Source organism: Scardinius erythrophthalmus (assembly GCF_964197995.2).
Source record: "Scardinius erythrophthalmus genome assembly, chromosome: 20".
Lineage (NCBI taxonomy): Eukaryota > Metazoa > Chordata > Actinopteri > Cypriniformes > Leuciscidae > Scardinius > Scardinius erythrophthalmus.
In genome coordinates, this window is record NC_138240.1 from 7,429,557 (window position 1) to 7,573,735 (window position 144,179).

The 144,179-nt window shown below is 36.8% G+C and overlaps 9 protein-coding genes across 16 annotated transcripts in view; 5 read left to right on the plus strand and 4 right to left on the minus strand.

Annotated features, from left to right (window-relative positions):
* Nucleotides 1–1,087, minus strand: part of slc2a6 (solute carrier family 2 member 6) — a 4,859-nt gene extending 3,772 nt beyond the window's left edge. Inside the window, exons 1-3 of the mRNA XM_081348358.1 lie at nt 993–1,087; nt 739–892; nt 443–649 (exon numbers count right to left, since the gene is read on the minus strand). Coding sequence (XP_081204484.1) covers nt 443–649; nt 739–892; nt 993–1,051 — 420 coding nt within the window. The 5' untranslated portion in view covers nt 1,052–1,087. The remainder of the gene's footprint in view (nt 1–442; nt 650–738; nt 893–992) is intronic.
* Nucleotides 1,088–2,709: 1,622 nt separating this feature from the next.
* kif2a (kinesin family member 2a) lies at nt 2,710–22,767 on the plus strand. Of its 5 annotated transcripts, none has more exons than XM_081349176.1 (21): nt 2,710–2,935; nt 4,810–4,904; nt 5,345–5,467; nt 5,558–5,612; nt 7,126–7,257; nt 11,007–11,107; nt 11,246–11,341; nt 11,782–11,836; nt 11,935–12,097; nt 12,192–12,282; nt 12,509–12,572; nt 12,659–12,750; nt 12,988–13,130; nt 13,279–13,483; nt 15,861–15,971; nt 16,069–16,136; nt 16,412–16,495; nt 19,678–19,828; nt 20,626–20,727; nt 21,463–21,598; nt 21,708–22,767. In XM_081349176.1, the coding sequence occupies exons 1-21, from the start codon at nt 2,875–2,877 to the stop codon at nt 21,791–21,793; spliced, it is 2,214 nt and encodes a 737-aa protein (XP_081205302.1). In that variant the 5' UTR covers nt 2,710–2,874; the 3' UTR covers nt 21,794–22,767. The 5 variants fall into 5 exon arrangements, with proteins under 5 accessions (XP_081205302.1, XP_081205305.1, XP_081205301.1 ...); XM_081349175.1 differs by having other exon boundaries at nt 2,750–2,935; nt 4,792–4,904; XM_081349178.1 differs by lacking the exon at nt 2,710–2,935 and adding an exon at nt 3,094–3,110 and having other exon boundaries at nt 4,790–4,904.
* A 592-nt stretch (nt 22,768–23,359) lies between these two features.
* Nucleotides 23,360–37,990, plus strand: cept1a (choline/ethanolamine phosphotransferase 1a). Of its 2 annotated transcripts, XM_081349183.1 has the most exons (11): nt 23,360–23,614; nt 23,720–23,826; nt 26,822–27,237; nt 28,832–28,979; nt 29,536–29,677; nt 31,884–31,968; nt 32,268–32,399; nt 32,699–32,857; nt 33,830–33,955; nt 35,414–35,574; nt 37,035–37,990. In XM_081349183.1, the coding sequence occupies exons 3-10, from the start codon at nt 26,887–26,889 to the stop codon at nt 35,549–35,551; spliced, it is 1,281 nt and encodes a 426-aa protein (XP_081205309.1). In that variant the 5' UTR covers nt 23,360–23,614; nt 23,720–23,826; nt 26,822–26,886; the 3' UTR covers nt 35,552–35,574; nt 37,035–37,990. The 2 variants fall into 2 exon arrangements, with proteins under 2 accessions (XP_081205309.1, XP_081205308.1); XM_081349182.1 differs by lacking the exon at nt 37,035–37,990 and having other exon boundaries at nt 35,414–36,346.
* Nucleotides 37,991–38,548: 558 nt separating this feature from the next.
* On the plus strand, nt 38,549–43,536 carry dram2a (DNA-damage regulated autophagy modulator 2a). The gene is made up of 7 exons (XM_081349184.1): nt 38,549–39,030; nt 39,829–39,896; nt 40,953–41,095; nt 41,178–41,355; nt 41,445–41,527; nt 42,875–42,967; nt 43,117–43,536. Exons 1-7 carry the CDS (start codon nt 38,900–38,902, stop codon nt 43,237–43,239), a joined length of 819 nt encoding a protein of 272 aa, XP_081205310.1. The 5' UTR covers nt 38,549–38,899; the 3' UTR covers nt 43,240–43,536.
* Nucleotides 42,810–64,596, minus strand: dennd2da (DENN/MADD domain containing 2Da). Of its 2 annotated transcripts, XM_081349180.1 has the most exons (16): nt 64,275–64,596; nt 56,849–56,902; nt 56,607–56,684; nt 56,352–56,429; nt 54,563–54,658; nt 53,562–53,737; nt 52,428–52,540; nt 52,267–52,336; nt 51,887–51,964; nt 50,959–51,099; nt 47,059–47,207; nt 46,793–46,964; nt 46,648–46,698; nt 46,460–46,541; nt 45,036–45,284; nt 42,810–44,030 (listed from the first exon to the last, which is right to left on the minus strand). In XM_081349180.1, exons 2-16 carry the CDS (start codon nt 56,892–56,894, stop codon nt 43,966–43,968), a joined length of 1,644 nt encoding a protein of 547 aa, XP_081205306.1. In that variant the 5' UTR covers nt 56,895–56,902; nt 64,275–64,596; the 3' UTR covers nt 42,810–43,965. The 2 variants fall into 2 exon arrangements, with proteins under 2 accessions (XP_081205306.1, XP_081205307.1); XM_081349181.1 differs by lacking the exons at nt 56,352–56,429; nt 56,607–56,684; nt 56,849–56,902; nt 64,275–64,596 and adding an exon at nt 55,213–55,341.
* Nucleotides 64,597–64,787: 191 nt separating this feature from the next.
* spag17 (sperm associated antigen 17) lies at nt 64,788–82,322 on the minus strand (the record flags this gene model as incomplete). Its single annotated transcript, XM_081348582.1, has 39 exons — nt 64,788–65,574; nt 65,660–65,713; nt 65,945–66,032; nt 66,672–66,726; nt 66,829–66,942; nt 67,513–67,704; nt 67,912–68,042; nt 68,196–68,326; nt 70,621–70,724; nt 71,540–71,710; nt 71,796–71,923; nt 72,003–72,135; nt 72,213–72,391; nt 73,049–73,187; nt 73,326–73,486; nt 73,856–73,970; nt 74,110–74,267; nt 74,396–74,509; nt 74,634–74,748; nt 74,849–75,097; nt 75,200–75,250; nt 75,377–75,527; nt 75,850–76,004; nt 76,153–76,251; nt 76,374–76,411; nt 76,525–76,710; nt 76,799–76,943; nt 77,145–77,255; nt 77,343–77,477; nt 77,666–77,796; nt 78,659–78,704; nt 79,341–79,502; nt 80,005–80,177; nt 80,322–80,516; nt 80,680–80,845; nt 81,173–81,304; nt 81,501–81,560; nt 81,660–81,800; nt 82,212–82,322. 39 exons carry the CDS (start codon nt 82,320–82,322, stop codon nt 65,424–65,426), a joined length of 5,070 nt encoding a protein of 1,689 aa, XP_081204708.1. The 3' UTR covers nt 64,788–65,423.
* Nucleotides 82,323–82,544: 222 nt separating this feature from the next.
* Nucleotides 82,545–99,324, plus strand: sap30bp (SAP30 binding protein). Its single transcript, XM_081348260.1, has 11 exons — nt 82,545–82,695; nt 83,959–84,083; nt 85,709–85,753; nt 87,963–88,005; nt 91,960–92,048; nt 94,842–94,933; nt 95,058–95,118; nt 95,198–95,249; nt 95,343–95,401; nt 95,533–95,617; nt 98,028–99,324. Exons 1-11 carry the CDS (start codon nt 82,602–82,604, stop codon nt 98,204–98,206), a joined length of 924 nt encoding a protein of 307 aa, XP_081204386.1. The 5' UTR covers nt 82,545–82,601; the 3' UTR covers nt 98,207–99,324.
* Nucleotides 99,325–107,022: 7,698 nt separating this feature from the next.
* On the plus strand, nt 107,023–136,360 carry itgb4 (integrin, beta 4). 2 transcript variants are annotated; one of them, XM_081349085.1, is made up of 42 exons: nt 107,023–107,409; nt 109,372–109,456; nt 109,890–109,972; nt 110,949–111,044; nt 111,150–111,354; nt 112,098–112,194; nt 112,288–112,459; nt 112,587–112,850; nt 113,000–113,089; nt 113,193–113,309; nt 113,874–114,041; nt 115,221–115,297; nt 115,398–115,600; nt 116,200–116,303; nt 117,543–117,638; nt 117,756–117,885; nt 117,973–118,098; nt 118,354–118,460; nt 119,490–119,523; nt 119,614–119,808; nt 120,256–120,359; nt 120,473–120,531; nt 120,660–120,683; nt 120,916–121,064; nt 121,828–122,007; nt 122,272–122,420; nt 122,650–122,857; nt 122,933–123,253; nt 123,368–123,528; nt 124,522–124,702; nt 124,884–125,021; nt 125,126–125,308; nt 125,427–125,561; nt 128,849–129,010; nt 129,916–130,077; nt 130,331–130,444; nt 131,803–131,952; nt 133,231–133,419; nt 133,587–133,742; nt 133,861–134,022; nt 134,207–134,314; nt 135,305–136,360. In XM_081349085.1, the coding sequence occupies exons 2-42, from the start codon at nt 109,378–109,380 to the stop codon at nt 135,442–135,444; spliced, it is 5,778 nt and encodes a 1,925-aa protein (XP_081205211.1). In that variant the 5' UTR covers nt 107,023–107,409; nt 109,372–109,377; the 3' UTR covers nt 135,445–136,360. The 2 variants fall into 2 exon arrangements, with proteins under 2 accessions (XP_081205211.1, XP_081205212.1); XM_081349086.1 differs by lacking the exon at nt 130,331–130,444 and having other exon boundaries at nt 107,024–107,409.
* Nucleotides 136,361–137,965: 1,605 nt separating this feature from the next.
* Nucleotides 137,966–144,179, minus strand: part of LOC308680722 (uncharacterized protein) — a 16,901-nt gene continuing 10,687 nt past the window's right edge. The window contains exons 4-9 of the mRNA XM_081349002.1: nt 142,437–142,601; nt 140,637–140,774; nt 140,493–140,544; nt 140,196–140,222; nt 140,039–140,065; nt 137,966–138,932 (exon numbers count right to left, since the gene is read on the minus strand). Of these exons, the coding sequence (XP_081205128.1) occupies nt 138,373–138,932; nt 140,039–140,065; nt 140,196–140,222; nt 140,493–140,544; nt 140,637–140,774; nt 142,437–142,601 (969 nt within the window). The 3' untranslated portion in view covers nt 137,966–138,372. The remainder of the gene's footprint in view (nt 138,933–140,038; nt 140,066–140,195; nt 140,223–140,492; nt 140,545–140,636; nt 140,775–142,436; nt 142,602–144,179) is intronic.

Sequence of the window (144,179 nt, forward strand, 5' to 3'; positions counted from 1 at the left end):
TTCATGATGTCTTGCTCTGGAGGCACTCATGTGCAAATGTATTTGAGGTCATTTTAAGCTAAGAAACTTGCAGGATGTTACACAGACGTCTTATGTGTAAAAAGATCAAAGCAAATTTTATTTGTCATGTCATGACCCCTTTAACAACATGTGGTCACACAAACATCCAATCAGTAAGCAGTCTCTACAACCGATTCATTAAAAAGCCATTTATTTGTGAATCAATGGTTGCACTGTGTTTTTGAGTGAAGCCAGCAGACATGTTAAATATTTCATGTCTGGGTATTATTTCTTGCCACCCAGTGTTTTTATCTCATCAGATTCAAATCAGACTGCAAACTTACTAAAAAACAAAAAAATACAATAAAATTTTACCGTGGCACTGTAGATTTACTAGAGGTGTGTTCATCAATCGATAAACAAGATAAAACAGATAACTTACAGGAATGGAGCCAGAGGTGATACCACCAGCGATACCAGTCAGAAATCTGCCCCATAATAACATCCAGAAATTTTGTGCGGCCCCCATCATAAGGAGACCTGCAACAGATGGTACTCCAGACAACATGATGCTCATCTTTCTCCCAACTCGGTCATTGAGCACCATGACACTAAGACCCCCTACGGCTGCTCCAAGGGTGAAAATTGACTAAACGAAAGAAAAGAAACTAGCTAGACAGGATTCTGTATTCTCTGTATGTACCTGAAAACATCTTCTATATACATAAATGATCTTACACCAAACCATGATATCTGATGGACGTCCATTTGGAGCCGAAGGTCATCACCCTTTTGAAGCTGGGGGATGACAGGGGATGGGAACACTAAGGCAAATCCAAAATTGAAATTGCCCAAAACAGCTGAAAACACAGCAAGGTAGAGCCTTCCATGTCTGAAAAGTACAAACAATCAAATGAATACAATACATGACTTTTTTTTTAAACAATATATACAATAAAGGAAAACGAAACAAAACAAAACAAAAGAGTCACCTAATTTTGGTTGGGTTGTTTCTTATTAATGTGGTTGTTTCATCCGGACAGTCTGCCATCTCTCCTCCGTCTCACTCTGCAGACTGAATCGCTTTAATTTTCGAATGGGTATTTCTAAGTAAGCGAAAGCAAAAGCATATTTTGCAATCCTGGGATTTCTTTAGGTAGAGAGTGTACAAAGAATTAAGGAAGCAAACGTCAGAACTTCCTCTCAACACAGATGAGAGTGCAGTGTTACGCAACCAGAACTTTTCCATCAGCAGTCACAAGGTCATTCAGAAAGAGAAGCTTCCAATGTAGACCAATTAGGTGCCAGAACCTGCTACTGTCAGATTTCATATGATTGGTGTAGCGATGTGGATTTTGATTCATCTCTCTCGAATGATTCATTAAAACTTTTTTAAAAATTCATTAATATATGTATATTTTTAAATTCATTAAAAATAAAAATCATTCTGACGACCGAAATAAGTCTTATTAATCCTATTAAAAATGCGTGCGTCTGCCACTACAAAAGAAACTCTGAGAACATACTGTATGTGCAAGCATCATAAACACTTTCCTCACAACAAATCAGACGTAACGCAACCTTTCTCTAAATTGCTGTGAACAAGATTGACTATGATAAACTGATTGATGTAGACCTCATTCCTCGTTCCCAGTACTTTAATTCTTAATACTTATTTTAGGCCTACTTATTTTATTATTTATTATTCATAAACATGCTTATCTTCGACCTAATAGAATCAGTAAAGTTAAACAAATTCAAACAATTGTGCATTGACATTAACCCCATTTTCTTTACCATTTTCTCCTTTTTTGTTTTAAGTGACTTTATATGAAATACAAAAAAAAATGTGAAGAAACAGAACATGAAATCAAATGGGAATTAATCCCATCCTCTCCTCGGGTCATTTTGACCCGTGATTCATTTTCGTCTGATTTTTAGAAATTGAGTGTTCACTGGAGTGGTCCAAGACATTGGGAGATTTGTCACAATTGAACCTGGAATACACAAAAATAATTTGAGTGGATTCGAGGAGTTTATGTGGTTGTAATAAAAATAGTAACAAATTCTTCACGGTTCATTTTGAATGTCCCCCAATGAATGGGAAATGAGGAAAATGGGGAATTTTCTTTTAATTTGTCAAAAATATATATAAAAATCTGCTACAATCCAGAACAAACACTCACACAAATGAAGGCATGAAAACACACACACACACACACACACACGCACACACAATTCACATTAAAATTACATGGGCAAATGAAAATTAATCAGTCACAACTGCAGTGTATGAAATGGTTACATTTGAACACATTTACAATGCAGAACAACCCCAAATAACAAACTATCTCCAAAAATTGCTTTAAAAAAACATGTAGCCTAAGCTTTCTGAACAAAACAAAATTTATAAGGAGGGAATGATTTGTTGCAAGTATTATTATTTTTTATTATTATTATTTTTTTTTTATATGTGGAATATATTTTTTCTCAACTGATTAGGTAGGCAGGCTATATATCTCCAAACTAAGTTCAATGTTCCTACTTTCACTAACACATTTTATTTTTACCACACAGCAACCTTCCCGCTTCCACTGGTTGCTAAGGTTACCTAAACTGTCGATCGCAAACCTCCAGTTGCTTCTAGCCAATCCTAGTGCAGAAGGCGGGACTTGTGGGTAGAAAAAAAAACACGCAAGTCGGACGTCCCCCGCGCACGCGCCCTGTACTCTCTCTTTTATGTCTCGCGCTGTGGCCGCCTCCCGGTTTTGAGCAACACGGAACAACAAATGTGAAAAATTCAAACACAAACACTGTTTTTTAGTTCCCACACGCCCGTCTATCTGCCTATTCCCATCGTCCCATAAATGAGACATGGCGGCGACCTTCGGCAAGATCGTCGTGGGGATTTTTGTGGAGATAAAGCGCAGCGATGGTGAGTTCATATTTGGGTCGCTTGTAACCGTCCGTTAAAGTCGTTTCCCCGGTTCGGCTAACGGATGCTAACGTTACCTCACAAATACACACGGCAGAAACGACAGTTTAGGTGGTTGAACCTGGTATAAATCAATATATGGCGCTGAGTTTGGTCTGTTGCTGCTGGTTGCCTGGTAGGTTGCCTGGTAGTTAACGAGCTTGTGTCAATCAACAGTGCAACTGTCGGTTGACGTTAGCCACCTGCTAAACCGGGTGGAGTTTGTTTAGTTATTCATAATGTGTGCGATTGTATTGGATTTGAGCTCAACAACATCCATGTCTTATATTGGTAGGGAATATAATCATGGAAGTCCTGGTGATTCTGGATTTAAGTGGGTTAGCCATCTTAGGTCATTTGCAAATGAATGAATGTTTTGTTTTACAGATTGGGTGTAAATAAGTGTGGAGAAAGGGAGGTTGCTGGGTTTACTAAAGCCAGCTGGTTTAGCTTGGTAGTTTTGAGCCTTAAACTCACTGTAAGTTTTCATTCGGCTCATTTAAGTTCACATCAGTCACTCATTTGAAGTTATGATGACATCTGAGAGTTTACATATTCATAATAATATGGACAGATGACTCAATAAATATCATGATTTGAAGATGACAAGCAAGTTCCCTAAAAGTTATGTAATGTGGGCTCAGAGATTGATCTCATCCTAATGGCCAAAAGAAATGCTGACAACAGAAGCTTGGGACTGGTTGCATTATATAGACAGACAGATGATTAGTGACTTATTTTATATATATATACATATATTACCAATATTCACAGTTCAATCACTCATAAATAGAACCAAATAAAGACTTTTGCATGTGAAGAAGCATATGTATTGTTTGGATAACTACTCAACTTTGTAAAGAACAGCAATTTATTTTAAGGTTAAAAATGTGGCCAAAGACAGATGAAAAACAATTTTTCCCCTTTACAACTTTGCATAGATTACAACGATAGTAATAATACTACTGTTACATTATTCAAAACCAAACACATATTGTTCTGAATATTTGTTATGGACACTTACAAATAATCTGTATCTTATTGGTCATAAAAAGACAATACATTTAAGATGTTTAATTAAGATTAAACATCTTGAAAAAAATTGCACATTGTCAATCTGCAATGACAATCAAATTAGTTTCTGCTGATGTCTCAGTACAGAAATGTAGATTTAGTAAAAACTAGTGTAGTTTGTGTCTTGTGAGCATTCAGTGGCATTTCATTGGTATTAGCAATGTTGAAGACTGTCAGAACAGATTATGATTTGATCTCTTTGAGAAGGCCGTGTTATATTTAACTTCAGTTTGTAGCAAAGAAACGAATGAGCCTGGATCTGTTGACGTGTTAAACAAACCACTCCTGTCTCTTTGGGAAGTTTTTGTGTATTGCGTAATAGAGATGACTGTTGACTCTGAAGACGAGCAGTGCTTGTGACATTTTAAACAGAGGAGGTCTCTAGTGCCTTTTACTTAAAGCAGGGTCTTGACTTTTCTTTTGGCCTGATGTTGCATGCTGGGGTTTTAAATAGCTTGTTTTATGGCAGGATAATATGTGCTTTTTCCTGCTGATGCCGCTGTTGAATAATTGCAGGGATGGAGACGTGCGAGTAGGAATAGCTCTGCTGAATAATAGATACGGAAACATGGCTGTTTGTTTTCGGTGATGCTAGACTTTTCAGTAGTTGATAAGCACAGCTTCTGATGCAGGTTTTTGCGTTCATGCCATCTTGTACATGACCTCTTCAAGATCCACTCAAACTTGTTTAAAATTTCAAAACATATGAATGAATGTTTTTCATTTGTCTTTCTCACTTAGAGCTGTTGGATTTCTTACAGGGCGAATACACCAGGCCATGGTGACCTCTTTGAATGAAGATAATGACAGTGTTACTGTGGAATGGATAGAAAATGGAGACACCAAAGGGAAAGAGGTAAGTCTAGTAGCCTCTCAGCTGCCTTTGTTATTAATTATGGATGGAACAACATTCTGGTGTTGTTAGGGTGCAGTATGCCCTCAGTCAGTGGACACGTGTCGTGTTCCTTTTCTGCAATCATACCCTGGCTGCCCTGTACCTTTTTTAATATTAGGACATTCTGTATGCTTTGGTATTAGCAGTGTTATTTTAGTTTAGAGATGCTATTATAGTTTTTATTACTATTTTGAATCAGTTTTTATTTTTATATTTTCCATTTTAGTTAAAAATTTGGTTATTTTTGAAGTTGGAAGTGTTTTATATTTTATTTTAGTTAACTTTTTTTTATTTCAAAAATGTATTTTTAGGGTTTTAGTTTCAGTTTTAGTTAACTACAATAACCCTGTTTTGGATAGAAGTTTTTTTAATTGTAATTTTCACTTTTTTTTTGGTAACAGATTGATTTGGAGTGCATATTCTCACTAAATCCAGATGTTGCTGCAGAGGAAGAGATTTCCTTGAGCCCTGTTACACCACCGCCTCCTACACCCAGCTCTGTGAAAGTCAACAAAATCCCTAAGGTTTGTACAAGATCACAGTTAAATGTTGAGTTTGCACTCTAATTGTTCGCATCTTTTTAAACCTTTTTGTGTGCTTTTGTTTGTGTGCAGAATCGTAGAACTATTGCACCGGGAAGAAGTGAAATCCCATCCAGAGACAACAGAGGTATATTTGCTCTTATATGACTCATGATTAGGACTGCACAAAAAATCAGAATATTTTCTGAATTGCAGTATGCCCATGTGCGATTATTAATCTGCTAAAGACTATGATTTAATTAAATAAATATGTAGTGTGCACGTGCTGGGTGCTTCAAAATGAAGGGTGACACATGCATGTGTCAGGCTCAGTCTGAGGCTGTGTAGTTTTCATAGACTGCACACTCCACAAGCACTTAATCTTGACAGGGTACTCTTGTATAACAGAATTCTAATATTCAGTGCTATAATTATTCTTTGAACCTTTAGACAAAATATTAAAAAAAAATCTAAATAAATAAAGTTTGCATTTGTTTTTTGTTAAGTAATATTTGATACATCAGACTTTTATAGAAAAGAATATGGAGCCCACACTTCAGTTTTATTTAGAGGCCCAGAAATATGCAATTTGGTGAAAATCCCAGCCAACGTATACGTAGATAAGTATTTTTCTGCTGATGTCGACTGGACGGAGCAAAAGAATCTGTGTGGACCTCATCAAAGTCGTTAAATACAGCTACACCAGCCGGGGTTTCATCTAGACACATTCTGGATAAGAAAATCAAACCTGCCAGATCCAACAAAAAAACAAGTTCAAAATGCATTGAATCCGTTAAAAACGCATTTAATGTTTGCAAAGGCTTATAAAAGAAAATAAACTAAACGCAATGAGGAAATGTATTTTTTATAAAATGTGATTTTTTTTTTCTAAATGTAAATCAATATTTACACAGTTTAAAGGCCCGTTCACATCAAGAACAATAACTGTAAAGATAACAATAGCAATATTGGTGTCCACACCAGCAAACGATAATGTTCTGTTTATTATAAGTGCACGCTCAGTTTTGTCGTTTGCCGCTTTAAATGCTCAAGCTCTTTAAAGTAGGATGGATTCTGATTGGCTGTCATTGTTTTTGTGTTCTCTGTTCCGTTATCGTTATAGTCGTGGTCTTGACTCTGCTATTCTTATATATTTTGAATGATTTTTAGAACTGTATCTTTATTTTTATAGTTATCACTCTAGTTTTGAACGGTTCTTAATAGTAGAAAATGTATGTCTCACTACCATGTTCCACATTTTCCCATAAAATCACATCTACTGTCCTGCTACAGAGCAATAACCAGGTGGTCACCCCATTAGCTGTAGAAATATGATATGGCAGGCTTTATAGGGTTAAAGTCGGCATGAAATTAACATTCACCCTATCTGTTTTATCTTATTGTGAATGATAAAAAAAAGTAAAATCAACAATTTTGACCTCATATCATAATTTGTAATCAAAATGTCAACTTCTATTCAAATTAAATTACTTGTCTCAGCATACTACCATACTATGCCGGCTGGGCTGTGCTTCAAAATTTGGAAAGCTGTCTACCTGAGTGCCATTTTTACGCATTATAGGCATGTTTGAGTGCTCCTGTTAAGTTTTCAGACATAGTCTGACTGTGATTTGCTGACTCTTATGTGTTCTGTTGTAAAGTTGTCTCGACTCGGGCACGGCCGGCCCAACAGCAGCAGCAGCAGCCAGAATCAGCACCCCCTCCACCTGCACAACAACCCTCTCAACCCACACAGAGCCAGACCCAAAGAGAGCTAATTCAGCAACAGAACGGTAATATGACACTTCTCAGTGCTTTTCAGTCTGTTCATGTCAACCCCCTTTTCCCCATAGGAAAACTCTGAAAGCCAATCTGAGGCCTCCTGCAGAGGATGCATGTCATGCATAAAGACAAAGCATCCTTTTGGAGTCTTTTTTTTTTTTGCAGTAAACCTAACCTTGATAATCTGTTTGTATCTTGGCTCAAATCTTGTGGGGTGTGGTTTGGACACCCCAGTCGCCCCTCTGAATGTCAGTGACCGTCTGTGACCGGGCAGCCTTGACATGACTCTGAACTGTCCTGATTAATCCTCTTGCTTTGAATTTATGAAGCTTACAAGAGTCTGTCTGCCGAATTAATCTGGAATCAAAATGCTCAACCTGTTTTCTGTGCACCGCACGATACTGCACATCCTTTCGGCAGAACTACAAGCTTTCTTGACTGATTTGCTTGAATTGATTTGCTTGTTTATTGATTCACAGGTGTGTTGTGATTCTTTCTCAAACAATTCTGAATTGATCTGATCCATGCAGTGTATATTGTCAGGTTATTTCAGTCATATTTTAGTATATTTATGCCCCTATGCTGTTGAAAATTGAGATGCTTAGAGAATAGTTTTGGAATTAGGTCATAACTCTCCAAAAGTCAAATCATCAGGTGTCTAAAAATTCCTACCCATAGTTTAGTGTTGCAATTAGGGGTGCAACGGATCAAAAAACTCACGGTTCGGATCGTTTCTCGGATCAGAGTCACGGATCGGATCATTTTTCGGATCAGCAAAAAAAAAAAAAAAAGACAAGACAAATAAACAAGTTTTATTAAATTAAAATATATAAAATCAACAGTGGGAGCGCGATGGGTTCATTCCATGAAGCGTGACTATAAACACACTGATAGCGTTTGTGATGGCTTTAGCCCGGTATGATTGTGCAATGTTGAGCAGCCTTCGTTTTCACTCCTGTCAGCGAAACACCGGGGTGATGTCGCTTCAAATGCGTGGCCATGCTTCAGGCGCGCAGATGGCACTGGGGACGGGGGGGACATGACCCCCCCAGATTCATAGTGACCCGATCCGTCCCCCGCCCTCACTATCCCAAACGCGACAAAAATCGGTAAAACAGGGGATTAATCAGTGTTTTCGCTATACATTATGTGTAGGCTATACACTATACATAAACGTGTTTTTGCAAAACAAATTTAAATCCGATCTTCAATTCCCGCGCTTGGCACGCTATAGGCCTATACATATTTAATGGAGTGCGCGTCACCGAAAGTAACCAATATGAGCTGCATTTTATTGATCATCAGCTAAAAATTCTAAATTATAGACCGCAATAAGAGAGAGCAGTAACAGCCCTGGTAAGATCATTTCATTTCTTTACTTATAATGATGATGATTGTGTGTTAAGCGTCTGTGACTTACTTTCACTTTGATTTGTGATAGTTTGCACGTTTGAGTTCAGCCTCTCGTCTGCGGCGATGCTGTTCCAGTAGCATCGCCATATCTGGCTATAACATTACATATAGCCTATAACACGCTCTCACACGTTTATTTTTTATCATTTTTGGAAGGAGTAAAATTTACATATACGGTTTCAACAACCAGATGCATTTACACTTGTCCAGTTTCGTCTGGGATGCGGACCAGACCTCCTCCTGAAGTGGTTTGAGCGCTCGGATTCAAATCTGTCTCGAATGCGTTTCGGAGGGCATTTACACCTGGTCTTTTCACGATCGGATAGCTACCGATCACAGAAAGCGCATGAAGTGGCCAGGTGTAAACAGCCCCTATTTCTAAACTGAGCCGGTGATTTTCTGAACTGAAAAAAAATGACTGTATAAATGTCATATAAAGGCGATGAAGAGACACAAAAAAATCACCTCGTTTTTTCAAAAACCAAACAATTAGTATTATTATTATTTGCACATAGGTTCTTTGCTTTTTTTGTTCATAATGATAGACTTTGTATGCTGAGATAAGCAAATGTTTAAAAAAAACATACTTTGCTGAAGACATGAAGTTTTTGGTGGGTGATTGGCATACTAGTCAAATAACAGTCTGATCATGCATTGCTAGTGGTGATCAGGTAGGCTTTTGTTTACCTTTGGTCATTGTTGTTTATCCATGATTTTAAATAACAATCCCCCAATGGCTTTTTAATGCAAATCATTAGCCCAGATTATGCAAAGTTACTACTTGAGCACTAGTTAAAGCCCATATTACGCAAATAACGAATTGAGTTTAAATCATTTGCTGACAGCTTGGTCCCCCCCAGTTAAAAAATTCTATCTGCGCCCCTGCCATGCTTGATGTGTTTCCACGGATTTCCCGATACCACTTTTTCACTTCCAATACGATACCGATGCCGCAGCTTTGGCTATTTGCCGATACCGATATCAATCCGATATTTTTATTTTATTCTTGAACTAATACTACTAATAATAAAATATATGGAAGCACTTTGCTCAATTAGCCACATAAAAACATCTCACTCAAATGGAGAACAAATACTTCTCCAGTATATAGTCCACAACAACAGTTGATTATGAAAGACTGATATTCAAAAGACATTGAGATATGTTTGGTAATTGTAGGCTACCTGAATGAATTTAAAATTAATTTGCTATATTTCAGATCAATATATTTGTTTCCTTAAAATTTTAATTAACTTTAACGTTATTCTCATCTGAATTATAAATCATTTATTTCTGTATAAAATGATACTACCATTAAAAACAAAAATCAATCAATGTAGAATGTGTAACTTCAAAATAAACAGATTACTCTGTTTGAGGACAAGAAATGAAAACCAATGCAATATGATGAATGTCCAAAAGATGAGATAATTTTTGCTTTTAAACAGCGTGCGTGTGTGTGTGTGTTTGTTCGATCGTGCCCGTGCCTCGCTCTCTCTCTCTCTCTCTCTCTGACACACACACACACACACACACACACACACACACATTCCAGCATACATCGCAGCCTGTTCATTTTGCTGCGTTCACACCATACACGAATAGAGCGTCAAATTCGCGTCTAGTTCGATGCTTGAACAGTTTGAATCCTTTCGCGTGTCCAAAGCGAATAGGACGCGCCGCGCGCGTATAATGATAAAGCGAGCGTTTGAAGCGAAATAGACGCGTGTTCCAGGGAAGCCAAAATGCTCCCATACAGGGGATTTAAATGACGCGGGGCGTTCAAGCTCCTCCGTTCCTCCGCTCGCCATTACCACGCTGTGTGTGGACTGAACATGCGCACAACTTTTTTTTTTTTTCATAAATTAATCTGCGGATCACGTGTGTGCCGAACCGAAGATATTGTTCCGAACGGATCACGGATCAATGATGATCCGTTGCACCACTAGTTGCAATATGAGTCATTGTTCAAATTGCACTTTTTTTATGTAGATGAAATTAGAGTCTGAATGAATATTAATGACTGTTATGTGGCCTAATCTTTTATTCCATGTTCTACTGATACTATTGTTTGCAAGTAATAGCAGTCATTTCAGATATGTTGAGGACAATCAAGAGCGCATAGATAAATGACTTTGGAAAAGGCTTGCTCATAGAATAGAGCTCTTTTAAGATGGAGAGGGCTGTTGGCGCTACCATGTGCCAGCTGCCAGAGGCTCTGGCTTGCCTCTATAGCCACTCTGTCTACACAAATACACACTTTTTTTTAGAGGGAGATACAGTGGGAGGGGGCGGGTTGTAAGAGCGATTGTTGGCTTTGTTAAAATGGAATTGTGGTCTCTAACAGCAAGGAGGAAGTCGAACTGTGTGAAGGAAGTGGAAAAATTGCAGGAGAAGAGGGAGCGGCGCAGGATACAGCAACAGGAACTGAGAGAGAAGCGAGCACAGGTGAGACTTCTCATCTTTCTGTCATTATATCTCTCTGCCTTTTCTCTAAGCTTCTAATTGTAATGTGTTTCTCAGGTTTGACTAATAGATTATTTCACCTAATGGTGTTCCTATTGTGAACGTGCTTTTGTTTTGAAGGAGATTGATACAACGGTTCCAAACTATGAAATACTTCAGATGATCAGAGACTTCAGAGCAAGTTTGGACTATCGACCACTAACCACAACAGATTTGGTAGGTATTAATAAAGAAATATCTGGGTAATATTTAATTAAATAAAAAAAAAAAAATTTTGCTTAAATGAAATTTTATTTAAAAAAAATATATATATATTACCATCTTATATTTTTCCATATTTTCTTTATGATGGTAATTGTTATTTAATTTATTATTCATTGTTTTATTTTTATTATCATGATTATTTATTCTGCAAATTTTCTCTATTTGAGTTTGGGGTGGAATACTACCTGGACAAACTGTATTTGAGATTCACATTTTAATGATGATGATGATAATAGTAATACTGAAAACAAAATTACAATTTCATATTATTATAAAAATCTATTAATAAGAAAAAAACGATAACCTGCAATATTTTATAATTCAGTCTTGGGTTTGTTTGTTTGTTTGTCTTTTCTACTTTGAGAAGTAAATCGTAATTCATGTTTCGACAGATTGAAGAGCACAGAATATGTGTTTGTGTTAGGAAACGACCCCTCAATAAAAAAGGTAATGCCTCAGAAAGGACAATTGGTGTACTTTAATTTTTTTAAAATAAGATATACCTTTTTTTAATTTTTGATTGACATTTCTCATTTGTGTTGTAGAGTTGACAGTAAAGGACCTAGATGTGATCACTATTCCAAGTAAAGATGTTGTCATGGTTCATGAACCAAAACAGAAGGTGGACCTGACTCGATACCTAGAGAACCAAACATTCCGCTTCGATTATGCCTTTGATGACAGCACAACAAATGAAATGGTTTACAGGTAGAGGATCATTCATTGCTCATTAAACAAGAATATTTCTCAATATAATTGATCATTGTCAGAGGAAAATAACTTCTGTCTGCTCTCTCCAAAGGTTTACTGCAAGACCTCTTGTGGAAACCATATTTGATAGAGGAATGGCCACATGCTTTGCTTATGGCCAAACAGGAAGTGGAAAAACTCATGTAAGAAGTGTTTATTTAATATAATTGAGATTTTGTAAAAATCCTATTTGGATAGCTGGCACAAAAAAATACCACAATACCTGTACTGCTCATTTTATATATATATATATATATATATATATATATATATATATATATATATATATATATATATATATATATATATATATATATATATATATTAGTATAATTGGACGCAAAGCTCATCAATTGCTTTTTGTTTTAGACCATGGGTGGAGATTTTTCAGGAAAGAACCAGGATTGCTCTAAAGGAATCTATGCATTAGCTGGTAATTGATGTTTATTTGGTCCTGTAATTTATTTAATCTTGTAATTTCATTCAAACAACTCATTTATATTTGTGTCGTGTACACAGCTCGAGATGTTTTTCTCATGCTGAAGAAACCAAACTATAAGAAGCTGGATCTTCAGGTTTACGCAACGTTCTTTGAAATTTACAGTGGAAAGGCAAGTGACTCTGAGTTACATTCGCTTTCCGTTAATTGAAAATGTGTACCATTTGAAGAATTGTACACATTTGCTAGATGACTGGATTATTTTCATTTCACAAAATATGTCCATTCATTGATTTGTTTTTGATTATCAGGAGTGTTATTTTAGAAAACTGATGACTCATGGCTGTGATGTGAACTAAAGCCTATTTTTTAAAAAGGACAATTAGTTTAAAGTCTTTGTCTTCTATAGGTATTTGATCTGTTGAATCGGAAGGCTAAGCTGCGTGTGCTAGAAGATGGAAAGCAGCAGGTGCAAGTGGTTGGGCTTCAGGAACGTGAGGTCAAATGCACTGAGGATGTCCTCAAACTCATTGAAATGGGAAACAGCTGCAGGTAATACTCGCTGGGTAAAGCAATTAACATGTACACTGAATTATTTGCTGCTGATTAAAAATGCATATCTCTAAATCATTTCCAAAATACGATTCATGATCTCTGGTGTGTAATTGGTCCTGAAATTTCCTCCTATTTACCATCTCAGGACATCAGGTCAGACCTCAGCCAATGCCCACTCGTCCCGTAGCCATGCCGTCTTTCAAATCATACTACGAAGGAAGGGCAAGATGCATGGCAAATTCTCACTCATTGATCTGGCGGGTAACGAGCGTGGAGCGGACACGTCCAGTGCTGATCGGCAGACTCGTTTAGAGGGAGCCGAAATCAACAAGAGTCTGTTGGCTCTAAAGGTCAGCGCCTTAAAAATAGCCGCTTTCCGACCAAGTAGTTACAGGAACTTAGTTCTAGGAACTGTCCACTTCTAAACAGTTCTAAGAACTACTCTCCCCCAAACCCGGTTTTGCTGTTAGCGTTCGCACTGGCCAAGTGGCCATAGGAACTGGTAGCAGGGCTTAAAGTATTCCGGCACCGTGCCGGATCTCCGGCGTGCGGCCGTGAGGAAGAAAAATAAATAAATTTGAATCTTGCATGCGGTTTAATATTTTCGAGTCAATTGATTTCACCTACCAATCATATGAAAGAAACGCAGCTCTACTAACGTTACAAGCCTATCAGAAGCAGAGCAGGGCGGGGCCTGGCAACACAGTGTGATTGAGGTTTATACGTCACGTTAACGTTGTGGGGGAAAGGAGCGCTAGTTCATGAAGCTTTGGATGATGTCCTCCTGCACGGGCGTAATTTCCTATGGGGACACTTTCCAAAATCCCGTTGTCCTCCCCACCCCCACTCAAATTCGTTTGTTATGATGTTTAACCGCACGCCGTCATTGACACGGAGGACTCGGAGCAGGACCGAGCCTGTGTAAAATGGCTCACTGAATGTTCTAATGAGCGAGTAACTTAGCGGTTGCAGCACAGACAGCGATGAAACGCCAGAAACAACAGGTAACGGTACGTGACTTTAATGTCATCATGGATGAAAAGAAAGAAAGGAGAGGTGTGAGTTGGTTCAGTAAATTAGCTCAGGTCAGGATAATCATCTTTTCTGTCTACACCTGTTGATAACTGAGCTAACGTTAACACACACTGCTGCTTGGTAACTTCAGACTTGGCTAAATATTTCATTTGAATATTTAATTAAATATTCTGTGCAGCTTACAAAAAAAAACACATTCTGTGTAGGCCTACCATGAAAACGAGTCCACTTTAAACCGCAGCATTTTCTGTCAGCAATGTACAACAAGTAGCCTAACGTTAGTGCTGTCAAAGTAAACGCATGCGATTAATTTGTCCAGCTTTAACGTATTAAAATATTTATCGCAGCGTCTGTTCTTTCTGTCATCCTTTGGGTTATATGATCATGCTCTCCTTCACGCAAATGTTTTAAACTATCAATGCGCGAGAAGACAAAAGAGCGCTGTCAGTGACGCGCTGTCAGTGAATGAATGTCCTCCTGACACACACACACACACACACACACACAAACACACACACACAGAAAGACGCGCGCCAGTATCGCATTCGCAGTCGACAGCGCGCCATCGAGTTCCCTTTCGCGCATGTACGAACCATAACACACACATTTAGGCTATGTCAAAATGTCAGTTTTGTCGAGTATCTTCACAAGAACAGTAAAATGAGTTAAATACAATCGAGTAGAGAATGAGATGCGTGAGATCCTGTCAGCAGCGGCTGGTAAGTGACAGCAATTCTCTCTGTTAGTAAAGTTAACCAAAGAACAATGGGGACAGAGAAAATTACTAACCGCCAAACGCTTAAGGATTAATCTATTTTTCATTTATAATTTATGCAGTGCGGACTGTTTTATAAACGTATTCAATTTCTATATTCACATTGGTTAGACAGGTAAGGTACAGGTAAATATTACATTTATTATGGGTTTAAGTGATGATTGTTTTAAGTTTACTTAAATTAAAAGTTGTTATATTTTTTTAAGCCTAATAAATGTTTCAAATTTTGGACAAAGAGACATAAGTAGCTATATCAGTGATACTGGTCTTTATTCATAAAAATATGCCATTAACATGCTTGAAAATAAATGGTGCCAATGAAGCCCAAGGCACCGCACCGCACTGTTATAGAAAGTAGACAGTATATGAAAAAAAGGTTATTAGCCTATGCTGTGTGGTTGATGTCCAGTTTTGCTAGCTGGGCAGTTAAACATAATCATGTTTTTTCTCTTCAGCATAAAGGTTTAAAGACCCATCTATCCATGTTTGTATAGTTAGTTTATGGAGTAAATATATAGGCTATAATCTGTGTGTTTACATTCTAGCTGTTTTAAAAAATGGCGGGTGCTGGTGTTCCGCGTGCGTTCGGTCAATCAGCGTACACTAACGTCACGGGTAGTTCCTATAGTGCTGGTTTAGACCCTACTCTGAAGTAGGACCTAAATTAGTTCCTCCAAATGGAGTTCCTAGAACTAAAATCGTTCCTAGTTCCTGCGGTGCGAACATGCCGACATCCGGGTACTTTAGCCAATAGTTCTAGGAACTGTGAAAAGGTTCCTCCGGTCAGAAAACGGCTAATACCACACCAGAGCAAACTCTAGAGCATGGGTTGGCAACCTTTTGGTCAGGAGGTGCCATTTTGAATTTTGCCATTTTGAAAAGTTAATCATTGTGATCTTGCATGTCCCAAATATTAGGAATGTATCAGAGCTCTGGGCCGTAATAAGCCTCACACCCCATTCAGAGCGAGCAAGCTAACACAGGTCCTCAGAGACTCATTTATCGGTGAGAACTCCAGGACATGCATGGTAAGTTTGATTAAGCCCTCTTTCTCAAGCATTGGGATTTGGCTAAGTTTACTTTTGCCTGGTTGCACAGCTCTAATCGTGACTGTTGCCTGTTCAGATCGCCACCATCTCTCCTGGTATGGCCTCCTGTGAGAACACGCTGAACACTCTGAGATATGCCAACAGGTGAGGACATGGCACTGTGTTGTGCGTTTTGAAAAAGAACTCTCTCGCCAATGTAGCTTCTAGCTGTTTTTTTCTTTTTCAACCATTTTGAAGATATTTTAAATATCACTAAAATTTTTGCCTTTAGTGTCTTTTAAAAAAAGTGTTTTTTTTATTTACCAATGATTTGACATGCTGATGGGAAAACGTCTTGTCGTAACTTGTCTCTTCTGATTGGCTGTGCTCTTCTCTTTCTCTCTTGCTGTTTTTCTCTGTTCTTTCTTGACTGTCTTCAGAGTAAAGGAGTTTGGGATTAGCCCCTCTGACATCCCCTTCTCTCAGGGGGGAGGAAGTCGCTCTGAACCGTCTCCTACCTATGAGTATGAGCACATGTCTATGCAGCTTCCCACCTTGTTCTCAGTCAGATACACTCCAGCAGTGTTGGGGAGTAACTAAAATAATAGTGATAAGTTATTAACTTCATTTATCAGTAGCATAATAGTTGCCAAACTGTTTTCAAAAATTTGGCTTTTTCATGAACAAGCATTTTTTCCATCTCAAGTAGCGAAAAATGACAAACAAACCCCTAAATCATTCTTTTTTTTTTGTTGTTATATTGTATTGCAGTCTTATAACTAAAACTCAAAACCAAAATTAGTTGATCACTCAAATGAATTTTAATTTGATCGAATCACTGTGTTCTGTTTAGGGATGTCAAAAGTATCACTACCTCAAAACTGGTATCAATTATTGTCACAGTTCACTGGGATTGCTATCGATGACAACTACTATAATTTTTGTTTCGTGAGAACCTTAGATCAGATTGTTCATTTCAATGACTACTTCAAAAAAAAATTTACTGATTAATTTGACCCGCTCAGTATTATCTTCATAGAATTTTACTGCTTGTTTGTATCGATATATTTAGTTAAATGCTGTTTATCCATGTGTTGTGTGAATGAGGGTGATTTATTAGTTGTTAGTGTAATTTTTTTTTACAGTAAATACTTCTCAGAAATAATACTGTTCTGATTCAAAATAATATAATCCAATATATTTATTATAATTAAAGTCATTTAATTATAAATACAATCTTTAATTGATTACATTATGAGTGTAGCTTGTCTGGCAATTTCAAAGTAGCTTCCCCAGCACTGCTCAGTAGATAACCAACATCCCATGTTGGCTTTTAACTGATGCATGGAAAATAAATATTCATACACAGCAATGTGTATAACCACTGTCTGTTTCATTTTTAGACACATTGGCTGCACTCACTTCTCACACTAATGGTTGTGCTTGTTGTAAACATTTTTCATTTCCCCTCTGATGATCTGCTGTCATTTAATTTCTCTAACCCTGGGAATGTCTGGCATTTCTGTGGTGCTTTTGTCCTTCCTTCTCCTTTAGTAATAACACCTATATTAATATTAATGCACATAAACACTGTACATAATTCGAAAAAATTAGATGACACCATAAACAGTTGGCGTTAACTGCACAAATGGATACAAGTTGTATGATGCAATACAATTTAAAAAACTAACTTTTGTTCCTGTTTGTAGATTTTGTCACACCATGCTTGTTAAAAGTATAAAGCTTTAGATTTTTGTACTAAATAATGTAAGGTTCTGTTTTAAATAAGGTAAGAGTATACAGCAGTGGTTCTCAATTCCAGTCCTCGTGACCCACTGCTCTGCACATTTTGTATGTCTCCCTTATTTAAAGGGGTCATGACATGTTTTTTTCTTTTCTTTTATTGTGTTCCCTTAGGTGCAATTATAGTATTACTATACAAGCAAAAGGAATCGCCGGTGCAACACAGATGTCTACTGATTAAAATATTTATTTAAGGTGCATAACAATAAATGACTAACGTTTCGATGTGGTTACATCTTCATCAGAGTCCTTAGAGAGAATGAGCAATGAAACACATCGAAACGTTAGTCATTTATTGTTATGCACCTTAAATAAATATTTTAATCAGTAGACATCTGTGTTGCACCGGCGATTCCTTTTCTTTGAATTGTTTTGTCCTGCCCTGGTTGCACCGGATTGTTTGTGGATTACAGAAGCGCAGAGAACTCTCTTTTCAATATAGTATTACTATAGTTTTTTGGACAAAAAACGTTTAAAATTTAGTGATTTATGACCTTTTCCCACCCTGTTTCTCATGCTCTGATTCAAACAGTCTGTTTTGGGGGTGTTTCCCCTTTAAGAGTTCAGTGTTAACACCCACTGTTATGATTGGATAACGTCAGTGCCTATGCATCAATTGTTAACGCCCCCTTTTCAAAACGTGCGGATTTTGCGGAACTGTGTTTACCGTTACCATAGTAACGGGTGATGCGTGCGAGGCGATGGCGATTGCAATGATGTTTGAGTCGGAATCAGAGGAAATGAACCATCAACACAACTAAGAATGCATCGGCCCGTCCACATAGAAAGTGTGAAACTATTTTGTCAGTTTAACAGCCTACATCTTTTAATAGCCTACGGGGCATGAACATGACGGTCATAAAACAATAAGTAGGCTAAAAAACACGGTGATTATTCATAATGAATTAAACTGCAATTAACGTTTTAAAAAAGTTTTAAGTTTTAAATAGCCTACATTACTTACAGTTTGCGGTCGTCGTTGTGTAGCCCAGAATAGTCCACACGGCCTTGTCTTGTACAAAAGTTTTCTGGCAAAGCCAGCATCAAACTGCGATTGTTCTCAACTGTCACTCATCCTTGAAATGTGGAGAACACACACTTAAATTAACTCTGTCGTGACTGGGACGTCCGCAAAAAATAAACTGCATCCATCTTCCCCTGACGTCTGGATCTTTCAGCAGCGTATATTATTCAAACATGTTGTTTGTCCACAGCCAGGAACAGCACATCTGCGTGACATCGCAATCTTCTTGTAAACAGACCCACTCGCTGCACGTCGACTGAACATGTGAAGCGCGTGACAGATGCGATGATGACATGAGGCTAGTTATCTTGCGCTTGAAGCGTAGTTGTCTACGCTGGAAGCGGTCATATGCAAACGACTGCTACGTCACTTCGTACCGTGACGTCACTTCGTACTGTGACGTCACTTCATACCATGGATCCAGAACGAGCTGTATTTAGAGCTTGATTAAATAAATGATTCGTTTATAATGGGGAGGATGTCTTAAGCTATGAAACTTGCAGGACGTTTTAATGGTACAACGACCTCTTATATGCCAAAAGATCAAGGCAAATTTGGTTTCTCATGTCATGACCCCTTTAACACACCTGAACCAGATCATCAGCTCATTAGGAGAGACTCCATGAACTGAACTGAGTGTGTCAGATAAGAGAGACATACAAAATGTGCAGAGCAGTGTGTCACGAGGACTGGAATTGAGAACCACTGGTATACAGTGTGACATCAGGTTACACTTTTTTTTTTAAATAATTGTTCTATGTAGTAAGTACCCAGATTATATTGAAGCTTTTCAGTCCTGTGACCTGTGCATGGTGTCATTTAGGTCAGCATGATTGCTCTAAAAACATCATCATAAATGCTGTCAATCTGTGCATTTAGAGTGAAGGAGCTGACCGTGGATCCTAATGCTGTGACGGAGGGAATCCGCCCCAATGTCAATGCTATCAACCAGCTGGACATCATGGATGAGGATTGGGAGTTGGGTAACTCCCCTCAGAGAGATGACCTCAAACTGCTCTGTGAACAGAATGTAAAAACACAAATTTTCCTATTACTTACTCCACTTTAAAAAAGCATGCTTGATGACATTGACAACTACTTCAATGTTGTATTTTTATACTTTTTAGAAGTATATTTTGTGACCATCTGTCTACTTACAAGTGTGCCCCACACGTCCTAAAAAAAGCCAAAACATTTTGATCCCCCTGTCTGTGGCTGGCTGCAGTATAGAGATTATGCGCAGAGAAACAAGTGCGCAGCCATGTTTAGAATTTTTTTTCTTTGAACGTCCATTTTTATGGTTGCTGTATATTTCTATGGAAATGCTGCCCAAGAGTAATTAGCTGGTGAAGTGGATTTACTTATTGTAGAGTTACCGAAAATGACCATGAGCACTATAATGTTTGAAGCGGTTGTCGTAACAAATGTCAGTTGACCGGGAAGATTTTAAAACGAGCTTTTATAATCGTAAGATCTTATCTCCATGCTGTGGAAATTCAAACCGGAAGACAGAACACAACGAGCACAGAAAGGGGGTGGGGCTAAAAGGACTATAGTTGATAAACCCTGCCATCTCAACAACAAAGAAATCAATTACACCTCAAATAATTTTATATTTTAATTTTAGTATTTTTTTTATGTTTATAAAGGCTGTATTTGGCATCAATGTATTCATGCTTTATAAAGATAAGTATTGCTTATCATTTGTAAGCATAGGACTGAAACCATAAACAGGAAAATTAGACAGGCAATCGATTGGTTGCCTCACTCTCCTTTTAGATACCCTGGATCATACATTGATAAATGTTTGTGTTTGAATATTGACAGGAAGAGGAAGTCTCCCCTCAGCTCTTCACGTTCCACGAGGCAGTGTCTCAGCTGGTGGAGATGGAGGAGCAGGTTTTGGAGGACCACCGGGCTGTGTTTCAGGTGTTTGTTTTGGTTTTAACTGTGCTTTCACTCTAGAGCTTTTTAGGCTATTTTATGTCAGCGTTTGGTTTGCTGTGCTTGCTTTTTTTCTGTTTATTTATACTCTGATATAGCCTGGCAAGCCAGACCTACATCAAGATGTTAGGTCTGGAAACTCACCATAGTCACGGCTCAATCCGAGGGGCGGGATAAACGGCTGTCTTTCAAATTCCCTATGCACGCAATAGGACAGCGCTTCAACCAACCAGAGCGTTTTCCCAACAGCGGAGCTTAGTTGATAGATTCAACTTTTGCCATATCTGGCCGGCAAAACGACGAACACATCTTCCTTTTTTTAAGAATGACTTAAGTGCCGTTCTTTGCTCTTTTCTCAAAGAAAAACTTAACTCCAAGTCCTCCAGAGTCGCGGCCAAAGCCGATTCGAAAGACCGTTGTTCTCCATCAGCAGCCGCCATTCTTTGTTTTCAAGTAGCAGCAGCCAGGTAACCGTCGCAACTCTGTCGTGTATGTTAAGCCCGCCCCCGCCTACTCTATACACAACGTGATTGGCCTGACCCAAACTGGGTTTTTGCAGCGAGAAGGTTTATTGAGAGTTGCTAGACCCACCTGGCTGCGAAATACATTTTGCTGCCGCTAGGGTGCATCTAGATTTCTAGGCTAACTCTGATAAGCTTCTGCCCCAAAACTGAAAAAGGGAATTGCTGATGATGACGTTCACACTGTTTGTGCTGACAGGAGTCTATCAGGTGGCTTGAGGACGAGAAGGTTCTCCTGGAGATGACTGAGGAGGTGGACTATGATGTGGACACCTACTCCTCTCAGCTTGAGCAGATTCTTGACCAGAAGATCGAGATCTTTATTGAGCTCCGAGGTAATGCGTCCTCTACAATGAATTTTTAGTTTTTCCTTTAATCAGAAGAGTTTGATGTTTTCCTGATGGAATGGAGTATTAATGGATGTGTGTCTGCTTGTATTATCAGATAAAGTGAGGTCATTCCGTTCTACGCTCCAAGAGGAGGAACAAGCCAGCAAGCAGATTAACCCCAAGCGGCCCCGCGCGCTGTAGCCTGGAACTTGCTCGCGGAGGAACAACAAATACAAGAGTCTTGTAGGCTTCATGATAGTATTCAGAAGTATTCTGAAGAAACTCTTTCCTACTTTCACATGTGAAATAACGCATTAGGTGATTCTCTTACAAATCAGCAGAGGATAAATAAGGGGATTTTGCTCATCATTAAAACCCTTGATGAATGATTAAGATTCTGAGGAAAGTTTTAGAAATTTTTTTTTTAGTAGTATCGATTTTATTTATTTACTTTTTCATTGTAGGTTAAGGGTACAGATTTGTATCAGTTGATACATTTTCTACCCTTTTTTTTTTTTTTTTAGTTGTACCACTGAAATCCTTCCTTCGAAGTTGTTCTTAATTGTATGCATGAACACTCAGCAACTGATTATCACTCCGTTCCCAGCATGACTGACTTGGTTCATCTGCACTTTAAATAACCTTGTTTTTTGGGGGTCCGTTTGCCGTACTCAGCACGGTGAAGGTTTCTGTTTATTGGCTGTTATAGCATTTTACTCTGTTTCACCTTGCCATTTCTTGAAGGCATACTAATTGAAGTTTAAGACGTTCTCAAAGAAGCATTTAATGCACTGGGGGAAAAAATGTTGAGGTTATGTGAATGAATGTGAGAATATTCAGCAGTCATGTTAGTTTGTTGGTTTCTCAATGACCGCTATTCCTTTTCCACATACTATTCTCTTTGCCGTCTCTCTCATCGGTTTATCTGTAGAATGCTTTTGTGCCATATCATGTTTCCTTGTGGAAAGGAAGTTAACAGTCCACCAAAACACTCATCCCTTGGTGTTTTACTTTGAAAACTTCCCAACATTCTCACATTGCCTATTAAAATGTGTAAGTGTATTAAATTACTGCAAGATTCACATAACAAATAGGGAATACCACTTATTCGCTGCTGATGTTTTCAGTGTTGGCACCTCTCAATTCAGTGGTTGCTAAATAAAGAATTATTCAACAAAATTCTGCCTTTTTATCCTGTTTCCTTTCCTTTTGTACTTAAACTGTGACTTCTTGCCTTTGTAAAAAATAGTTTTATTCAAGAGATTGTGGCGACTGTCCAATAAGGTTGAGAACGAAAGTGACTCACGGGTAATAAGTAGTGTAAAGATTAAGTTAATTATTAAAATTAAAAAGCATAGATAGATAGATAGATACCATTTGTGGATGAAGTTCCAAAGTTATTGTCCTAGGGGGCGGTGTTTTATAATTTGGTCCTGTTACACTGAGCTAAAAGGAAAGAAAGTTTCTTTTTATTTATTTTTTGTACTTAAACAAATAGAACAATAAGGACAGTATGAAAAGCAATAAAAGCCCTAGACCAAACTGTATACGTACCGTGACATTTCACTATTAGTTTCCATTACCCTTTAATTTCAAGCAATGGGTTTTGTACGCATTGCTGACATTTATAAGAAACCTAACTAACACTTTCTATTTCTGTACGAATTAATGGCTGGTCATTTTTTAAATAATGCAATTTCAATATGAACAGATCTGATTAATGTAATTTAAATTATATTTTAAATTTTCTTTTATTTTGAAATGCCTACTTCCGGAAGGTGTTGTCGTTTCTTTATTGAAGCGTTTTTCACGCCTCTGCATCTCATCCACGCCGTTAGCGCTGCTGTCGGTTAACGATCCTTCACCAAAGCCTCTCCCCCTTCATGCGAACGGTTGTTCGTCTTGGCATTTCCCTCATCTAAGTTATTTATCATTTATTTAAGAATTCAACTTTTAGCATCACACGGGCATCTCCAGGGTAATGCTGCGAGGAGAGAAGACATCTTCACCACTTAAACAAAGGTACTGTTGTTCACAACTTTATTAATCACGCTGTCTGTAAAAATGTTTAATATAATTACAATTATAAACGTATATCACATTTCTATTGCCTGACACGTTTAACAGATCGCCATCAAGTTGACGACGTCACTCATCCTGCTATCAAGTTGACGTCATCATCCAGTAGAAGGATTTTAATGGGCTGTTACAGATCTCATAAATACAGTCAACTGGTGAGTTCTTCATAAAACATACAAGACAGATCAGTGCCACATTGCAAGGGTTTGGTTTTATTAGATCCCTATGAATCATTTCTCTTATCTTTCTGTCCTTCCCTTTTTCTTTAGTATCAGGTGTATTTTGGGGTGGCATGTATTGTTGAGCTCAACCGAATTTTATTAATCACAATGACTCTAAAATGCGTTTACTGTTTAATTATTTATATCACATTTATAATATTACCTGAAATAAAAATGTATGTAAAATGTGATAGGGACTGTGAAGATATAAGTTTGTTATGTTTTATTTTAGCTTAATATTTTAAGAGGCCTCAAATAAAGTATAAAAGCATGGTAAAACATTTGCTATAATGAAATCTGAATTGTGTGTATGTATATATATATATATATATATATATATATATATATATATATATATATATATATATATATATATATATAGTCATGTGTAAAAGAAAGTACACCCTTTTGAATTCTATGGTTTTCAAATCAGGATGACATAAAAATCATTGGTCCTTGGCAAGTCTTAAAATGAGGTAAATACAACCTCAGATGAACAACAACACATGACATATTACACTGTGTCATTATTTATTTAACAAAAACTAGGCCAAAATGGAGAAGCCATGTATGAAAAACTAAGTATATCCTTCCATAGGAATTAAGAGGGTAAGTTGCTGTCAGGCGTTGCTAATCAAATGCCTTTGATTAACTGATCATCAGCAAGCGTGACCAACTATATAAAAGCAGTAGTTTTTGGCAGTTTGCTGGTCTGGTGCATAACACAATGCCAAGGAGGAAAGACAACAGCAATGATCTTAGAGAAGCAATTGTTCCTGCCCATCAATCTGGGAAGGGTTATAAGGCCATTTCTAAACCATTTGAAGTCCATCCTTCTACAGTGAGGATTATACACAAGTGGAAAACATTCAACACAGTTGATAATCTTCCCAGCAGTGGACTTCCCAGCAAATTCACTCCAAGGTCAGATCGTGCAATGCTCAGAGAAATCACAAAACACCCAAGAGCTATATCTCAAACTCTACAGGCCTCAATTGACATGTTAAATGTTAAAGTTTGGCATGTTTGAAACGGTTTCCAGGAGAAAGCATCCAATGTCCTTTGGAAAGACGAGACCAAAGTGGAGATGTTTGGCCAAAATGCACAGTGCCATATTTGGCGAAAACTAAACACTGCATATCAGCACAAACACATCTAAAGGTGGATCTACAGGCTTTTGAATTTTGTTAAATAAATAACGACACTGTGTAATATGTCATGGTTCATCTGAGGTTGTATTTACCAAATTTTAAGACCTGCTAAAGACTAGATGATTTCTTATTTTGTACTCTGATATGAATTTATATAGCGCCTTTCAAGAACCTTAGGACACTTTACATAATGTTGATGGATACAAATATACAATCAGAATACAACTATATGAACAGGCAGACAGAGAGTGATCCTATAACATACGAGACAACAACCAAAGTAAGCATTGAAATTGAAAGTAGAAAATCAGAATCAGTTAACAAAACATAATGTAAATAAATTATTGTTGAGATCAGTTTTAAAGGTCTGGAGTGAGGAGACAGCACTGAGGTTTTGTGTGGGAGATTGTTTAGGAGCTGAAGTGCTGAATGCCCTACCACCAACAGTAGATTTGGACTTAGGTACTGCAAGCAAGTTCTCAGAACTCGATCTCAGAGTACAGGCAGGAACATGAGGGTGTATTCATTCTGAAAGTTAAGAAGGTGCTAAACCATGACAAGCTTTGAAAACTAGGACACGTATTTTAAACTGAAAGTGAAAGATAACAGGGAGCCAATGCAATTGCTGTAGAATGGGAGTGATGTGAGCTGATTTTTTTGTTAAATGTAAGGGCATGAGCAGCTGAGTTTTGAATTAGTTGCAAACAATCAAGGGCTTTAGTGGGTAGGCTGAAAAACAAAGAGTTACAATAGTCCAGACGTGAGGTTATAAAAGCATGGACAACAGTTTCAGCATCTTTGAGGTTTAACGAAGGTCGTATACGGGCAATATTATGAAGATGGAAAAAAACAAGACTTAACAAGCTGATTGATATGGGGTTTAAAGCATAATTTAGAATCATATAGTACCCCAATATTGCTTCTAGTAGGTGAAGGATAAACCATAACACCGTCAATATGAATTGAGAAGTCATGTTGGGAGGAGACAAGGGATTTAGGGCCTACTAAAAGGATTTCTGTATTTTTTTCAGTATTAAGAAGTTTTGAGCCATTATACTTTGAGATCATATAGCCAAGATGTAATTGAAGGGGGAGAAAAAAAACAGAATTAGGCTCAGGCTGAGCAGTAAGATAGATTTGTGTATCATCAGCATAACTGTAGAAGTTAAGACCATGACGCCAGATGATCTGACCCAGAGGAAGCATGTAGATTAAAAATAGAAGTGGACCAAGAACAGATCCTTGAGGCACTCCACGGGAAACAGTGACAGAACGAGATTTGTCTTTATTAATGCTAATGAATTGTTGCATGTCTGAGAGATATGAGCTTAGCCACTGAAGGACAGTTCCAGTAATACCGATAGCAGTTAGATGAGATAGGAGTACAGAATGGCAAACTGTATCAAAAGCTGCACTCAGGTCCAAGAGGAGAAGGCTGAGGACACCAGTATCAGAGGTCATTCACTACTCTTAGAAGAGAAGTCTCTGTATTGTGGAGAGGACGAAAGCTAGACTGAAATGGTTCATGCAGATTGTTTTTTTGTCCAAATGGATATTCTCTGTTGTCCCTGAGAAACTCATTTAACTATAGATAGAACTATAGATTTTTTTCAGATCTTAGTGCAACTTGTTCTTTGTATGGAAATCATTTACTAAATAGCTGTTAACTATTACTCCACCCCACAAAAACATTTAGTTAAAAATCAATTCCTGTTGTCCAGTGGTGTCTAGAGTTGTTCCATATTAATTTCTGCATGCTAATGGTTGTGTTCCCATAGATCTAATCCCATAAACTCATTGTGGATTAGTCACTCACCACATCCACACAGATCCTCAGAGAAGCATGAGCTCCCACAAGAGACCTGTCCGGGCTCAGCCCGATTCTGAAACCAGTTCCTCTGTGGCCCGTGACCTGACCGTGACAGGTGGAGAAGAGTGCTCCGGTCTCCTGACCAAGCTGATGGAGCTTCCCGTATCCCGTCTGTCCCGGCAGCAGCTGAAACGGCTGGAGGATCATCAGTACAGCAGTGCGGGACGGTCCCTCATGGAGTCCTTCATGCAGGGTTACTGGTGCTGGCTGGTGAGCAAAGTGCCTCTCTGGATGGCTCCGAACCTCATCACTATAGTGGGACTTGCTACCAATATTATCACCACTCTGATACTGGTATACTACTGCCCTACTGCCACCGAACAGGTATGCTCATGCTTTACTTAAATGATCACTGTTTCAGTATATTGGATTATTGGTTTAAATGGATCAACTACAAATCACCTCCTAATTCGTTTTATTTTCACCTACTAACAGTGGTACAATGCAGACTATCATCATATAGTTCAGTTTAAAGGAGTTAAGCAGAATTTTTTGCAGTTATTTTAATTATTATTAATTATTTTAATTATTTAGTTAATTGTCAATATTTAGCAGCATTTGCAGTGGTCACCACCACAGTCATTTTTGTTGATTTTAATATCAGTTATGAATATTTAGTAGGTGTTACAGTAGTCACCAGTAGCATATGGGTTCTTTTGCTAGTTTTAATATCAGTTTTAGTCTAATTCTAAATATTTAGTAGTGATTGCAGTGATCATTATCAGGACATTGTCTTTTTGTTTATTTTAAAATTGATTTGAGTCTAATTTTGAATATTTAGTAGCTGTTGCAGTGGTCACCATTTGTTGTTGTTGTTGTTGTTCAGTTCAGTCCAGTTCAGTCTACTTCTGAATATTTAGTAGCTTTTATTGTAGTCAGAGACTTTTTCAATTGATTTCAACCGGTTTTATTTTAATTATGAATATTTAACAACCCGCTATAGCATTAGGAAATGTTTTTTGTACGATAGTTTTTAGTCTAATAATTATGAATATTAAATAGTTATTGCAGTGGTCATCATCAGGACATTGTCTTTTTGTTGATTTTAATATCAGTTCAGTCCACTTGTGAATATTGAGAAGCTATTATTGTAGTCACCATAAGAATATGGTCTTTTTAGTTTGTTTAGATCGATTTTAATCTAACTATGTTTTAGTGGCTATTACAGTGGTTACCATTAGGACATGACATTTTTGATGATTTATAATCAGTTTTATTTAATTATGAATATTTAACTTCTGTTACAGTGGTCACCATTAGAACACTGTCTCTCTTTTTTGTCCTTTTTTGTCAGTTTTAGTTTCATTATAAACTTTAAATAGTTTTAGGGGTCACAATTAGGACATGACCTTTTTGTCAATTTTTATATCAGTTTAATTCCACTTATGAATATTTAATAGCTATTGAAATAGTCACTAGTAGGATGTGGTCTTTTAATATCAGTTCTAATGTAATTATGATTATGTTATAAGTAGCGATTGCAATAAAGTCTTGGCTTTGCATCTTACCCTGCCTCACATGTAGTCTATGAAGGCCATAGTTTATTATATTCTGAGCTCTACCGAGGAGATAATTGCTATGGTCTGTTTAAACAGCATGATAAGATACTGTGTATTGTCAGACAGCTTGTTCTGTTGGCTGTAACAGTCTCTGTTTATCAGATATAACGGTCTTATGGGTCCTGCTGCTATGGAAAACATTATGGCAATGTGGAAACCACATGGCTAAAGTCTGCAATACGACACTGTCTCTCTCCATGTACCGTTAGTATTTATTAGGGATAAAAGAACAACTTAATGTCCACCTTTGTGGCTGTTAGTATGAAGTTGAATGTTGGTCATTGACTCACAAATTCCTGTGAAAAGAAAGTCGACAGAAATTTAAGCCCGTTTTATTTAAATTTGTCTGTCTTTTTCAGGCACCAACGTGGGCATACTTAGCCTGTGCTTTGGGTCTGTTCATCTACCAATCACTGGATGCTATAGATGGGAAGCAGGCACGACGGACCAATAGCAGCACGCCACTCGGCGAGCTGTTTGACCACGGCTGCGACTCCCTTTCTACAGGTCGGCTCACGTTTGTGTATGCAAATACAGTCGGCTACTATTATAATATATTTCTTGGCATTACTAAAATAACATCTAGACTGTTATTTAATTTAGTAACTTTGCTAATTCTTTTCCATCAGACATTTCTATTAGATCCAGTTCAATTCACATTTATTTGAATAGCGCTTTTCACATATCACATTACATATCGTTTCAAAGCAGCTTTATAGAAAATGCATGTTTCTACTTTACAAATAAGAGTTATGTGTTATCAGAGGTGACTGTTTCAATGTAATGTCCATATGACAGAAAGGTACCGTTCTAAGTTAATACAAATCATGGGGTTAGCTAAAATGATGGATTAATTTAAGCAGAAACAATGAGTATGTTAAGGCAATGATTGCATGGATCTGATGTACACTGCTTTGTTTTCCATCTCTCATACAATGTTAAAGTAAGTTTATAATCATATTTTTGGCAAGATTTCTGTGCATCCCTAAATAGATGGCCATATGTACATGCCAAATGTCTTACTGAAGCCTGTATTGTTGTTTTCTGTCTTTCTCTGATGCAGTGTTTGTGATCCTGGGCACATGTATAGCAGTTCAGATGGGTACTCACCCTGACTGGATGTTTTTCTGTTGTTTTGTGGGCATGTTCATGTTTTATTGTGCCCACTGGCAGACGTATGTTTCTGGAACACTGCGCTTTGGCATGTGAGTGAAAACTCGCCTTTTAATCAGAATTCATGGCTCCTGTACTTCACTTTCAGTACACAAAGATTTAGATTAGGGAACACTTTTCACTGTTTCCTAGTTGCTTATAAGCATGCATTTTACTAGCATATTGGCTGTTTATTTGTACTTGTAAACATGGCCGTAGCCAGCTATGAGGTCACCGAGGTCCGGACCTCAGTCATTTTTTTATATTAAAAAATAAAATTTCAAGCTCTCTGAATGATTAATTAGCCGTTTAAACCGCGTCATATGTGTGTTTGCAATTCATGTCGCTGAGAGAAGGAACAGTGAACGGGGCTTGAGAGCGCGTTGTGAGTGAGGGCGCGGGTGCAGCCTCTGTGTTGCCAGATCCACCTATTATACGTATTTTTGGACTCGTTTTTCCCATTTATTGTGACACTTTAGGACGTTAATAAAGTGGGAATTTGAATGTTAGGGCTAGTGATATATTAATTTTCTTTTCCAAAACACAAGCTTTGAACTTATTTCTCATTATTATTATTATTTTGTTTTTTTAATGTTTTTCGTGGCATTAATAAAAAAGAAGAAGCTTAGACAAACTGTAATTGCTGACAGGAAGATACCAAATTCGGTAAGACAAACGCAATGATCATGATTATCTGTAAGAAATGTACAACACTATCAAAAACAATAGCATAATACAGATCTGTATCATTATTCTAACGTTATTTGTAACTTGTTACGAAATAAAATGTCTCTCACCTAAAAAAAACGTACTTTCCTGTCCCGTCAGTCTCGTTGCACGTCCTCTTCAATTACACGCGCAAATGCGGCAGAGCGCTTTATGTCACTTTATTATAAATAAAGCGCAAAAGAAACTACAAGCATGATGCAACAACATCGTAGTTGATGTCAATTTGTAAGTCATGAAATTACCAAAAAGTGCCAATAAATTCCGCAACTTACTTCATGTTTGGAATGATTTACATGCAGGTTTATGTTCATTCAATTTTCATTCTATTCATCAGGATCAGTGGTCATGTTCATTAACAGCTCATGTTAGTATTGTGTATTTACCATGGTTACTGTTGTTTCCTTAACCCAAAAATGACACTTTATTCACTGTGTTTTTGCACTATATTTCTAAATGACTGTGGTCTGACATACCAACTTATTTGTATTTACAAAAACTATTTTGGAACTGCTATTTAATAGCCTTGTACTTTATTCATCATCAGTAGGCCTATGTGTCATATTCTTATATACAGTGTATATATATATATATATATATATATACAGTATATATATATATATATATATATATATATATATATATATATATATATATATATATATATATATATATATAACTAATTGTTTGGCATACTAACACCAGTGATAATGTAATGTAGACTGAAACTCTATATCATAGCTAAAAAATAAGTTTGAGCCCCCTTTAATGTCCAGGTACAAGTGAATGTTTTTTCTTTTTGCACAGTTCATGGGTTGAAGCCCATTGAAGCTCTTAATTTTGAGCTCTCAAAGAGCACCAGATTGATGCATTTAACCTTAAAATGTACTAAATTTTCTTACGGGGGACCATGCCCCCGAACCCCCCTAGAGGGACAGAGGTCCACCCATCATAGTTTTACAAAATCCTATGGGAAAGAAAGATCATTTATGAACTTTACTTCAGCATAGTACAACAAAGTTCCTTTTAAGCCATTAAACTAAAACTGTTAATGCAAAATTAAAATATCCTTGGACAAACTATACATTTGGCCTGCCTTAGGGGGGGCCTACAAGACATTGTGCCCAGGGGCCTCTGAATTCTTAATCCGGCCCTGCACCTCACCCCGGACCTCACTAATTTTCAAACCCTGGTTACGGCCTTGCTTGTAAAGCACATAATAATGCCTTATTCTGCATGACCATATTCTACATCCATTAATCCTACCCCATATCTAAATATAACCACTACAACGACAGCAGTAATTAGAAGTTTATTGAGGGGAAAACTCCTCGTTAATAGTGAATATGTGTTCCCTAATCTAAAGTGTTACCCAAATATTATATTTGAACGGTCTGGTCCACTCATGGGAAACCGGCAGTTTTCAGACTGCTGTTGTACTGTTGATAAAGCACTACAGATAAAAAGAATGGGATTAATACATAACTAACTTTATTTCTTCTTTTAATCTCTCTTTGCTCTCTGCTTGTGCAGAATTGATGTGACTGAAGTACAAATCTTCATTATAATCATGTACTTACTGGCTGCCATTGGAGGAACAGCTTTTTGGCAATCTGTGGTAATTTAAATCAATCTTAATTCTTTCAAATTTTTGTCAGTTGATTAAAGCATATGCTCAAGGTCAAATGTGCTTAATCTATATATCATGATCAGGAAATCTCTAGCTTGCTGCATGTTTTGAGCAAAATGCAGAATCCCTTACATTTTTTACTTTTATGGCCCGGTCACACCAAGAACGATAGCTATATTAGTGTCCACACCAGCAGATGATATCATTCTGTTTATTAGCACATGCTGCAGTATATGCTGCTTTATATAATGCAACAGGACATCAGAGATTTGTTTTTAATCTTTCAGATCCCTGTGATGGATATCCAAGCTAAAATAGTACCAGCCCTTTTCACTCTTCTGGGTGCCATTTTCTCCTGCACAAACTACTTCCGGGTTATTTTCACAGGTGGAATGGGCAAAAATGGATCAACTATCGCGGTAAGTTAAAGCTAAAGTGTGTGGAAAAAATGCAAAAAGATGAAAATAAAAATTACAATGTCTTTTAACAATTTTCTGTTATTTCATTTAATTTTAATTCTGTTTAATTAAGTAACCTGTTTTTTTTTTTTATTGAATTAACATTTGATAATTATTATTTTTTAAATAGTACGTTTCAGGCATTTGCATTGTTTATTATAAATACATGAGTTGCACTAAATAAAAAATAAAAAAGAAGCTTGTTACTATATGAAGTCTAAATTAGTGGCACAACTTTTTTTCTTTTCTTTTTTTATTAGGGAACAAGCGTTTTGTCTCCATCCTTCCATATAGGAGTGGTCATCACACTTGCTCTAATGATCTATAAGAAGTCATCGGTGCAGCTCTTTGAGAGACATCCCTGTCTATACATCTTAGCATTTGGGTTTGTCTCGGCCAAAATCACCAACAGACTGGTGGTAAGTTTATGGCATCAGTATACTGTATTTATTTCAGCTTCACTAAATAAGTACTCTAATAAATTGCTCCTAACACGTGAATACTACTGGCAGATTATTGATATACCTCTACCCAGGGCTCGACATTAACACCCTATTTCAGCAGTGGCGTGTAACGCAGTCACTCCAACTAGCCACTTTGGCAGGTTGAATTTGATATATAATATAGAAATGTTTTAATTGTAGACTTGTAGAATATTGATACTGAAATATCTGAAATGCTTCCAATACAGTTTCATTTGTTCAAGGTGAATATTGTTTGTGTTACAAGGCTTGAAGTTTCGGCGTGAGATTGCACATATTGCGCATAATTTTTCTCATTCCTGCGGATTTTGTGCTCATACCCAAAGTGCGTGCACATAAAGCTGCCTCACAGTAGCTACTTAATTTATTATTGCGCTTAAACAGTCAAATACACACAATGCCATAATGTCAGATAATGTCAAAATGCCGGTCTTGGTGAGGATTCACATGAACACAGTCATTTATGTATTTAAGTGAACGTAAACAGTTGAGAAAGAAAACGCTTGCGTAACAGTATAATGGATCCGTGCGTCAGGTCTTAAAGTGACAGCAGCCTAATATCCCTGCTGCCAAATTATGAGATAATATTAAAAATATCGATGTTAAAATTGGGGCTAGTAACTTAGTAACCACTAGCCACACTGGCTGGTCAGCAAAAAAGTTAATGTCAGGCCCTGCCTCTACCTGAACTTTTGGTCTTAGTTAGCTTTTTATAACTGGTAGGAAGAATTATGCCTTGAGCTGCACACAAGCAGCCCAGAATTGCTGTTAGTAAGATTTTCTGCACATTTTAGCATAAATAATTGACGTTGTCTGTAGTTCACATCTTTTAAATATCTGTCAGACTCAAGCTGCATTAGTATCAGTTAATCTGAATGTCACTAAAATCACGTCTGGTTTGTTTTCCAGGTTGCTCATATGACAAAAAGTGAAATGCCGCGTAATGACCTGGCCTTCACCGGACCAGCGCTGCTGTTTCTGAATCAGTACTTCAACAGTTTCATTAATGAGTACTGTCTTCTGTGGGTAGCTCTGGTACGTTCAGGATCTGTCTGAAAACATTGATTCTCCTCGCTCTTTTGAAATAAAGAGCTCAGTGTAGTATGCAGACATACTTTAATGAAGGCTACTTCCACGGTCTACTGAGACTGGTTATTGAAACTAAGATGAAAAAAAGGTCATTCAGATACAGTCAACTAAAATCACATTTAAAAAAACATGAAATTAAAATTGACACTATTTGCTTTCTTAATAAATGTCTCCCGGGTGACATAATTAAATAACTATACACTAAATATTGATTTGAGTTTAAATATTTTATTAGCTCACCAAACGCAAAACTTCCACCTCTCATTGAACATCCTGTTTCACCTAGAAATATGTCTGAATACAGAAGCAAAATTGATTGTGAACTTTTCCTATTATGCTTTTTCAGATATTACCTTTCATGTAGTGTTTAATATAGCTGTTTGTGATTTTAAAGGGTCTACAAAGTTTCTAATGGAGTTATTGTCTCCAGAAGAAAGAACTGATTCTGATCCACCTGAAACGAGTCGTCAGGAATTCTGGGGCCGGTTTCACAAAGATAGACTTTGACTATGGCTTAGATATAGTAGATGGTCAGACTTCAGATAGACATCTAAATCAGACCGTTGCACAAAGCATTTAAGACTCTGACTATCTTAAGTAGGACTATACTGCAATGCATTCTGGGTAAAAAACATGGCGGATCGAGTAAGCGCATTCAACCGCTCAGTGCATTTACCCCAGCGGAAAATAAGTGTTTGTTGGAGGAGTATAAATGACGGAGTATGTTTTTATGTTTCCACTGTTCGATCGCGCCCGTGCCATCTCTCTCTGACATACACACACACATTCCAGCATTGCAATCTTGACATCGCAGCCTGTTATTATGCAGCGTTCACACCAAAGCGAATAGAGCGTCAAATTCGCGTCTTCGACGCTTGAACATTTTGAATCCATTCGCACGTCCAAGGCGAATAGGACGCGCGTATAAAGCGAGCGTTTGAAGCGAAATAGACGGTTGAACAGTCATGGTGTATTGCATTTCACGCATCGCCCGTGACGCTTGCGTATGAAAGGGAAACAGTCTAACTTGCATTAGACTGTCTATGAGCAAATTTTAGACTTGTCTAACACTATAGACCGGTCTAAAATAGCTTTGTGAAACCGGCCCCTGGTCTCACTTCCTGTTACATATGTATGTAACAATGTAACAAATTTGCATAATGCCAGCCCATGGTCTTCATTGGCTGCCCGCGAACAATGTCTAGTTTGACCCGCCCTCAAACACTGTAGTTGCAGCTGAGCCTGGTAGATCATGGCTCTTTAACTTTAGGAAGCTCATGATCTTCACCTATGTTTAACCTCAAAAAGCATACCTCTTAAAAAGGTTTGCTGCTTTTAAATTTTTCATCTTGCAGTATCAAAAATGCATATGCCATGCTTGAACGTTTTCCTTTTTGCTCGTAGGTGCTGTCAGCGTTTGATCTGGTGCGGTACTGCGTGAGTGTCTGTAACCAGATCGCCACACACTTAAACATCCGTGTCTTCAGCATCCAGCCTCCATCTCCATCCAGAGTTCAGGCAGACAGCAAAAATCACCACTAACCCCTGCTCCTCAAACACCTCCAGTAGGTCACGCACTTCAGTGAATGTGAAACACAAATCACAGAGACCGAGCCCAAATGGCTGCAGTTACAAACTTTGTTCTCGTAATGAAGAGGGGATATTTGAAGGCTGAAAGGGAATGTTAAAAAGAATAGGCATCCAACGGTTATAACGCCATTCAGTTGTCAGTATTGCAATGTTAGATGACCAGTTTTGTTTCGCCATAGTTTGTAAGTCAAAGAATAGAAGATCTGCCACAGAGGCCACAACTATTAATGTCCAAAGTTGTTATATTTTTCCATTTTAATGTTTTTTTTGTGTTGTGTTTTTTTTTGGCCAGCAGTGTATAATTTATTCCGTTTACGACCAACGATACATCTGAATGTAATTATGTAATAATTACAGAATGCCATAGGTATTAATTGTGAACTTTGCGGCCATTCACTTTCACATTCACTAAATGAAATTTGAACCAATTTAAACTTACACACCAGTACACGTCACTGTTGCCAATACAAAGCTGTGCTGTTGTCTGAGAGCTTTCAGAGAGATAAGAGATAACATTGACATGAAAAACAAGCCACAGGTGTTTCCATCAATATTGCAGAAACATCAAGAATTTCACATAATGCTAATTCAGCCTCACTGATGTCATTCGGTTAACTAATTTATACAGTATAGATACAGTTTTTCTTTCTATGCATATGTTTCTTTGTGTTTTGGAGGGAATTATTATTATTATTATTACTTGGGTATGTCCATGTCACTAAATAATAAAAAACTGTATTAGAAACAGTATTTTGATCGTGCCATATTTTCCTAATAATAACTGGGCCCAAGAAAGACGTCTAGAATGGTTATGGGTTACGCTGTACATATGTGAACCTTTAATAATAGATTATTAAAACCTAAAAATCGTGTTTGTGGTCTAAATACTTTAGTTAATGTGATAACCTGTGCTAAATTATTTTTGTGCCTTTTATTTGTCACTGTCATTATACTCCTATGCACAGTAAAAGTTGGACTCAGCGATTTTGATATTTTTTTTAGCCTCTCGTGTAAATCGTATTTTGTTTGTAAGTAAATTATGTTCACAGCATCAAACTCGACAAAGATGCAATTTCATATTCCTGCTTGTTTCATTAGTTCTTATAGCTAAATCAGTCATTATATATATTTTTTTTACCTTCATGCCAATTTGTTTCAGAGTAAACTGGATTTTTGAGACCTTTATTTTGCAAAACAATGGACATAAACCCTGCAGTTGTGTATCGGGTGCTTCCAATGGTAGAATATGAACAGAGTGGCCAAGCTCAATGTAAATTTCTCAAAACGCGTTGTTGTTTTGCATCTACCTCTGAGCAGTTGCTTGTACATGTTATTTTAGTCTATAGGTGCGAGTCTTTGATTGGAAATGTTTTAATCCTGTTGTGAATCTTATGTCAGTGGGTTTCTGTGTATTTGTGCTTCTCCCTTTTTTAAGCATCATCCGTTCACCGGGGCCGCGCTGAGGTCAACCAAAGTTGCAAGACACACATAGTTGAAGAAAATGATGTCTGTCGCTGCAACTGCATTTGCATATTTGTATTAATTTGTTCTTTGACCGGGATTTTGTTGTTTTGTTGATTTACAGCAAATACCTTTCTTTTTAATAGATTAATGGTCATGAAATAAAGATTGTTATATTTATGTTAGCAGATTTCTTGATCACTGCCTCAGTTTGTTTTAATATAATTCTTGTACTGGCAAAAACATACCATGGTTTTTATACCATAGTGATAGTAGTACTGTGGTATTCTTTGAAGTACCTTGGAGTGCAATGCAAATGTTTTTTTGAGCATCATAGTGTAAAAACAAATGGTAAAACATTAAAATTATGTAAATATAAAAGCAGCTAGTGGGAAGTATGTCTTCTGTGAGGGCTGTAGTGATATGGCAATCACTGTATTTTTAACATGGCAAGATATTTTAATATGCTTAGTGCAGATTTAAGGCCTGTTCACGTCAAGGACGATAACTATAACGGTAACCATAAAGACGTAGTTTTAAGAATAGCAGAGTTCGCACCACAACTACAACTATAACGGCACAGAGAAACGGTATGGTTGGAATCACTTTCAGAACGATGTTTTTTTGTTTTTTTTTTCAACTGTAATGAACGCTAAAAACATTAACAGCCAATCAGAATCCATCCTGCTTTAATAGCGCGAGCATTTAAAGAGGCAGAGCGCGCGCTTATAACAACGATGCCGTCTGCTAGCTAGTGTGTGAACGCTAATACAGTCATCGTTATAGCTATCTTTATAGTTGTCGTTCTTTGTGTGAAAGGGCCTTTATTCTAAATAACCAGTTAATATTTTCTTTATTAAGTCATGCATGTATTTGAAATTTCATTGGTATTTTATTAAACTCCAACTGTGTATTGCTCTGCTTTTTGTAAATGAACAGTGTTTGTCTTTCAGCTAACAGTGACAGTCATACAGTATTTCACAAATGAATCATCTGCATTGTGGGGCAGTTACTGCCCCAAACCCTAAATAGAATAGTGTTTTGTGAGGCCTTTCTGACCACAGTGGCTCATTCCAAGTGGAAGACTTTTTAATCTAAAATAAAATCCCTGCACTTATTCTACAATACTATACAACTGTTGATATAATCGCCTTCAACAAACTGAAACATTTCACAATATTACTTTTTTTTTTACTGTATTTTTCATCAAATAGATTGAGCATAAGAGACTTCTTTCTTTCACAAACATTACATTTTTTTAATTATTCCAAACTTTTGACCGTCAGTACCTATATGTGCTATATCCAGTGTGGTTAGCTTACTGGCCTTCAGAGGTGACCGTGTGCAGAGGACACAGTGAGTGCATGTGAGTGTTCATTTCTCTGAGTGCAGAAAGTGAAATCACGCTGAATGAGTGTCAGCTGACTTTGGTCACAGGACTTTAGGGAGAGCATCCCACAAAAACACACCCGATCAGTGCAAGACTTCAGATTCCACAGGCACTAACCCACTCTGAACTACTATCATGTTTCTTCTCTCTGTTTCTGTGTTTGTGCACAACTGTGTAACTAATTCAGCTTCATCAGGTGATGTTCATCTCCTTATCATTTGGTAACGCTGAGCCTCGGCCGACCTGTGTTTGCATGAGGAAATAAGAGCGCTGGTTTTGTTTTATTTTTGATGTGAATCCTGTCCTCCTCAATGTGTGTGTAACTTTCTCTGTTTCTCTGTTGGGTTGATTTGACCTTTAAGCTCCATGTTTCATGTGTTAGTGATTCTTCTTCATGTTGGTGACCTCAGTAAGTGAATTTCCTGTGACCGGCCCTATGTGAGGGCAGTATGTGGTGGTTTCAGCGGGGGCTTTGTGCTCTACCGGTGGCTCTGGTTACCTGGTCATCTGCTACGTTGCTCATCTCTTATGCCACAGCGGTCGTGTTGGGCCATGCTGACCTGCTCTTTCCATACATAAGGTAAGATCCTGCTTTTTCAGTTTTATTTACCAGATATCTATGAGGAAAAAGAAAAAGAAAATTCTGTAATCATTTACTTTCTTCTGCTGAACACAAAAGAATATATTTTGAAGAATGTCAGTAACCAAACAATGGGACTGACTTCGATAGTATGGGGAAAAATGATGTAAATTATTGAAAAAAATTTCAGTATTGGGTGAACTATTCCTTTAAGATTTAAAAATAGTCAGTGAGAAACATTTTATGGTGAGCAACCTTATTGAATGAAGGGTTGTCAAGTATCTGTACTTCAGTACCAGTAGTCTATATGAAAATGTTAAAGTTACAGCCTTTTAATGTATTATTTACTAATTTCAATTAAATATGTTTTAAAAAAATGATTAAAACAAAACCCAAAAATATGGACAAACCCAATCCTTGGTTACAATGTTTTAACTATATTTTTTAACCCAAGTGTGGGTTTGTCTTTATTTACAACCTAGCATTTTTTTAAAGAAAAATTAGTACGAAAAAAAAAAACATGAAATTTGTCTGGTATTAGTACTTACTAACTACTGAAATTTTGGTGACAATGCTAGAATGAATACCTGGAATGTAAATCACGCATTTTACTGTATTGTGTGTATTCACTATATTACTATACTATATTATAGTGTAGTATTCACTTTTAAGAGTTTGATGGTGTAGATCAGAAACATTCTGTGAAACACAACCTTTCTCTTCCAGATTTAGTTGACTGATTCAAAATCTGTTTTTATTTTCATCTGTCATACTTTGCCTTTCTCATTTTGCTTGTAGTGACACGGGCACTGAGGTTCCTGAACGCTGTGTGTTTGGCTTTATGCTGTCAATCTCAGCTTTCATAGGTAATGCCTCGCATCTTTTCCACTAGAGTTCGGAATTTTTGCTTCAAATTGCTGCCAAAGGGTTTTAGTTCAATAATAAGTTAACTTGTTTTTTTTTTTTTTACATTTTGAAATAACTTTTAATAGTCTTCTTACAGTTGAAGTGTTGATGTTTGCAGCGCAATATGTGACCAGATAAGTAAAAATGATGATCAGTTACTGGTTAGATTAGCATTCTGCCTGCTTTTAATCAGACAGAGATAAAGTAGTGCGTAATTAACATCGATTAACATCGCAGCTGTGAGTTTAATTACTTCAAAAACAAAACCCCATCGTCACTGAGAAATATAATGTAGCAATACAGTAGCAAAGCTATTTTGTTACACTTTATTTTGATGGTCCACTTTAGACATTCTACTAACTAGAGGTAACTTGTCAACTAACTCTCATTAGAGTATGCGTATGTGACCGGTGATTAAACTACCTGTGCATTAAACGGTTTTATTGCACACCTTCCAGCCAATCAGAATCGAGTATTCAGATAGACCATCGAATAAATAACTTTTAATATAACTATGCATTTTATTTTATATTTTAGTATAGTACAGTCCAATGAGTATAGGCTATAAGAGAGAGCAGGGATAATTGTAATCCATTTAGGTTATTACTAATTTATTCAGAAAATGATCCACCTAAAACTATGAAATGTTGCCTCAAGCATCTTTGACATATTAACATTTACTAAGGCAGATGTATTCATTGCACCCATGCTTTATAAATGAAAAATCTCAACAAAATGATTACAAAATTAAATGTTTTGTTTAAAAAATGGAGACAAAATTATTAGTATTGCAACTTTTTTATGTATATATAATACTGCAACCAAATCAGGCTAAAAGCAACACACATAAAACGTGTAACTTCTAAAGGGGAGATAACTTGAGAATTATGTATGTTTGATTTTTTTTTTTTGTCAAAAACTAAAACCAAAGATGTTTTTAAAAACTGTCAGCGTGGATATTTTGGGAGGATGTAGGGAACTACATCATTCCCGCTCTCCAATTTGTGTGTTTGCAGGGTTGGGCACCATGTATGTACGATATAAACAAGTTGAGGCTTTAATTTCGGCCTCTGAGTCGGGCTTACAGCTGCTGAACTACACAGGCCTCCTGATGGGCATCTTCAGCACTGTAGGGATGTGTGTTGTGGCCAACTTCCAGGTGAAACCCACACTTTTGATTGAGTCTGTTTAATATTTCTTTCTCTGAAACTGTCAGGGTAATGTTTTTTTTATTCTTTCAGAAAACAGATATGATATCCATCCACCTTTTTGGGGCGGCGTTGACCTTCGGCCCTGGGACATTGTATATCCTGGTTCAGACCGGCATGTCATACCGCATGCAGCCGCGTTTCCATGGCAGAGAAATTCTATGGGCGCGTATGGCTGTGGGAATGTGGACGCTCATTAGCATAATCGCACGTATCCTTTTCCTCAATATATGATTGTCTATATTTATTATTAGCCAGTTGTGCCAGTACCTGTTCTGCTTCTTTGACTAAATCTGTCAGTTTTCATATCCTCTGTGCTAATGTATGATGACCTGCCTGGTGTGGATGTCACTAATAAGTTACACTGGCGGCCAGGGGAGAGAGTAAGACAGATGATGTGCTTTACTTTTAATATTTCAAATATACTACCCCATCACAATAAAGCACGAGTTGCATGATGATGCTCCAGAGCGGTGTCTTCAAAAGCCTGGTGAGAAATATAATAATAAATGCATCTAATAAATGCATCTCTACCACAGTGAAGGATAGAGGAGTTTATCATTGTGTGGGGAGTCTTTTTAGCTGCTGGTATTGGTGAGCTACTTCACGGTGAAAAGTCATTTAATGCTTTGGAGTACAGGAGAATATTGCAGAATTGCTTACTTTCCAGAAATGAAAAGTTATCTAAAGAGGAATGATCAGATGTTATTTTTTAAAAAGACAATACTCCTGCACAAAGACAACCAAGAAGTGGCTTGAGAACAAGCCCATCAGACTCATGTTTTGGCCTGGTCAGAGTCTAGACTTGAACCCTATAGTGAATATTTGTTCGCTCACATTAAACTCAAACGAACTTGGAGACATATTTCAATTACTCATGAACTATATGAAGCTGTTAAATTTGGGTGGAACAACACTGTTGAACTAGCCTGACATCAAGATGTTAGGTCTGGCAACTCACCATAGACACGGCGCAATCCGAGGGGCGGGATAAACGGCTGTCTTTCAAATTCACTCGGCACGCATTAGGACAGCGCTTCAACCAACCAGAGCGTTTTCCCAACAGCGGAGCTAACGTTACTTGATAGATTCAACTTTTGAATCTGGCCGGCAAAACTACGAACACATCTTCCTTTTTTAAGAATGAAAGTTCTTTGCTCTTTTCTCAAAGAAAAACTTAACTCCAAGTCCTCCAGAGTGGCGGCCAAAGCCGATTCGAAAGACTGTTCTCCAGCAGCCGCCATTCTTTGTTTTCAAGTAGCAGGGAACCGTCGCAACTCTGTCGTCATCATGTTAAGCCCGCCCCGCCTACTCTATACACGATGTGATTGGTCTGACCCAATTTAGGTTTTTACAGCTCGAAAGTCAACGGAGAGTTGCTAGACTACCCTGGCTGCAAAATAAATTTTGCTGCCGCTAGGGTGCGTCTAGATTTCTAGGCTACTGTTGAACAACTTCCTGTAAAAAGCTGTCTGCAAGTTTACCCACACAGCTCAAAGATTTCAAGAAAATAAAGGGGAATGGCTATTCCGTGCCAAGTTCATTTATCTACAGTATTGGTGCAATTCTTGTTAATTTCCTGATCAGTGATTTGTGATTAAAATGGTTAAGACCATTAAAAAACCACTAAATATTTTTCCATATTTTTTTTTTTTTTTTGCCCAGGAGTGTATAAAACTGATTACTAATGGATATGTGTAGATGTAAATGTAAACTGTACTGTATTTTAGGGGTTTATACCGCACCAGGTCAGTGCTTCAGCAGAGTGGTCTCTGGCATTCTCCTTCATCTGCTTTTTCTTCACGTACATGCGTGATTTCCAGGTATGATCACCAGTTCATAAGTCTTTTTTTAAGTCATCTTCTCATACAATTTAAACACATATACACACTGTATGTTAGATTCTGTATATGTTTGTCTATATATAATCGTAGTTTAGCATAAAGTTTGAACAAAACGTGTTTTTGACCAGAAAATCACTCTGAGGGTTCAGCCTGTACTTCAGAGTAACCATCTCTACGATTATCCTCACTATGAAGAGCGAGAGCACGTGCATCATGAAGAACGCTCTCCTCTACTGGCTGGTGCCATTTGACAGACACTCTGCCACCCTGCGTCTGACATCGAACACTGCAGCCGACATTCACTGGAGGTCTACTTCTTCACAAATCTGAATATTCCCAGAGGAACGTTTCATGTTCACGAGAAGCTTCTGTAATGATTGCCATGCTTTTATGTAATATTTTGAAAATATCAAGGGAGACTTTTTCCAGGTATAAATATTTGACACAAGTTTTATCAGCATAGTTACATCACAAATGTTAATAATGCGAAATAATCACTTTAAGTGTTTTTTCCTTTTAATTTTAGAATAAACACATTGCAAATTTGGACATCTTTCAGTGCTTTTACAGTAATTTGTGATGATCTATATGGAGATGAAATGTTCAATTTAATTTCATAGACTGAATCTGTGGTTTCCATTTAAAATGCATTTAGAAATGTATGTTTTTCAATTCAGCATGTTTCCACTGGCTCAGTTTCTGTAACATTGGACATTCTAGTCAAAACGTTTCTTGCTAAAACAAGCCTTACATACATAAATACAGCAGCTTATCACAAAATAATTACCCCCCGAGACCCGACAAGACCCCAACACAAATGACAAACAGCAGTAAAGGTCTGACAAACCGAACACATGAGAACATAAATAAAAAATAATCAGACATTTAATTCTATCTACATTCCTTAAAATTATTTTACTACAAACTGATGTATTTCACACAAGATTTACAAGCCGGTACTTTGGTGAGAGCTTCCACTAGTGTTTCTTGGCTTTCTCTCTCATCTTTTTCTGGTATTCATCAATCTTTTTGTCAAAAAACCCTGGAAGAAAAGGAAAAATAACTATTAAGTTAATAGTTGTATTATTATTATTACATATTTCATTATTATTCAAGATCATTTTATATTGGAACCATCTTCTTCTCAAGCAAAATCACCCTTTTCACCTTACTGCCTCCACAGCTCATTCATAGTCTCGCAGTTAGAGCTGCACGATTAATCATTAAAATATCTCGATTCAAACACCCACGCGATCTCATTCTTAAAATGACAACGATTTGTTTGTGTCTATTAAACATTTGACAAAATGACACCAGAACATTCAAATCTGTGTATGCGCTGCCGCTGAGCCAGAGAATGTATAGTTATGACCCATGTATTGGTGTGAAACAGCTTCACAGTCTTTTCAACCACACACAGTATCGTTATTTCTGTTACAAATATTTATATTATCACAGAAGTACTGGGATAAACGTTTATAGTTTGGATATAAACGCTGATGTCTACAGAAGTGATCGATTTCGAGCAAATCACCTTTTGAAAGTAACTTGGCACGTCAAATAATGATTGTATCAATTATATCGTTTCACCAGTAGGTGGCGACAAGTGACTGTTTAAAAATGTATTTATCACTGAATCATTCATTCAAGAGATTTGTTCAAAAAGGCTGATTCTTCCAGTATTGAAGTATTTATGTGAGAGTCATTGAATCATTCATTCAGCCCGTTTTAATTATTAATAATTCATTCAGATTAATTAAACATTTAAAATAGAATGCAATAGAATTTTGTCAGGACCTCTATTAAATTGCATGATATTTTGTTCAGTTGTCTGTTCAGAATCGTGGGAGAATCATCATTTCTGTTTGAAATAGTGATGTTCAATTTATCCAGAATCGTGCAGCTCTACTCGCAGTGTGACAAATATTCCATGTGGCCTCTTAATTAATAGGTCATAAAAAGTAAAAGAATTACAAAAGAACTATCAATAACATGATGTCATGCATGTCAAACTACTGCTAATAACAGTAAGCCAAAGGGATCTCACCTGTGCCGTCCTGAGAGACGGGTCTTTGTTCCATTTCCTGAACGAAGAGGTCAAACATCTGCGTCTGTACGAACTTCTTTACAAACCGGCGCGTGCTCTTGGATTCTATAGCTTTACAGAAATTTGTTTGCTGGAACACGCCCCGCTTGTCTTTGCCATTCCGCACGATGTGTTTAGCGAAGTGGCCGACAGTCTTGATAAAGAAAGGCAGGAAAGCTTCTGGGACCACTCGATTCAACTCCTCAAGACCTGAAGTGATGAATGACACAAATACATGGACTATTAGTTTTAAATAACCGTGTGAGGGAAAAATAAACCAGATTTATACATTGTTATGAGTGGATTATATGCAGTTTCTAGGGTGCAATTGCAAAATTCTGGTATCTCTTGCGGCTGTGTGAATATGCAACTACAAGTTTAATCCTTTTGGTGTCCGCTATTTTCAGAAGTAATATTAGCGCTTAAGTGCGTCCGGAAATTTCCAATAAGCAAAGACAACAGAGGCGCTGTGTTTTGTTTTTCGCTCGTAACATTTTGTCTAATTTTTGTCATATCAAAATCACTTGTAAATATTGCAGGTTGTGGATTGCGTTTTTAGGCTTATTTACAAAAGGCTTATTTGGGATAACTTAGGCTTGTTTGATGTGGTAAGTAACTTATTTTGAGCTTATTTGTTAGACTTGGGTGCTGGGTTTTCTAGCGAGATCTGGCAACACTCTTCAGACTGTAATGTATTTGGTAAGATTTGGTAATTCATGTCTGTAGCACAAACGATGAGGGTCAATTTTACGCGCCACCATCCACGCTGATTTATTTATTGCGTCTGTCACATGACAAGCGAACGAAGAACTCTGTTCGAAAAGAACCGAAATCGAACACTTCCCTTCTATATAGTATGCGAAAAACAGTACGGCAACTGAGCATTATATCCTAATACATAGGCTGCGTCCGAAATCGCATACTCTCTTGAGTAGGTACTTATTTTGAATCAGTAATTACTTCACAACCGCTAAAAAAAGAATGTTCTATATAGTATGAATGTGTGTAGTATGAATGTTTTTGCCTACTCTTTTATGAGTAGGCTACTGTGAATTCAGACATACTGCTCTTGTCACATACTGTTTTTTGCCTACTATATGGTAGGGAAGTATGCGATTTTGGATGCAGCCATAGTATTCAAAAAACAGTAGGCGAAAAGTTCCCGGATGACCTAATACTTCAAATTCAAATGTATAATTTGTATAAAATGAATAATAATAATAATAAAGATGTGCACAGATAAATCATTTTTAATAAATAATACAATATTCCATAAACATTGTCAATATTGACTTCATGGTGACGTATGAGCAATGAGGGGGAGAAAAAAGCTTGCCCAAGCAAACTCCACTAAATATAAAGTAGGATACAGAAAAGTTACTTACTTGATTTCTCATTTTTGGCACTGAGGGCCTGCTTGATTTCCTCTTTGAGTTTGTGAGGTAATATTGTGTCCTCATCTCCCATCTGTTTGGAGAAACATTTCAAACACAGTCACCCACAATATATTCATCAGTCACTTTTCATGGCAACAAAATAAAAGATGTCATCTATGATGTACACATGAACTTACACACTTGATAAATGTCTCCTTCCTGCCTTCTGATAAGTCAACAACAAGCAGCTGGGTGAGTAGATGAATTCAGATGTCAGCTTGCAGGGTTTGAAATGCAAATGTCTTGTAATGTTTTACCAGTGTCAGGAGTCTGGTCACTCACCTCAGTCTGGTCAGCGACCTGATCTGCGAAGCGTTTCTGGACACCCAGCAGATATGGTGTGGGTGCCATGATGACGTCAATTAGGATCTCTGGAACGATGGAAATGAGCGTGTGCTGCCAGATGAATGGATGCAGGAGAACAGCAACTGCATGGATGACCTGAGACAATGTCCTGCAGACACATCGTATGGGTTTGATCAATGTTATACAAATTAATCGAAGCCATACCTAAAACTTGTGTGCGCATGTATGTTTTGTTTTTGTACCCGAGCTCCTCGGCGATGAAGATGATCCTCCGCTCAAGTACAGCAGCAGCAAAGACCTTGAGCACCGCCTCATCTGACAGGCATCTGAACAATGTGCTGAAATCTACATGCTCCAGCCAGGAGTCTGTCGGACGAGTCAAACTGATGATCTATAGAGAGAGAAATGTATACTTTATTATATAGGTAGATGTTTTATTATAAAGAAAGAATATAACTGCACGCACTAAAAGTATATTTTTAAAAAATAAACTTAAAGGGATAGTTCACCCAAAAATGAAAATGCTGTCCTCATTTACTCACCCTCATGTTGTTCCAAACCTGTATGACTTTCTTTCTTCTGCTGAACACAAAAGAAGATATTTTGAAGAAAGTCGGTAACCAAACGACTGATGGAACCCATTGACTTCCATAGTAGGAAAAAAAAAATACTATGGATGTCAATGGGGACCAGCAACTGTTTAATTACCAACCTTCTTTAAAATATCTTCTTCTGTGTTCAGCAGAAGAAAGGAAATCATACAGGTTTGGAACAACTTGAGGGTGAGTAAATGAGGACAGCATTTTCATTTTTGGGTGAACTATCCCTTGAAGAGAGTGTTTCTTCATTAAGTATTTTTCCTTATCTTGCACCTCCAAATGGTGTGTTTGCTTCAATACATTGTAAAAGTTTTTGTTTTTGTTATAAAAACAGTGTTGAGGGATAACTAAAAGTAGTGATGCTACTAAATGAAGCATTTTTTGTGACATTGTATTTGTGACTTGAGGCAAAAAGAATCAGATTCGTCTTCAGCAAATTTGTTCTGATGGTTTACCCCAATGAACTGGTACAACATGATCTACTGATTCATTCGAATCATTTCTAAACAATGTTTTTGTCACTGTTTTCAATACAGTAATATAAATTGGGTTAGATTAGTTGTATATAGTCTAAACTGTTCACATGTTTTAAGCCTAACTATTTTTGTGCTGCGCTAAATACAACGTTGATTATTTTTAAATAAAAAATGTATGTTTGATATGTTATTTAATTTAAAGAAAATTGCTTTAATGTAGCTAACCACCTTTACAAATTATGAGTACCCTGAATATTTTCAAGTTAGTTTCTTGCCGATAGATGGATGGATGTATGGACAGAATGGCAGAGAGAGAGAGATAGATAGATAGATAGATAGATAGATAGATAGATAGATAGATAGATAGATAGATAGATAGATAGATAGATAGATAGATAGATAGATAGATAGATAGATAGATAGATAGATAGATAGATAGATAGATAGATAGATAGATAGATAGATAGATAGATAAAATGACAGATAGATAGATAGATAGATAGATAGATAGATAGATAGATAGATAGATAGATAGATAGATAGATAGATAGATAGATAGATAGATAGATAGATAGATAGATAGATAGATAGATAGATAGATAGATAAATGACAGATAGATAGAGCGACAGAGATAGAACGACAGAATAATATATCACAAATAAATATGTTATACTAATGTAAGTTATGTGCAGATCACTTGAATGCAGTGTTACATAGAACATGTGCTGGAGGAGAAATTTAAGCAGAACCAAGTCAAGTTTGTACAAGGCATGAGGGCATACCTGCATGAAACAGCTCATCTTTGACCCTTTGCCCTGAGCTATTACGTCACTTACTTTAATTTCCTGCAGCTTTGACAAAGCAGAGGAGGTGTGTGTTTGTGGATAGCATGTCTCTGCCTGCTTCTCTGCTTGTTTGGAATTAGAGATGTATTACTTTACCCCTCTTTTAATGTACTGTAATTAACTGTAATTACTGGAAAAAAACATAGAAAACCAACTTTTATTCTCTTGCACAATTTTACACCCTCGTTTAATTTCCACTTCCTTTTTTGGTTGGAAATGATTGACAAATACCAGTTTTTCAGTCTATGCTGTTGACGCAACTGCTGTAAATACAGTGGAAATGGAAAGTGTAGTTTGCTCAACTTCACCTCGATATGTAATTTCTTGGAAATAAACACATTGGTTGTGTGAGTCATTGTTCAGTCAACGATTTCAGGACTAAAGTGTGGCAAAAAATGGTGTTCGTGTACAATAGAGTGCTGCATTGATTACATATTTTTGCTGGCCAACGCTGAAGTGAACATCACCCTGGTTTTCTCGACAAAAAAACGATAGGATTTTTCCACTGGCTTTTGGGATACTGCAAGAAAATACGGTCTGTCACTAACAAAAGCTTCTGATTCTTGCACATTTTATTCATTGTGATAATCTTCACAAATTAATTTTAAACCATAAATACAATCGGAAGAAGCCAAAAGTTAAACTTGGGCTATAAAGTAACTACACCACGGTCACATGACTTCAACGCCATCGCTAAGCTTGCGCCGAATCTTTCAGTCTTAGTTTAAAAACATTTTCCCTGTAAATGTTCTTGTTATAACAGTTTGCAAGAGCATGATTATAAACGTAACAACAAGGCTGTAAAAGTGAATGAGTTTTCTAGCCTGGCAAGCCAGACCTACATCAAGATGTAAGGTCTGGAAACTCACCATAGTCACGGCTCAATCCGAGGGGCGGGATAAACGGCTGTCTTTCAAATTCCCTCTGCACGCAATAGGACAGCGCTTCACCCAACCAGAGCGTTTTCCCAACAGCGGAGCTTAGTTGATAGATTCAACTTTTGCCATATCTGGCCGGCAAAACCATAGATATCATATAAAGGCTAGATGTCTCGTCCGCGCTGCTGGCCAATGGAGCTCGACATCCGCACACGGCGGCCATCTTACGACAGGGTGCTCGCTCACTCGTAACATGGTGCATGTACTTTTAAATAACAATAACTTGCTCAATTTTCTACCGATTTTCAAACGGTTTGGTTTGTTATAAACGTCAGAGATGTAGCTATTATACTGCATACATATGAATAATTATTTTCAAAATGTTTATGCATTCAGAATTATAGCCACGTTAATAACGTTTGTAAGAAACCAAACCGTTTGTAAATCCGTCCAGATTTCAGCGAGATAAGAGTATTTGTGTGCGTGCTGCTCACTCACCTTAATTCACAGAGCCCTGTGGTAAGATGGCCGCCGGTGATGCCGGAAGTGACTCCGCCTTAAGACATCTAGCCTTTATATGATATCTATGGGCAAAACGACGAACACATCTTCCTTTTTTTAAAAATGACTTAAGTGCCGTTCTTTGCTCTTTTCTCAAAGAAAAAATTAACTCCAAGTCCTCCAGAGTCGCGGCCAAAGCCGATTCGAAAGACCGTTGTTCTCCATCAGCAGCCGCCATTCTTTGTTTTCAAGTAGCAGCAGCCAGGTAACCGTCGCAACTCTGTCGTGTATGTTAAGCCCGCCCCCGCCTACTCTATACACAACGTGATTGGCCTGACCCAAACTGGGTTTTTGCAGCGAGAAGGTTTATTGAGAGTTGCTAGACGTACCTGGCTGCGAAATACATTTTGCTGCCGCTAGGGTGCGTCTAGATTTCTAGGCTATGAGTTTTCCTGTTCGGCTGATGACGTTTAATGTCCCTGATAGCCTCTAGTATCATTTAGACACTTGTAAGCAACTGTCTTTTTCAAGACACGTAAAAGCTTTAAAAAAAACATAAGTGGGTATTACTGATGTATTTTATATCGTAGAATAAACCGTGAAAATATCTTGAGCTTGTGTTCAACACAGACCTTATTTCAAGCATTTAACCAAAACCAAAAAAAGTTTTTTTGTGTATTTTATTAGAATAAAAAAATAACAGGGATGAATATACGCATGGATGCCTCTCTATCCAGCTATTTTTCTATGCAAGAACATCCCATAGGACACATGCAGGATGGGCATGACTATATAGGGTTTTTTAAGACTGAGTAGCCATTCAGACAAATTGTAGTTCTTACCTCAGTGCCTCTTTCTGGAATAAAGCTTTTGATGTTAACAGTGTGTCCAGGGGCAGGAAAAGCCGCTTCCCTCAGGCTCTGCATAAATGGGTAAATCATCGCCATGGAGATCTTTCTGCGTTGCTCCACCTCATCAAAAATCTAAAAAATGCAGGGAATATCACTGAGAGAAATCAGTTTTCATTGGAAAAAAAACAGGTGAAAAACTGAAATATACACTATGTTTGGGGTCGGTATGATTTTTTTTTTTTTAATACATTAAACTAATTAAAATTGACAGTAAAGAAATTTATAATGTTACAAAATATTTCTATTTTACAAAAACAGTACGCAGTTGAACGGATAATAATAAGAAACAATATATTTTTACATTTATTGAGCACAAAAAACATCATATTAGAATGATTTCTGAAGGATCATGTGACACTGAAGACTGAAGCAATGATGCTAAAAATTCAGCTTTGCCATCACAGGAATAAATTACATTTTAATAAGTATTCAAATAGAAAACTATTAAACTGTAATAATATTTCACAATATTACTGTTTTAGTGTATTTATGATCCAATATATATATATAACACCATATATTTCTGAAGTATAAGCAACAACTACTTTACAAACATTTTGAATGTCCATTTCTTTAAGATCACATTAGTGTGTCCTGTTTGTCCTGAACAAACAAACTCGTTTCCAGTCATGAGAGAGCATTCACCCCCGAAAAAAGTACCTGCACAAAGTTCAACTTAAACAAACAAAACATTCTCCATAAACTGAAACGTTGAGCTCAACGGACAGCTCAACACGTTCGACAACCCATTTTCCCAACCCATAGTCAGAACAACAAATGGCAAATTTCTCAAACATAGATCAAAACATGAAGTACAAAGACATTTACATTGACTGTGCAGTAAATTGTGCTGTTTTACCTTGGAAAAGAGTCCAAAGCAGGCTACATTACTGATGATACAGTAGGCCTCAGGCAGGCGAGCACCCTTCCCATAAGGCTAAACAAGAAAAGACAACAACAAGAGAAGTGAGCACACACTTAAATTGCATATTACATTTCTTGACCTTATTTGTACGTCTTCTCATGCATTACAAAAAAAGAAAAATGGTGCTTTCCCTGTTGCTATGTTGCTAGAGTGATGTTGATGGTTGTTAGCGGCTTGTTATGCAGGTTTAACACTTACTGTACAGCGTTACGCAGGATGAACAGGGTTAGGGATATGTTCATATCATTACCGGTAACTGTAAGTATGAGCAAGAATAAGAGAAAGTATTATAAATAAGACCAGTTAACATTTACCAGCAGCCTCCTACAGTATCCATTCTTCCTCGACCCATCAACATCTGTAAGCACGAAAGAGAATGTTTCACTGTGAAATAGAGAAAAAGAGAGAAAATGAAAGATGCAGTTTCTGCCTCCACAGGGCATGCTGGGAGAAATAATGTGTGTGGTCACAGTACCTGGGATATTCTGTTAGGGGTGCCCAGTTAACACCCTCTGGAAAGCAAAAGAGTGTGAGCGCCTTTAACGTCTTCTCCTCCTCCTCCCTCTGAAATCGCACCATTCCATCCTTCTGTGCTCATTACAAAGTGAAAAACACTAAATGAATATGCATCAGGGACAGAAAATGCAAGGATTTCCCAAGTCTACATGATCATCTCTTTCATTAATTCATATTGATCTGATTAATATCAGAATGACCATGAATGAGCTATTTAAACATCATTTTCACACATTTCTGCCCTGAAGTTGTCATTTAATCTAAAAGAAAAAAAAGATTATTTATTGTAATGTCTAATGGCAGTGTCTACACTATAATTTTTCACTATAATAGGTCTTTCTCTTTTGGTGCTCAAAGCAGCGCGGTGGAATGCAAAATCACATGTGAACGGCCCCTAATAACCCAGCTAACACGTACAGTATATGTTCTAAGAATAGTTTGCTAACATTCCCATTAGGTTATGAAATGTTATTTCTGAAAACATTTAAAATGTCCCGTTAATGTTTTTCTGGTTATGCGAACGTTAAGGGAATATTCAATTTTATAATTTTGCAAACATGTTATATTTGAATGTTCTGAACATTAGACAACAGTCCAACTGAAACGTTGTAAACAAAAATGTTCCATGAACGATGTATAAATAATTTTCTGTGCGAACGTTATTAATGACCACATAGCTTTGAAGGAACGTTCTATAAATGTTACTGGAAGAATGTTTGATCATAACTTTGCGAGAACCTTGCCAGAACGTTAGCCAAAGTTCTGGGAACATTCCCTGTTAGCTGGGAATGTGGATCGTGACCTGTTGTAACATTCCTCATTTGTATGTCACTTTTGATTTAAATCTTTAGTAAAACAATAAATGCAATACAAACATAAAAAATTTATCGAATTGTTATTGAATGAAAATAGTTGCTACTACAATGTACTGAAGAGTTAGAAAGGATTCCCAGGATTGCACTGATAACTAATCACGGTTGCTTATTCACGTTCTTAACCAGAGGGGTTAGTATTCACAGCTGAAGTGTAAATTGTTCTTTCAGGCATTATATGCATGTGTCTGCATGCAGAGCACTCGGTTTGTCTGTGTCACCTTAGGGAACTGATAGATGATCTGTGGCTCATATATCCCATCTGTGGTCTTCTTAGGCCGAACCACCACCAGATATTCAAAGAAGAATTGCCCGCTAGCGTAGCGCTGCTCCTTTGCCTTTTCTTCCACGGTAGAGAGCTCTGTGCTAGCAGGTAGATCTGGTTCCTTACTAGTTCCTGCAAAAACAAACGTATGTTAGCTTCGGTGATGTATTTACTGAGGCTGTTTTCATGTCAACGCAGAGAAAACACTACAAAAACCAACTGTTTATAAGTGTCCGATTTCTGAACTGTCTAAAAAATGCGGCTCATCAGAAACAGCACTTGAAACGCTGAACCAAACAAATTAAGAGATGAGAAAGAAGGAGCTCTTCCGTGAATTTCCTCAACATTTCCTTTTGAGCCTGCTTTTTGGCAGCCTCCCCCAACAGAGAGCAAACAAAGCTGACAGGAATACCTTAGGAGTCCACTAAGTCTTGTTCCAGCTTGCCTCACCATACAAACCCCCAATGTGTCTTTCTATACACAACAGAACAATAACTGCAGCTCGTAACTGAAAAGACAAGAAGTGCACTAAGGAACAGATGCAAATTGTGTGCTCTGACTGACTTTGTGAACTTCCTCGTGACTTCATAAATGAATTTCAAATGAACAACATTGCAAGCAAATCAAGTCAAAACCAGTTCGAAAGACTTTGATTCTTTTAGGCATTTTGCCCTACTTAAACTACGAGACTGGAGAATGAGTCATGGTGAAATGTTTTGACAAGGTTAAGTACTTTTATATGCAATATAAAGCCAATGACCACAGCTAAAGATAACGTTTGTTGTGCATTCATTAAAACTGCTTTTTGGCACTTAAAACATACATAGAGTAAGATTCAACTAAATTTATAAAAAATAAAAGAGTATTCAACTAAATTTATAAAAATAAAAGGGGCTAAAGTAGCAAGATATGCGTTTGAAAAAATTATTAAGCAATACTTAAATAACATTTCCTCACTGTCTTTGTTGACTTTCCCACGGAAAGACGTAAATAAGGTACTGAACCTCTTCATGGCTCCCATGTCTTGTTGATCTTCACCTGGAAGAAAGACACCTGAGAAACGACAGTACAAAACACAACAATTAATCAATTGCAAACATACAAAATTGTTCAGGAAAGCTCAGATATGTTCCCAGAAATGCACTGATAACTAACCACATTTGCTTATTCACTTTTTTTAGCCAAACATGTTAGTTTTCACAGTTGCAGTGTAAATTGTAATTTCAACAAATGTAATTTATTTGTTCCTCTTTTTAGAAGTTCTTCACCAGATATCACAAAAAAACAGTCTTGCTAAACCTGCTTCGTTGTCAAAACTATCACGTTTTGCTTCTAACACAACATTGTACAGCCATAGATAGATAGATAGATAGATAGATAGATAGATAGATAGATAGATAGATAGATAGATAGATAGATAGATAGATAGATAGATAGATAGATAGATAGATAGATAGATAGATAGATTAAAGCCAGAGAAAAATAGGGTAAAATAGGCTATAGAAAAAGGTGGCAACCTTCTATCGGTCCATTATGTGGATTAAAAGAACAAAATTTAAAAAATTCTTACAATTTTCAGAATCACTAAAGAATATGATTGAACTTACTCCGGTGTTTACACAAGTTTGCCTTCGTTCCTCTTCTTTTGACATTAATTCCGTTCATTTTCGAATCTCTTTGCGTAAATATTTATGTCGTGGGCAGTCTTTCCCACGGACGCAAGTACACTACTGAGTGAGTGAGCGGCACGCAGTCTGCATGTATGCTTGCTGCTGATTCGTGAATTGCGAATCAATTGTTCTTTTTTTAAAACGGATGTTCATTCGAACCTATTCGCAAAGCGTTCGTGAATCACTCGACTGTAAGAGAGAAGTACAAACAAGCCTGATTTTACGTAATCGAAAACATAGTGATACGTAGCTTAATTTAAACAAATACCAGAAGAAGAAGAAAAGAATACCGCGCGGGGATGTATGTGTAAAAGCTACAGAACACTTAAACTAAAGTGTGAATCATTTTAACTGATGTATTGAACTGAACTGTTCAAACGAACCGATTCAGTGAACTGAAGTCAAGGGCAGATCGGAATCACTGACGATTCAAGAATTCTGAACTTTAGTGGGAGTTGCTTCTTTTCTCTGCTCTTAATAGGTTCAATATACAGTTCTTTAAAGTGTACAAATGTGCAGTGTTTTTTCTCAGACGTTGCCTATGAAATTGTGGCTTATAAACATAGCTACTGACTATACACATTCAACATTATTTTATTATTTTCTTTGTCTTTAAGAAATATCAATATATTTTATGAGGAGGATTATTTTAACATTTAACTGCAGGTACTTTTGGGCAACATTGGTGTGACATAATGATGATGATCTTTCTTGTAAAACAGATTTTCATTTCAGTGGGTCTTTTACATAAAGGTTGCTAAGTAAGTTAATAATAGGCTACTTGGTTGTCTTATCTGATGGCTTCATTTAGATTGATACTTATAGTAATCCACAAAAACATTCTTAGAGGCATGTTTTTCCATCCCCCTCATTATCTACTTAAAAGTTATAGACTAATTTTATGTAGCCTACTATATATAGACCACAAGTGCTTATTGAGAGCCTTACTGAACATCAGTTCTGAAAAGAGGTTTATGTATCAAAAGTAGACAGATCCCTTTTCTACCCCAAACTGACAAGATTAAACAAATGCATTGGCATGAAAGTCAAACAACTTCAAAAGGTGAAAGTTTTACCTTTGTTGGTCTCAAGTCCTCCATCTGAGAAACTTCGTCTCTTATCTATTTCGACACCATCATCTCCTTCAGACCTTCCTGTAGGCCAAGACAGACCGCTGAACTTTGTGCAAGTGTAAGTGTGTTAATTCATCTGTACGCTTCTCTTTTAGCTCCCTCAGTCATTCTCTCAATGACAAACGCTTCTCTCAGTCTATTTACAAAGCAAAGAGCATTTGGCTAGGTAAAGAAAGGTGTGTAAACTGAGCGACTCACGTTCACGTCGATCGCTTCTGAAAGAAGAAAATAATCTCCTCCTGAAATGATTTTCTCCTTCATCCAGTGACAGTCCAGCTATAGTAGTCAAAGGACAAATGAAAGGATCAGGAATCTTTTCTTGACCTTGTAACGCGAGAATATTTGGAGCACCTTATACTGCTCATATGATCCATGTTAATAAAAAAATGAAGAATATTATGATTTATTCAAAGTGATTTAAATTCATAAACTCTACTTACTCCTAGAACGCACAGAGGAGAACATCCATCTCCTGGATGATGTCATTGTGTCACCTACAAAACAAACAAAAAAACATGTACGCACTTCATCAAGTTCCTTCCTCATAACAGGGCAATGGCTATTTCTTATCTCAGTTAATATAAAGCAAGAAAATTTGTTGCAATTTGGCTAAAAATATTTCATAGAGAACCGTGCCTTATGTTAATGTCGTCGTTCCTTAAATGTGAGAAACTTCCATTGTATTTTCCCAAGGACTAAGGTCATAGTCCTTATGGTCCTTCAGTAAATATTAACTTGGCAACTCTTCATCAGTAAGAAGTCAAACCACACCCTTAAATGCAGGTGTGCAGAGATCACAGACATGGTTAACCTCATACCTGCTCCATCGCAATGACAAAACATATTCCATATTCCTATTTTATGAAAGGCTCACCACAAATGTATCATGAACACGCGCCAGTTGTCGAGGAGATTGCTTAATAAAAGTTGAATGTGTGTCTGTGTTGAATTCTCCTTAGTGGAAAACTCTGCTATTTTCCATATAGCTGCAGTAAAACCACGTACAGGAGCATAGAATTGCTATGTGATTCACAAATGCATTAACCATGGAAATGCTTTCCTCACAACAGGATTCAGAAACTCTGTTCTTTGCACTTTTATCACGCTCCTTAACTGAAACATTGGTGTGAAAAGATTTCGAGCCATGATCGCACCTCATACTCACATCCCCATGCTGGCTCCCTGTTACAACAAGTGGATCAAATTTGCATCACAATTGAAAACCCCCTCACCTTTGTTAGGGCATGATTGAATTTACACATAGCCATCTAAACGCAGCCGCATAATGAAATCATTTGATCTTCACACAAAGTCAAATTTGCATCTAGCTGATTCGGCCTCACAAAATGTAATGCATACCATTTTAATTAAGTCTTTACATCTAGACTGAATTATAACTGTGAATTGCATCCAGTAATTGTTTGTTTTGTTTTTCTTTTGGGAAATTTTAAAATTTTAAAATCAGTATTTCTGTATCTGTATTTGTATTCTCATTCAAACTTATTTGGTTTCTGCTTATTTGTATTTTGTCGATTTGACTTGCAACAATGTTTTTGCACATTAATTCAATTGAATCTCTGTGTTAGGTTACACTGAATATTTTGCTGATACTCTTCATGAAAAACGTTTTAAACCAGCAATTTGTTGTTTTGTTATAATGCAATTTATTTCAATGTTTTCAGAAAACAATGTAAGAGCTTGTAAGATCTTCTTTTATTCTCGCCGTGAGCATATTTTTAAGTACATCAATTTAAGGGATTTTTGCCAGAGACAAAATTTTAATCTGAACATATCAGACATCTGACCAATGACAAATGCCATATGTATGCTTTTGCTGTTTGTTGTGCTATATGCTCTTTTAAATCACAGGATCCCTGCTACCTAAGTTCAGTTCCAGTGTCCTATCTCAAAAAGAGACAGCTCCCAGATTGCTGTCCCACTGTCCCACTCGTTTGTTCCCAGATTCAGTGCCTGGAGGTGTGAAGTATTCGATGGATGATTTGCATATCTATGAACGGTGCAACACATTTGATTGAGCCTCCTCATGCAGGGCTGGAAGGAGAACAAAGACTGAAGACTGACCAACTGCTATTGCAACAAAGCCTGGGCGAAAAGTCTGAAGATGACATCTACACACAACAGAAAGCATGTCTTTATGGACTGTGCCACTTTTGGACTCCATGTGTGTGGCCAAGGTGGGAATTTGCAGAGATATTTCAAGATATTTGAAATGAACAAAGACATTTGCTTTACTGTTTTCCACCCCCTCTTTCCACAATGACTGTTTGGAGCTCCTAAAGGCACAGAGCAGAGGGGCTGATAGTGATCAAGGCCTGTAGGCCAAGATGTGTGTACATCGGTGCATGGTCAATGAATTGTCACACCTTTAGTACAATGGGGGAACCCTTCTTGGCTTTGGGTCTTTCTCTCCCCTCTTTTCTAAACACTCTTCTCTCTCTCTCTCTCTCTAACATTTTACATATATGCTGTGTATAATTCAAGTTATTATCATCTCATACATCTATTTTGTAACTATTTGAAGTGTAACCATAATCATATAATGTCATTAAACCCTTTCAATTACAAATAATGTGCTAACTAGTTTTGATTTGCTATTGACTTTGAAGTGCTACAGTATCTTCACTCTATATAGCAAAGCTCTCCCACATATTTGGCTATTGTAACTGCGCTTTTTTCCGTCATTGGTATAAGTAGCAGTGGGTGGTAAAAATGTTTTTGCTTACATACTGGAACACTTTCACTCTTCTAGACCACGTTACCACAGGAAGTATCAGACTTATGATGGGCGGTGGCTTTACATTATAGCGCTTTCTACATGCATGCTGTGAAGCCACTTGCACTTGTTAAAACAATCTGCATAAGTGTAGTTTTATATAAATTGTTTGTACACCAATGTAATGTAACAGAAAAATCAGTAAAAACCATAGACGGTAAAAACCTACATTGGGGGAAATACATCAGTAAAAACCTATTAAATTGTTAATTATCAGTGAAAATAATGTTACATTTAATCAGGCAATAAATGTAAGTTTACTGAAATACTCTAAAAAAGAATTACTTTTTACTTATGCATTCAATCAGGGGTGGACAGTAACAAAGTACATTTACTTGAGTACTGTACTTAAGTACTCTTTTTGAGATCTGTAGCTGACATTACTTAAGTATTATTTTTTCTGGAAACTTCTTACTTTAACTTCACTACATTTGAAAGACAAATATCGTACTTATTACTCCACTACAATTCTGTCAAGGTCCTTGAGTAGAAAGTAGTAACGTCAGTCAGGGCCTGTCAACCCCATTTTCATTTTCAACATTGGGTTTGGTCTTCTAAATGCAAATTTTGTCATTGTTTTGGAGCACACTAGCTTATAGATAACAGTAAGGCTTACATATTCATACTAAAAACCAAAACACTTTTCATAGAGATTTTAAATAGGGCACTATTTGAGTGAACAGCCATTTGGGTGTCCAAAACCATTGTGGTAGTAAACCACTGGAACTGTGTTCTAGAAATACATTTTAAATTGATATGAGGGTGTAAGGGCGATTTCGGACACAACCAATATCTGATTAACGTGAATGTTATTATTAGTCTTCTCGAATAGATGTCATCCTTTTTTTTTTACCTTGTAGGATGTTTCAACAAGCTCCCTGTCAATTGATTAAAAGGGACAGTAAAGACATAATGTTATAAAATATTTATATGTCAAACTAATGCTGTTTATTTGAACTTTCATTAAAGAATCCTGAAAAAATAAAATATATCACATTTCACCATATCAGCATATTCGAATGACCATGTGACACTGAATACTGGAGAAATTATGACAGGAATAAATTACATTTTAAAATATATAAAAGCAAAATGATATTTCACAATATTACAGTTTTTACTGTATTTTTGCTCAAATACATCTAAACTTTTGAACAGTGGTGTATACTTTATCATTATCATAAATATTGTTAATATTGATTTTAAAAATGTATAAAACTATACAATCACAAAACTGCCTGAAACATTGTCACTCCAATATTAAAATTATATTATTGGAGACTCCAATAATATAATTTTAATATTAATTGACTAATTCATAAATAGTTAATTTGCTTTGCATACATTTCTGTCCGTAAAGCTCGTGTTTATTCCCAAAAAGAATCCCCATCCTCTCCCATACATTTATTGCCATGTTTTCGTGTAAGACGTGGTCGTTAGTATACTCCGGGTCTTTTTATAGCTTACTGTATTCCCCACAGGATGACCTCAGGTCAGCAGTAGGTCTTCCTGTTGCCCCAGTGACTCCGTCTCAGCAGTTATGTGGGAATATTTTGAGGATGCACTTCATGACTTTTATATGTGGTGGTTGCTCAAGTGTAGATTTGGACTTTAGATTTATCTTATTTCAGATTCAGACATTGGCATCGCTGTTGTTGGGTGCCATCATTTCAGTATAGTTCAGAAATGTTCCTCTATTCACCTTTTTGTCCAAGATCTCCTATTATAATAGAACTTTGTCAAATCTCTTTTGGCCTAATAATGATGCTTGGGCAAATAGACAGTAGATGACATCTGAACTTTTCACACTACACAGCTGTTTTTATCCTACAGATCTTAGCTAACAGGGAACGCTATCAGAACTTTGGCAAGGATATCTCAAAATTATGAACAAACATTCTTCCAATAACGTTTTGTTTTAACTTTGTTAAAAGTTATCTGGTCCTTAATAACTTTCTCAAAACATACTCATGGAACGTTTTTCTGAAACATTTAAAAGTTTTAAACGTTACTTGTTACAGATGGTTTTAGAGAACATTCAGAAATAAAGTTTTCAGAAATTAATAGCAAAACATTCTTAAGATATTTTTGTTAGCTGGTCAACATTTATCAAAAATCACTTCTATACCTTTTGTCCAGTTGTTTGTCTCTTTATCAACATAAAAATCCGACTGCACCGCAATAATGATAAGATCTGACCTCAGATCAGGCTGACCCAACATTCAAATCATCTTATAATGTTATGTAAGAATACTGTAGCTCTGAGGAATGCAATTCTCGTTTAAAGAAGACTTAGCAAACAGATGTTCCTGCATGTCTCATACACCTAAAACACACTTTGACCCTAAAAAGACACTTACTGGATAACATGTTCAGTTAAGCACCTTTCAGGTGGCAATGCTTTTCAGGATTAGTTTGAACTTTTAGAAGTTAAAGGGATTGTTCACCCAAGGTAATTATTGCTTAAGTAGCCTATTCGTGTGAGATTAGAAGTAAAACAGGGCACAAGCATTATAGACTGCTTTCATGGTTATGTTTTGGACAGTTGGATTTGTGATCACTTGTATTTTATGACAGTCTGGAAATTCTGGAACATGTGTGACGGCTGGTCAATAGAAGGCGCCGCAATAACTTAGCCACACCAATTTTTTTACACACACAAAATCATAATAATAATTATTATTATAAATTATAGGCTATTCATTTACGAAATTCATCTGTGCAAAATTTGATTTTCCATCTGCCTGTCTGCATTCCTCAAGTTCAGCCAGTCTTTGATAGAGAAATCGCCCACAGGAGGTGGGTTTATGTAGTAGTTTAGCCAATGCTGTGAGCATGTTCACGATATGACATAAAATTTAACCAAACAGCGTCCTTAAATCTAACGAGCCACTGCTCGACTCTCCAGCCCGGACTCGTCTACTCTGTTGGGGTTCGATTAAACAAATCAGAGTCACTTGTAAAGTTTTGATGGATGACAATTGTAATCAAGGAAAAGAAAGATTAAAGTGACATACAGGAGTCGTAAATTAGGCACACCTGCGTTGTGATAGCTACTTGCACGAGCACATTTCATTATGGTCGCATCTCTGGCCACTCAGCCAGCCACTTGTAACAAATGTAACATTTATTTTTCCCTCACAGTATCTTCTGTTGCACTGTATACAAAAAAAAAGTGAATTATTCAAATTAAAACGTATTTTTTAATTTATATTGGAAAAAAAGCTTGCAGAAAAAGTTTTGTGAGGATCATCTTCAAACGTAATCCTGATTTCTGAACATGCGCAGAACACCATGCTGGACGAAGGCGAGTTACTAGAATACCAGTGCAATATCTAGGCCTGTTTACAAAAAAGACTAGTAGCCTACAGACTGGTACGATTTATGTCCGACTAAATAGTGACTGATATCGAGCTTTTTAAGTGCATGTAAATGCACATTCATATTTTGCACAGCACAGATTTATAACCCACCCATGACACAAACTAAACTGGAATTTGATAAGTGCTTTAGATTGACTGTGGACTGGAGTGCAGCGGTACATGTCAGTCAGCAGACAAGCATCGACACGTGTGCGGTACACACCCTTAAAAGCAGGCTATTATGTAATCATACTTTCTCCTTTCTGTACAGGAGGGCTGTTGTTCAGCACGGCAATGACAAAGCAGGTACAATTTAGCGCTGTGTGTAAAAATCCTGCTTGTAACATGACATAATTCTTACATTACACCCGTCTCGTTTTCTTTTGGCACAAGTCATAAAATGACCAGGGCAATTGTTTCTTTTACAATAACCTCTATTACCTTTCAGGTCTAGAAGAGGGACTGACTATCATTCTTTAGACCAATTCCCTAAACAATGCCCCAACCTCTAGAGGGCAATATAAGTACAATATGAAAGTCACTTTATGTTTATTTCTTCTTTTCCATAGTTTTGAATACTGTAAAGTAACAACCCTTCATATATGGATATGCTAGCAATAATATTGTTGAAACATGTTAATGGGATCATGCAACATAATGCAAATTATTCAGTGAGCTTCCAGTACATCAACGCTAAAATGTGTTCTTAAAGGGATAGTTCACCCAAAAATAAAAATCTGTCATTACTGACCTTCAAGTTGTCCTAAACCTGCATAAAGTACTCATTTTTTCTGTTGAACATAAAGAAAGATATTATGAAGAATGTGGGTAAACAAACGGTTTCTGATCCCCACTGACTTCAATAGTATCGGGGAAAAAATGGTAGATTTGTAAATGGTAAGGGACCAGAAACTGTCTTACCCACATTCTTCATAATATCTTCTTTTGTGTTCAGCACAAGAAAGAAATTCATACAGATTTAGAACAACTTGAGGGTGAATAAATAATTACAGAATTTTCATTTTTGGATGAACTATCCCTTTAAGAGGAAGTTGTTGAATTTGAGCTGTTCTCACCATAGAAAGTTCAAAAAAGCTTGTGGTGTAAGTAAAACTCAGTTTTAAAGCTTTATATATATATATATACATATATATATTGTTATGTTTTAATAAATCCGTTGCATCAGTCATTCTGGTTGTTTGACTTTACTAGTTCTTCCTGTCACTCAGGAAACTCAAGTCTTTCAACAGACTGTTTCTCCATAAGTGCAACATAGGCAAATATTTTATTTTGCATGTGAAATTATCATAAATTGCCTTTAATCTGAGTTTTTGTGCAGATAAAAACTTGTTCAGACTGCTAAGAGCACACACACACACACACACACATCTATAAAGTAGTCAACATTTGAAGTGGATCAAAACCTTTCATCAAAGTTATACATGAATTTTGAACAATACCCGTTCTTGTCTATGGACAATTTTGATGATCCACTTCAAATGTTGACTACTTACTACTTCTACGGTTTGCTATGCATTTCCTTAATGTTTCCTGTTTATTAATTTCAAACACATCTTGCTAACTTTAAATAGCTTTCATGCTGTGAACCGACGTCTAACAGGTGTTTCTACGAAATGAAAGCAAGCATTATAGGATATCACGCTCATGTGGCTTGTAGGACAGAAACACAATGTGTTCAAGGTGACTTACCTTGCAAACTCGCTCCTGTGTCTCCGATTTGTAGCTTGAGAAGGTTGAAAATCCTCGGTTTGATTTGATTAAATATTACCACATCACCTCAGTGTGTTAGCAAACAGGTCCACAGAAAAATATGTTTCATGCTCTTCTAACCTGCGGAACCAGTTTCTTCAATTTCTATTTTTTTTCTTTCTTCTATTTACTTTCTCAAGACCCACCTGGAACTAGTCCTCTCAATACCAGTCTTTGTCCTCTCTCAGTCACTATACAACTGCATTGCATGTGTGTTTGCTTTGGTGTATGAGTCTTGAATCACTTTGCCGCTTCTGCTTTCATTTAGAGGAAGTGTTCTTGCAAGAGAAGAACCGAAGCGGACTGACTTACAGCAGCGAGGGGATTTCCTTGTTTCACACACTGATGCTTATCAGGCCTTTCTGTTACAGGTGTATCATTTACAGAAATAATATTCTACCATATAAAGTTTGTTCACTGAGTCTGAGATTATAAAAAAATATTGCCATCACTGAAAGGTGATCATTTGTGGTTTTAATTGCAATTTTAAAATTAGCACATCTTCATGGGCACACAGACTTGTTTACAAAGCACAGCAAGTGCAATTTTTATGTGACATCTGCTGAATCATATGTTATCGCATGCAGCTTACTAAACATTTCCGTTCACACACATTTAATGACAGCTAATAATTAAAACTTAAAAATTAAAATAAATCACTTTTAAATACAAACATTCAAAATAAATCTCTTAAAAATATGAAATATACTGAACTAAGTTAAAATGTCAGGATGAACTTCAAGCAGCGTTATTTTACTTTTTATTATAGTTTTTTATTAATAATTTGAATTATCTTTTCTTTTTAAATTTTTAGTTTTTTTTTATTACAGTTTAATATGTAGTAATTTCATTATGTGCTTTTGTCATTTTATTGGTTAGGTTTAATTGATTCTTGTTTTAGTTTTTACCTTCAACTTAAACATTTCATTTTTGTTTAATTTAGTTGAAGTTTTTTCAAATAAAATGTTTTATTTTATTTCTGCTTGACTTTGAGTAAATATTTCACGTCAAAGGGGTTCGATTGGCCGACAAGTTTGGGAATCCCTGCTCTAAATAAACAATATTTGAAAGAAAAAGTTACAAAGACAATCAGATAAAATGATTACGATTAAATATGCAGTTGGTGGTACTAGCCTCATCTGTAAAGAGTGCAATTTCCTTCGGCTCAGGGTGAAAGTATGGAGTAACAATATGGTGTCTGAGTGCGTTGAGGTGTCTTTTCTGCTCCTGGAGTTCTTGCCTGAAGGTTGGACAAACAAAACATCTATGCATCACCTGCTTTGAGCTTCTAAAACTGAAACCGATCAAACAGAATAACTGTTTACCTGTTCTGGTTAACCCTGTTTTCCCACTCTGACTTTTGCTTCTTTTTACTGACACTGTTAAAGCAGAAGTTGAAAGCAAACCATACAAGTGCAATTAGTCACCACACTTTCAGTGGTATTTTATCTGTGGTCTATTCTTATCTATGAATTCTAATCCGTTGGCTGAGCAAATTTACCCACTAAAATGTTGAGCAATAAGCTTGTTTGTCAACTCTCATTCAGGTCTGCATTTACAGATATTATACTTGTCGATAAGATGAGTAAATACTGAACAATACCACTTACAACAAAACTTTCTGTTCTGTCTTTTCCTGTAGCTTGTGGGGATGTTGAGCTGCTCGCACTGCTTGAGTATAGAGAGACGCCACATCAGCTGGAACAAGAACAAAAGCAGACAAACTGTGAATGTGAGACCAATGGCCGAGCTTAACAGAGCTAAAAATCATACATTTACTTTTTTACTGCCGTTTAATATTGCAGAGCACAGATATTTAACACTCTCCAAACTCATAATTCAAACAAAATTGTGGATTATTTTTGATATAAAAATACATTTTAAAATATTGCAATTCGATAATCCGTGCATCGGAGGGTTAAACCATAAATGAATGATTAAATAAAGTGTTATTAATATTATTTTTAGGAAAAGTAGTTCATGCACCTAAAAATGAAAATCCTGTCATCATTTACTCATCCTCAAGTTGTTCCAAACCTGCATGAAGTTTCTGTTGAACATAAATAAAGTCAGTTGCTGGTCCCCATTGACTTCCATAGTATAGAGAAAAAATACTATGGAAGTCAATGGGGACCAGGAACTATTTGGATACCAGCATTCTTCAAAATATTTTCTTTTGTGTTCAACAGAAGAAAGAAACTCAAACCGGTTTAGAACAAATTGAGGGTGAGTAAATGATGTTGGGTGGACTATACCTTTAACCTATTTTTTAAACAATAAATATTATTTTATAATGAAATATTTAGAATGTATGTTCTAATAAATAAATATTCTCACCTGAAAGAGGCTTTATCTCCATTTCAACCGGAGGATCCACAGCTTCAGACAGGGACTAAAACAAACATAAAGTTTAAATGTATTTAAGCCAGACTAGCATACAGACATCTGAATTTCAGAAATTCATTTAAGAATATGACGTTGGATCTCGTCTGACCAGTACAAGCTGCAGTAGATCATTCTGATGAACCTTTTCCTCTGCTGTCCGAAGGTCCTTCAACTGCATCTTCTCCCATTCATTCTCTCTCTGTAGCAGCTGCTCCAAATATGCCTGTTTGATTAAACCCATAGAGCAAATATATATACAGTATATATATATGCTATATTTTTAAATATATTTCAAAATAGCCAAAACTATATTTTTTTATATATTGTCAGTTTAAATATATTTAAATTGTTCAATATATATATATAAACATTTTGCATTTACCCTGAATGTATTTTAAGATTGGAAATGTTCTTGACCTTTAAAGTACATTTTATAAAATATTTTGGCATTTGAAGGTTTGAACAAAACCGATTTTATTAAGCCACACTGTTTTCAACATATATTTAGCATTATCTTGAAATATATTCAGGTCAGAATTGTTTTTTTGTTGTTGTTTATTTTACAATATAGGAAAATGGTCAAATATAAATATGGTTATAAATGTTTAAATCATTTTAACTGCGTAAACTTTTTTAATTACATTTAGTAACTGGTCAGTTGTAGAACAAAGTAGATTGAAGGGAAGTGAAAAGAGAACACTACTTAGGTCTTGTAATATTGTGGTTTTAACAACATACTATAATAACACAGGAAGGTTACAAAAAGTTAACTTTGTGACAGGAATTAGAGCACCTTGACTTTGTCTTGCAGTTTCCTGCGCAGTGATTCAGTGACAGGTGGGTGCTGGGTAATCTGGCGCACCAGCAGCACGTCAGGGCACTCCAAAACTGGATGAATGCGGATGGAAGAAGACTTCAAGGGTTTCTCCTTTAACTCGAGACTACAACCAAGAGTGGTCCCAAAAGGGGGGCCTGGAGTCTTCTTCTAAGCAACGGAGATGGAAGCAAATCATCAAGGCATCATAAATGATTCACACTAAACTGCATACTCAAACACATAGGCATTTCCAAAAAAAGGGATAATTAATGTGGATTTGTTTTGACAATATAAAACACACTGGTTGTTTGTTCCAAAGTTAACACTAAAAGAAAGTTTCCATCTAAAATGGAACACCTATAGATTACAAATTACCTCAGATGCAGGAAATGACTCCCATTTCCTGGATTTGAGGTTGGTGGGAATGATGTCATCATCTTGTTTGGATGAGAGCCAATGAGTGCTGATCTCTGGGCAGGGCCTTAGGAGAGTGATGCCAAATGATTCTGAAGAGAAATCAATGCAGGAGAACAATAATTGATATTTTACTTGCTGCGTTTATGCAAACTTGCCTTAAACAACATTTCAAATGGATTGATGTTGAAAATACAGGCTCTACAGGGAACATCATGCACAGGATGAATGGAAACTGTCCTCACGTTGTGAGTCTGGTAGTGGGTCAGTGAGAACAGCGATAGAAGAGTCACAGTAAGCCTTCTGTAGGAGATCTTCCATATCTTGTGCTCTCAGCAGCTCTGAGGCTGACCCGTCCTCATGTACCACAAACAACCTCAAAATGACAACCGAAGAAAAAGTAACAAGTCGGTTTTTCATTCTTGAATTGGAATGCAAATACAATGCAATGTAATTTGTTTAAGTAAATACACTACTGTTAAAAAGTTTGAGGACGGTAAGACTTATGCTCAACAAGGCTGCATTTATTTGATCAAAATATAGTAAAAACAGTTTAAAATACACTCACCTAAAGGATTATTAGGAACACCTGTTCAATTTCTCATTAATGCAATTATCTAATCAACCAATCACATGGCAGTTGCTTCAATGCATTTATGGGTGTGGTCCTGGTCAAGACAATCTCCTGAACTCCAAACTGAATGTCAGAATGGGAAAGAAAGGTGATTTAAGCAATTTTGAGCGTGGCATGGTTGTTGGTGCCAGACGGGCCGGTCTGAGTATTTCACAATCTGCTCAGTTACTGGGATTTTCACGCACAACCATTTCTAGGGTTTACAAAGAATGGTGTGAAAAGGGAAAAACATCCAGTATGCGGCAGTCCTGTGGGCGAAAATGCCTTGTTGATGCTAGAGGTCAGAGGAGAATGGGCTGACTGATTCAAGCTGATAGAAGAGCAACTTTGACTCGTTACAACCGAGGTATGCAGCAAAGCATTTGTGAAGCCACAACACGCACAACCTTGAGGCGGATGGGCTACAACAGCAGAAGACCCCACCGGGTACCACTCATCTCCACTACAAATAGGAAAAAGAGGCTACAATTTGCACGAGCTCACCAAAATTGGACGGTTGAAGACTGGAAAAATGTTGCCTGGTCTGATGAGTCTCGATTTCTGTTGAGACATTCAGATGGTAGAGTCAGAATTTGGCGTAAACAGAATGAGAACATGGATCCATCATGCCTTGTTACCACTGTGCAGGCTGGTGGTGGTGGTGTAATGGTGTGGGGGATGTTTTCTTGGCACACTTTAGGCCCCTTAGTGCCAATTGGGCATCGTTTAAATGCCACGGCCTACCTGAGCATTGTTTCTGACCATGTCCATCCCTTTATGACCACCATGTACCCATCCTCTGATGGCTACTTCCAGCAGGATAATGCACCATGTCACAAAGCTCGAATCATTTCAAATTGGTTTCTTGAACATGACAATGAGTTCACTGTACTAAAATGGCCCCCACAGTCACCAGATCTCAACCCAATAGAGCATCTTTGGGATGTGGTGGAACGGGAGCTTCGTGCCCTGGATGTGCATCCCACAAATCTCCATCAACTGCAAGATGCTATCCTATCAATATGGGCCAACATTTCTAAAGAATGCTTTCAGCACCTTGTTGAATCAATGCCACGTAGAATTAAGGCAATTCTGAAGGTGAAAGGGGGTCTAACACAGTATTAGTATGGTGTTCTTAATAATCCTTTAGGTGAGTGTATATTTTTGAATGTAATTTATTCCTGTGATGGCAAAGCTGAATTTTCAGCATCATTACTCCAATCTTCAGTGTCACATGATCCTTCAGAAATCATTCTAATAGGCTGATTTGATTTCATATTGTTAAATTTCTTATTAACTTTGAAAACAGTTATATTTTTTGTGCAATGTGTGAATACTTTTCAGTATTCTTTGATGAAGGTTCAAAAGAACAGTGTTTCTTTGAAATAGAAATGTATTTGAAATGATAAATGTCTTTACTGTCACTTTGGACCAAAGCATCCTTGCTGAATAAAAGTGATAATTTATTTAGAAAAAAATCGTGCTGTTATTTTTCATGTGGCCTAAAACATTTGTACGGTACTGTTTATGGACACAGAGAGGAAACCAATGATTGCACAACAGATCTGTGAGTGACAACATAAGAATTACATAAAATAACTATATTAAAAAAGTCAACATTAGAAGATAAAAATAACAAAATATAATACGCCTTGACTCTGACTGGTTGATCGCTGCATTCTGCAGCCAATATTTGTCTAAAATGACCTCAAACTGTAGTCCCTGATTTCCTACACAGCTGTTCTAGTTTCGTGTCTAGTCTGTAGTCATTAATAATCTCTTAAGAAAATCTGCTTGTCTTTAATGGGATAGTTTACCAAAAAATGAAAATCCTGTCATCATTTACACACTCTCAAGTTGCTCTAAACCTGCATGAAGTTCCAAAAATGCTGTTGGTAACTGAATAGTTGCTGGTCCCCATTGTTTTCCATAGTATAGAGAAAAAAAATACTATGGAATCAATGGAGACCATAAAATGTTTGGTTACCAACATAATTTTTCGGTTGACTATCCCTTTAATTTTAAGTGACCTTGGTTGTGTTTTCTGAGGGTCTTACCTGGGTGGATGTGTTTTAAAGCCAGCATTCTGTTGGAGCTCTGTTTCTGTCTCTCTCATTTCTGATCTGTTACTTGTGACGGTGATCTGACTATCTGCATTGACCTGCACACAGCATTAACATGTTCTGGGTTTTTATTTAGAATGACCAGGATACAAGAGTCTGTTAAAAATAAAAATAAATGTTTCCCATTATTGAAAATGAAGCTGAAATAAAAATAAAAAAACCTTTAACTTAAAAACCTTAATGAAAGTTAAAAATGTTGTCTTGGCAAGTACTAAAAAGACTAAAACTGATTTAAAATATATTACAACTATATAGAATACTAGAAAAGCACATAACAAAATATAAAAATAAAAGCCAACTCAAAATATTTAACACTCTGTCACTTGTTTACATCCTCTCAAATGTTTAAAAAATCATTTTAGCTGTAACATCAATTACATTATGTTCACACAAAACAAATATTCCTGACTTTGTTAGCTACACTTTTAATTGACAGGGTTTCCACACACACACAAAAGATTGCGCTTGCAAAAATAGTTGATGAAATAACCAAATGAAATATTTTAGAGCTGACCATAACTGCTGTCCTGCCATGTAAAAATCTAAAATTTGAAGGTTTTCCATGATCATGCGGAATATAAAATTATTAATATGATATCAAATCAAAAATGTGAGACATTTTCCCCCGATTTCCAGACTAAAATGCATGTTTGAGCTGTTTTAACTGAAAGCAACTTGCACTGGCATATTATCTTAAAATATGTCAGTGCCATTGTTTTGTCTCAAGATGCACACCAGTAATGTTTTATATAGGGCATGCCTAACTGAACTAAGGCCTAATCCTGTCTTAATCTAAACCCTGCCTGTGAAACCGGGCCTTCATGTTTCCTATAGACATTATCATGGAAAGTACTTGAAAGTAGTTCCCCTCGTGGTCCGTCACGTGACAGAGGACATCTGCTCCGTGGTTCATTACATATTGGCCTGGTGGGTCTTTCTCTGGTCCCTCTTTAGACTGATGAGATGTGTACACCGCACCACCATCCTTATCAATATGGAGGACACCACCATCATGAGGAGAAATCTACATTAAAGTTACAGAAGGAGGAGGATTTACAAATGATGTTCACACATATATCTCACAGATATTCTTCCATCTATCCTCTTACTTTATATGATCCATGAGCTGTTGCGCTGATTGAAGTGCCATCCCCGAAAAAAACATCACATGTTCTTCTCTCACAGTTCATTATTACCGTTGCAAAATCAGCTTTCTCCACCCTAACCAGTTTTTCTCCTGAAATCAGATTAAACCCTTACTTACTGACGAACCTGTATGAACTATTTGTGATAGTAAAGCATGAAGACTCTTGCACCTGGGAGCAGTTGTTGTTGTAGCTCCCCCTGCTGGTAGAAAGTGGTAATACGTGTTCCATCTGCGTGATCTACTATCACGGTTCCATCTTTCTTCAACACAGACAACATTTTGTCCTCTCTTGTGACCACAACCTATACATGAAACATTTGTATTAAAACAATCATCTATTGACACAGAAGATGTAAGTTTTAATTGACTAGGCACTCACTGTCCCACTAAAGGGATCTGTAGCATGATAGGCCAGTATCGGCTGCACTTGGACTTCCTTCCCTGCCACAGTGGCAACTCTTAGGCCAGAGGGGGTGGTGGTGGTCCAAGAGCCTCCAGTCATCTCAACGGAGTTTTTTGGTTTTTCATTTTCTATAGAGATTTGTTCTCTAGCCTTGCCTGTGAACCACAAAAGAGATTGTATATGGTTTAAGAGGACATTTCATTCATGTACACAACTGTTCAAAAGTTTGGGGTCAGTAATATTCTTTTTTTTTTTTAAAGCAATTGATACTTTTATTTAGCAAGGATGCATTAAATTGATCAAAAGTGACAGTAAAGACAATTATAAATAAACATAAACAAATAAATGCTGTTCCTTTTCAGATTTCTGCTCATTAACGTATTCAATATATCATGGTTTACACAAAAATATTAAGCCGCACAACTGTTTTCAACAATGATAATAATAAGAAATGTTTCTTGAGCAGCAAATCAGCATATTCGAATGATTTCTGAAGGATCATGTGACACTGAAAACTGGAGTAATGATGCTGAATATTCAGCTTTGCCAAAACAGAAATAAGACACATTTTAAAATATATTAAAATATAAAAAAAATGTAAAATGTAATAATATTTAACAATATTACTGTTTTTAATATTTTGATCAAATAAATGCAGCTTTGGTGAGCATAAGAGTTTAAAAAAATAAAATAAATCTTACCAACCACAAATTTTTGAATGGTAGTGCATACATAGTGTGAATAAATAAATCAGTATCCATAGAGGTTTTCAATATTTGAAGAGATGTGTACATGTGTTTGCTAATTGCTACCTTTCTTGTCTTTAGTGTCTTTGGTGTCCACTGTCAGCTCTTTGATAGGCTCCGCCTCCTCTAAGGGCATGTGTGGAACCAGCACACACACTGGTCCAGAGTCTGGACTCGTACTGACTGTTCCGTCTGCAAACAGGACCTGAAACATACACACATATATACTGTATACTTCCTCTGAGGTCATGATTTCATTAGGAGTGTGCTTTTTGTGCTATATTATCTGTATTATGTAGCAAAAAAGTGCATTTTTGACGTGCAATCGTGTGTATGTGAATACCTCAGTAGATCCATCTCTCTTGTGTTTGATGACAGTCCCTGTGCCGGTGATGACCCTGGAGACCTCAGTGTGTGTTCTGAAGTCTGGGGTCGTGTCTGAACTAGATCCAGCATTATAAAATCTCTGTCGTATCCGAAGAGATCGGACACAAGATTCCCCATCTAAAAAACACAGATATGACCTTACAGCTGCTCTTCTTCTTATTCTTCAATCTTAAAGGCTGGTTCTACATTTAAAGACAGTTTACAAAATATATTTTCATGAAAGGTTTTTTTTTTTTTTTTTTTTTTTTTTAGATTAATACAGACTAGAAAATTAAATATTTTGTATGGGTCATTCCTGTGCAGTTTATTTTATTAAGTTATTTAAAATGTTCTTTTATAATAAAAGAAAACTAATATAAATTCCTTCTTGTATTCATTATATTAGGAAATAATTTAGAGACATGAAAATGTACTGCATCGAAAGAACCGTATAGTGCATACATTTTATGTACTCAAGTTTTTTATCTATAAAAATGAATATTTCACCTGCTGAGTCCTCAAAATCAAAATGCAGGATAAGTCCATTGGGAAGAGATACATGTAGATTCAGGAATGGTGGAGGAGAGGAATCGTCTATCGGCTCACAATGTACCTCAGGTACCTAGGAAATATTAGTAAGGGAGAAAATGGCTATTTAGTTAATCAGCCTAAAATAATTTGCATGCTAAACTAACTTACACCTAACTAATGTAAATCCTTACTAACCAACTTTTTTCCATGATTATTATTTGTCCAATCACCTGTTCCTGTTGGTCTGTACAGAAGGCACTAGGCACAGTGAGCTGGAGAGCTTGACTTTTTGTTTTATTCGGGCTGCTCTGACAGCAGGAGAGTCGAATGCCATTGGCCAGTACAGCAAAAAAAGAGCCATATTTCTCCGTCTCACAATCTGGTTGGACTCCAATAGTGGCTGAATTGGGCAAAACAACACGTGTAAATATAACAAAAAATATATATAAGTTATTTTTACAGGATGAAATATTAAATTAAATTACGTTACATTTACGTTTGCAACACATACGGTACCTTGTTTAGTGAACATGTCAAACTCCTTTAGTTTGTCCTCTTTTTTTCTCTCAGAAATGTTTGTGTAGAACTGATGGCCATCCTTCTTCACACAAACCTTCACTTGTGTTATTCCTTAAGATGGAAAGCAATCATTTAATTAAGGTATAAAAGTACAAAAATTATGTACAAGAAGCTCTAAAAAAGCAAATGTACAGATATTGTGCATGTATATTTTTGCATGTTTGATTTCTCAAACCTTGTGTGAAGTGAAAACTCTCCACATCTATTTGTCCTCCGTCACAGGGATAGAGAGACTGAACTTTGCCAGTGATTTGCACCAGTTTCCCATTTAAACTGTAGCCTGTGAATACCTATGTGAAATACACAAACATTCAGCCAATTAATTTCAAACTTAGCACCATCAATTCTAGACTATAAACATTTTATGTGGTTATATATATATTTTCAGACATCTGTTTTTCTCTCATTTGCTGGTTCTTCAGGCGTCTCTGGAACATCTCTAGTTTTGTCTTTAATAGCCGAGCTGGGTGTTTTGGACATGATGTCTCTACTCTTTTTTGAGGACACTGAAGTCTTCTTGTTCTCCTTTACAGAGTCAGTTCTCTCTTCTACTTTTGGTGTTGCTTTTTCTCCTTTTTCTTTCTTTGTCTTTTTGGATTGCTCCTCCTCCCTTAATCTCTCCTGGTCCATTTTCCATGCCTAAAGTAAATACATCACAAAAAGGACCTGTGTAAGGATCATGAAATCTGAAAATGTGTATAACTAAAATATTTATTTGTTACGATCAACATATGAGCTCACTTTGAGAGAATCCTCTCTTATATATGGTTCTAATGTGTCTGAGATTGGGGACTTCACTGGAGAGTCTAATAGAAAGAAATTCAGTTTTAAACATGCACATCATTATATCCATAGTAACATATTTTCATATATATTTGATGTTATCTACATGATCCTGCTCATAGACATATATTAGACATTAGATATGTTGCCTGTATCTCTGTCAGCCTCTGAAGGGGTTTGGATGGGAGTTCTTTCCGCCTCTTTCTTCTTCTGCTCCATCTGCCATTTTTCCTCTTCCTGTCTGGTCCATTCACTGATTGAGTCTGCCACATATTCCAAATAATTCCTACAACAATAATATAATATAATATAATATAATATAATATAATATAATATAATATAATATAATATAATATAATATAATATAATATAATATAATATAATATAATATAATATAATATAATATAATATAATATAATATAATATAATATTAATAAAATAATATAATTATTTTTTAAATATAGGAAAACTTGAAATTCATAAATAAATATTTTACATTTTGATAGTGTAAAAATGTTTATTAAAGAAAATGTTAAGCAAATAAATGTTGAAATAAATTAGCTTTGGGTAATTGTACCATGTAAAACTTTTAAGATGAGAAAAAGTACCTGAAGCCCACATCTGTGTGAAGTGATGCATCCCAGAATTCCTTGCAACTCCTCTGAGGGCTCATGGGATTGTGGCAGATGATATATGTGGCATTGTCTCTGGCACAGTGAAATGTGTCCACACATCTATAAGTCTCAGATGCAGACTGGAGGACCTGAATATGAGAAGAGATTACTCGTTTGTCATTTTTTTTTATTAAAATTTCTCATAGATTTTCAAAATATTATATTGAAATTAGAATTATATATTATATTATAATTATATTGCAAAAATATTATAAGCTGAGATTTGAAGGTGGGTACCTGGGGGAAAACAGAAGCACTGTGCTTCTCTACAAAGTTCCAGTGTCCCAGCTGACGAATCAAGGTCTTCTGGAGATCTGTTACAGTTACTTCATTATCCTATATAAGTTATTAGGATATTAAAAAACAATCACTTGCTAATGATAGTGTCAAGATAAATGTTTAATTTACTTGTATAACATTAAAATTTCAGCTTTTTTATTTCAAAACTTCAATCATACCGTTGGTTCGTCAGTCCCAGCATTGTTTTTTGCTGATCCTTTAAAAATAAAACAACTGATGTGTGCAATTAAAGACTTCAACGCTGCTTTAAAAATATTTGTTTAGAAATTGAATGAATTTGCAATGAATGATCTTGTGTTGGTTTCACACCTTGTGTCCTGCTGTTGCTCCAATACAGGTGTTTGGTGAATTCAACAGGGTTGTCCCATGGTGTGGGGTTTGAAAGGTTCGATTGAGATCTTTTAATACAGCCGTTCTCATCCACTGTAGTCAAAAGCATGCTCTCAAACACAAACAGCTGGAGAAGCCTCTGTTGTTCAGACCAGCTCAGTGACTCTGGAGATACACATTAAGTCATCACATTAGGAAGAAAACTGGACTAAAGGTCCAATTAAAACAGCAAGTCATTGTCCTTGTTTCTCACCATCAGTGCAGAAGTGCATTAGCTCCTGTGATCTGGCCAGTCTAACAGTGGTGCCCTCAGTGTGTCTGAACATCAGGTTGGTCCACAAAAGGCTTTGCTTCATGATGTCTGCTTCAATTTTGACGACATCAAAACCATCCAGGATCTGCGACATATGAATAAGGATTTTATTTATATAACAGTTGTGTCAGTTGCATCCATATGTATTTGCATACTGTTTACAGGTGACTTAAAGCTTAAATGTGCTTGTTTGAAACATGATCGATGTATCCAAGTGGGCAAATGTACAGAATAAAACATTTGTGTGTGCTTTCAAGCATTTATGGGGAAAAGTTTGCATATTCACAGGAAGCTGAAGGAATCTCCTCGCTTTCTCATCATGGTGATTGAGCAAGAGAGGGTGTTTCTGATCTGCATTCATTGGGCTTTTCTGCATCCCAAGATCCTCCATGAGTACCTGCCATCAAACAAACAGATTATGGCAAATATAGATTGATTTTGATTTAGAAACCCAGTGACTTTTGTTGTTGTTGTACCATTTTACCTTCTTGTCTTTTTCATCCTGTGGCAGACTCAACACAGATGAAAGCATATAACTGATTAGATCTTGGTCTGTTCTATCAAAGTGCTCCTCTGAATCAGCTGATTCTGCATTGACTTCCTGTTCTGAGGCCACCACCTCGACATCACACAGGAAGAAATTTAGCAGCCAAATTTTAAAAGAACTTAACAGCATGTTCACAGAAATGTCAGCACTTATTTTTGTCTCTTTAGTCTGTTCACTCATGTTGCGAATACAGTTTAAGGTTAACAGTCTTCTATCTCTTTAAATTAAAGGTTATATTGAATCCTACAAAGTTCCCTCACCTGCTCCAGCATGCAATGCAATACAAGAGGTACAGATGTGATTTCAGTAGGAATCCTGTCCAGTAGGTTACAGTAGTATCTCATATCAACCTCTGTGCTCTGAACAGGAGACTCTGGCTCTGCCGAGGAAACTCAAAGAGTCAGTTTAAGACGTCAGTTTTGGAGCACACACTGACACAGCAGAGAACAATATATGTGAATGAGCACAGGATTTTGTGCTCTTATTTTGAATATATATTTTCCTAGTGTTAGTCCCGCTCATTTGCAGGGTCCGCTTCATCTGAATTATCTGCACACACACATTGGATTTGGCACAGCTTTTACACCGGATGCCCTTTCTGACTTCCTCATTCACTGAGAATGCTGGGACAGTCACACACACTCATAGGGCCAATTTGGCACATACAGTCCACTGAAATACTATTATAGTTTTTATGGTAACACTTCACAATAAGGTTTCATCAGTTAACAAGAACAAGAATGTTCATTTCAACATTTACTAATACATTTAAAAGTAATTATTTGTTTACATTAGTTAATGCACTGTGATCTAACATGAACAAACAATGAACAACTATATTTTATTTTAACTAACATTAACATAGATTAATAAATACTGTTACTAATGTATTGCTCATTGTTAGCGTTAACAAATAAGACCTTTATTGTAAAGAGTTACTGTTTTTATTAATATATGTATTATATGTGTGTATCTGGTCCTAGTAAACCCTACGTTATGGAGACAAAATGTCTCCACAAAGATGGCAATATCCCCTTGTGGTGAAATTTTTTGGTCCCGTGAGGAAAACAGTGTTGTGAAAATGTAAATATGCAGAAAGTTTTCTGTAATAGGTGGATAGAATATACAGTTTGTACAGTATAAAAAACAATATGTCTATGGAAAGTCCCCATAAAACATGAAAACACAACATATGAGAGTGTGTGTAAAGGATGTAATGGTAAAACCAAAGCTCAGTGTATCATTTCTTGTACCAGGGACGTCCTCTGACACTACTTTCTTCTTTGGAGTTTGTACAACCTAAAACATAAACCATGATAAATATCAGCAACAAGAAACCAACATGTACATCCTGCCACAATACACTTCTGAAATTAAAGTCCCCCTGTGGTGTTCAAGTTCAAAAAGTTCAAAATCAAGCTTTTAATGTTGTTTTTATGTCTATGTGGTGTTTTAAATATGCTTTAAGACAAACCATGAGCAAATTCATAAGTCAACACCATTGCTGAGTATTTTCTCCTTAAAACTGCAGTGAACCAAAGACAGTCTCAAAAACACGGTTTGAAATCGCTGGTGTTTCTGACGTCACAAACTACCTTGTAACCAATCATGTCAACGTGTGATCGTCAACTAGTGGATCTCTGAGCTGGTGTGAGTTAGTGGAGACGGGGCAAATTTGCATATTCATAGAACCGCGTATACTAAATGAGGCAAGGGTGTAGAGTTACATTCAAGCTATTTTAAGGCATGAAGATTTCTTTTTCAAGGAATTTGTTTTTAAATATGTCAATTTGGTGATCAAAGATTAGTTTTAAGAGATAAAATGATTGACTACAGGGGAACTTTAACTGATTATAAAGTTGTTGTTTTTTTAAATCACTGGCTAGTTTACTTGGCATATTATCAGCACTGCTATCAGTAAAGGCAGTCGTGTACCTCAGTGGAGCTCTGCGGTCGGGACTGCGGGATGGCTTTGCAGGCCAAAGGCACCTGGATCAACCTCATGCAGCTGAGATAATGACTGTACTGTCTCCTCCAGTCCAGGCTGTCATACACCAGACACGCCACACTCTCAAATATAGCAGCTCCAAACGCCAGCTACAGACAGTGGATGATAGTACTATAATGTAATATGTAAACTTCTGCAGACAAAACAATGGCACTGACATATTTTAAGATATGTCACTGCAAGTTGCTTTCAGTTAAAACAGCTCAAACATGCATTTTAGTCTGGGACTAATTTAAACCTTGTCTGTCTTATGTGCACTTTTACTTGAGAAGCATAATGACATCAGATATTTTGTTTTGTTTTCTGAAAAAAAAAAAAAAAATCTAAATTATTTTTTGCTTAAAACAAGAAAGAAAATCTTCCATTCGAATTAAGTTCATTTTTTAACCTATTGGCAGATATTTTTTTCTTGTTTTAAGCATAAACTCATTTCATTTGGATACATTTTTCAGAAAGTAAGATTTAATATCTTAAGTCATTTTGCTTCTCCTATGTATCTTGATTTAAGAATGTTTAGACATTTGTACTAAAAAACAAGACAAAAATTCTGAGTAAAAGTGCAGGGTGGTACAAGAATTTGTACATGTTCACCATTTCTTCAGCATTGTCTTTGTCCTGCGGCAGCAAATGGATCTTCACGCTATAGTTCAACCTGGCCACATCACTGAGTTTGGATCCCATATTCCCACTGTTCAAGACTTGATCCAACTGCTCCCAGAACACATCTAGCTCCTGCTGCCTTCTTTGCTTAAGAGTCTCAACTTCTGAACACAGAGCAAGTTAAATCTTGGTGACTTTAAATCCTGATTTTGTATCCTGATCTCAAACACCAAAATCCAGCAAATTCTGCATACACTATGTAATATAATTTGAAAGGAATAAGTACAATGAAATTCTTAGTAACTTGCCCTGATCTTCAGGTGAGTGATAGTTCTCCTCTGCCGCCATTTCTGTTGTTGCCTCTGATTGGTCTTCTCTCTCTAAGTTCAGTTTTATAACATTGGACACATGGATTCCCAGAGAGTCCAGTGCAGAGATCAGATGAGGTTGGTAAAATCCCACTATCAGGATGTAGTGCTCTGGTCCGTCATCAGGCTCATCATCTGGACAGATATGTTTAAACTCAATATGAAAACACTATTTGCAACCCATTTCACTTTCAAATCTGACCTGTTCTCAGGATATTCAACCAGAAGCAATGTTTTGGTTTTTTTGGTAACTGGATTCCTAGTTTTAACCTTTTAAGTAACTGTGATCAGGCCTCACCTATGTATTTGATTGTATTTTCCTCTTCCCCTCTGCGTTTGAGTTTGGTGTCTTTGGTTGGAACTGGAGGCTCGGCAGCTTTTTTCCCCTTTGCTGCTCCTTTACCCCCCTGATCCTTGCTGGCAGAATTCAGGCCCGCTTTAACATGAGCATTCTCCTCTACAGCCTTAAATATACACACTCTGTGTTACTGTTTATCAGAAAACATAGGTATGATAAAATGTTTGCATAGTATATTTGATTAGAATTTTGCTGAATAAATCTGTGTCATCACATATTAAGTGTAAATGTAATTCTCCCTAGCATAATATAATATTTTTTTCCATCAAGTATTGTTCACAATCTGGTTATCAGTCTTAAAAGCTTTCAGTCGTATACCATATTACAACAATCAAGTGTCAATCTGTTTATTGTAAAGAGAAATAATAGAATAACCATGACATGAGTCAACATATTGCAATACATGCTTTAGCTAATGGTGAAAAGCTCTCACCTTCTGCTCAGCAGCCCGTCTTGCAATGTCATTGTTTTTGATGGTCAGAAGCTGGAACTTTATTAATTTTGCCATCAGGTTCACAGTAATTTCCTCTCCAACATCCATCATAGACTTTGCAAGTTCAGTCACCTACAGAAGCACAATTACAAATTACTGAAACCATAAATGGACAACATAATTTGACATTATATTGTCATTTTAACTTTCTAACTGGTTAAAGGTCTCACAAGACATTATGAAAATTATGATTCTACAATAAAAATCTATACATTATTTTTAACGCTATACTGAGATTACAATTTGTCATGGTAATGACAATACCCACCTCAAAAAACATGGGACCATCTTTAGTCTTTCTGGTTTTTGGATTTCCCAGTTCATTGATCTGTGTCACAGAAGATTGGTTTATTTACGGCAACTGATTCGAATATATCTTTTCTTTTATTTCATTACTTCATTAATGAAATATAATTTGATCAGAAACCTTTTCCAGAGTGTCCTCCCAGGACAGCACGCTGAAAAGCTTGCGGAGGGGCTGTTGGATGGCCTGCTGGAGGGCGTTTATGAGCTGTTCATCCTCGGCTCTCTCTGCCTGCACCATACACAGACTGGCCCTCCAGTCATTCTAGAGTCACAGATGATTCAGATGAGGGGAAAAATACTTTTTTTTTTTTTTTGTTGTCTGATGAAGCAATTCTATATTCTGTAGTGTTTACAAGCTGTGCACTGGCTTGTTGGCTATTGCTATAAGATTTAGCAATTCATTTGTTTAAAGTGATACACGAAAAAGGGACTGAGAGCATTAGTCACCATTCACTTTCATTGGACCTTTTTGTAATATACAATGAAAGTGAATAGCGACTGTGACTGTCATTCTGCCTAACAACATAATGGTGAGTAAATGATGAGAAAGGACAGAGTTATATAAGAAGAAGAAGAACAACAACAACAACATTAAGTTGAGCACAGTGAAGTAACGTTAGAAATTTCAAACACGTTTAACATGACAGTTTATTAAGCGCCATTTATATGTTACCTCCTCAAATACAGCATCATTAAGAGCCGTTTGCCAGCTTTTGTTAGCAGCAGCTGTCCCAGTTGGAGTTACTCCAGACGGAGTAATACTTTTATTCCGTTTGGGAGGCATATCAACTTAAAATTCATTAAACTGACTAATTCCACAATGAATATAGCGCCTCTTGTCAAAAATACTGCTAATAAGTAATTAATTAGTTATTGTTCTATTATTTTTACAGTGTAAATTCTACCATAAGTTTGCATGTTTGATCAAAGTTTTTAAAAGCGTCGTGGTAACCTATGGAAACCAAACAGGCTTGCGTATTCTACGCGACGCGCGTTTCGAAACGCCGAGCATGCGCAGATGAAATATAGACCATAACGTCACTGATGTGCGCCAGCGCTGAACATGGCGAGCAGTAAAAGAAGTGCGCTTCTCTCCTCTCTAGCTGCTTATGGGGATGATTCAGAGCAGGATTCAGATCCAGACACAGATGATCAAGGTATAAGCTCTAATGAATGTTAGGAAAAGCTTGTAAATACTGGGGGTTTGTAACACTGATGGCTTTGTTGTTGTGGTTAGGTTAACGCGCCGCCACAAATGACAGCGAATGCGATGAAATAGGCAATATTTACATTTAAATAGCTTATTTTGTGAAATATATTACTGTCAACTAGCTATTTCTTGATGGTTGGCTTGTAAGAAATTATTATTACGACGAACACTTGGCCGTGGAGTGCTGTAGAGGGCACTACGCATAATGAGACTCGTTCTCTATTTAATTTACTTTTTGATAAAGATTTTTTTTAAGCTATGTTCTTCTGGTACTTAATGTAATTTTTAGTGCTGGGCAACGATTAATCGCATTCGCATCCAAAATAAAAGTTTGTGTTTACACAATATATATGTGTGTGTAGTACTGTGTATAATTATTTTGAAATACAGACACATTTATGTATATATTTAAGAAATATTTGCATGTATATACTGTATATTTATACATAATTTATATTATATATAAATATGCATATTTTATATAGAAATATATTTTTTTAAATATATACATATGTGTGTGTGTATATATATATATATATATATATATATATATATATATATATATATATATATATATATATATATATATACAAAATAATTATACACAGTACATACACACATACACATATATATATATATATATATATATATATATATATATATATATATATATATATATATATATATATATATATTATGTAAACACAAACTTTTATTTCGTATGCGATTAATCGTTGCCCAGCACTAGTAATTTTATGCTTGTGACATTCTTTGTTATGACTGTAAAACAATTGTAACTTGGTGTTAACCTATACTGTCATCAAAAAGATCTCATATTAATGTATTATGGATTTACAGTATCAACAATAACTTGTAATAACTATAGTATATAGGCTACCGTTGTAACTATATCCAATTAAACTCAAAATCATTTGTCACGTTTTTTTAAACAGTATTTGGCAGTATTTGGCTATTTCATGTGATGTGGAAAATCATACTTCTGCCTTTATTTATTTATGAATTTTCTTATTCAGTTTGTCTCTTCCTGATCTATATTATATAATGTTAATACATTTCAGTGTTTGCTTTTTAAGTGATAACAAACTGATACTATGTTGTAATGCCCCTTGATATAATCAGGAATGGAAGTCAAGGTACTTGTGAAAATCTTGATGAGTGGAACTGAAAATGGTTACTTTTTGTTCTGCAGAATCAGAATCTCATGGTGGATTGGTGTCGGCTAGTTACGGAGAGGATGACGTGAGTCGTGTGGAGGAGGCAGATGAGAAGCCCTCGGAAAATGAGGATAGTGATGAGGACAGCACTAGAAATTCGGTCAGTTTTCACCATATCTTTTTCAGTGTAGGGTTTTTCTAGTGTCAGACCATTACATCCACATGGAATCCTATTCCTCAAAATTATCCTTCACATTTTTATAGGACCTTTTTTATCATTATTTTTTTAACTAGAGGAGACTAGAGATGATTGTAACAAAAGGAAATTGGGGCAAAAATTGTTGCAAACAAACATGAACAAATTACTGAGATGAGATTACTTGATTTGTCACTTAATTTGAAATATTTAATATTTTCCAGTCCATTATTATATCATTATCATTTTTTATATATATATTATATATATATATATATTTGTTTTAAATGCACATTATTCCTGACAGGTAATAGAATTAATGCCATTTAAAGGTTAGAAACTATTTCATAATACGACTACAGTCTGATCTAGTTTTTCTCATTGTTAGTCATTAAGGCCTGTTTTCACAGACAGGGTTTAGGTTAAGCCAGGAGTAGTAGCTTTTATAAACTCACCTTAGAAAAAAAAAAAATTGCTTGCGTGCATCTTGAGACAAAACAATGACACTGACACTGACATATTAAGTCAGTGCAAGTTGCTTTCAGTAAGACTGCTCAAACATGCGTTTTAGTCTGGGACTAGGTTTAAGCTTTGTGAAACTGGCATATAGGTTTTTATATTAAAAGATCTCAGGGTAAATTTACTATTGCCCCTCTTCTGGGGCCGGTTTCACAAAGCTATTTTAGACCGGTCTATAGTGTTAGACAAGTCTAAAATTTGCTCATAGACTACTCTAATGCAAGTTAGACTGTTTCACAAAAATAAAGACTGACTTAATTTATACCAAAAAAATTAGACACCTTACCCCCAGGCTAACTTAGGTCTAAGAATCTGTTACCTTGGCAACCAGCAGTAACAATCAGTTACATTACAAACAGCCAAAAGAAAAGGGAAAATGGCTTATAATTTGTGGTTTGCTGACGACGTTATGGAGAGAGCTATGAGAAGGGAAAGGGTTTTTAGGGACCGCCGTAACCTACTGGAAATATATAATAATGAGGGCTTCATCTGTCGGTTTCGTTTGTCCAAGGATTAACTTGTTAACTGTCATAGCAATCTTTTTCCAAATTAAACATTTCTTCTTGTTACTACATTCTCCGCTAAATTTAATTTCCCACGTAAAATGTCCTTGTAACTGTTATACTCCTCCAACAAACACATATTTTCCACTGAGGTAAACTGCACTGAGCGTTTGAATACGCTTACTCGATCCTCCATGTTTTTTGTTTTGAAAAGTGTCTTATTTTACCCAGAATGCATTGCAGTGTAGTCCTACTTAAGATAGTCAGAGTCTTAAGTGCTTTGTGCAACGGTCTGATTTAGATGTCTATCTGAAGTCTGACTATCTACTATATCTAAGCCATAGTCAAAGTCTATCTTTGTGAAACCGGCCCCTGGTCATTTTAATTTATTTCCCTCTAATTCAACTCTGATTGTTACTGAATTCCCTGTCAGAACTGAATTCCCAGTCATTCTCTGAGAACCATGGTTGTAACTTTGCACACCTGAAGGGGGAGCTCTTGAATATGGTTTGGTAATATGGTTATGTGACTTTGGTGACCCTGTTTTTATTTTTTTTTATTTCATAGGAAGAGGAGGAGTCGGACTCAGGGCGGACCCAAGATGATGTGAAGGTATTTGGTACCCTACCTAAATTCCCTGTTCTGGGTATCAAACTCAAGACACACCCTTCCTAAATTTACTGGAGTGTTATGATTGATCTCAAACCAAGAGAACACTGCATCACTCCTTCTGAGGAACATGTGTGTTTGAACTTGCATAGAAGGGACGTATGAGTAGTACAGCATGTCCTTAATGTTTTTTTTTTTTTTTTGCCTATTTTTTAAGCATCAGGTTTATGCACACTGCAGGTACTGCAGGTACTTTGAAATTTACTTAGCTGTTTTCAGTGTGTTTAAAGTTTTTTTTTTTCTTACACAACAACAGTACTATGATATTTTGATGATTATTCGATGATAATACCATGGTACTCGATGATAATATTTGTAATGTTTTGTATATGTAGTAACTGTTGCTGTAGTAACTAACATAACTGAATGTACACTACCATTCAAAAGTTTGGTACAGTAACGTTTTTAAATGTTTTTTATTTGATCACAAATAAAGTAAATAGTCATATTGTGAAATATATTTTAAAATGTAATTTATTCCTGTGATGGCATCATTACTCCAGTCTTCAGTGTCACATGATCCTTCAGAGATCATTCTAATATGCTGATTTGCTGCTCAAGAAACATTTCTTATTATTTAAAACAGCTGTTTAATTTTTTTGTGTGGGAACTTTCTGTTTGAATCTTTGAATAGTACGTTAAAAAGAACAGCATTTATTTGAAATATAATGTAAACGTCTTGACTGTTACTTGACTATCAATTTAATACATCCTTGCTGAATAAAAGTGTGGTATTTACATGGTGCTTCCATGATAGTTTTAGAATCTGTATTCTAAAGTAATCTTAAAGGAATTCAGATGTGCAAAGCACTGCATTGGCAAGTTATTTCATGCACTGAAATGACTTTTTCACAATAGTAGCTTGTGATGTTGCATCAATTTAGAGCCACACCCCAGAGAGAGAGCGCCGTTCTTCGTAATCACTAAATGATATAAGACATGTTTTGTAATGAAATGATTAAATCATGATTGCTTAATAAGAACGTTTTCAAATGTAAGAGTTATGGTGCTTTTTCTTTTTATGTGTGGGTTCAGTTCATGTTTGTCCTTGACTGTTTTTTCACCCCAAAAATGACAATTCTCATTTACTCGCACTCTTGTTGTTCCAAACTCATATGGTGTTGTTTTTCATTAGGGCCCAAAAAGGGGAATTTTAATGAATCTTTTTTACAACTATTTTCCACACAAAAATGTGTTTGGAATGGCATGAAGGTAACAATTCCTTTTAAGCACAGGCTGTAATCTTCACTTGCTTAAGTGTCTTCTTATAACTTTATTATTCAGAAATTTGTTTTGTCTTCAGTGTTGTTAAAGTGCATGCCAGAGCATGACAATGAAATAGCGAGGGGTAGCTCCTTTAACCCGTGGTCCCATTTTTGGGCTAATCTGAATGAAAAAGACCCCTTTTTAGGCAGGCCCCCTGCCTCAGTGGAGATGGATGGGTCTTTTTTGTGTGTCTAACATTGTTTTGCCATAGTGAGTTTTCAAGTGAAAGGACTGTTGTTAGGATTTGCGCTTTTGGCTACAAGAGATTCATCTCTTTCTGTGAGTCATATCTTTCTCTCTGTGCTGTCCTAGACACATTTTCTGCTTGGGCGCTTTTACGAGACGATTCTTCCATCTGCACATTCTGTTGCCGAGTGACTGTATCTGAGATTGTGTAAAGGAGGACAGTGAATAGAGGCCCAGTGTATTTTTTACTACTCGGGGCTTTTGCACTTTGGTGCAGATTTCATCACGCCTTGGGTTTTAAGCTTTCCAGGAAAGACATTTTGTGTTTTAAAAGCTACAGCAAAGGATTAAACCTTTTCTCTTCTGAATCGCTAGTAGTGTATAAAGACGTGCGTTAATGAACACTCTATTTACGCTATATTTACGTAAAAATATTTGAAAATTAAAAACTGTTTATCCTTGGACTTTTCTGTTGGAAGTTTTTGGAGCTTACACAAGGGGGTGCTGACACTTGTTAAATCAACAAGCAGGCCACAGTTATTATTTGATGCTGATATGGCCAAAATGGCCAAATATATCACTTGGTTTATCGTAATTCACCTTATGTGGATGTACAAGCTTACTTGAAAACACTTGAAATCAATGTATTATTGATTTTCAATATGTGTTTTTTTTTTTTAAACCTTTTCTTCTATTATAGGATGTCCTGGAAGTGGAGGTTAAAGACCCCAATGAGCTTGTTGGTAAGTATCAAATTAATCATTCCCTCATCTTCAAGTAAAATATCTTTCCAAAGAGATTGTAGAAAGCATTGATGTGTGTTTGTGCTCCAGCCAACATGGTGCAAGAAAGTTGCTGAGGTGTGTGTTTGTGTACCTTGGCCGTGCCCAGGAAATGAGTGATCCAGGTTGGATTGCTTCAGTTCTGTTTTATGGCAACTCTGTGTGATATTAGTTTGATTACAGTGAGACCTCAGGATCGTACAGCACTTCAATTTTAATGCTTGTTCATCAAAGTCATGATTTTTCCTTTCATTTTTCTATGAGTGCATTTTTCTTTTTCCACTTAAGGCCCATTCACACCAAGATTGATAACTATATTAGATGATTAACAGATGATTTCGTTCTGTTTATAATGAGCTCCCAATACAGCTATGTTGTATGCCGCTTTAAATGCTAGAGCTTTTTAAAGTCAGGTGGATTCTGATTGGCTGTCAATGTTTTTATGGTTCATCAGCTGGAAAAAAATTGTTCTGGAAGCGATTCCAATTTCCAACTAAAGGCCCATTCACACCAAGAATGATAACTATAACCCTAACTATAACAAAAACTATTAGTGTCCACTTCATGCACGATAATGTTCTGATTATAATAAGCATGCCCTGCAGTTTTCACCTACTGTTTTAAATGCTCAAGCTCTTTATAGTTGGGTGTCAACTGATTGGCTGTCAATATTTTATCGTTCATCAGCTGGAACATAGAGAGAGTACGTTCTTCATGAAAAAACGTAACAATGTAATACATGCAGTCTGCATTAGAAGTTTGGGCCCCTAAACTTTTATGTATTAAAAACTGTATTTATAATGCCACATATCTTTCTGATGCACTCAGAGCCAGAATATTCTACTTTTACAATTGTTGGGAGTTACTGTAAACAAGACATTTGGACGAGTAACTGAACGTTCCACTTTGTCTTGTTTTTCTTCACATTAAAATGTGAAAAGATCAGAATAGACCGTAGAAAGGAAGGTCTTGCTGGAGACTCAAAGATTTGCTTTGTGGTTGGGAGACAGAAGATCTTTACATTCGGCTCTAATTTTCCCTCCTTCTCTTTTTTGGAGTCTTTCTGAGACTGGAGTTGGTGTATGGGCTTTGTGTGTGATGGTGCCACTTGTTTGGGAGAACACTGAGTTCTGAAGATGCCTGAGAAATGAGTCATGTACAGTTAACGCGTGGTTACTCTGATGGAGAGGAAATGACAAATGGGGAGAGAACTACTGCTCAAAAAATCAGCTAAAATCGCACTAAATCATATCAGGAATAAGAAAGCTGGCTTGAGAGCAACAGTGGGGATTTTAGGGATTTTATAGAAGACCCCTGTCTTGCCAACATTCCTGTGCACACTTGCTGCCTGCTGCTACCACATTTACTCTAATCACACTGTAATTAAGACATGTGTGAATGCTTTATAAAACACAGCTTTCAGACCAACTACAGTTTTCAGCCACAAATACAATCGCAAACTTTGACAGTTTTATACCAAGGTTTTTATACTTTCTAAGAAAGTATTAGTTGTGTTTGCCTTTGTTCTAGTTTTGCCATGGCGGTTGCTAATATTGAAAAAAATATTGATTTCTCGATTTTAATCGATTCTCATTTTTATGAACCGAAATCGATTCTTAAATGACAAAGAATCTCTAAATTAGTCTATGCTGTTTTCAGTTTTCAGAACATTGTAGCTAACTTACAGTACCATCCAGTAAATCAAATAAGCTTTTTTTTTTACTAAATAAACTAAATAAAGTCTCAGATTTCAAATTCTGTCCATTTTATAAATGAAATTCAAACAATAAATACCATTTTGGCTCTCTTAAATGTGACGTGGCAGATCACAGATTAAGCGAAGCAGCAGCACGAGGTGCACGTGTCATGTACGGATCATCTTTTCCACTTTACTACTACTATCATCAATCAGGTTTCAGCCAGGGAAAGACATCAATAAAATGGCTTATCAAATCGCAAGATTGTGAATCAAAGTTTAATCGAATGATAAAATTTGTGTCAATACCCAGCCCTAGTTGCTAGGGTGTTCTGGGTTGTTTTTATGTGGTTGCTGCAAGAAACATAAAATATATTGTTCCTATGTATAATTAGCCATCAATAGTTTTATATTTATCCATTATGTCATTCACAATGCTTCATGGGAGTGTAGTTCTTTTCACCATCAAAGCCATTAAGTAGACAGCCTTCTACCTTTGTCTTTTTCTCTTATTTTCAAATACCTTTTTGTCCAATTTTGCTTCAAATCAAAGTTTGTAATGTTGTTCACCTTAAAAGAACAGGAAAAACCACTGTCACTGAATAAGTGCGCTGGCACTGTTGCACTCTGTGACAAAGGTTTCTTTTTTTTATCCCACAGTTTATGGGACTTATTTTTCCTTTTTTAACATCCGCCTGGTAAAAAATAGCAAGTCTGATCACTTGTCCTAAAGCCTGTCATCTTGAGAAGCTGCACAATTTGAGGTTTCATTTATGTAGGAGTTATGAGTCGATTTTCAATACTTAGGATTAGGAGTTTCTAAAATCCCTAACCATAAAAAAGAGCAATAATAATAGTGAATCTGATTATATTAAATGCTATCTGTGTGTTCTACTCTTTTCTACCTCTTTAGAGTAGCTCTACATGTGTGCATGATCTGTTTAGCCAAAGGGTTGTCCTCAAATGTTCAGTGTGCGTAAGGCAATTCTTATGAAAAATTATTTTACCTTTCCGAAATTTCGACCTACCTCGGCAAGTTTCCATCGCTAGAGGGCCTGTTTCTACATGTTTATGTCTGTGTGTCTGTGCATTGCTTTGGGAAGTCTGCCACTTATAGAGTGCTCCACCCAGCCCATCCCTGCTTGTGTTTGTGTGTGCGTCTGTCATGTGTTTTAACAAACGGAGGCATGTTTTGGCCCACAGTCGTTGCCTCAGACCTGTCCAGAACAGCAGCCAGGGGGTGTGAGAGAGGCAGATGGGGGAGGAAGGGTGTGTGGGATTGAGAAGAGAGGAGGTGAGGTGAAAGGGAATTCGGCAGTAGCCTGTTCCAACCAGTATGGTTTGAATAGTGTTCACTGCTGCATGTGTACGCAACCACAAATTCCATTTCTCCGTAATTTGCTCCAGAGATGTCTGACAGGCTGCTGATAGACACTTCTAGTTTGAAGGAATAAAGAAAAAATACAGAATACAGCTCTCGCAAATGCTTGCGTAATTGTAGTAGATTAGTGTCATTTTAAACATGTGAAAATATTTTTGTTTTGTTTGAGGTTAAAGTTGCATATGGAATCGTGAATATTTGTGTGTTTGGAAACTTTATACCGCTTATGGGAGAAGGATTTTCTTCATGATTTATTTCTGTATTTATTCATAGTTTTTAGTATGTGCTCACTTTTTAAGTTGGCAGTAATTTTCGTTTGTGAAATATGTAAAAATCTAAATCAAAGACAAATTTAATTGCACAACATACAGGCATATTGAAACATATTTTATTTAAAAAATATACCAAAGAAAAATTGTAACTTAAATAATTATAAACAAGCTTGCACATTTTATATATATATATATATATATATATATATATATATATATATATATATATATATATATATATATATATATATATATATATATATATATATATATATATATATATTTATTTATTTATTTATTAATTAATTAGTATAAATACAGTACACACATATCATCCAATACACCTTAACAACATGCTAGATATAACATGCATAGCAATGCCCTGGCATCCTAGCAGAGAGTTTGCATGGGCAAGCACAACTATATTTTCTTGAAAAAAAATTTGTTTGTTTTTATGAGTATATGATTGTCATTACTCTATTGCAGCACACCTGTTTATACTGTAAAGTAAATTGTAACATTCATGTATTTAATTCTTCAAATTAGTATTTTCTTCTTCTTTATAGCACAGTTTTCGGAGAAGGTTCGGAACATGTCTCCCGACGAGATCAGAATTCCTCCTGAACCCGCCGGGCGTTGTTCCAGTCATCTGCAGGTGAGATTGTTGCTCTGTTCTGTTTGAGATGTTCTTGACTTGCTGCCATGGGGTCCAATGAGAGAACTTGTTTTTGATAGATGGTAGTCTCAGCTGCTATCAGATAGCTTGCACGCTGACCATTCACAGGCTTATGCATATTGCACAAACAAATAACAAGACCGGGCCAAATGTTTGGCTTCTATACCATTTCCAGGAGTCACATTTTTACACGCAAAGCTGTTAAAGACTGTTGCACTGATCACATGTTAGTGAGGTCCTTTTAGTTAAATAAGTAAATTAGATCCTATAGGACACTTAACATTTGTGAAATTGTAACATTTGGACATACAAAATTTTTGACAGAAGTCAACACATTTTCTACTCCTTTTGTGGAAATTGTTGCATGATTATTTGAATGAGCGCTTATTGACTTTGATAATAGACTGCTGTACAATAATTTCAAATTTGTACATAAACATGATGTTAAAAAGTAGTCGGTCAATTTAAATGTCAGTCAGAAGGCCTCTTCTGTAACACTTTACAATAACGTCTCATTTGTTGACATGAACTACATTAGTTAAAATGACTACAGAATTTTGTAGGCTAGTCTTAGGTAAATGTAATTTCATCATGTACTAATAAATGTTTTAAAATAAAAGGGTGTTTCTGTTAACATTAGTCAAGGCACTGTGAACTTACATGAACAATTGTATTTTTATTAACTAATATTAAAAAAAATATGCATGCTGTAAAATATATTTCGCTCGTTGTTAGTTTAGGATGTATGCTTCAAAGTAGACCTGACTTTATGCCGATTGTATTCTCATGCTGAAATAGGGTTTTTAATTAAGTCATCATCCGTATAAACAAACACTGTCTGTTACTTTTATTTGCATAAATACTTGAAGCTAAAGTCTGGGTTATTATAGTTAACTAAAACCATAAATTCCATTATTTCAAATAAAATAAATGTTTTTTTTATTTTCAGCTGTTTGCTAAGTCAAAATTTCTCATTTTCATTTAGTTTAACTTGATGTACTAAAATAACAAACAGAAATATAGTATAATGTGAATTATATAGACATACAGTTTTATTATATAAAACTGACAAAAATGCACAACAAAATTACTAAACCTTTAACTAAAATTAAAATGAAAAATAGGAAATACAAAAATAAATACAAAATACTGGTTGAAAATTAATAATAGTATCTTAATTAAAGGGATAGTTCACCCAAAAATGAAAATAATTACTCACCCTCAAGTCGTTGCAAACCCGTAAGACCTTCGTTCATCTTTGGAACAAAAATTAAGATAATTGATTAAATCTGAGAACTTTCTGCGCCTCCATATACATACAGCAACTCAATTTCCACTTTCAAGCCCAAGAAAGGTAGTAAAGACAACGTTAACATAATCGTGTGACTACAGTGGTTCAACCTTAATTTTATGAAACTACGAGAATATTTTGTTCGCAGACAAAACCTTTCTGGGCCTTGAAAAGTGGTAGTTGCGTTGCTGTATGTATATGGAGGCACAGAAAGCTCTTGGATTTCATCAAAAATATCTTAATGTCTGTTCTGAAGATGAACAAATGTCTTACAGGTTTGGAACAACATGAGGGGGAGTAATTAATGACAGAAATTAAATTTTTTGGTGAACTAATCTTTTAAATTAAAAAGACGCTGGCTAAAACAACATGGACTGTGAATGCAAATAAACGATATGATTGGTGCTTCTCATTCTTGGTGAATTCTGATATTTTTTTTTTTCCGTATACCAGCTGAAAAACATTCTCTCAGCTGCTCTGTTTTGGTTGGACTGCTACACTACACTTTATCATCAACAGTCATAAAAAGAGATCATATGAGTTCATTGTTTTAGTTCTTGGCAACGGTGTTTAGAGCACATGTTCAGATCCTGACTGCCATGTTTTATCTCAGGGTGTGGCACTGGGGGGGGCTCAAGGGGGTGGAAGGTTGTGGGTGTCAGTCTTTCAGGTGTTTTGCCTCACCCTGGGGTAAGGACTGGCAGTTTGCCCTATATCATGCAACTTGCATCCTGTCAGAACATGTCCAGTGATTTAAAGATTTGAGGTCAGGGATGTCAAAACCATGTTGATGCGTAGGTCATTTTTGAACATATTTCTTTAGAATAATGTGGTTTGTTAATATTTATTCATATCTCATTCTCAAATTTCTTATTAATCATAGCACTTCCTGTTATAGCTCTGTCTCATGAGCTGTTGGGGCAGGTGTACACGGGTGTGGTTTTCACACTCAGTATTGTACAGCCTAGTACTGATAGATGGGATGTGCTTTTCCACGTCATGATTAATATCCTGTCCTTGTGGCTATGCTTTTATCGCTGCTCAGACATGATCCTCATTCCCTTATACACCTCAGTTGGTCTTCCTGCTAACTTTCTTGTAGTCCATTTTGTACAAATGAAGATCAGTGTCTTAACTGTCAACAAAGGACTTTTAAATTTATTTGACTTCTTGGAATGTGAAGGAAAACTGAAAATGGCTCATCTCCAAGTGCTTCTTGGAGTCCGGTTGTCAAAAATCACCCTCTAGTTCTAGAAACTCGCAGTCGTACAAAGACTTTATTCATTCCTAGTGTCTCACAACAAGAGAGGAAACAGTATTTTTCTTGTTTCGTAGTGCACTTTTGACATAAACTTGCATTTAAAATAAAAAATAGACAATTTGTTTATTTGGCAAGATCATGCATTATGATGATACTTAATATCAATAATGATAGGAAAAATAATTAGATAATAAGACTGTTGTACCTTTTCTGTTTGTAGGAAAAGATATTTAAACTTTACGAGCGGAAGCTTCATGGAGACTTTGATACAAACAGCCATATTCAAATGAAGAAAGAGTTTCGCAACCCAAGGTCTGGAGATAACAAGTTTTAATGACCCGCCATGCACCAGACATAACCTGAAGCTGATTATATTTTGATACAGTTTAAAGTACTGTTATTTGTTTGCAAACTAACCATGTGTTTGTGTTTATAGTATTTATGAGAAGCTAATCCAGTTCTGTGGAATTGATGAACTTGGAACCAATTATCCAAAAGTATGTAATGTTTACCTTTTAATACCATGTAAACACACATTGCTGTTTTAAAAAACTTTTTGTTTTTACTTCTCCATAGGACATGTTTGACCCCCATGGCTGGTCAGAGGATTCATATTATGAGGCACTAGGTAAATTTTGCTTAAAATTGAATTTGACATTTCAACTCACATGGATTAAATTGATTACATCTGTTAACCATTTGTGTGCTATTCTCTCCACAGCCAAAGCTCAAAAGGTGGAGATGGACAAGCTGGAAAAAGCCAAAAAGGAAAAGACCAAGGTTAAAACCTTGAGGCACTCCACTTATTATTATTATTATTTTTTATTTTTTTATAATATTAAAAGGTTTCTTTCTTCTATATGGGCCAAAACCTCACTGAGAGTTACAATGTTTTACCCATGTGTCTTTAGATTGAATTTGTGACGGGCACTAAAAAAGGCACCACTTCTAATGCAGCAGCTCTGGCCACAAACGCAACAACTGCCTCATCCACAGGTACAATGCATGATTGAGTGTTTGATGCAAAAATAAGGGCTTTAAATGTAAAGTGATGAAATTGCAACATAAATAGGCAATGTTATTGTTGTATGATAAAAGCCTGCTATACTTTTACTTTTACTTATTTTCTTTACTCCTAGTGTGTCGCCACTATGATAATAGTTGCATAAGCCATTTCTAGTTTCATGATAATGAAATGCAAATGTTTAGGGCTGTCACTAACGATTATTTTGGTCATTTGGTACATTATTGGTTGATTATTTTGACAATTAATCAAGTAATCGGATACACTTTTTGTGGTGATACAAATAGACCTAAGTGAAGAACAACCATTAAAATTACTTAAAATTAGGGATGCACTGATCCGATACTCAGTATCGGTATCGGCTCCGATACTGCCATTTTTGGAGGATCGGGTATCGGTCAGATGAGGCCGATCCAAATCCGATATTGTGCGTATACTATTCTGTGTTATTGTTTCCCTCAGCTGCGGCTGTCAATCATTCTTCATTCAGCATTCAAACAGCGCGTCGCGTTCGGTTACGACAGTTAACACGATGAAACTCTCTCCAAGCTGATTCAATGTTACTATTATTATACCTGATCTGTAGATAAAGGTCTATGATTTCGCATAAAACAACTTTATCTTGCTGGACTTTATTGCTGTAACGATACCTTAATCATGTTACTTTCTACCGGGTGTCTGTTAGATCACAACACTGGAGTAGAGAGCACTATTTGTTCTTCACACGCACAGTAACTGAAATTTAAAACTGTTAAAAGAAAATGCTGAATAGACTATTGCATAGATAGATACTGTATAATACACTACGCATCAATATGTATTTTCTTTGTGCTTTAAACTTTTCAATGTGGACTCGACGCACTGCGCGCTGTGACTCATGTTGCTTCAAGCGCATCATTCTGCGCTCGGGATGTGCATAAGCGCTTTGTGCCACACTGTATTGGAGCCTTTCATATCATAATACAGTGACGCAATGAAAGCTTATTAATAGCCGTTCTTGTTCTGTCCTATCTATCATATGTCTCATTAAACAGCTGTGCTATACATTTAAAAAATGTCTCAATTTGATAGTAGGCTATATATAAAATAATTGCTATTTTTGATTTTTATCTTGTTTTTCATGAATGTATTTTACAACGATACAAAGAGCAATGTGTAATGTTTTACCAGATTTAGTGTTACACTTATTGTCTCTAATTTGTTCCCCAATAAACATTTTTTTCCACGAAATGTTCAGATTTTATACAATTATTGTGCACTCGTGATTTTTCTAGACTAAATTTTACTGCTGAATTATCCACTTACCTAGTTTATAAAAGCATTTATGTCAGATTATGATCATATTTTTTGTTGTTGTTTTTCTTTTTTTCAGTTCTTATTATCAGTTCAACACAGAGTTATAGAAATTCTACTTGATTAAAAAAAATTGCGCTGGTATCGGTACGGATCGGTATCGGCCGATACTCAGAATTTTTGCTATCGGATCGATTCTGAAAAAATGGTATCGTTGCATCCCTACTTAAAATACATTGGTATAATAACAATGAGGCAGTAATAATTGGTTCAAAGAAAGTATCAAAAAGCTAGTAAATCATATTGTTGTATTGAACAATACTGATAAAATACATAAAATACACAACTTATGTTCATTATGTATTATAATAAATGCCTCCAGAGGGCACCAACGTCTGGTGATTGTTGTTGTTACTCTTTACAGCATGATCAAATCCTTGTTTAATATTGGCCAAACAAGATTTAATTAAAATTTCCAATATTTAGCCGCCACTTTTTGAAAAAACAAACAAACATGTGGACATCAAAACTTGCAAACTCAGAGCGAGGGTTTGAACTTTTATTTGAAATTTAAAATGTATTATTAAATCACGATGAACAACAGTTTGCTTGTTTAGTAATGTATTGATGTATTCTCCTGTGTTGGTTTATAAATGATTTACGTTACATATCTGGTGAAATGGTGCACGTTGCGTTCCCAGATGAACGTTATTGCAGCATTTACTGTAAACGGGGACGCTGGTAGAAACTCGTAACTTGCATGCATGTAAATAATCCACATGCTCCTCACCACTAGATGCCGCTAAAAATCACACACTGCACCTTTAAATGGTCTTGATATATCGTGCAGCCTTTGAAAAGGTCTAATTATGCCGTCCGTGGAATGCACCACTTCCGTGTTTTGCCAGTTAAACGACATGGGCAAATTGCAATCGAGAATTATTTTAAATCAAGTACTGTACTTTAATTGAGGAATTGTGACAGCCCAACATTTGTTGAATTATAATTCAGTCTTTGTTGGTTAGTGTTACTGCAAACAAACCTACCATTAGTTCTAGTTGAATTAAACTAAGTGCTATGACCCAGCAGATGCTCAGAAGAGGAAGAGCAAGTGGGATTCAGCCGTGCCAGTGACCCTGGCACAACCCGCCCTCCTCACCACCACTGCCACCCTCCCTGGAGTCGTCTCTGTGACCACAACAGCCAGCGGCACCAAAACCACTGTCATCTCTGCAGTGGGAACCATTCTCAAAAAAGCTAAGCAATGACATGGAAAAAAAGTGTTGAAAATCAGTTTGCCAGATTGATAGTCAATGGCAGTGTCACGTGGAAAAGTAACAGGTCCTGCTGTTTTATTTGAGCAACAGCCGGTTTAAACTGTCTGGCAACTGGAATAGATGGTCTTTATCTCATTTTCAGAAAGAGAATATTTTGGATATATCTTCATAATGGCATAATTGTACCCAGACATTTGTGTAAAATTTGACTAGCTGTTTCAAATGCATTCATCCGATGGTTGACACTTTTTTTTGTATTTAAACTTCTTGGTTGTCTTTGCCCAGATGTTTTCCATTGATTTCATGTATGTAAAAACTATCCTGCAGCTGTCATGCATTGCAAGTCATCTGAACTTTCATGTCCAACATATGAAAACTCTGTCAAACTTGCAACAAGTTATTGAGTAATTTTGCATTTTATTTTTCCTTTTAGTAATCATTCATTGTTTGATAGATGACCAGTCAGGTTTGCCTGTTTCCATTTTCATGTTTTTGGATAGGTCACGTCACACAGAACACCAATTAAACATCACTGGAGTCTTCATTCAGTATTGTATTACAACTGATCAGGGCTAATTGACTGTATTATTGCATTTATTGTGTAGACAGAAGGTGGTCTGATAATTTGGTGCAAGTTCATTTTTACACTTTTTTTTTTCCCTGTCATTTGTCTTTTATTTAATTTTAGCATTGCAAGTAGGGTTTTCTTTTAAACATGTATATATTAAAACGTCTCTGTGGCTTTTCTGTAGCTCAACAGTGTAAAAATAAATGTTTTTTTGTATAATTGCAAAGCTGTTGAATTTATAAAACTGTGCTGCGTTTAAATCAAACCTGAAAGGATCTGCCTCTGGGATGAAGAAACAGAAATGCGATGTCAGGTAGTGTTAAAGAACTTTTTGTGGATGAGGAATGTGTTTTTGGGTTCTGAAATTGAAAGATGGTGTGCATCTACTAGATGGATGACTGATTTATATCTAAGCGATACCTTTTCCATTCTGAACTCGAGCCATCCAAGTTTTTGTTCAAGCTAAGAAATCCTGTGCAATGAGATGATTTTCTGGCACTTTCCCTTGGTCATATTTAAACCCTTCTGCTGAGAATGTGGGTACAGCCTAGTTAAAGATCCGGGCTTGATAATCAGAAGGTTGTGGGTTCAAACTAGTGTCCCTTGATCTAGACACTTTACTCTAAGTGGTGGTTACTTCAAAGCCCCTTTCATAGAGATTCCGGAAAATACACTGATAATGTGTCCTGGGATTGTTTGATTTTGGTTCATTCACAACTGCCAGTGATTTTCCAGAATCCGTGTGTGCATTCACACACATCCCATAAAGATCCCGTAAAGACACGTGACATCGATGTCTCTGCAGCTTCTTAAGTTTGCTTATGATCTGAGTTCAGGACCAGGGTTGAGAACCACTGCTCTGGACTATTCTTTTGGTTAAAACCTTGTGCAAATGATCAAATTAGTATGTTATTTTAGAACATATGACATATGTTAACTTTTTTATAAAACCATAAAATGGTTAACTTGCACTACTATTCAATAGTTTGGGGTCTATGATATATATATATACTATATAATTATGACCGCCGCTAGCGTAGCTAGCGAAAGCGGTCATATAGGGATTGTCAAAGTTTTTTTTTTTTTTTTTTCGTCACCTTACTGAATTTTTCGTCAACGATACCAGGGACACCGAAGCACCGGGGAACATGAAATTTGGTGGGCATGTAGCCCCACTAGACTTCTAAGGAAAAATTTCGTTTGGTCCCCGGGGGCCACTCCCCCCCCCGCGCTGGGCCCCCCCAAACCCCAAAAAATGCAGTTTTTCCTAAATAACTACCTGAACCGTGGCACAGAGGATGAAGAAATTTTTATGGTATGTTGGTCTACTAGACTTTTACGGAAAAATTTCGTTTGGTCCCCGGGGGCCACTTTCCCCCCCCCGCGCTGGGCCCCCCCAAACCCCAAAAAATGCAGTTTTTCCTAAATAACTACCTGAACCGTGGCACCGAGGATGAAGAAATTCTTATGGTATGTTGGTCTACTAGACTTTTACGGAAAAATTTCGTTTGGTCCCCGGGGGCCACTTCCCCCCCTGCGCTGGGGCCCCCGTAAATTTTTCATCAACGATACCAGGGACACCGAAGCACCGGGGAACATGAAATTTGGTGGGCATGTAGCCCCACTACACTTCTACGGAAAAAAATTGCGTTTGGTCCCTGGGGGCCACTCCCCCCCCCCGCGCTGGGCCCCCCCAAACCCAAAAAAATGCAGTTTTTCCTAAATAACTACCTGAACCGTGGCACTGAGGATGAAGAAATTTTTATGGTATGTTGTTCTACTAGACTTTTACGGAAAAATTTTGTTTGGTCCCCGGGGGCCACTTCCCCCCCCCGCGCTGGGGCCCCCGTAAATTTTCCGTCAACGATACCAGGGACACCAAAACACCGGGGAACATGAAATTTGGTGGGCATGTAGCCCCACTAGACTTCTAAGGAAAAATTTCGTTTGGTCCCCGGGGGCCACTCCCCCCCCCGCGCTGGGCCCCCCCCCAAACCCAAAAAAATGCAGTTTTTCCTAAATAACTACCTGAACCGTGGCACCGAGGATGAAGAAATTTTTATGGTATGTTGGTCTACTAGACTTTTACGGAAAAATTTCGTTTGGTCCCCGGGGGCCACTTCCCCCCCCCCCCCCCCCGCGCTGGGGCCCCCGTAAATTTTTCGTCAACGACACCAGGGACACCGAAGCACCGGGGAACATGAAATTTGGTGGGCATGTAGTCCCACTAGACTTCTACGGAAAAATTTCGTTTGGTCCCCGGGGGCCATTGGTCCCCCCCCGCGCTGGGCCCCCCCCAAAACCAAAAAAATGCAGTTTTTCCTAAATAACTACCTGAACCGTGGCACCGAGGATGAAGAAATTTTTATGGTATGTTGGTCTACTAGACTTTTACGGAAAAATTTCGTTTGGTCCCCGGGGGCCACTTCCCCCCCCGCGCTGGGACCCCCGTAAATTTTTCGTCAACGATACCAGGGACACCGAAGCACCGGGGAACATGAAATTTGGTGGGCATGTAGCCCCACTACACTTCTACGGAAAAATTTCGTTTGGTCCCCGGGGGCCACTTCCCCCAACGCGCTGGGGCCCCCGTAAATTTTTCGTCAACGATACCAGGGACACCGAAGCACCGGGGAACATGAAATTTGGTGGGCATGTAGCCCCACTACACTTCTACGGAAAAATTTCGTTTGGTCCCCGGGGGCCACTCCCCCCCCGCGCTGGGCCCCCCCAAACCCAAAAAAATGCAGTTTTTCCTAAATAACTACCTAAACCGTGGCACCGAGGATGAAGAAATTTTTATGGTATGTTGGTCTACTAGACTTTTACGGAAAAAATTTTGTTTGGTCCCCGGGGGCCACTTCCCCCCCCGCGCTGGGGCCCCCGTAAATTTTTCGTCAACGATACCAGGGACACCGAAGCACCGGGGAACATGAAATTTGGTGGGCATGTAGCCCCACTAGACTTCTACGGAAAAATTTCGTTTGGTCCCCGGGGGCCATTGGTCCCCCCCTGCGCTGGGCCCCCCCAAAACCAAAAAAATGCAGTTTTTCCTAAATAACTATACCAGGGACACCGAAACCCATACACACACATACAAATCCACATGCACAGACACACACACACACGCGCACACATGTACGCACACATACATACACGCACAGACACACACACACACACACACACACACACACACAGACAGACACACACATACACAAACACACACACATACACACACACACACACACACACACACACACACACACACACACACACACACACACACACACAGACAGACAGACATGCACATACTATTACTTTTTTTAGGTATATACATAAACACGCAATACAGCCAAATTACTCCACATCATTTATTTTTGTGGAAAGCCAGTGCAGGCCTGAGCGGCGGTCATATTTTGTACCGCGATGCGGTACATCTAGTTATAATTATATGCATGTATGTATTTTTAAAGAAGTTTCATGTTCACCAGGACTGCATTTATTTCGGCAATTTATTTTGACTAAAAATGTATGCACCTCTTGATGAAAAATTGAAAATAAATGTGATGTTATTTCCATCAAGTGGTGCATCAGTTTTTGGTCAAGATCTTGTATTGTATTCTTCATGCTCCCTCAACCATTCTTTCACAATTTGACCCCGATGAATCTTGACTTTGTCGTTCTGGAATATGGCCATGATGTGTCTTCCTACATGGTGGTTTAAGAAATGCAAAGCTACACACTCTGTCAATTAGGGTTTAAAGAACTGTTGCCAAACATACAACATGCTTGAAACATAATCACAGCAATAATGATCCAGTCATAGACCAGTCAAAAGTAATTGCCTATTTAAATCCAAACTGCGATTTATAACCTCATCAAAACATATTATCAAGTCAAGTCACATTTATTTATATAGCGCTTTTCACAATACAGATTTTTTCAAAGTAGCTTTATAACAGGAAAATGCAACAAAGTTTGTTTCCAGAAGAAAATAGCGTCACAGTCCAGCTTAAGTAAGTTCAGTGATGTTTCATTTTGTTGTGAAAAAGTTATTTAGTTCATTTATATATATGTATATATGACCGTGATGTCATCGTCCAGCTCAGTTCAGTTCTCATATAGTGGTGTCAATGCAGGCAGATTAATATTATTGTTGAATATTAAATGTTAAATTTAATGTCTCCAACTAAGCAAGCCAAAAGCCAATGGCAACAAAGTGGAAAAAGGCGACAGTGGCAAGGAACCCAAACTCCATCAGGTAGCAGGATGGAGAAAAAACTTTGGGAGAAACCAGGCTGAGTCGGGGGGCCAGTTCTCTTCTGGCCAACGAACGAACAGTGTATGATTATGATTCAGGCAGCATTATAGGCCAGAAGTCAGATTGGATTAGAACAATCAGAATTTTATCCAGTTCCATCCGGTTGAAGATTGGAGTCATCACGCCGGTATGGAGACGGGTTTGTTGAGGATCAGTGCCGATGGCTGTCGTGTCAAATTCTGGTGGCACATCTTACCCCACTCTCCTAATGGCCTGTCAAACATTATTTCTGTTCAAATGCAAGGCTTTATGGTTGTAACAAAGGGTGTTTTTCATGGCCCCAGGTAAATCAGCTGACGCACAGGAGTGAGTTTGCCAGCTGAGATTGAGAGATGGGGATTGAGCGAGTGCTGTATGTGCTAACTGTGCGTCAGGGTTACTCAGACTGAAGACACACCCGGTACAGGCCCTGACTCCACTGATCTACAGTTGAATCCGGCCACGAAGATTTACTCATGCAGTGCACATAATTATAATGTTGTTACCAACTATTTAAACATGCATAGTGATTCATTGAACTACAACTTGACCATTATTTATCTTCCTGTGTTACTGTAGTGAGAGTTAGTAATTTAATTCTACCCACTAGTCATATGTTTTTGCCAATATTGTAAACACATAGCACTGTTGCACTTATTCAAATATAGGCCTATATTCATTTTCAAAAGGCAAGTAGAATATAGGGGGGAGGGGTGTTGGATCATGAATATAGGCAGAACCTATGAAACTCACAGACAGTTTCATATTGTACATATTGTTAGAGATTTGTTTTTGTTTGTAAGATCCCAGCATGCATCATGGCATTAAATAAATTACAGTTACTATTTTTAGTATAAGCTTGACACCTTTTTTAAAAGTATGGGGTTGTTTTTTTATGTTTGTGAAAGAAGTCTCTTATTCTCACCAAGACTGCATTTAATGATCAAAAATACATTGAAAACAGTAATGTTGTGAAATAATATAATAGTCTTCAGTGTCACATGATCCTTCAGAAATCATTCTAATATGCTGATTTCCTGCTCAAGAAACATTATTATTATCTGTTGGAAACAATTGTGCTGCTAAATATTTGAATTCTTTGATGAACAACATATATAGCCTATAAAATCCAAATCTTTTTTGATATAAATTAATTGTAAATGAAAAGTATTATGTCATGCATCTCACTCACAGGGCGTACTGGATTTCAAATTTTGTGATGCGTAATGGGACAATAAACTTTTTTTCTTTTCTTTTTTTTACTCTCTTTCTTTGCGGGGCCAAGTAGCCTATAGAATTTTGCTCTTTGGAGTCTGACTCTTCTGAGTTGCTACTTTTTGGTCTGCCTTCAATGACACAGCTAGCTAGCCGTTTTCATTTGTCCAGCCTGATTAAATAACAAAAGAAAGTAATAAATTCTGAGGGAATCTTTTGTTATGTAAATGATGGAGACGTTTGCCTCGCAAAAGTGCGGTTGCCAAAAATGTGCGTAATGCAGTCCAGGGCGTTTGCAAGTGCAAGGAAAATGTGAATTTATAAATGCATGAATGTTTGTGTGATACAATATTTGAGCTGACTCGGAACCCGCCAATGATGCCCACAGATGTTTTCTAGGAGCTCGCTGAGTTTTGACACTGACTGAAGCGACAGCGGTGAAGAGGTGAGGTAAATTTACTTTTGTTTGAGTAAGTCATGATCGTGTTGAATATTGTAAGTGTTATTTTGTATGTTTAAACTGTTTGCAGCAGTTGTGTGCTTCATGGGTGGTCGGATCCTGAGAGAAAAGTTTGTGACCGTTGAGGGGGAAACAATGTGTGCTTGTGCAATGTGGTAGCCTTATAATATGTATAAATAAAATACATGCTCAAGGGCTGAAAGATACATAGAGCATCCTGCTATGAAACGAGTTACCTTTCTTTTACTATATTGTTAGGCTTCTTCAATAAAACTGTGTTAAATTGATATTAGTCACCACTGTCGCCAGCAATAGAAATGAAACAATATATAATAACAAATATTCTGAAAGCTTCTTACTCTTGTAAGGAGAAAGGCATGTGTTTGTTATCTTTTAGAAATGCATAGGTCCTGTGATGTTGTTTTTTAAATGATTACTTTTGGTTAGCAAGAGAGACCAACCTGATATCTTTGATAAACGTTATCTTTAGCAGATATTATTTTTAGAGTTAAAATAGTAACAATAACAGTAACTGTGGTTACCATGATTTTTTTTATTTTTTTTTGTGGGTAAGGGAAATCCTGAGAGGGATGCACTTGACCGCTAAAGAGGAAAACAATATTTATTTTGGAAATTGTGTCCGAAATTGGCAGAATATGCAAACATAAGACATGTTCCAAGGGCAATAAACAAGACTTACAAAACTGTAGGCTAATATCTGGTAGATAGTTAATTGTCCTTTTCAACTGATTCATTTGTATCTTTGTGCCAATTTCTTTTGAATGCAATATGATAATATGAATTCAGTGTTTAAACAAAAGAACTTCTGAATGTGAATTGGATGTTTCCCTCAGGCCATACATTGTGCTTAATGTACTTTGATGTTTAAAAATAATAATAATCCAAGGGAAACATCCAAGCATGTGAGGAAATGCACTTGGAACTTTTCTTGATGTCCGGCAATCAGAAATGGCAATAACAGCTAAGGTTTTCCACAGGTCATCCCCGAGGGACAGCTGTACCACACACATCCCTTTCTAACGTTTCACTGAGTGCCAGGCAGTCTGATTGTTACTTGGGGAAGGACACACCTTGTTTCTGACTCATTGTGTTTGGTGTTATGCATCTGCCCTGCGGGAATGTGGTTCCCATGATTTCTCGTTGCCATGGTTTGTCCATGTGCTTTTACTGTGTGTTTTCAGCTTGTGAATTTAGTAAGCGTTAGAATGAATAATTGACACCTGGCCTGTCTATGCATCATGCATTGTTCTATCGGTCTCTGCATTTATCTTTCCCTTTATATAATTTTCTGTCTATCTATCTGTCTGTCTATCAATTTATCGAATATTGGAAGGACGTGTGATCATAAATATGGGAAGAACTTATGAACTCACAATTTCAATTGGATGTATTATTGTTTGGTTTGCAAGATGTATCATGGCATAAATAAATGACAGTTACTGTTATAGGATTAGTTTGTTGGCTTTATGTTGTTGTCTTTTGTCATTACAGGAAGGTATTTGTTGTTGAGGTTTTTATTAAGTCAGCTGTTATAATTTTTGAGATTTTTGTTTGTCTATCTATCTGTCTATCAATCTGTCTCTCTGTCTGTCTGTCTGCCTGTCTGCCCTCTCTCGCTGTCTCACTCTTTCTCTCTCTAAGCTGATCTGGACGAGGTCACTGACCTGGTCTAGTTGTAAATGGAAAACTGTTGCTTTGTTCCTGCTGCACAGGAATGCTTGTTTTCACCACTTACTCTCTCTGTCTCCCCGTTTCGAATGCTGTCCCTGTGTGTCTCGCCTCCTCTCTCTGTCTCACTTTCTGTTTTCCCTCTTGAATTAGGGCACATTTTTGTGGCAGTGACATTTGCAAGACTTCAAAGGCAATGCTCAATAAGCACTGTTGAGTTCATTTGAGTGTGTGAAGCCTATCGGATTGTTTTTCAAGCGTGCCTCTGGGTTTAGTTGGTTGCTTTCAAAACTATCCTCATTGTCTTAAAGTGAGATAAGGCACATGTTTGTGTGTGTAGTGCCACTGTAAGCCATGTGGAGAAATGAGTGTGGCAATGATTCTTTGTACCCTGCAGGCAATATATCTGCCTGCCACTCCCTGTGCAAGGTCAGTTAGGGCAGGGTTTCTTCACTCTTTCCCTCTATTTCTCTCTCGCTCTCTTTTACTCTCCCCCTTGGGGAGGAGCTCTGACCTGTCATTCTCAAGTCCACACAGGTGAGAGTGCTGCTAAAGGAATTTACAGAGAGCATGCGAGCAAAGGACAGAGGGAAAGGTGGAGCAACCTTGTTTCCTCACGAAGCCAGAGAGAGAAAGGAAGGGTGTTGCCTGCAACCCACCTGAACAACTTGAGAAAAAGAGGAGGGACCAGACACACATTCACTCTTAAACACAAGTCGGATCTGGAGGAATATTCAGTCGATTTTGCACAGCACAAAGTGGGATAGGAGGGGGACGTTTTCCTGCAAGCACAAGAGTTCCCCGTTGCTTGGATTTGTGAAGACGCAGGTGGAAAACAGGTTCTTTTTCCCTTTTCGGTTAATCATTGGACAACAGGGAGAGTATTAAGGATTTTCTTTTAGAGAACTTTGCTGTTTCTGTGTGGACTCTGGGACTTGGATTGGGAAACAACAAACTAAGAGGTTTGTGAGATCAACAATCTTTTTGTAAAGCCTCACAGTCCTCCATATATTTTGTAAGGCTCTTTTTTTTATCTCTCTACTTCCCCTTTGCTCTTTGCTTGCTTGTGTCTTTTTGTTTGCTGATGTTTGTCGCTGACAATATGAAGAAGAGAAATCTCTGAATCAGTTTGTTTTAGCTCTTTGAAGTTTGCACACGACTGTTCAGCTCTTTTTGTTCTTCTTCAATCTTTTTCAAACTAAATCCTCATGAAGATATGAGAGGTAAAGAAGGTGTTTGGCTGTTGGTTGTTATGCCTTGTGCAAGGCTGCACCATTAATTTGCAGTTGTTCATTTTCTTATATATTGTGACCATGTTTGTTTATGGTATTATAATGTCATTATTGTTCTCAGATAACATTAATAGAATTTGTTTTTAGCTTGGAAAAGATTTGCTGGTTGGAAAAGTTTCACAGAATGGAAGGTATTACATATATACATCATAGTACACAAAATATAGAATATTTTTGTATTGGGTACTTCTGGGTTATGTTGTTTTTCTCTGTGTATGACTAAGCTTGATTTATCTGCCCATTTGTGAGGTTAGCACAGCACAGATCAGGTTCACAAGGGTTAAGGTCTGTTTAGGTCTCGGGAACAGTGGTATTTATATGAGATTGAGTTTTCTCTCATCCTGGAGTGAAATTCCAGCGATGTTGGTCAAAATATGAACTCAGAGCAGATACACGTGAATGTAAAGTTGATGGATGTGCCAACACCAGGAATAACTGATTTGTGTATTTTGGGTTTTTGATAGATACAAATTCCAAGGCTTTGGAATGTCAGTAATAACATGATTTTTTAGTATCATTATTTATATGAAAGTAAAAACATGTCATTAAATGACATTTAATCACGCTCCCTGACTTATATGTAAATAGTTCTCGATTTTCATACCATTGGAGATATTGAACTTGAAGAACCACCTTGATGTTTTTTGCAGGTCTGCAGTCTTCACAGCACCAGCTGCTACTACAGGCAACATGTTTCACTAAATTCACCACATTTAGAGAAAGCATGCAGCACAGGATGAGTACAGAGGTGTTCAGGCGTGTTCAAGAACACCTAGAGAAAAACAGTGAGATGTGATGCATCGTCTGCCTGATGCATAGTAATACAGTATGTGCGTTGACGACATGCAATTATGTGTCCTGTTTCTCCCCCTTAATTAGACTTTATTCAGCAAATATTGATATGATACATATCAGTATCAATATAAAGTAATTAATTAGAAAGAAAATCAATTTAAAGTCCTAACACTCACTTATTATCTTTTCATTGTAGAAAAAAAAAAGACCAAAATGTAATGCATAAATATAAAAAGATGTTCTCAAACTTTCCCCTGTCTTTCTTTTCCCTGGATTCTGTGTCCATCTGTAGAGGATATGAGTGGCATTCCTGAGGAATCATTGGTCTGTTTCTCCTCTTGACTGTCAGAGTTCAGATTTATGGGGGGTGAAATGGGCTCAACTTTCATTTGATGTTTTCAGGGAGAAAGGGAGCGGGTGAAAAGCGAGGGAATGTGATATCAGCAGGTGGATCAGATTTCTGCCGCTTTTTTAGTGATTTAAGCGCCGGTATGACAGCTGAAGTGCATGCTATTCCTCTTTCTGTAGATTAGATACGGACAGCGGTCTATAAAAGTCTCTAAAAGTCCTATGGACATACATAAATATGGTGTAGATTTAAAGTAAATGTCCACTGCAGTGTGTCTGGTCATCAAAGTCGTCGTTATGGAGTTTTTGCTGCATGTTTTTATGGTGTTTATCAAGGCACATGTCTTGCATGCATTGAATTTTTCAGTTCACTTACGATCAGTTCTGGTGTGTATCTCCATGTGTGTGCTGTTTATGTGTGACATCTGTTCACCATGTTTAACTTTATGTAATATGTGCGATCTCGCTATTGTTTAATTTGTGTTTCAGACTGAAATGGGAGGATGGGCTTTGCGTCTCACTGTGGGGATCTACATTCTCATGCTTGCTGTGACAGTCAGCCGTGCTAATGAGGGTGGGAACATCAACTCTTAAGCCCCTTAACCATCAAATCTCAATTACAAACACTTTTACTTAGGAAGCAATCCAAGTCAGTTAAAAACACCAGATTACTCTCTGCTTACTGTAATCAGTACTGACAACATATATTGCATTGAATAATAAAACGTCAGAAAGAGTTTTCAAGCAAAATAAAAAGTGTATTAGTTTGTTTAAATGATGAAACAATAGATGTACTTGAAGACTTTTTGGTTGTCAGTGGAACATCTCATTAGAGAACTGACTTCATACATTCATTAAAAATGACTAGCTGGTTAAAAGTAATTGCAAAAATCTCTAGCAACATTTGTTTGCTAATGCAGTGAAATTCAGAAGTGTTACCCAAATGTGAAGAAGACAGAATTATCTTTGTTATATGCAAAAAAATATTATTTTTTTGTGTTACATAGTGAACCACTGTACCGCTGCCAGGACCAAAACCTGCTCAGAATGTATTCAGATCGGCACAGGATGCGCATACTGCTCCGATGAGGTGAAAATTCAATGATCCTTATATGCTGTGGAATGAACTGATGTTGTATATGGGTTTGACATGTTTTCTTAAATAAATACATATTAAATGTGACATTTTGATCCATAGATCAGGTCTGTAGAATAGTTTTAGCTAAACTGAAATGTTAACCATTACAAAATGATTATAAATGTCCAAAACATCAATTTCACTGTTCAGTCGCAATTGATGAATGACATACAACAATCTTATTCAATGATGATTTGAGGGAGCAGTTCTTCTCCATTTAGTTTTAATAACATTTAAAATTTTGGTACGATTTTTTATGTTTTTGAAAGAAGTCTCTAAGGCTACATTTATTTGATAAAAAATACAGTAACAATAATATTGTGAAATATTATCACAATTTAAAAAGCAGTTTTCTATTTGAATATATTTTAAAATGTAATTTATTCCTGTGATGGCAAAGCTGAATTTTCATCATCATTACTCCAGTCTTTGGTGTCACATGATCCTTTAGAAATCATTTTAATATGCTGATATTGTGCTCACAAAAAATTTCTTCTTATTTCAGTCATGAAATACTTGAAATCGATTGGTTGAGAACGTTACATTGACCGAACCAATCAGAATGTGAATAGTTTCATGGCTGAACTATTAATTTTTGTGGAAACAATGATGCATGTTTTCAGGATTCTTTGATGAATAGAAAGCTTAAAAGAGCAGCATTTATTTAAAATAGAAATCTTTTGTAACATTATAAATATTTTTATTGGCACTTTTGATCAGGTTAATGTGTCATTGCTGAATAAAATGATTAATTTGATTAATAAAAAAAACCTTACTGACCACAAACTTTTGAACAGTAGTGTATTTTATTTTACAGTAAGCACTGTAACATTGTGTTTAGTTATTTGTATGTTTATAAAGCCTATTGTAGCTCTCTTTATGAACAGTTGTGTAATTGCTTTTGTTTGTATCTTATTTTTCTCATCAGATCTATGAGTATGAGCGTTGTGACCTGAAGGGAAACTTGGAGGCCCGTAAATGTAGTCAGATGGTAACCACTGAGAGCACCATGAAAATTGAAAAGGTTTGTTTCATCAGACTCTACTGACCTGTCCCTCACTTTAGTTATATTTCCATATCATGGAATCATGTGTGTTTACGCATTCATGTGTCTTTGTGTGTTTTTCAGAAAGAGCAAATCGACAAGTCAAAACTGTACTCCCAGGTGTTCCCTCAGCAAATGCAAATGACGCTTCTCCCTGGGGAGGAGAAGGAGGTGGAGATGAAAGTGTTTGAACCAATCCGTGGCCCTCTGGACCTCTACATCCTCATGGACTTCTCCAACTCTATGTCTGACGATCTGGACAACCTGAAGAGAATGGGAGATAAGCTGGGTGAGTGAGGAAGGTGCATGGAGTCATATATTAAAATGTATTATATTGTTAACACATTTTAGTTTTTACATTTAAACATTTACATTTTTAACTTAATTTGCTCAACAATGGCTGTTAGTTGAAATGATGCTTCATCTGATTGGAAAAAAGCACCTTTCAGAGCAAATCTATCAATCGACTGATCAATCAATCAATCAATCAATCAATCAATCAATCAATCAATCGAACAATCAATCAATCATTATATTTGCTCTGAAATGGTTTAAAATGTGTTTTTATCCATATATATATATATATATATATATATATATATATATATATATATATTAGTCCATATATATAGTATTTTATAATATTTCATGCATCACAACTTGCAATTTTTGAACTAGGCTAACTATATAGCTATGTGTGAATGCATGAACTCTGAACTCTGAATATATTATTGAATGAATGGAATGAACACTTACTACTAAACTTTTTTTTGCATTTACATTTTTTACATTAACGGTTGTTGTTTTTTGTTTTATCTAGAGCCTAGATTGATCTTATTTAGATGGTGGGTCAGGTTAAATGCAGTTCAACTCCCTATTTGAATCTGTTCTGTTTCATTGCACTTTGTCTTACTGTTTTTGAACTCAAGAACATTTTTGAACTAATATCCCTGGAGCAAACTTTAATTGGGTGTACAACATTGTTTATTTTTTGCAAGTTTCGATATTCATTCATTTTCTCACCCCATGCAGCTGAGCTTGTTTATAATATCTCTGATGATTTCACCATCGGATTTGGCAAGTTTGTGGACAAAGTCACAGAGCCTCAGACAGACATGAGGCCAGCCAAGTAAGAACAATACACTGTAACAGCACCACACAGATTGACTTTATCAGCATATGCTCCTTAAATATGTTTTCCTTTTATATATGTTTTCCATAGATTAGCTGAGCCGTGGGGCAACAGTGACCCTCCGTTTTCATTCCGTAACGTCATCACTCTCACCAAAAACATCGAGTCCTTCAGACAGGAGCTCCAGAAAGAGCGCATATCTGGCAACTTGGATGCCCCTGAGGGGGGTTTTGATGCCATCTTACAGGCTGCTGTCTGCCAGGTACTGACATGTTGTTGGTAGATGGAAGTGGAAAATACACTTGGATGCCTTGCTTGGCATTTAGAGTACTCTAAATGAATTGCTTGCTTCTTACTGGTAGAGAATAACTTGTTTATTTTTTTCACAGGAACATATTGGCTGGAGGCAACACAGCACCCACTTGCTTGTCTTCTCCACTGAATCGGCTTTCCATTATGAGGCAGACGGTGTCAACGTGCTTGCGGGCATCTTGGACCGTAATGATGAACAATGCCATCTGACTCTAGATGGAAAATACACACATGACGTTCGTCAAGACTACCCATCTATACCCACCCTAGTGCGACTTCTGGGGAAACATAACATCATCCCAATCTTCGCCATTACCAACCATTCCTACTCATACTATGAGGTGTGTATGTCAAAAAGACATAAGTGCGTCTTATCTCCAATTAAAAGTTGTCAGTAACCACAATATGAATAAAGATTATAATAAAAATGTGATATAGCCATTTTTGTGAAGTGAAGTGTGACGCTTTCCTTTGTATGCCATGAATATAGAAACTGCATGAATACTTCCCTATTGCTGAGCTGGGACTGTTACAAGAAGATTCCTCCAACATCTTAAACATTTTAGAAAAAGCTTTTGCGGTAAATACATTTTCATACCAAATACGTTGCTTGTAACAATCAAACTTGTACATCAAAATTTGTACAACAAATTTGATGTAACTCTTCATCATTTTTTGAACAGAGTATTCGTTCCAAGATCAGTATCCGTGCAAATGACCTACCAAAGGCGATGGAAGCCAAGATTCTGTCTCAGTCTGGCACTTTTTCTGAAAATTTCACACTCACACCAGGAGAAATTGTGAGTGTCTTTGCAATAGGTTTAAATGCACAACTACAACTGTAGTCTCTCACACAGTTTCAGTTTTTCAAAAGGAAGGAAAATAAAGAAGGAAAAACATAAAAGTATTGAATATGAATTAAAAAGTAAAATCATAATCCAGTAAGTTAGTAAGTAGTTAATAATTCAGATTGTTTCTATCTATCTATCTATCTATCTATCTATCTATCTATCTATCTATCTATCTATCTATCTATCTATCTATCTATCTATCTATCTATCTATCTATCTATCTATCTATCTATCTATCTATCTATCTATCTATCTATCTATCTATCTATCTATCTATCTATCTATCTATCTATCTATCTATCTATCTATCTGTCTATCTATCTATCTGTCTGTCTATCTGTATGTTTATTTTTACATATTTTTTATTGAATTAATTAATGTAATTTATTACATATCCAACAGATATAAGAGTCTTGATGGTTGTCACTGCAATTTTATAAACACACTGTTAAGATCCTTTAAAATATGAAATCCTGGTCATAAAGACACTGATTCAAATGTCTCTGTTTCTAGGGTAATTTTACACTCCATCTGAAGGCTCTTACTCAGGTGGGAGTGGATCATGTGTGTAAGGCCGAAGAGGTTGACCGGATGGGAACCTTGAGAGTCAAACCCACCACCTTTAGCTCCGCACTTAGCATCAAGGCTGAAGTGCTCTGTCAGACATGTGCCTGCGAAAAGGTGAGGTTTGCTTTCCCTTTACAGTTTTTCTCAGTCGTTTTGGTGCATTTCTCATAACACTATTTACATTTGCACAACAGTTAATGCAGTTCTCAAAACAATTAGTACAAACTGCAAAACCTAGTTGATAACCTGCAAAACCGTGTCACTTGCTCAAAATGGATAGCCCATTCCTCAAAAGCAAGTATTTATGTCAATGAATGTGTCAGTGTCATCAAAATGAAAAGTCCTGACACCATCGTTTATGAACAAGATAGTCAAATGGCTTAGACATGTTTTCATTATGACAGTTTACTCTATAAATGTTTTCCAATGATGAAAGTCAGATCTTGGTGACACTACCTGAAAATGCTCAATACAGCACTAAATACTATTTGCACAGCCATTTGAAAAAAATACAGTAAAGTTACACATTACTGTATTTATGAGGTAACTGAGTACAAGACACTGAATATGTATGTTTCACATTTTTACTGCATATGCTCTTTGCAATTCTAATTTTTTCACAGCATTGTGCAAAAGAAAAAATACACCATTATTTACAACAAACATAAACTCCCTTTGGGTAGAGCTGTGCACAACTGTACACAATATTGCAGTAGGCCTATATACTGTATTGGAACTGAACATACAACATACATAGGACTGTAATCATTCATGCACATCCAGACGTTCCTCTCTGTCTGGTCACATAATTTCATCTACATCCCAGCGAATATCATCTCTTGCTCAATTGCAAATTGTTCAATTTAGGAGACTTTTTCAGGATTTTTTTTTTTTTATGACAGATTTTGACAACTAGTTCAACATTTTTGTATGTAATGACTCAAGCAATGAAATGAGGACTATTAGTTTTATATGGAATGACTATTCAGCATTCACAAGTATAGTTAATTTTGACTGACATGACTTAAGCAAATGATAATGTTATCAAATAGCAGAGAGTTGTATGAAAGCAACTGATGCATGTCCAAAAGCATTTGCAATTTGTTGGAAGGAATGAGAAACTGCTACTAGGATGTGCACAAATGACTAAATGTTGTGGAGGTTGAACTAACTGTTGTGCAAATGTAAATAGTGATGTGAGAAATGCACCAAAGCGACTGAGAAAAACTGTAAAACCTCTTGTTCTGTGTGTTTATTTCAAATCTTACACTTCTGTTTCTTCTTAAACATCAGAGCCCAGTTAAAAATGCTTTGCGCTGTAATGGCCATGGTGATCTTGTCTGTGGGAAATGCCAGTGTTCTGAAGGATGGTATGATGGAAATTTATCTCCTTTGACATTTTTGGTTTGTGCCGATCACACATGTAGCAGTCCATAACCCCGCCTCTTGTCTATGCTCCACCCCTCTTAGGTTAGGCCCTTTCTGCAACTGTTCAATGGAGGCCTCCACAGACTCTGCCATGTGCATCCAACCTGGGACGACCGAGCCATGCTCGGGCAGAGGAGACTGCATGTGTGGGACCTGTGTGTGCTATAACCCAAACCAGTTTGAAGGGCCCTTCTGCCAGTTTGACAAATCTCAGTGTCAGAGATTTGGTGGATTTCTCTGTAATGGTTAGTAAAAAGAATTTGAGATTTTTGATAAATCTAGGCCTGCTGAATATATATGTTTCTAGTCAACTAGTAGTCGTTCATTTAAGCCATTAGTCGACTTATCACACATTTATATTGATTTAATTACTTAAATATATACTGAGGGGAATACTTAACCATAATGAGCCTTTAAAGGAATAGTTCGCTTAAAAAAGAAAATTCTGTCATTATTTACTCACCCTCAAGTTGTTTCAAACCTGTATGAATTTCTTTCTTCTAATGTACACAAAAGAAGATATTTTGAAGAATTTGGCCAACCAAACAGTTGATGGACCTCACTGACTTCCATAGTATTTATTTTTCCTACTACAGAAGTTAATGGGGTCCATCAACTGTCTGGTAACTGACATTCTTCAAAATATCTTCTTTTGTGTTCAGCAGAAGAAAGAAATTCATACAGGTTTGAAACAGCTTGAGCCCTAAATATATCCCAATGTTAGTTTGCAAGAAGAAAGGAAAACAGGAAATACAGTCATGTGAAAATGTTGTACGTGCTTTGTCGAGTTGCCATAGTTACCTCTTCAAGGTTTGTGACCTTTCACTTTTGTTTGCCACAACAGAACGTGGAAGCTGTAGTATGGGCCAATGTGTGTGTACACCAGGCTGGTCTGGAGATGCCTGTGAATGTCCCATCAGCAACGAAACATGCCTGGACAGCAGAGGGGTAAAACTCACAAGAAGTTACTAAGCAAGTACACTATCATTCAAAAGTTTGGGGTCAGTAATTTTTTTTTATTATTATTAATTATTTGATTCTGGAAGGAGGCCTTAAAATTTATCAAAAGTGACAGTAAAGATATTTATAATATTTCAATAGATTTCTATTTCAAATAAAAAAAACTGTTCTTTTACACTTTCTGTTCATCAAAGAATACATAAGCAGCTTTGGTGAGCATAAGAGCCTTCTTTAAAATCTCACCGACCCCAAGCTTTTGACTGGTTGTGTATATAAACTTATTTAATACTATTTTAAGTCTCACTACTTATTCTTGAAATACAGTTCTTTGGATTATTGGACTCTAGTCAATCTCAACATTCTGTGGTCAAATATTTAAGTAAAATTAAGAATGACTTTATTGTTAATTTTTATATGAATAATATACTTTATTATTCTGTCTCCTTTAATGTCTCTCATATCACTCTGTAGCCTCTTTCTTCTCACATAATAATATAATTGCAATTCATATCATTATTTCATGTCCATTTATTTAGTTATTTGAGTAGCCGTGTAATAAACTGGATAATGTACAGTCAGCCCGTCATTAACACTAAATACTTCAAAAAACATCTTCAGGGTGATGCAAGATCATCCTTTTTGGGTTTATTTTGTGATAATAAACTTTTTTATAATCAAAATAAGATTTTGATTATAAAATCTAAATATTTTATTAAAAAAATTCAAAATAAAAACTGAAAGGGCATAATAGTCTTGTACCCTACAAATTAAAATATTAAAATGTATTATATCATTAAGACTTTTACAATTTAGTTACTATTTTATTTAATTAGCTTGTGCAATTTATTACACAGCCAGCAGGCAACAAAAAGATGCTGATAGTTAGCATTCATTAACTACTTCAACACTGAAACTGAGAAAAATGTTTTTCCATTGAATTTTTAAGTGATTTGATTTTCACAATCTGTTCTCTCTGAATCTTAGTGTAGTTGAGCAAAACCTATTTGTCAGTGGACTGATCATTGTTTAAGAGACCTTATTTTGCTCATAACTTGATTTTGACAAATATATACTTACAGTATCTTGCCTTTGTAAGGGCGAAGGCAATCTAGATGATCATGATGGTGTTGGGCAAAATTTTTACCAAAACTATTTTTGTACCAAATATCACAGGTATTCCAGGTAAAACACAGCTCTGTGTATATAAATAATTATTCTCTTTTGTAGGGCTTCTGCAATGACCGTGGTGTGTGTAAATGTGGTCGTTGTGAGTGTGAACACTCTGGACTTCCACTGAGCCCCACTTGTGAAGCGAACTTCCAGGTACAACTGTGATGTCTGTGAACGTGTGTCTGTCTGTCTGTATTCCTTTTCTTTGCATGTTATTAAAGCACTATTAATTAACAAATGTCCTGGTACCAACCATCTCTCATAATGCAGCAACAATTGGGTGTGTGTGAAGCAAAGAGGAGCTGCGTTCAGTGCCAAGCCTGGAACACTGGTGAGAGAAAAGGACGGAAATGCGATGAGTGTCCCTTTAAAATCATCATAGTGGAAGAGCTTCAGGAAGGTATGGTGTCGGATCTTTCCTTTATATTAAGACATAGCGTTTATGGATGGATGAACAAATGAAGGAATGATTTATTTGTGTACACAGATAAAAACGTGATAGAGACGTGCAGTTTTCGGGATGAAGATGATGACTGCACATATCACTACACTGTGAATTATCCATCAAACAACAAAGACAAAGAACACGGAGTCCTAGTGAAGAAAAAGAAAGGTGAAATATACACAAATATTAATTCTAGAATTCTAAATCTCCTTTGTTTTATACAGTATTTTTCCATTTGGGTGGCCTGTAGGTAAATTTAAAATGGGATTTTCATGTACATCTCTAATATTTCCTATTAAATAAAGCTCTTTATTTTGTAGTTATGTACCTACTACCTTTTCTGTATTTTTAGCTCTTGAACAAGAGTGTGTAAAGTCATACATGTCAGGGTTAAACTAACCGTTTTGTTTCTCCGTGTGTCAGACTGTCCACCGGCAGGTTTCCTGTGGTTGATTCCTCTCATTATGTTTTTGATGCTATTGCTTGGTTTGCTTTTGCTCTGCTGCTGGAGATACTGCTCCTGCTGCCAGGTAGCTACACACACACACACACACACACACACACACACACACACAAAGAGAAATGTCCTCACAATGCAGGTTGCGTCTCAATACTTGGTCCTCACAAGTATAGCAAAACCAACACACGCACACACGCGCGCGTGCGCACACACGTGTGCACACACACACACACACACACACACACACACACACACACAAAGAATATTAATATAGATTCTAGCATTTTTGTGAGGTAGGTACACAGCACTCACAGAAATCACAAACATGCACCTGTCTAAATTACTGTTGTTTTATATCAAGATAATTATAATTACTATAGACTTACCACTTGCAAAACTCAAAAAAAGTTTACTTGCAAAACTTTAGTTTTCCATTGAGTTTGCCTTCACTCATAAAACTTTTGTGATGGAAATAATATTAGATGGAAGGGAAAACTATACTTCAGTGAAAAACTATATTTTGCAAGCAAATGCAAAAGGGCTCCGTACACAAGTCCCCAAAAGAGATTTCGTCAGATTGGGGTGATTGGCCAACTTGTGGGTGTTTTTTGTAATCATAGCTAAGTAGATCCAAACGCACATTCACATACTCAAAATACACACACACAAAAACATGGAAAAAATATTCAAAGACAAACTGACACACTGACACCATGACCTAACCAGGCACAAATGACAAGTTTCCAGTGTCAAATTATTTTCTTTTTCCCGGCAAAAGTAAAAATTCTGCACAAAGAGCAAAATTACAACCAATAAGAACGTTTTAATATACAATTAAGTGGAGAAGGACTGCCAATCAATGAGATTTTACTGGAGGAAATGATATACAGCATGATATAAAAACCAAAAAAATGCCTTGTTGCTTGTCCAGGTTGCTGTATTACACATAAAATATGTTCTGGCAAATATGTTGGCTTTGATCCTGTTGTGTTGAAACCAAACAAGTTACTTGCTGTTTAAAACTTATGATGGAACTGGTTAGGACATGTATAGTGATGTTATATCTCAATTAATTCACGTTTGCATTTCTCCCCAACAGGCGTGTTTTGCTCTTCTCCCATGCTGTGGAAGAGGTAATCATTCTGTTACACTTAAGTTACATTAAGGAGAAATCAGCAGAAACAGATATACTCTATTGTTCTTAATGTGTGTGTGATTGGCAGGTCGTATGGTGGGATTCAAAGAAGACCACTACATGCTACGTCAGTCTTTGTTGACCTCTGATCATTTGGACACCCCGATGGTGCGTAGCGGCCCACCCAAGAGCACAGACATTGTGCGCTGGAAAGTGACGGATAATGTTCATCGAGGACCAAACCACCCCCAGAACCAAATCAAACCCAACCCCAATGAGACCAGTGAGTCTAAACTGAGATTCAGATCATCACATCATCTAGTGTGACCAGGGTCCAAAAATGTTCACCCCAAAATGTAAATTCTTGTCATTCCAAACCTGTATAACTTGCTTTCTTTTGTGGACCTCAAAAGAAGATATTTTGAAGAATGTTTCAACTGCTTTTGTCTATGCATTGAAAGTCAGTGGGGTCCAAAACAACAGTGGACTCCGGTGATTTTCATTTTATAAATTTCTTTATTTGTTTCAAAGTATATATTTTTTTTGTGTTCCACTAAAGAAAGAAACTCATACAGGTTAGGAATTACATGAGTGTTCAGTAATTGATGGTTGAATTTTCATTGGTGAACTGTTCTTTTAAACAAATTTTAACTTGTAAAACCACAGGCATTTTTCATGCTTGTTTAGCTCATGTTCATATTCTTTCATCCCTCTCTATTCTCTGTCATAGTCCAGTACCCTGTCTCTCTTCGTCTAAACCGGCAATATTCAGAAACTCTTTCCCAGCTTGAGGCTCGGGACACAGACGTGCTCAGACGTGAAGTAGAAGACAACGTGAGTGCTTATTAATGTGTGATGATCCCTAAAAAAACAACAACCAAGAAGCAAGTTCTCGCACATGAATGGTCATGCCTGACTGCGTATGTCTCTGTGTTCTTCTTAAACAGCTCAATGACGTGTTCCTGCAGATCCCTGGCGCACAGAGAGTGCAAAAGACTCGGTTCAGGTGAGAAGTAGCTCTCAATGACTCATAAAAATCTGCGCCTCGTGGGCAAATTTTTCTAAAGTATTGGATGAGTCTCTGATTTCGACATGTGTCTGAATGCACTGAATGTTTTACTGCTTTTCCCCCAGGTCACAAAGAAATTCTGGAAAAAGGTACAGTAGCTACAGCTGATTACATTAATGAAAAACTGTATGTTGATTTAAGTCTATCGAGAGAGTTTATTGATTAGGACGAATCTCAGAAATTAATTTGTAATTTTAAATTTTCACCCCAAAAATCTAAATATAACCTGAATATTTCTTGAGATTTACTGATTGGTATAGGGAATCTCAAAAATCTCAAAACTTTAAGATTGACAATAATAATTCTCATTTTCATCCACAGACAGAACAACACAATTGTGGACACAGTTTTAACTGCCCCTCGGGCCAGTTACCCAGATATTGTGAAATTGACTGATAAACAGGTTCAGGCTGGAAACTTCCGCGATCTGAAGGTCGTTCCAGGCTACTACACCGTAGCTACTGACAGAGGTACAAACCTTGTACAACACACTTATTTTTCCCAAACACATTTTGCTTGCACTGCAAAAAATGTTTTTCTTACTTAGTATTTTTGTCTTGTTTCCAGTCCAAATATTAAAAAAAAGAAAAATTAAATGAAGGTGCGCTTACTAGATAAGTAAAATGGCATAATATATTCTCCCGGTTTCGCAGACAAGTCTTAAAATAGTCCCAGACTAAAATGCATATTTGAGCTGTTTTAACTGAAAGCAACTTGCACTGACATATCTTAAAATACGTCAGTACCGTTGTTTTATCTTAAGTAGCACACCACCATGTTTTTTAAAGCACATTTATAAAAACTACTTAAATGCCCTAATTGAACTAAGGCTTAATCCTAGCGTAATCTAAGCCCTGTCTGTGAAACCGGGCCATTATGTCTTGTTTTCTGAAAAGATAAATAAATAAATTGAGTTTTTGCTTAAAACAAGCTAAATTATCTGCCAATGGGGTAAGAAAACTAATCTTAATTCAAACAGAAACAAAATTATTTTCAAAAACTCACCTTTTTTTTTCTTCAAAAAACAAGACATAATATCATCTGACATTTACTTGTCTAGTAAATGTCTCTTGATTTAAGAATTTTTTAATATTTGAACTGGAAACAAGACATAAATAATAAGTAAGAAAAACATTTTTTTGCCGTTTGGTTACAGTCTGTTATTCTGTAATATTTCATGTTTGTTGTGTAAATTAAATTTTTTCTGATTCCACGTCCTCTTCTCCTCTGTAGAAGCGGCAGGTGCTGTGGAGTTTCAGGAGGGCGTGGAGTCAGTGGATGTCCGGGTTCCCCTGTTCGTCAAAGATGAGGATGATGAAAAGAAGGAGCTGCTTGTGCAAGCAGTTGATGTTCCAGTTGGAATTGCAAAGATTGGCAAAGATCATGTCAACATTACAGTGATTAAAGAACATGGTAGGAAGTTTTACAAGTAAAAATACTGCTAAATCTTTTCTTTTTATATCTGCTACAGTATTTTTGTCTTTTTATTAAAAATATTTAAACATCCTTAAAACAACATAACTTTTTCTTGAGAAGCAAAATTGCGGAAGATAATAAGACTAATTTTCATGGAACACATCTTGAATTAGATTAAGTTAATTTATATAAGTTTGTTTTAAGCCTAAATCTAACAAACATTTTTGTATGTGTATTGTTTGTTTATTTGTTATACTATAGCTAGGAGCATCTTTACCTTCCTGCAACCATCATACACCTACAGTCGTCAGGATGGTGTGGCGAACATCCCGATCAGTCGTGAGATTATAGAGGATGGACGGACACAGGTCACATACTGCACCCGTGACCTCACTGCCAAAGACAAGAAGGTAAAATACGCTAACTTTACATCTTGAGTTTCATCATTATAGTAATGGCTCGAGCGCCGATGGTGTGAGTACCCTATTGGAATTGCTCAGTTTATTATTTAACTATATAAGACCACATGTAATTCCTGAAGTGATAGCGATATCTCCTGGATTGAAAGAACATGCAGAAGTAATTCTCATTGTTTGATTGTGGTAATGTTTTCTTGCTAATTTTAACCTCTCTTCACAGGACTATATCTCAGTCGATGGAGACATGAGTTATGGACCAGGGGAAACGCAGAAGAACGTCCCAGTGAAACTCTTGGAGCTTGGGGAAGGAGACGGACTGTTGGAGGACAAACAGGTCAAACAGTTTGTGTTGGATCTGAGTAACCCACGGCAAGGGGCTAAACTGGGCCGTTACCCACGAACCACCATCACCATCGCTGATAAACCAGGTACATATCAGGTTTACAGATCTGAAAGTATAATTTGTTGTTATTCCCTAACCTAAATGTGAATTGTCCTCACAGAACCCAGTGTCATAATGTTTAAGAAGAGTACTCAAACTTGCAATACAGCCGATCCGCTATACTCCATCCCTGTGGTACGCAATCGAAACCAGGAGGGGCCGACCACTGTGTACTGGCGCACAAAGAAAGCCTCTCGCTTTGACCTTTCCGGTCCTCTCAAATTTGCCCCTGGCGAGATGGAAAAGAATGTTGTCATTGATCCTCGTGCGTATCCATCTCCTATCATACCCGAGACCTTCCAACTGGAACTATTCGACCCAAGCAACAGTGCAGTCATTGGAGAGAGGAAGACTACGCTGGTGAACGTCACCGATGGTAGAGGTGAGAAAACAGGTTTGGGGTCCATGTTTGCAACCATTTGTAAATGCAAAAATAGTCATTGTTTTGTTTACCTTTTGCTGAATGGCACATAATGTTTGCGTGATGTGATTTCAGGGGATGGGAAAATCCAGGATTTCCAGAAAATGGAATTAGTTAATACAGCCACATCTCCTGGAGGACGCCTCTACTCCCCAACCAACATCAAAGCTGTCCCTACCGGGCCTAAAAACATCCGTCTGAACTGGAACCCCTGTACAAACGCCAATGGTTACAAGGTAGGTCATGCAACATGATATCTGCCATAACACATTACAAAATTTAATCAGTTTTTGTATTATTTACATGCAATTTTTTGTGTACCTCTGTAAAGTTGAATAAATAAAACAATTGAAAACTACTCGAATGAGCGAAGACGCTTCAGTTAAGCAACAGTTAAGACGGTTAACAGTTAAGTCAGTTAAGACGCTTCCAGTTAAGCAACAGCCGTTATTCAAAACATCTGCTTCAGACCACTAATCCTGTTACTGATTAGATACAGTTTAAAATGTGCGAAAGCTTTGGTATTTACACAGCATTAACCATTATGAGATTTTGTTTACTTAATTTGTAGTGGCAAAAGCCAGGAATGTGACATTAAAGATGCAGGAGAACATTTAGGCTTTATAAGTTTTATTGTTCTGCTTTTGTTTGTGCTATTGTATACACATTGCAATACAGGGATGATATATAAAACAGTGATTAATATATATGAATTAAAGTTTGGTATCTTATGAAATATTGTGAAATATTATTAACTCTTTTCTATTTTAATGCATTTTAAAAATGTAATTTATTCCTGTGATGGCAAAGCTGAATTTTCAGCATCTTCAGTGTCACATGATCCATCAGAAATCATTCTAATATTCTGATTGGGTGCTCACTAAACATTTTTTATTATTATCAATGTTGAAAACAGTTGTGCTTCTTGCTATTTTTGTGGAGACCATAATACATTTTTTCAGGATTCTTCGATCCTAAAAAGAACAGCATTTATGTTCAAAATAGAAAACTTTCAACATTATAAATGTCTTTACTGTAACTTTTGGTTAAATAAATGCATCCTTGCTTTACAAAAAAAAAAAAAAAAGCCTTCAGCCCCAGTCTGCTTCTGTTTGGAAAGTATCAATTTAGTTGCAATATTTTTATGAGATTAGTATTTCAATAAACACTAGCTTAGCTAAGGAGCTGGTGTTAAATACGACATTTGAGCCGTGATTTGCTTTTTCCAGGTGAAGTACTGGATATATGGAGATCCTGAGGCCGATGCTCAGGTCCTGGATGTGAAGACTCCTCAAGCCGAGTTGACTAATCTTTACCCGTACTGCGATTACGAGATGCGTGTATGTGGCTACAATGCACTTGGAGAGGGCAATTATAGCGATATGATCCAATGCCAGACTCTGGAGGATGGTAAGTCAATCTTTGAATTTTCTATTTGTTCTAATTGGGAATTTTAATGGTCTTTTTTCTGTTTTTTGGGAAGCATGCATGTCATATTTTTCATATTTGTCCTTTTCTAGCATGCCCGTTGTTGCTTTTTGAAGTTTCTGTCTTACAAACATGTCAAACTGCATTATTTTAACCCTTCCAGTACCTGGTGAACCTGGTCGCTTGGCTTTCAATGTCATCAGCCCGACTGTCACTCAGGTCAGCTGGGCAGAGCCAGCAGAGACGAATGGTGTCATCACTTCATATGAGGTCATCTACATACCCATCAACGAGGACAAAAGTAAAAGTCCTAAAATACCCTTTATGGTATCTGTGTCAGGATTGTGACTTTTTGTGGTTTAATGCTTCTCTGATTGCAAATGTCTATATTTTTTCTCTGTTCAGAGCCTTCAGGACCTTCTAAGAAGGTGATGATTGATAACGCCAAAAAGCGCATGCTGCTCATCGAGAATCTGCAGCCTTCTCAGACTTATTGTTACAAAGTGCGTGCTCGCAACAAGGTGGGCTGGGGCCCGTACAGAGAAGCCACAATCAACCTGGCATCACAGCCTACCAGACCCATGTCAAGTAAGCATCTCACAAAAATGGGGTGGAATCAAACTCAAGTTCAGACCAAGTAGTTGTTTAATAAACCGTTGTACGGACTATTGATTGATTGTGTTTATGATTTACATCAATCCTACAGTTCCCATCATTCCCGACATTCCCATTGTGGATGCAGAAGCTGGTGATGACTATGACAGCTATCTGATGTACAGTAATGAAGTACTACGATCCCCAACAAGTAGCCAGAGGCCTAGCGTCACAGATCTGTCCGAAGGTGGGTGTCTTTTGTGATGTGGTGCACTATTGCAACACTTTGGAGTCATGTCAATGTACACTACCTAAACGTTTGGGGTCAGTAAGTAAGAAATGTATACTTTTATTCAGCAAGGATGCTTTATATTGATAAAAAGTAGAAAAAGTATATCTGACAGTAAATATATTTAAAATATTAGATTTCTATTTCAAATTAATGCCGTTCTTTTGAACTTTCTATTCTTCAAAGAATCCTGGAGAGATTGTTTCATGGTTTCCAAAAAATATTAAGAAGCACACTTTTTTTTCTTTTTTTTTTTAACATTGATAGTAATAAGAAATGTTTCTTGAGCACCAAATCACCATTTTAGAATCATTTCTGAAGGATCATGTGACTGGAGTAATGATGCTGAAAATTCAGCTTTGCCATCACAGTAAAAATAAACACTAAAATAAAAAACAGTCCTTTTAAATTGTAATAATATTTCACAATATTACTGTTTTTACTGTATTTTTAACCAAATATATGCAGGTGTGGTGAGCATAAGAGATTACTTTCAAAAACATAAAAAAATCTTAATGTCTCCAAACTTTTGAACGGTAGTGTATTTGCTGAACATCCCTTTTGAAATGACCAGGATGTATTTCCATGACGTTCAAGGATGATTTATGCTGCTGGTTTTGTTCTGGTTTAGCTGGTGGACCAGTGTAGCCATGGTGTTCACTAGCAAAACTTGAGCTGGTGAATGTGGTCAAGCAGCATGTGTAAGCTGGTTGGCCTTGCAACTCTTGGTAAAGGGGACACCAGCACACTAGCATCCTAACGCCGTGTCTACACCAGACGTGAGTGCCGTGACGTGACAAAAGCAGATAGAACCCATTATAATCAGTGATGCTGTCTACACTGAATGTGGCGTGACGGAACATGACAAATTCACGATAGTAAACTGATGCACTGCTCTAATTCTAACGTACTTCAGGCACTCTCACTACTTCTGACACAAAGAACAAATGGATTTTCAATGGTTGTGTTGTCGCATCAAGTGTACTCAGCCTCAAGCTGTAGCGGCACCACATGACAGCTGTCATGTCCGGTGGAGACACGGTGTAACAATGCTAGTCTTTTCATCAGGGATTGCAGGAAACTAAAACAAGACTTTGCACACAAGTTTCCGAAACATGTCAATGCTTGTCTGTATTGCATGCCTGAACATGTTGGTGGAACTGTTTCAAGCATTCGAAAGCTTTTTTTTGTGCTACGTTGACCTGTAGAAACTACTGGTCAATAGCAGACATGATCAAGGTCTGCCTCCATCTTTGGCGTAACAGAATGATGTCCTTACATCATTCGTATGCAACTCCTGTTGAAATCGAAAGGCTCTTTCTAGTCCCCTGTGCATTGAAGACCCCACAAGAACTTACCTTTGCCATGGAACAATGTCTTTTTCTTTTCTTTTGGCTTTGTCGGACTGGGTGACTGGGCTCTTTATGGAAGTTTAACTTATTGTTTGTGCAGCCTTCAGGGAATGTTGCAGCCTTAACGTTTGGGCTCCTTTGGCTCTCTTTTGGCAAGAATGATCAGACTATTTACTTGGCCTTGCTAGTTAAAATAAACATCGCTAGCATCATAGATGGGCTGAAAAGACATCAGCTTTATCACCTTTTCTTCTTTCCTTCTTTGCCTAACTCTAGTTATTAAAGGAATAGTTCACCCAAATATGAAAATTCTGTCATCAGGTTGTTGCAAACTGTTTGACTTTTTACTTCAGGGAGCACAGAATCAGAGGCTGATCTTTTCTGTAAAATGACAGTGAATGGGGATGGACGCTACAAAAATGACATAAAAACTAGCATGGTTATGGTCCATATGGTGTTTTGAAGCAAAATGACAGTTTTGTGTAAGAAACAAAATATAAGTTGATATTCACTGAACATCTTCCTATCCGCCATAACTCATTCTCATAAATCTCATTCACACTTATTCAGACTTTCAGAGGGCAAGATTCTTCAGCCAATAATGTCTTATATTTCAGTCTATTCCTCACATAAGCTATCATGTGGCTTCAGAAGACTTGAAATATACATTTTTATCAAACACAAATAGACTTGTAATTAACATTTCACAATAGTTGTTATTACTATTATTAAGTTTTTATTTTTTATTTTTTTTAGTTATCATCCAGCGGTAGCATTTTTGATCATATTCACAAAACTGTCAAAATTGTCAAAGACTTTGCCTGGATCGGATTCAGAACGATGATCAAAACAGATAGAGTAGTAGATGGAGTCCATCAACACCCCCAAAGCTTCATAGTCCTATAGCTCGCCCTGGCTCGACATTTCATTCAGTAAAATTAGGCAGATTTGATTCATATTCTGTTTAATGCTGATGATCACGTTATTTTACATCTGCTTACATATGCTATCGCTTGTTTCTGCTTCTTCTTCGCCGGCGTTTTGATCAGGAGATTCTGTCCTCTTTCAGAAGATGCGTAATAGCGCCCCCTACCGTATAACAGTGAAAACACAAAAAGCTGGAAAATTCTGTCATTGGCGGGTAAAGAGTTAAATACTTTTATCCTAGTTTTATGATGTTTTGTTTTGTAAAATTTGGAGCTTTATAGGCACATTCACCTTTTTTATATGAAAAAGGGTAGACTTAATCTTTTTGTGTTCAGGAGTCATAGTTATACAGGTTTAGAACGAAATTAGGGTGAGTAAATAATGACAGAATTCTCATTTTTGGGTGAATTAAATTGAGCACGGACAGCCCATACATCCTCTGTGCCTTGCTTACTTCCCCACATGATTACGGAAGGCTCACGCTGGAAGCATGTCCAGCTAGTCGGTTCGGATCTGGATCTCCGTAAAGTGTCCTGGAAACTGCCTGCTGACATCATCCCCTGCCTCCTGAGCCCAGCCACAGATGCCAGCGATAGTCATGCACAGACCCTGCCACAAGGTGAAGACCTGTCCCTGGCAGACAGCATGCCAGCTATACCCAACGTCAACCCACAGCTGGGCTATCAAAGTCGCTTGAGTGCTAACTGGCATCAAGAGACTCAGAGTGCTAACTGGCATCATTTCTCTTGCTTAATGTAGATTGCTAATTCCATTTCTACCATAGAAATATTGTTTCTTCTGAACTGAGAGGCTTTCTGCAGTTTGGGTCTGTTGAGGTGATTCCCTCCTCTAGGCTGCAGTTCAAAGCGCTAGTCTGGAGCGCTAACTTCAACTGTGAATTCTAATGCGCTAATGTTGCTATGCTGATTCATGAAATCGTCGTCTTATTCTCATATGTCCTTACAGATCAGTTTGTAAATGGAAAGTGGGACCAGAATTTCCTGTTCCCGGGAGGAAGCAGTTCCCTCTCCCGCAACGTCAGCTCCTCCTCATCCACGTACAGCCATTCCACCCCCCGCCCCGCTGTGACCAATCACAGCAGCTCCACAACGTACATTTCCGGCAAAGGTATCAGAGTAATAAATGCCCAAAGAAATAGTTAATTGCCAAAACAACTTTTAAAAAAAATACTCATGTACTGGTCAATTTTGAGGTTTTGGGCTATTTTTTCTTCCACAACATGTCTTTGTTTCAGAGTAGTGGAAACAAAACATCCAAAATAATTAATATTTAGATGTTTATTTTATTGCACTTTATCTATTTGTGTGATTTTAAATGCAATGCTCTTTAAAGTCCATTTTCTCAAAATGAGTTTAAAAAAATCACCACTTCAGCAGCACTTACATACATCAAACTTTAGAGTTTTATTCCAATTTATATTCTGAAGGTTTTCATAAAGGGGTTTGTTAATATATCATTCGCCTGATTCGAACCCTCTAGTGCTCTTCACCTGGCAGTCATAAAAAGCCTACTTTTTTATGAAATGAATGTTATATATTTTAGTTCTATAATGTTTTTTTATTTAATATTTTGTATTTTTAGGGGATTTTATGGTACTAAATTATATCTATGCAGTAGTTATAATCCATTTTTTCACTTTTTGAGCATTGACCTGAAAATTTAATTTCCAACTTAAACGGTCGTAAATCATGAATGTAAATCTTTTTAAAGATGACACCTGGCGTATTATTGCTGAAGTGAAAAAAAGTTTTTAAGAGTGAACTTACAATAAGTTATAGTTTTTTTGTGTTTATTGTTAAGAAAAATACTATTTTCAGTTTTTAAATGAAATATATAATTATTTGCCAAAACGTTTTACTCTAAAACTGTGAGAAAATCAAAAGTCATATCTCAACAAGTTGTGTTCCAAATTTGAGGTTTATACCTCAATTCATATGCTTCTAAAATCAAAACTGTTGAATAAATTGCCTTTATAGCTCATTTATCTATCATTGCTGTTTTTTCTCAATCAGGGGGCTCAACTACACATAGATATGATCTTAGAGATGGCGGGCTTCTCACAGAGGAAGTGATCTTGAGGAAGCGATCAGAGAACAGGCATTACACTGACAGTGATGGTGTTAGGGATTCTATCGTCATGGGAAACCTTCCTGGAGGATTTTTGGACACTTTAGGTAAAGTGAGCTTGATAGATCTGCCTGCACATAGTGTTAAAGTCAATCAGATTTTATATATTTGCCTCGCAAGGTGCAGCTTTTGGCAAGAATCCTTGGCTGACTCTCGCTTCAACCTTGCTCTTCTTTTTCTCTTTCTTATGCCATTTGTCTGTTTTCTACACTTTTTTTTCTCTCACTGTTTTCTCGTCATGCGACGGCTGCCTGCCAACCCTTTCCCGCCACACCCTGCCATGGCTTGGCGTTCTCTCAGGGGGCTCTAGCTTCAGTCAGAGCACAACTACCAGCTACAGCTTGAGCTCCAGAGCTCGTACTCAGTCTGAAGATATCAACGATGCACTGCTGAACCTGGATAGTGTTCTTCAGGGTGAGTGAACGTGGAAACAACCATCAGTGCATCAGGGGACTGATTGAAACCATAGCTTCTCAAGCTTCAAGCTTCCTTTACTGTAAAGTAGTTGAACCAAAGTCAAACAAACCTTTTAGAAAGCATAATACATTTTGAAAAGATTTTAATATATATATCATTTTATATCATAATATATATCATTATACAATATATACATACATATATATATATAAAATGTAATGAATTTTTTATTACATACAACTTTAAATTTAGATTAAGCATATCATTTTACAATAAATTCTAAAACTAAAAAAAACCATCATTTATTACTAAATATGTAGAACTTGTTAAAGCTAGGGTAGGCAATTTTTTTTATAAACACTTTTTGTTATACTGGTTGAAACTCTCTTCACATCCTGATAGCAATCAATAATAGAAGTGGTCTAAAAATTAAAATATGTACATATATCTTCTGTGGACAAAAAAATGTTCATCCAATCATTGCTTTCGGTCTGAATGCTATGATACCATGTCCTACCTGCCTGTCAACATGTATTTCCATACCTCCGCACACCTGCTCGCGCAGACATCACACGTCATCAGCACGTTCCCTAAGGCTATACAGAGTTTAGAACGATATTCACCGAGTCCCACAAACAAGCAGCAGTCATCTTTTAGAAGTCCTCTTGAACCAGAACAACAAGCTTATGCTGCGTTCATGCCATAACCATAATAACGAGAAGCCGCTATGTTTTTCTGTAGTTCATTATTATTGTAATGTTATGTGATTTGAGACATGAGGCAGTTTAAAGGCGTCTCTCGTGGCTCTTTTGTTTGCTCCCTGCTGTATGCGTTCATGTGTTTTGGAGGAGGCGTGGCTTTGGAGAGGCTCTAAAGGGAAGGTGGGATCTCATGCTTTCAAAACTAGCTTGCTATTTCTAGCCACTCTGAAATTGCCTACCCTACCTTTAAACTGTCTGAATGAACTGATTCACTAAAATAAATTGTAAACAATCTAGCATTTTGAGAGAGAGCACAATTATTTTATTTATTTTATTTTCATTTGCGCAAAAGCATTGAATTTTTTGTCATCCTTGTCATTGTGGGAAGTGGCTAAATTATTTTGAAAACTACAGAAAAATTTAGTCAAGTTAGAAGCGTCTCTACTTTCTTTAGTTACTCCCCAACACTGCAACCAATTAAACCCTGACACACAACTCGCGTCTGAATAACAGTCATTTGCAGACTGACACACCTCAGCCAATTCCCTGCTGTTTTCCCAGTGCTGAAGCAATAAAACAATTTGTGGCTGGATAATTAAATATGTCTGTTCTGCGGTTTGAAATTTTTACCGTCTGCACTACTTGTGCCCTCAGACTCTCGCTTCAACCCGGGTGTTCCTGAGACTCCCAGCAGACTGGTGTTCTCTGCCCTGGGGCCCACGGCCCTGAAAGTGAGCTGGCAGGAGCCCCAATGTGAGACCGGTGTACTGGGTTACTGCGTCCTTTACCAGCTAATCAATGGAGGTGATTCATCTCTTCTCATTCATAGTTATCATACTTATTCATTCATAAATATATTAAAGTTAATTCAGTTATTCAATTATATACTATAATTTATCAATTTATTGCCATATGTAAATTATATATACAGTAGTCAACATTTGATGTGGATCAAAACCTTTCATCAAAGTTATACGTTAATTTTAAGCAATACCCGTTCTTGTCTTAGGACAACTTTGATGAACTTTTTTGATCCACTTCAAATGTTGACTACTGTATTATATATATATATATATATATATATATATATACAGTGCAATGCATAAGTTAATACACCCATGCTAAAGTTGACTAAAAAGAGGAATAAAACATCATATTTTGGAAATTGAACTTAATGCCTTAATTTAAAAAATTAGGAAAAATCCAACCTTTTAGGACACCAATTTTCTTTGTGAATGAATAATGTATCGTAAATAAATAAATGTTCTTCCTTAAAATACATGGTGCATAAGTGTGTACACCCCTATGTTAAATTCCCATAGAGGCAGGCAGATTTTTATTTTTAAGTATTTTTTTTTTATTAATTTTTAGGATACTATGCATCCTGGTAAAGTTCCCTTGGCCTTTGGAATTAAAATAGCCCCACATCATCACATAGCCTTCACCATACCTAGAGATTGGCATGGTTTTATTTCAGTTAGCCTAAAAGCTAGTTTGATTTGCATTGAGAGATGATCTTATGGAAAGTACTCCATGCCAATCTCTAGGTATGGTGAAGGCTATGTGATGATGTGGGGCTATTTTAATTCCAAAGGCCAAGGGAACTTTACCAGGATGCATAGTATCCTAAAAATTAATAAAAAAAAAATACTTAAAAATAAAAATCTGCCTGCCTCTATGGGAATTTAACATAGGGGTGTACACACTTATGCACCATGTATTTTAAGGAAGAACATTTATTTATTTACGATACATTATTCATTCACAAAGAAAATTGGTGTCCTAAAAGGTTGGATTTTTCCTAATTTTTTAAATTAATGCATTGCACTATATATATATATATAAATTATCATATTTCATACATACATACATACGTACGTACATATATATATATATATATATATATATATATACATACATACAGTATATTGTACAATACATAGACAAGCTAAGCAAACAATCATTTATTATATGCTATAAATCAACAATTTAATTTCGTATATGTGGTACATATGATAACAGATGTTGTCTTTTTGATGTCTATTTATTCTACCATTGTATTGTACTGTGTTTCTCTTATAGGTGAGGTAAAGCGTGTCGAGGTGAACAATCCCGCTCAGAACTCTGTGTTGGTTCAGGATCTCCTGCCCAACCATTCCTACATCTTCAAAGTGAAGGCCCAGAGTCGAGAGGGCTGGGGTCCTGAGAGAGAGGGAGTCATTACCATCGAGTCTGCCGTCGACCCCAAGAGCCCCCTGAGCCCAATGCCAGGTGAGTTGCTTCATTTTATGTTAGTTATATGGGGCAGAGTAGCTAATGTCAGCAGTAGCAGTGGCAGCTATTGTGAAATCTTGATTAAATATTACCACTCTATTGCGTGTATGTATCATTGAATTGTTCTTAAACTTGAATATATGTGTGTGTGTGCTGTTGTTCAGGGTCTCCGTTCACTCTCAGCACTCCCAGCGCTCCAGGACCTTTGATCTTCACAGCTTTGAGTCCAGACACGCTGCAGCTGAGCTGGGAGAAACCACGCAAACCCAATGGAGACATCGTGGGCTACGTGGTCACCTGTGAACAGCTGCATGGTGGAGGTCAGACACCAACCTCACTTTATTTTTCATGTATAAAAGCCATCGCAACTGCACTAATCAGAAACAAGCCCTGTTCTTTAGCTTCCTTGCTGAGACTCTGTCTTTGGTGTCCGTGCAGGAGATATTCGCTCCTTCCAGGTGAATGGCAACGCTGCGACTTCTTTGACGGTGTCTGACCTGAAAGAAAACATGCCGTACAAATTCAAAGTTCAAGCCCAAACCACACAGGGCTTCGGCCCGGAGCGAGAAGGCATCATCACCATCGAATCCCAAGATGGAGGTATGCTTTTGGACTTTTGAACAGTGTCACTGTTATTTCACTGTTAAATGTTTTAATAATATCATAGCCTGCTTTTTATGATTCAGTCTGACAAATATTCTGTTTTACTTGGAAATACATCACAGTGCATGAATGGTTGAAACTTTATCATCTCTTCTTCTTTTCTCCTCCTCCTCTTCCTCAGGCTCTATGTCGCAGTACAGCAGTCAGTCAGTCACAAAGAGAGAGGTGTTTAACCTACCAACAGAGGTTACTTCACACACCATGTTCTCAGAACCCTTCGTGTCTTCAGGTACAGACACACGACTACATATCTTGCTGGGTTATCAAGAACGATCAAGAATGCTAACAATTAATTACATGCAGTTGTTTTTAAAATATAAGTACAATATAAAAACTTGCATGTACACAATAAGTGCACAGTATCAAATGATTAATTTACATGTTAATACATAGTAGTTAAAGACACCTAATATAAAGTGTGACCCTATATCTTTAGTTATAATTATCGTCCTTGGTGTGAACGGCCTTCATAATTTCAATTGAATCGGACCCGCAGGATGTTTTATGATTAATTATGCTAATTTATTTTGTTATATGTAGTTTTTTTATGATTTATTTTTTAATCAAATCAGACAAATTTCTATACAAAGTCTGCCAATTGCTATACAATAATGTCAAATTTAACTCCGTAATCAAAAGTTTTTAACTGTGCAAAATTATTTTCAGAAAACAAAAATAAAATATTGAAATTAGCATTTGAACTTATTATTATTGATTTAATTGAATTTATTTGTATTTTATATTATTTAATATAAACCAACAAAATATAATTACATAATTTATACTAATTATGATTATTTATTTTGATAAGTAGAATATTTTTTCTAAAATTGGCATTTTTCTCAAATTAATTAATTATAAATTCTACTACAATTATTATTAAATGTAACTAAACTTTAAATTTAGTATAATTTATTAAATACACATTTCTTTAGATGGTATTTCAAACCAAGTGCTGTCTTTAAAAAGAGACCAAACTTAAGATTTACGACAGTTTAAGTTGGAAAAGTTCATTTTCAGGTCAATGCTCAAAAAGTGAATAAATGGATTATAACTACTGCATAAAATACCATTTAGTGCCATAAAATCCAATAAAAATACAAAATATTAAATTAAAAACATCAAACTTGACTCATTTCATTGAAATAAAAAAGAATCAGTCATTTTAGGCCGCCACATGAGCACACGTGTCTAATGTTTATGTGTGTGTTTCTTTTAGACGGTATGATGATGATGTCGAGCAGGCAGATCACGGAGTCGGGCGGCACCTTCACACGGCAGGTGGAGATGGTGCAGAGAGGAGTCGTGTCCAGCAGCACCGTCACAAAGAAGCTGGAGAGGCAATACTTCGAGGCCTAATCCAACTCCCTTTTGCCTTCTGCAGAAAGTGTGTATATATATATATATATATATATATATATACGCTCGAGCGAAACTAAGTTAATTAGAGAAGTTCACCGACCAATGTGCACAACATATGGTTTTTATGTGAGGATGAGAACAGCTGAGCTCTTGGATTCCTTGGATTATAGCTCATCAAGACCAAAGTCTTCAAGCCTTGATATTTAGTTGAATGTAAATACTTAAAAACCTTTTAGTGTTATCGCTTCCAAACAGGTATTTGGTTTCCTACAGTGTTTGTGAGAATGTATGCGCCATGGGATAGGTTAGAGATCTTCTGTTGCTTATTTGAGCTTGATTGCTTTCATTCTGACAAGGTTTGAATTTAGCAGATTTTATATCACGATGTTGCTTTCAAGTTGTATCACGTTTTTTGAGCATAGAGGTTTTCTAAATGTATTTTTCACATCAAATGTGACATGTCTTATGATTTAGAGTTTACACTTTATCTTTAACTAATTAATTTCCTTCTAAATCAAATTTTACTTGTTAAGGGTTGTATTAAATGTCGCAACACAAGCGCATGCATATGGACTCGATTCTTAGGATTGTAAATATGTTACTGAGGTTTGTTTTTTTATTGCCTGTTGCAACTTTAGGCCTGCGGCTGTATTTTAGTTTAGTACACTACTGGAAATTCCGAAAAGATTACCGACATTACACTTGTTTACCCTTAAATTAATTTTTTACTGCCTTTAAAAATCTGTTCGGTACTTTTGACTTAGGGGAATTTATTTTTTTGTTTTTAAAGATTTTTATACGATAATTGCATTTCACCATCATATCCAAGCTGTAGTATGTAGTATGCAAAACTTCTCACTGCATATCAGTTCACCGCACTTAATGAAACAATAAATCATTCTACCACAGTCGACTCGTTGTGTGTTAGCTTTGTTTATTAGAAACAGGTTTAGGTGCTATCAACTGTTTTTAGCACACTGTGGACCTACTGAAATGCTTTATGTAGATTAAACGAGTACGAGCTGACAGTGCCCTCTATATGCTTTCTTATGTTACTGAAAAACAAACAAACAAACAAACATGGAGTAAGATGTGATTACATCCAATACTTGATAAAACGAGATTTGCATTTGCTAAGGGAGCAGTACATTCAGGGCAGCAATGAACATTTAGGTGTTTTATTTATAATCAAATAAATCATAATTCAGTATGCAATATTACAATGACACAATCGCTGTCGGTTACATTTTGAATGCTGAACATTCTATCAAATGTGAGTAGGTTAGAAGAGATTTTTCAATGCGTTACAATATTGCGTTACTCCCTAAAAAAAGTAATAATTGCATTACTTAGTTACTTTTTATGGAAAGTAATGCGTTGCATTCATTTTGTGTTACCTTTACTCAGCTGGGCTTGCTTGTTAAAAAAAAAAAAAAAAACAGCTACATTTTTTGGCAAATTTAAAGGGCCCTTTTGCACCAAAAGTGAAATGAATAAGCCTCAGGCTGAGGGAAAGCAAATTCACTCCTGTACAGTAGAGGGCGCAGCTTAAACAAACCTTTCAGCTTTTGACTTGGGGAATTTTTATTTTTTTATTTAAGATTTTTATAGATAATTGCATTTCACCATCATATTCAAGCTGTAGTATGTAGGTATGTAGTATGCAGAACTTCTCACTGCATATTTAGATCACAGAAGAACAGGATGCAGGAGAAGAAAGTTAAACTCTTTCAGCAATCAAAAAAATAAATAATCAAACGTGACGTTTAGTCAATTTTTGCTTATTGAATTGGATCAGCAGCAAAGCAATTGGTTAATACAGGTTAAACAAAGCATATTGGTGTTATTTTACATATTTAATTATTGCAGGTTTTCATTTGCATTTCATTGTTTTAATAAATTTTGAGGAATACTTTAGTGCAAGTGAGATGAGTAAATGCATGTTCACATTTAGTCTACAGTAACCGTCACAGCGCATACCCCCAACACTGTCTGCAGGAGGTATTTTTGTAGGCCAAAACATGGAAACGAGTTAGCATTTTAGCACTTCCGGTTCCATCATCCCGAAGTCAATGGGTTTGTTTGAATGGGTTTTTGGTTAAATGCTTGAAATAAAGTCTGTGGTGAACACAAGCTCAAGATATTTTCACATTTCATTCTACATCTTAAAATAGGCTACATCAGTAATATGAATTTTTATAGCTTTTACTTGTCTTGAAAAAGGCAGTTGCAAACAAGTGGCTAAATGAGGCTAAAGAAGCTGTCAGGGGCATTAAACGTCATCAGCCGAACAGGAACACTCGTTCATTTTTACAGCCTTGTGTTTATAATCGTGCTCTTGCAAACTATTCCAACTCAAACTTTCAGAGAAAATGTTTTGCTACGTGGTGTTGACAGTGAAGTCATGCGACAGTGGCGTAGTTCGTTTATAGACTACGTTTAGCTTTTTACTTCTGGTGATTGAATTTAGTCTTCAAAATTCATAAAAGTTTGTGAAAATGAACAAAATGTGCAAGAATCATAAACCGTTGTTGGTCACAGAGCTTATTTTCTGCCATAATCCAAAAGCTTCAATTAATGAATCCTTTTGCGATACAGTTGAGGACAGCCTTGATGCTTCGCAAAAGCCATTGGAAAAATCCTACTGGGTTTTTGTCAAGGGAACCAGGCTGACCTACAAAAATACATCATCACTGCTGCACTAAAGACATGAGTTTTGGGTGGGACTATCTGTTTGTCTGACCAATCACAGACTGTTTAACAAGTCTTTTTTTAATTTTTTTTTATTCCTTGTGGTGCAGAAATTACAGCTTTAGCTACTCTAAAAAAAATGTTAAATACCTTCTATGCATCAAATGAATGAACTGTATGAATGTTTTATGGTGTGTGATTTTTTTTCGTATCCATGGGCGTGAGAATTGCGCGTTAGAAGAACAGACACTGTCCCTTACAGAGACATCGCTCCCTCAGATCTGCAGGCCTGATCACCATCTCACGCACCATCTCCACCGTCCCAAACACCGGGTAAAGCTTCTCTGTGAACCTCTCGCTGTATGTGTAGATGTGTGCGCGCTTTTGGATGTCATAGAAGGACAGCTGCCCCTCCTCATAGTCCAGGTACACTCCCACCCTCCGCGGGATGAGCGACTGGGGCAAGAAGGTAGGCGGTGCGGTCAGGGCCTTGAGCTCGGACCCCCGCTCCAGCCTGAGGGTGAGGTATCCGCTCTGAGTGTTGAGCGGTCTGTAGCCTTTGCAGACGGCTGATTCTTTGGCCACCCCGAGACGCCAGTCACGGTCGCCCACTTCCACCTCCCAGTACCGGCGTCCTGCCGAGAAGCCCTCTGAGCCGAAACAGCACCACCAGCCGTCGAAGCGCCTCCGACTGCAGGAGACCCCGCGCCGCTCCAGGCCACACTGCATGCGCTTGCAGTCCTCAGACAGAACAAGGGCAGGGTTGGCCGTCTCTGGGTCAAAAGTCACCTCCACTGTAAAATAAGGCCGCACTATGGTTAGATTTATAATTTTAGGTTTATCTTGGAAGGTTTTCAAAAAAAGCTAGATATAAAAAAAAAAAAAAAAAAATGCCAGACTGCCAATTAAAAAGGTTTGATGCTAGGATATTCCTAAAATAATAATGAAATACTCTTATAAGTATAAAATACACAGCATACAGATAAAAATATTCTGGAAAAAATTGCCCTTTTTTTTCTACCACTACTTAAAAAATCTTTATTTTTCTCATATTGTCCACCATTTGTCATTCTGATATATATATATATATATATATATATATATATATATATATATATATGTACAGTACAGGTCAAAAGTTTGGAAACATTATGATTTTTTTATATTTTTGAAAGAAGTCTCTAATGCTTATCAAGGCTGCATTTATTTGATAAAAAAAACAGTAATATTGTGAAATATTATTACAACTTAAAATAATAGTTTTCTATTTGAATATACTTTAAAAAATAATTTATTCCTGTGATGCAAAGCATCATTACTCCAGTCTTCAGTGTCACATGTGACATCCAGTCTATCACATGATCCTTTAGAAATCATTCTAATATTCTGATTTATCATGAGTGTTGGAAACGGTTCTGCTGCCTAATATATTTGATGAATAAAAGGTTAAAAAGAACTGCATTTATTCAAAATAAAAAAATATTTTCTAATAATATAAATTTACGGTGAAGAGGGAGACAGTATGGTTACTGTTAAGTGTCCTGGTCCACACTTTATTCTCAAAATATTTTGACTTTATTCTTGAAATATTTTGAGAATAACTTGAAATACTTCAACTCTATTCTCGAAATGATACAACTTTATTATCATAATTTTTTTATTTTATTTTTTTTTACGGATTTTTTTTTAACAGATTTTTATATTTTGTATTATATATATATAATAAATGAATACTTTTATTCAGGAAGGCTGCATTAAATTGGTCAAAAGTGACGGTAAAAACAAGATATTTATGTTTCAGAATATTTCTTTATCAAATCAATGCTTTTAAACATTCAGAATCCTGAACAAAATGAATCATATTTTCGTTTAAACAAAAATATTAAGCAGTGACACATACCTGCAGCATCACATATCCAGTTCCACACTGAAACAAAGAGCAATATTTCTGTGTTACTGCATAGGATAATTTAAACTATTCCACTGATGGCCTGAATATCATTGCATTAAAATTGTGTTAAATAATTGTTTGATTGCTGAAACTATTATTCTCTCACCAATGTGTGGAATGTAGCCAGTGAAATCTAAAAAGATCAGAGAGAGAGAGAGATTACCAGAAAGCCCATTCAAGACATGCCAATCATCTTCTCAATATCCAAAGAAATTTAGGTCTGATCTAATAAAACTGCTGTATGTGATTTGAAGGAAACTACCATAAACATACTGTAAGCAATATAAGCATTGTTTTTGCAATTCCATTTGGTGCCACTAGTGGTGCAGAAATCCCTTACAGCAGCTGTAGGTAATTATCCTTCAAAAATAATTCTAAGGCATTAATGTCATTGCCTGCTCACCGATCTTCTGGGTCTTTTGTTTTTGTACCAGCCACAGTCTTGGAATGAGCTCCTGCAATGTCAATGGTGCTTGTTATTAGATCAGTTAAAAATATAAATTGCAGATTTTGAATTTTATGCAAGTCTATGAATGAGGCATTGCACCTTGTCGAGGTGTTCCCCAAGAACGAGGCCAATGAGCAGCTCCACGGCAGACTGCAGGTGTGACAGGTGACCCCGCTTCCACTGCAGCTCCACGTCATCCAACATCATCAACACCGCCTCACCCGGCCAGATACCGTGCTGGAGAGACAAACTGATAAATGACAAAGGCCGGAAGCAAAAATCATAAAATATATCTTTTTAAAACACACTTCAGAAACTGTCGCTGTTCAAAGTTTTCAGAAAAGTTTATTTGTGTGCATGTGTCACAGTGGAGTTGTTTGTAATGAGAGAAAGAGAGATGATACTTCACTAACAGTATTTACTGATATTGAGTTACACACATGATTCCTAAGAGGACTCTGAGAGATGAATGAATTATTGATTAGGCATCAGAAAGATGACGCTATATTGAAAGGATACATGTCCCAATAGACTTAAAGGTGTGTAATTTTATCGATGTTTAAATGCTTTCTCGTATCCAGGTTAATGTGTAACAACTATTAGTTAGCTATTTGAAGGTTGACTTCCTCGAAGAGTGTAAACAATGTGGCTAAGACTGAAAAAGGAAATGAAAATCCTGTCATCATTTACTCACCCAACCGGCTACCGTCAACTGTCTGGTTACCAAAATTCTTCAAAATATCTTCTTTTGTGTTCAACAGAAGAAAGAACCTCATACAGGTTTGGAACAACACGAGGGAGAGTAAATGATGACAGGATGCAGGGATGCCATCAAAACCAGGCCACTGGTTCCCTTGAAATGTTCCTATGGGTTTTTATAGTGGGGTGTTTCAATTTATGAATGAAGGTCTGTGGTAAACAACTTGATGATCCTTGAACCTCTTGCTCTCAAATGTAAACTGCACAAACTCACACCTTAAGCGCACTTATATAGTTACTTATTAGAAACGTTTTTTTTTTTTTTTTTTTTTTACAGCTTCAAAATTCACGTTTTCGATATGGGAGTGTGTAATTTACTCGAGGGAATCAGTGGCAAATTAATCTCCCAGGTTTAGACGTTATCCCTGCATTCTTAAAACATATTTCTGTTAGTTGGATAGCGGTTAATGACACAGTACACTACATTCATTTAAGTATTGTTGCGTAATGCATAATGTTTTACATACTAATAAAATTGTAGGTAGTATAAAGTGTACACTATGCAGTAAGCTAGAAGTGTTTGGCAAACCTGTCATTATTTTAAATGAAAAACTGTACAAGGCAATGGTGAGTTTCCATTTATACAGCTTAACAGGTTGTGCATGTCTCTCTCAGGTCAGTCAGTGAGGTCGTTTGTAATCAACACAGTCGGACAAGAGGATCATAGCAAGGTTAATATCCTAATACTTAATCAGAGAGCAACCCAAGACTAAGACCCATAGGCAGAGAGAGAGAGAGAGAGAGAGAGAGAGAGAGAGACAGAGAATCAGACACTTCATTTACAGCATGGATTGATATTAAATTACACATTCACAAACAAATTACCCCTGACAAAGAGATAACCATTAACCATTAATATATTTACTGATATAAGCGTATTTGCTATATAGAGCCCCACTAAACATTACCAGCCAAAAGTTTGTACATGCTTGATTGAATGTATGTTTCTCAGGATCTAACTTTTTGATATAAAGGCGTATGCTTAAATAACTGAAATTAGTTTTGTAGACAAATATAACTCCTATGAATTTCTTTCGCAAGATAAAGGTGTGTTACATGTACATGTGCTACGGTTTAAAAAGCACCCCAGGATGCATCGCATGAGTTTGTAGTGTTTGTGCAAATGTTTCTGGTCCTCACCGGGTGTCTGTTGCGCTGTCCTCTGGTCCAGTCCATGATGATCCTTTTATATGAGCCCATGTCATGCTCTCCTCCCTGCTCAAGCATGCTCAGTAAATTACTCTTCCAGTCCCGCTTTTCGGGATGCAGATCGGTATAAACTTGCATGGGCCTCTCGGTATTTTCCTGCACAGCATGTAAAAACACAAGACTTGGAATTTTATGATACTTTTATGGTGTATTTGAATTTTGTAATCTCCAGTCCCCATTCATTAACTGTATAGAAAAATGTGAGAACAATTTTTAAAATGTATCTCTTTGTGGAAGAAAGTCAGTCAAATGGCTTAACATTTTTGGGTGAACTATTCCTTTAACCCATTTAGACATTCAGGGCACGTTTACACGACAACGATGTACTACAAATGGAAACGTTTTTTGCAAACAGACGACAACGATTCCGTTCACACGGATCAGCAAAACTGATATAAATAAAAGCTGTATTATTGCACTACGCAGGCCAGTAGTTGGCAATGTCAATTTGTAAAGAAAAACTACATGCCACTGCCTATAGACTGAATACATAATACACATGACGATTCAAAACTCAGGGGCCATTTACATGTCACTGTTTTCAACTAAAAACGGAAAACTTTTAGGGCCCTATTTTAACGATCTGAAACACAAGTATCAAACGCGAAACGCAAGTAACTTTGTGGGCGGATCTCGGGCGCTGTTGCTATTATACCGGCGGGATAAATGACTTTTGCGCCCGACGCAAATCTAAAATGGGATGGTCTGAAGTAGCTACATTACTCAAAGGTGTGGTTTGGGCGTAACGTGAAATAAACCAATCAGAGCGACATCTCACATTCCCTTTAAGAGCAGGCGCGCTTGTTCCATGGCGGATTGCTATTATAACGGCGGATTTGCCAGGGGCGCGCCAGGAGCGGTTCACAGCCGAGGAGACCGACGTTCTCGTCAGGGCCGTAAAAGACAGAGAAGTGACACTGTAAGGGGATGGAGAAACACACCCAAATTAGCTTCGGTTAAACCAGCGTATAATAATTTGGGTAAATGTGTAAGCTAGATTTATGCCTATTTTTTCACATCTTCGTACAAGCGAACAGCATACAAGAGACACGGCAAGAGCGCGCAAGTGTGTTTTTCTAGAATACTCTGTTCTCCTGTTATTTCAGTGCTGCATTTTAGTCAAGGTAAGGCCATCTTCGATTCTCTGCTTATTTAGTATTTTTAACTTCACATAATTCTGTATTTTAGTTAGACGCGTTGCCACATTAAACAAACAGCCGCGAGTGAAACTTATTATTGTTGCAGTCTAATTTGCACGTAAGCCTTTGCTCCTAGCACTTTCGATTTGGCCCATTCTCGCGTCATTCACTTAATTGCCCGACCGAAACAGCATCTGTAAGAATACATATAAATTGAGGAAATTCAGATCATTCCTTCAGGACAAGCGAACAGCATACAAGAGACACGGCAAGAGCGCGCAAGTGTGTTTTTCTAGAATACTCTGTTCTCCTGTTATTTCAGTGCTGCATTTTAGTCAAGGTAAGGCCATCTTCGATTCTCTGCTTATTTAGTATTTTTAACTTCACATAATTCTGTATTTTAGTTAGACGCGTTGCCACATAAAACAAACAGCCGCGAGTGAAACTTATTATTGTTGCAGTCTAATTTGCACGTAAGCCTTTGCTCCTAGCACTTTCGATTTGGCCCATTCTCGCGTCATTCACTTAATTGCCC

What these genes read in the sequence shown, in the direction of transcription:
- kif2a (XM_081349175.1), top strand. Translation starts at nt 2,875, where the DNA reads ATGGCGGCGACCTTCGGCAAGATCGTCGTGGGGATTTTTGTGGAGATA. An exon ending in ACTCTGAGATATGCCAACAG is followed by an intron (nt 16,137 to 16,411) that starts GTGAGGACATGG and finishes GACTGTCTTCAG; the next exon opens with AGTAAAGGAGTTTGGGATTA. An exon ending in ACCACCGGGCTGTGTTTCAG is followed by an intron (nt 20,728 to 21,462) that starts GTGTTTGTTTTG and finishes TTGTGCTGACAG; the next exon opens with GAGTCTATCAGGTGGCTTGA.
- cept1a (XM_081349183.1), top strand. Translation starts at nt 26,887, where the DNA reads ATGAGCTCCCACAAGAGACCTGTCCGGGCTCAGCCCGATTCTGAAACC. An exon ending in CTGCGACTCCCTTTCTACAG is followed by an intron (nt 28,980 to 29,535) that starts GTCGGCTCACGT and finishes TCTCTGATGCAG; the next exon opens with TGTTTGTGATCCTGGGCACA. An exon ending in CAGCTTTTTGGCAATCTGTG is followed by an intron (nt 31,969 to 32,267) that starts GTAATTTAAATC and finishes TTAATCTTTCAG; the next exon opens with ATCCCTGTGATGGATATCCA.
- dram2a (XM_081349184.1), top strand. Translation starts at nt 38,900, where the DNA reads ATGTGGTGGTTTCAGCGGGGGCTTTGTGCTCTACCGGTGGCTCTGGTT. An exon ending in GTCAATCTCAGCTTTCATAG is followed by an intron (nt 39,897 to 40,952) that starts GTAATGCCTCGC and finishes GTGTGTTTGCAG; the next exon opens with GGTTGGGCACCATGTATGTA. An exon ending in ACTGGCGGCCAGGGGAGAGA is followed by an intron (nt 41,528 to 42,874) that starts GTAAGACAGATG and finishes ACTGTATTTTAG; the next exon opens with GGGTTTATACCGCACCAGGT.
- dennd2da (XM_081349180.1), bottom strand. Translation starts at nt 56,894, where the DNA reads ATGACATCATCCAGGAGATGGATGTTCTCCTCTGTGCGTTCTAGGA. An exon ending in TTCCAGAAAGAGGCACTGAG is followed by an intron (nt 47,208 to 50,958) that starts GTAAGAACTACA and finishes CTCTCTCTATAG; the next exon opens with ATCATCAGTTTGACTCGTCC. An exon ending in AGGTCGCTGACCAGACTGAG is followed by an intron (nt 46,699 to 46,792) that starts GTGAGTGACCAG and finishes CTACTCACCCAG; the next exon opens with CTGCTTGTTGTTGACTTATC.
- sap30bp (XM_081348260.1), top strand. Translation starts at nt 82,602, where the DNA reads ATGGCGAGCAGTAAAAGAAGTGCGCTTCTCTCCTCTCTAGCTGCTTAT. An exon ending in AGACCCCAATGAGCTTGTTG is followed by an intron (nt 88,006 to 91,959) that starts GTAAGTATCAAA and finishes TCTTCTTTATAG; the next exon opens with CACAGTTTTCGGAGAAGGTT. An exon ending in TTGGAACCAATTATCCAAAA is followed by an intron (nt 95,119 to 95,197) that starts GTATGTAATGTT and finishes ACTTCTCCATAG; the next exon opens with GACATGTTTGACCCCCATGG.
- itgb4 (XM_081349085.1), top strand. Translation starts at nt 109,378, where the DNA reads ATGGGAGGATGGGCTTTGCGTCTCACTGTGGGGATCTACATTCTCATG. An exon ending in TCACTGCCAAAGACAAGAAG is followed by an intron (nt 122,421 to 122,649) that starts GTAAAATACGCT and finishes CTCTCTTCACAG; the next exon opens with GACTATATCTCAGTCGATGG. An exon ending in CCCCCTGAGCCCAATGCCAG is followed by an intron (nt 133,420 to 133,586) that starts GTGAGTTGCTTC and finishes GCTGTTGTTCAG; the next exon opens with GGTCTCCGTTCACTCTCAGC.